Source organism: Polyodon spathula, chromosome 6, assembly GCF_017654505.1.
Source record: "Polyodon spathula isolate WHYD16114869_AA chromosome 6, ASM1765450v1, whole genome shotgun sequence".
Taxonomy (NCBI): domain Eukaryota; kingdom Metazoa; phylum Chordata; class Actinopteri; order Acipenseriformes; family Polyodontidae; genus Polyodon; species Polyodon spathula.
The window spans coordinates 33,422,467-33,560,915 of NC_054539.1; the positions used below are offsets into that span (position 1 = coordinate 33,422,467).

The 138,449-nt window shown below is 39.5% G+C and overlaps 4 protein-coding genes across 10 annotated transcripts in view; 2 read left to right on the forward strand and 2 right to left on the reverse strand.

The window, feature by feature from the left end:
• Positions 1-384: 384 nt before the first annotated feature.
• Positions 385-78,422, reverse strand: parp1 (poly (ADP-ribose) polymerase 1). Of its 2 annotated transcripts, XM_041252765.1 has the most exons (23): positions 78,169-78,419; positions 68,117-68,282; positions 56,276-56,391; positions 53,132-53,346; positions 30,244-30,340; positions 30,045-30,161; positions 29,488-29,664; positions 25,294-25,432; positions 21,114-21,254; positions 14,255-14,485; positions 13,866-13,931; positions 13,645-13,777; positions 12,544-12,739; positions 11,854-11,982; positions 11,473-11,556; positions 5,546-5,668; positions 5,164-5,292; positions 4,347-4,445; positions 3,876-4,028; positions 3,390-3,517; positions 2,615-2,676; positions 1,710-1,824; positions 385-1,051 (listed from the first exon to the last, which is right to left on the reverse strand). In XM_041252765.1, exons 1-23 carry the CDS (start codon positions 78,289-78,291, stop codon positions 970-972), a joined length of 3,021 nt encoding a protein of 1,006 aa, XP_041108699.1. In that variant the 5' UTR covers positions 78,292-78,419; the 3' UTR covers positions 385-969. The 2 variants fall into 2 exon arrangements, with proteins under 2 accessions (XP_041108699.1, XP_041108700.1); XM_041252766.1 differs by lacking the exon at positions 3,876-4,028 and having other exon boundaries at positions 78,169-78,422.
• On the forward strand, positions 49,704-50,717 carry LOC121316615 (adenosine receptor A2a-like). The gene has a single exon (XM_041251656.1). The coding sequence runs from the start codon at positions 49,704-49,706 to the stop codon at positions 50,715-50,717; it is 1,014 nt and encodes a 337-aa protein (XP_041107590.1).
• Positions 78,423-113,325: 34,903 nt separating the features above from the next.
• Positions 113,326-118,930, forward strand: cnih4 (cornichon family AMPA receptor auxiliary protein 4). Its single transcript, XM_041252775.1, has 5 exons — positions 113,326-113,432; positions 114,132-114,200; positions 114,853-114,965; positions 117,435-117,575; positions 118,723-118,930. The coding sequence occupies exons 1-5, from the start codon at positions 113,364-113,366 to the stop codon at positions 118,748-118,750; spliced, it is 420 nt and encodes a 139-aa protein (XP_041108709.1). The 5' UTR covers positions 113,326-113,363; the 3' UTR covers positions 118,751-118,930.
• The window catches only part of LOC121317136 (WD repeat-containing protein 26), a 104,826-nt gene continuing 81,348 nt past the window's right edge, over positions 114,972-138,449 (reverse strand). For 2 of the 6 annotated variants that reach the window (XM_041252769.1, XM_041252767.1), the window contains exons 11-15: positions 134,665-134,743; positions 133,758-133,887; positions 130,380-130,565; positions 129,392-129,463; positions 126,829-127,011 (exon numbers count right to left, since the gene is read on the reverse strand). In XM_041252769.1, the coding sequence (XP_041108703.1) occupies positions 129,405-129,463; positions 130,380-130,565; positions 133,758-133,887; positions 134,665-134,743 (454 nt within the window). In that variant the 3' untranslated portion in view covers positions 126,829-127,011; positions 129,392-129,404. Of the gene's footprint in view, positions 116,037-126,828; positions 127,012-129,382; positions 129,464-130,379; positions 130,566-133,757; positions 133,888-134,664; positions 134,744-138,449 lie in introns of those variants that run through there. The other 4 variants (XM_041252771.1, XM_041252770.1, XM_041252768.1 and 1 more) reach the window with 3 other exon arrangements.

The window sequence follows — 138,449 nt, forward strand, 5'->3', positions numbered from 1 at the left end:
GTGTGTTTGTGGGGGGGGGGGGGGGGGGGTAAAATGACTAGGCCTTTGGTTAAAAATAAATAAATAAAACCCACACACATTCAAATGGCTTGCATTCAATTAGCTTCTCTGCAACTTCCATTAAGCTGCCATGTGGTTCATGGACAGGTCAGCATGTTATGCAATTCTTGAAAGCTGCTTCATTCTAAAATGTATTTTTAAAGCAAGACCTGCTACTTGGGTGTTACTGTGTTCTGTTCTCTAACAAAACAAGGCCAAACTCCAGCATGCTCAGCTTTCCTAAAGGGTTAAGGCATGTTTATCAGCCATGCAAATGACCATATTTTAAAACAGAAGACAAACCGCTGAACATACCATATTACATAGCAAAAACAAATAACTGGGGAAATTGAACAAGGACTTTATTTTGTGTAACATAAATGTCTGCAAAACAGGTGTAAAACAAACAGTACAATGACGATCATGAAAGAAAAATGCATGTACACCTCTTTGTACTTTCTTTAACCCACAAATCTCTTTTAAATAGCTGTATGCAATGACTCCATGCCACTTAAAACAGCTCAAATAAGAAAAAAAATGAAATCAACTTGTATAGATATATCATAGATACACTTCAGATTGTAGCCTATGTAAAATATTTAAACTTTACCATACAGCGCCTTACTAAAGTAACGTTATGGCTTGTAGCTCTATTTTTGAGAAGACTGTTTGTCAGTTTCACCAAGTAAGTTTTCTGCTTAACAATCAGTGCTACATTTGTATTACAACTACTGTACTCAAAAGCTGAAGTCAGTGCACTGACGACAATTGTACTGAACTGTGTACAGCTGCAACAAAACTAGAACAAAAACACTATATAGCAGTTGTTTGTGCAAGAAAGCCAAATATCCTTTCCTACAGCATGTGTTGGAGTAAGAAGCCCAAGCAGCTTGGGGGATGAGGCTTCATCTAGGGAGAATTTTGGTATCCTCACCACAGGGAAGTCTGGTAGTTGAATTTTATTTTCAACAGGTACTTGAGATTCACCTGTGCTGCATCGTACACAATGTATCTAGGAAGAAAACAGTTAAGGCAGACATTTTCTACAAAATGTGGATGTGAAACTTGCTGGGGGTCCTTATTGCTTGAGATCTATTAACAAAATGGACAAAACTAAGAAATAAGATTTGTTAAAAATGGATTCATTTCAGTGTGTCTTTGTTGCCTGCCAAACCTCATTCGAATTGCAAATGTACATAACTGAATTCCAATACATCCAATAACTTATGCTAAGGAATATCCACACTAGCCAATACTGTAATAATTAACTCTCTCAAGGGGCATTGCATAAATTTAATATCAAATATAATTCAACGCATACACTTACTCGTGTGTCTAGATATAATGGGGCAATTAGCATATCTTTAATAAGTGCCAACCAATGCACTGAATGTTTTAAACTTACCACCAGTTCCTATTTTGTTGTGTTGAAATTATTTGAGTTCTTCAATTCTTAACATTAATTTAGCATATACAAATATTCCCACAGATAAACTGTGCACCCTGGTACCTTGCTGTACAAAAAAAAATAATACACACCAGTCATATTGGTGGTGCCAATAAGAGGAAGGAAAATATTTGTTTTCCACAATTCTTAAATGCACACATCTATGTTACAGCTAATTCAGTTATAAATGAAGAATAAAATCAATCCTGTTATAAAAGGATACTCATTGTAGAGCAGACTGGTGTCAGGAATATTTGTTGAAACACCTTTTCCCAAGGGAATTTGCACTCCATCCAAAGTAACAGTAGCACTTGGATCTGGGGCAGTTTTACCCAAACCTGTAAACAAAGAAAACTCAGGTTACCCCTTTCTGATCAGCTCAGTAATTAACAGGCTACGATATGTCTTTTTAGCTTGTCGTATAGCAAAGACATGCATTCTTTTAATATAAATGTACTTATGTGAAAGGGTAGTGCAGCACAGTTCACAAACTCACCCTCCACTAAACAAATGATTTGGAACTCACTCCCAGCTTTAGTGCGTGATGCTCCCACCATCGCTCACTTTAAATCAACTCAAAACCCACCTGTTCTCTCTTGCTTTCCACACTCTTTAAGCCTGATATCTGCTATTACCTGCTGTGTGTTCATGTATTATGTTTCTATCATGTATTATGCACTTTCCACTGTATTTAATGTATTATGCATTTTTTTTTTAAATTATACTGCATATTATGTATTATGCATTTGTCTGTATTTAAAGTATTATAGAATTTCTTCTTGTTACTGCATCTTGTAAAAGCGCTTTGTGATGGTGGTCCACTATGAAAGGCGCTATATAAATTAAGGACTGACTGATTGATTGACCCCCACATTTACGCTAGGCCAATGGTGCCATACTTTAATTTTCCACAGCGAATCTAAGTGTGGGGACTCATATCAGATTGGGATGCTACAAAAATAACAATTTAACCAAAAGCAAAAAATTTAATTAAAATTAAACATATCTTTTTGAGATCAAATGAAATGATACTCATGTTCAACAGAAAATAAAAAACAGCAGCAAAAAATGTATCACAGGTCTTAAGCGATAACTGTAAAACAGAAAGACCATAAAATAATAGCTTACCTTTAACACTGTGTTTACCCTTAGGTAATTTAGAAATATGAGCAGCTTTCTTCAGCTCATGCCTATGAAACAGAAACAACAACAATGATCTTGGTTTCAAGTCAAAAGCAATAACAAACACAGTGGTACTGTTGCCTTTTGTAGATCTTTAAGGAAAGTATCTGAATAAATAAACAGATCACAGATATACTATTTATGCCTGCTGGAGAAAACACATTGCTGAAACAAAAAAACACAAACAGTCTTGCTTTGCGGATTACAAGTCATGGCCCCATTGGAACCTATTTGCTGCAGGTACACTTGTACTTTCAGTGACAGTGTAGATCTCGCATTCAAAATGGCAATGCAATGCAAAAGCATTATTCTAAATGTTATAGAACCAGAACAGGTTCATAAAAACAAACTAAGTATGTTCATGTCAGTTTACAGTTTTAGTTTAAATAATGTTTAAAGTCTTCAGTGACTATCTTAAATCAAGTTAAGAATGTATTTTTCCTTGTGCTCTTTGTATGACAGCCTGACAAAGCAGAGTACACAAGGAATACACTCAACTTGGTTAGAGGATGCCACCGAACACTTGTACATTAGACAGCCCAAAACTTATTCTATAAGACCCAATCAGAATGTGACATTTGTGTGTATGTAATCCTATATGAGTATGCAAAAATCACTGACAATTTTTTTTTGTAATCATCTCCTTACAAGCACAACAAACATTTTGTTTTTAGAAGAAAAGCATTAATGAAAGTTGACAGTTTATGAGGCAGTGACTTACATATTTCCTAGAGCAATCTCACCCAGCAGAATCAGACCCACAGGATCAGCCTGGGAGGTGTGGCAGTAGTTGGCACTCTTTGAGACCATGTCAGCAAAATAAACGCCTTTTCCAAACATGTAACCAGTCTGTAATTTTAAAATGAATGAAGTGAAAAACATATCCTGGCTCTCAATTTTATGGTACCAGAGAGAAAGCAAAGTAAACCAAAAGTCCAACAGGATAAGAGACATATTCTTGAAGAGTCTCGAAGTGGTATTGCAGTTGCTTACAGAATGAGAAATATCTATTGTGATCTAGTCCTGTAAAACTTTCCTATTAAAAGGATCTAAACTGTGGCTGTATTAGAAAATGTCTGGTGATCCAGTACAATAACTGAAGTGTGTTATAAAATATGCAGATAAAACAAAAACTCGGGTGTCATTATTCAATTTACTTTGTCTATCAATACAGAATAAAAAGGAATGCCTTGCTGAAGTAACTTACAACTGGAGCCTCGGGTGGGGCAATGCGCAGACCCTGAGAAAGGATGCCTGCAAAGTTTGTGGTGCGAGAACCGTGCCAAAGCAACTGGCGATTGGGAAGCTCCTGGAATGGCTTATAACGCTGGTACTCTCCCTCACGAACTATTTCAAAGATCTGGAAAAAGTCCATTAGCCAAATAATAAACATAATATCTCAGTCAATAAAAGTGTAAAATCACATCTACAATATTTTAACCCTGTGAACTGAAAACTGAAGTGTCACCAACACATATGGAAAAATAATTAAATAAATGAAGAATGCTATTGCAGTGATAAGCAAGATTATTAGTAGTATTGGGAGAAAGGCAATGTGGCAAAAATGATCATAACAGATCAGGTGCCAGAGTACATTCCATTGAGGAACCAGTCACAGACCCAATATTACATGCGGACACAGTTGCACTGTAATCATTACAATTGTTATATCACTTACATCTTCAACTTCAAGAGAATAGGAGTTGTGCGTAGCAGCATGAGTGTTCTTGACATAATCCAAAATGAGGTTGAACACTTTGGATTCCTTGTCAACAACCTGTTGATGGAAACATATAATAACAGTAAAAACAGAGAAATGCAAGTTATATGAATGCACTGCACTATACCAAGCCGAAGACTTTAGTATGTGAAAAAAATCAGGGTCTACTGTGCACACAGTACATACATAATGTGACACTGCTATGTGAAAACAATGTTCAGTAATATCTGTTTCTGGCTTTGTGTGAAAGCAGCTAAATATTAAAACATGTACTATTTCCTAAACTATATTAATAATCCCTATAATACTACAAATAACTCCATGCAATTTATTTCTTATCACATTAACTAATTATGACTTTCCCCAATGCATTCTTTTAAAACTTAGCCTGCTCTTTTCTTATCAAAATGTTGATCCAAATAATAACCTTGTGTCCACCATCTATTATGTTTGTATTTTTCTTCATATCAAACATTACTGCAGTGAAGCACAATACAATTAAACAGATGTCTGAAGTTCCTTCTTGGCTATAAAAACAGATGTTCAGTAAATTCCCAGAAGAGACCAAGATGTTTTAATTTTCGTATTAAAATATGTATCTCAAATGTTTTTTTTCATTTTCTTCATCTAGATTTTTGGGGTTTTTACATTAGAGTATTGATGCATCTTTACCAGACGCAAAATAGAAATTGAATCAGATTTTACTGAACTCTTTCAGCACCAAATAGCTTTATAAAATACTGTATGATGAAACTATCCCATTCAATTGACCTACCTCAATCTTAGTTTTGAGCTTCTCATAGTTGATGTCAATGGGATCTTTCTTGTCATCTTCAGCTCCTCCTCGCAGAAGGCTGTACGCAACCTCAATGTCAAGGAGGTTATCCAACATATGGACTTTGGTCTGGAAATGTTACACAAAAGAGAGAAATCTGAACTTTTACATTTTTGATAAAATCCTTCAAAAGGAAGTTTAGTATCACAGACATAAAATTGCCATTATCTTTTTCACAGGACCCTGGGCTTTATAAAAAAAAAAGTAGTTTAGAAGTCCTGTTCTTACAGTAAAAACTGTTTCACCTTTAAAAAGTTAAGAATTAAATCTCCAACACTTCCTATTCGCTGGACAAAAGGGAGATAGCCATGTTAATGCATACCTGAATATATTCCAGGTTGTTCAAGAGAGGAGGCTTCTTCATTCCAAAGTCATGTGGAATGAGGGTATAAAAACGATTAGACAGATCCAGGATCTGTGAGTCTGAACCTCCAGCAGAAACAGTCTGATGAAACGAAAGATAGCAAAAAATTACTTATTTTATAGCATCTGTTTTTTTCTGAAATAGTAAAGATGGCAAATAATGATCTACCATAATTTTACAGAAAAAAATAATGCGTGTAAAATGCACTCTGATTCATTCCATGCACTTTGTCATTATTGTAATGAGTTTGTTGTATTACATGTTCCTATGGATATCACACACTCACAGACAACTGGTATCTTAACACTACATTAATCTGTTTACTTCACATAGCAACAAGCATTATACCAGTCAGCTAGTAAGCCTGCCTCAGCACATGAAAAAGCAGATCAAGTTCAAAGTCTGCAACACATTAAGATTTTTTAGATTTTATTGAGTGAAAAATGTCTGAAAAAAATATTCTTTGAAATAAACAGTAAGCTATATTTAAATTGAATAGGACGTCTTTGTCATCTCTCTCCTTGCACGGCTTCAGGTGATGGTAAATGCGACTTCGGGTATAGAGTTTTTTCAATTTTGTTTTTCAGTATTTCATTAAAAATACAAACCTGACTAAATGGAGTTTTATACTGTCCAGTATTTCACTGCATGTGACCGTTTAGGCATGCAAAAATCACGTCTACACAGCTGTTAATACAGATAATCGAACTTAAAGAAATTAAATAAACATTACCTTAATGTGAAATAGTTGATGTATTTTATGTTGACTTAAAAAAAAAAAGTATCCGTCACACCAATTGTTATGAATAACACTATCTTTTAACAAATTCAAAATTTAAGACTGCTTCAAATCCAAACACATGCATGTTCAAACCATGTTGCTATTTTATTTGTACCGTAATCAAAACAGCAATGCAATTCCCTATCTTCAATGTATAGTAAGTTGTCGTTAATTAGTCTTATACATAGTCTTTTACCAATTTTCACCAATAAATTTTTTTTTGTTTTTTTTTTTAAATAATTATCCTTACTAGTTTTTACAGATTTGTTCTTGAATTTCACCTTGCTTAATCTGGGTGATCTAGATGCAGTACCACTTGCAACTGTTAATAGTGCAATTCATTTTTGATGCATGCGTTGTAAACAAGTGGCAGCTTATCTTTTATGCTTGCTTGAGTGTTGTCAGGTTTGGTTGGGCACTGCAAGTTTAAGTTTATTACAGGCGATCCTCGACTTAAGAGGCACAGCACTTACGACTCTTCTGCATTATTACCCTGCTTTGATTTTAAGACATCAATACGGCATTTACGACACTGCGAGACCCGAGCCATGCGTCATGTGCGCATGCTTGGTGTCCAAACTGCAGTACCTGCCGTGGTCGCCCTGACCTAGTCTCGAGTTTTTTTCTGTTTTTTTTTTTTTTTTTAATGTAACACTTTTTTTTTTTTTTTTTTATTTATTTGCCGTTAACAATGTCTGATATGAGCAACTGACTCTAAACAAAACCCAAGCTGTGAACTCTGTCACATGATGAGGGGCTTAACTTCAGGCGATCATATTTCCTGCTAGGAGTTCCACATACACACATTGAATACGTCTTTGAAAAGCCCTGGGTCTGTACTTTTAAACAAGCCAGGTAGGTGTCTTGAGTAACATGCGCTTAATCACCGGGCTGTAAAGAGTTAAATATTTGCATGAGTACAATATAACGGGCCATTTTTGTAAAACTATTATCTGGCTGAAGAGTTTTTAACATTGTTCCTATGGGAAAATGTGCTTCGACTTACAACGCGACTTTCAGGAACCAATTGTGTCGTAAGTGCGGGGACTACCTATATTTGCATTAACCAGCTTCCACCATTTACAGCTAAATGGACAAAAAAAAAAAAAAGTATTTAAGCATGTTTTGACAGATAATTGCAGTACTGTGAAAAAGTATTACCCCTTTTGCACATTGAATTTGGTCAAACCTTTTTGTGGGTTGTAGTAGTATATAGAGGGAGTCAGAGAGAAAAAATGACACCAAAGTTTGGTGCTTCTTTCATTTGTTTGGTGTGCAAGGTAATCAAACATGCAATCTTCAGATGTGAAAAAGTTATTTCCCCCCTAGTTAACTCAACTCAATTAAAGGGATAATTAGCATCAGCTGTTTGAATACTTTGGTTAACAATCAGACCTGATTTGGGCCCAATATAAATCTAATTTTGGCCCTTACCATCACAGTGAAGCTGTCAGCACACAGGTTCTAGAGGCACATCATGCCACAACCAAAAGAAATTCCTAAAGACCTCTAGAAAAAAAGTTGTTGATGCCTATCAGTCTAGAAAAAGGGTTACAAAGCCATTTCTAAGGCTCTGAGGCTCCACCAAACTAGTCAGAGCCATATTGTCCAAATGGAGAAAGTTTGGGACAGTAGTGAATCTCCCTAGGACTGCCAATCTCTCCAAGAGCAAGGCGTAAAATCGTCCTGGAAGTCACAAAGAACCCTAGAACAACATCCAGGGATCTGCAGGCCTCTATCACCTCGGCTAAGGTCAGTGTTCATGACTCCATCAAGAGAAAGACTCTGGGCAAAAATGGGTTTCATGGCAGAGTAGCAAGACGGAAACCACTGCTCACTAAGAAGAACATGAATGCTCGTCTCAAGTTTATCAAAAAGCACCTGGATGATCCTCAAGAGTTCTGGAACAATGTTCTATGGTCAGATGAGTCAAAAGTGGAACTTTTCTGCCAACATGGGCCCCGTCATGTCTGGCGAAAACCAAACACTGCATTCCACAGTAAGAACCTCATACCAACAGTCAAGAATGGTGGTGGTAGTGTCATGACTTGGGGATGCTTCGCTGCACAAGGAACTGAATGACTTGCCATCATTGAAGGAACCATGAATTCTGCTCTATCAGAGAACCCTACAAGCGAATTTCAGGCCATCCGTCCGTGAGCTGAAGCTGAAGCGCAGTTGGGTCATGCAGCAAGATAATGAACACAACAAGTAATAATATGTGCGCTCGGGGAATTACACTTTATTAATTTCCCATGCTCACATATTACGTTTTACCTGCAAGTGAAGTGCTATGCAATCCTTGTGCCTAAATAAAAATATACATTTTAAATCACTCGTGTTCATAACCCATATTATATCCTGTGTACCAACTACAATAGACCAACATTAACACACTACACGCAACATACAGGGGTGGGGCACTTTGCCACACACATCTATTGTGCAATGGATTGACATACGACTTTTTCAGATGACTGATTCTGTACTTCAATATGTAAGACAGCAGTTTCTGAAACAGGGTTGTAGTTTGTGTGTAAAAGTTCCTGCACTTATTTTAGGTCTACTGCATACATTAGCCAGGCTATTTATAGTTTAAAAATTGCTAATACAAATGATCCACAAGCGGGAATCTGTGCGGTACTTTATGCATGGTTAATTAATGGAAAGTTACATTTTAGCTTCACTATATGTACATTATAGAGAGGGAGTTATTTTATGTGGTATTTCCGTTATTATGCTCATATGTGTGTCGTGTCGCTCGCTCCCCCCCTTGGTTTTCATGGAAACTGTCAACACAGAATACACGTTTCAATTGCTGCGTTTTGTTACCCAGAGCTTACTGCGAAATGCCTTCTCCAAACCTTGCAGCACAGTACACATTTTCAGCGTACTATATTTACATTTGTCTGGATTACCAACAGCCAGTTTAATGTAATATATAAACATGAACTTCATTGTAAAATTATATATCACTGATGACGGATTTAGTACATTATTATTTAATTTATTTCTTTTAATAATTGAATTTTTTTTTATTTACTCTAGCGTTGACAAGGCTGTTCATTGTATAATGATAAAATGCCATTCGACTGCGCTAACAAGGTGGCAGCAGTAGTTTTAGTGGTTATTTGCATTACGATTAGCAGGTCACTCGTGATCTTTGCATCGTCCCTTTGGTTTGCAGCCAGCCTCCCGCAGTAACATTTCAAAGCTGCGCTGGGCTATGCAGAATCTGTGGGTGTTGAGTGACGTCTACAGTGCATTTCCATGATTCTGTGCAGCACCTCAGAAATCTACGCTATAACACCACAACCAATGTCTCAGTTAAAATTAGCACAGACACGCGACTGCAGCAGGATAGCCTACTTATTATCAACGTAGTTTTCTTTAAACTAGTGGTAACAGTATTCCAATTCTCTTAGGTAAGTGAAGAAATCTATTAAAGTATTTATTTATTTATTTAATTTTATACGTTGAAATGTTTTAACAAACTACATCACCACGTCATTTTGAGCAAATAATAGATCTTAATACTGTTGCAGTATAACAGTGTACAACTTTAGTTTTTTTTTTTTTTTATTATTATTATTCTGATTGTCTTTATAAAAAATAAATGTACCAAGTTATTTGGCATAGTAAAATACTAAATACCAAATGTTTAAATCATTCCATGAAAGGAAGTGTGTTTTGTTGGTTTTATTTTTGTGAATTATGGTAATTTAAGTGATTTTCATTAGTCTTTCATCATTTGAGCCTTTATTTGATAATTTGCATGATGTACTGTATACCGTGATATTAAGGTTACCACGGTATTTTTTTAAATTATTTATTTATCATACCGTGCAAATTTCATACCGTCCCATCCTTACGAGGGAGCACTGTATATTTTTAAGATGTATAACATTTTATACAAATTTTACTAATTGTTCTGATACATTATGTATTTTATTTACAGCTAACTGAACACTTGTGACAGAGATCGAATGATGCTTGGTGTTAGATCTCCTTCCCGACCTGTGAGGGCACTAGAAAGAAGGAACAGAGTACTCTTAAGCAAATGGCAAGACAATTTATTCTGTAGGGTAGGTGGAAGTCGGCCATTTAGGAAGGGGGCGGAACTACGGCACCCAAGCTCACAGACCTGGACAGTAGACTGCGTGGCATCCGAGGATTGGAGGAGCGGATGCGCTCCTTAACCTAGGGGTCATGGGCGAGGGTATAAATAGGGGGGCGTAGCTTCAGTTATCTGTTCCTTTGCAGATGGTTAGTAAACAAACAAACCTAGAAGGAGCCCGTATAATTGTGAAATAGCAACCGGGAGTGTTCTGTGTATTCGTCTGTCTCGTAACACTGTTTGTTTTGTGTTGTTTGTCATTAAAGAATACTCACACGATCCGGAGCTGTAGCCGCAGGCCAGCATTAATCCGGACATCAACGCTCACCTTTCACTTTGGAACTGTCTTTGCATCACAAGCACTTAATTCACGCACTGTAGGAACTGTGTCAAATTCTATGCAGTAAATTACATTTAGTTGATGCATTTTAATTTAGCATACACTGTAAATCTCATCTTCCCAGTGTTACTACTATGCTGCACAGGGCATGACATCTTGTAAATATGTTAACAAAAATAAATCTAAAAAAAATGAATTCATTCATTCTTCTGCATTCTTTGCAGTAGTTTTTATACAGTCTCATTAATCATATACTGTGTTCCTGAAAAGCGCATGAGTGTGGAAGCCTGTACATTTCAATATGAAAGTTTCTGTGGCATCTCCTGCTTTCATCTCTGCAATGTACCGCAGGCACAAAACTATGTGTGTGATGCGTGCAGGCGTAAATCATACACAAGGCACTGCAGTATGCAGAAGCAAGATCATTTTATAGAGTACACAACAGGACATTAAACAGGCAATACACGTAATATAAATATAATGTAGATTATATAAATATCCATAGGCGTCAAATATATTTTTATTAAACAAGTAAACTGAATGTTGTATCGTCCTTGAAACTAAAAGATATCTAGTACACAAACGGATTCTAAGTTTGGTTATAACATCGTTACTCCTCTTATTTGGAAAGAAACCCTTACACTCACCTGCTGAACCTCACTGAGGATGGAGTATGCACTCTGGATCTGCCTTTTACTTAGTTTTCCGAGAGGCATCTTCTGCAAGTCAATCTGTTAAATAAAATAATCATAGCAAAAGTGATCTTTAAAAATCAAACAATGCAAGGATACACAGTTGTAAACTCAAACATATGATCATAAAATATTTGTTTCTTAAAGAGAATAAATGTACCCAACTCCTGCATAGTAACGTGACCCAGTTTTCAAATAGGAAAAACACTAACTGCAATAAAACAATATACTGAAAAAGAAAAGCAAATATTAAATTGTTAATGGTATTTAAATTTTTACTATTTCAGGGTAGAAATGCTCCAAGCCTTAACTGATGTTACACATGTCTTTACATACCTCAAACTCCACCATAGCTTTCTTCATGCTCTCCACGTCAAAGATCATCTTTATAAGTTCTTGGACTGGCTTAGCCAGCTTGGATTTGGTACCGGCACTGGCTGTTAGTTTTTTTACGGCCTCTTCGTCCTGAAATGAACAGCAAAATATTATGATGTAGTTTAATATTCTTAAAACAGTTGAGGACACAAGAGCAATTATAAATTATAGATCAATTGTATGTATGCATGTATGTCTATATTGGGTTTTAATTTGTGATTTATTGTTATTAAAACTACAAGCGTTAAAATAGAAAGTTATTGGATACATGCACAATTTAGTCATTCCTTGTAGGCGACATAGGGTTAAGAGAAAAAGAAAAGAAAAACACAGTGCATCAATGGCGTCTGATGAATCCTCAAAGGTTTAAAACAACCTTTGACTCCCTGGCTAGCGAACGAACCTTCGAACACAGCCCTACTTGAGTACAAAACTTTAAAATATTCAAAAATTCAAATTCACAATTTCCGTGAAGAAATCGTAGCCTTAATCATGATACATATCATTGTACCGTGACACTAATGTACTGTTACACCCATAGTTATTTACAACCCAAACCCAATTCATTTATTTTAAACATTTAAATGTGATTATAGCATCATTCTAAACGGTCAACTACAGTAGCTCAGTATGTTGATGCTGAAGTTTTACCTGTCCGTAGTCTATCTCCAGAGGATAGAATTTATTTGGGTATTTGGTAAAGTTCTTTGAGTGCCAGGAGTTCCCAGTTTTCTCTTCATAAACCGACAGGAAATTATCGATGGCTGCATTCTTATCAGAGAACTTATCCAACTTGTTACCTCCAATTGTTGTGCCCACACGGCCCCATGACCTAAAGACCCAATATCTGGAAATGAAAGCAGCATTTAAAATCTAATGAGGTTTTTGTATGGACTGACAACACAGCCTATACAGTAGTTCATCAAGTTCTCTTAACCCCTTTGAGCCTTCATCAGCTATGTTCAATTCCCTTCGTAGTCTTTGGGTAGCCACCATCGGCCATGTTTGATTTTATGCTATCCGTCCCCCTTCTTAGTTGTGTAACTACGGCATTCCGTTATTAAACTGCACCAACTTTGCTAGAGTAACAGTGAAGCCCTGCGTGAACCTGCCAGACTTGACTCTTTACTTACACAGCTTGACTGACAGGCTGTTTGCTTTGAATACAGTGTAAATAAAAAAAAAAAAAAAATGCTTGGCTGTGGGGTAACTGTCAAAACACTTTGTTGTAAAGGGCTTAACACAACTGAATAAAGGCATCTACTAAATACACAATAATTGTTTAAAAGGAAAAAAGGTTTCCAAGGCAAGCCCACTGAGCCAGACAACTGTCTCAATTTATCAAATGAACATTTCAAAGTCAACAAGAGCGGCTACTTGAAAACATCCCAGAACTCTAAAAAGCTAAAGTCGTCAGACAGTTCTGAGTTATCTGCAGTGCTGGGGTTAACAGTTATTACTGAAAGCAGATGATAATCGGGATGTCAAAATACATCCCTTAATATAAACCGATGACTAGGCCTCTTAAATAAAGAATGTTCTTTACTGATCTGCATTATAAAACCTTTTTTTTTTTTGGTTTAAACATATTTTGTGTGGCCTCTCATGTCTTTCATCTCTTCAGACAAATCTGGCTCATGTCACACTTCTGCACAGCTCGCAGTCAGGCCTGAATCACAGGGAGCGTCCAGACCAAGTTTGGATTTCTCAAGTATATTTGTCAACAAAAAAAACACACCACACCCAACTCACCGCTTTTTAACATCATCTTCCAGCAGCTGTAATTTGTAGTAAGAGTTTGTTCCTCGGCTGATATCCACCAGTCCCAGAGTTGCACTAAAGATTTTACCATTTTGATCAAGAACATGAGCACCATCTTCTAGACCTGAAAGTTCAAGGCGATGTTAAACATACAATCTCAAATGTTCAGAACTTTCAGAAGTCCACACAAACTATACATTATACTAGTTTACCAGAGTCAGGGTCCACAGCAGCTCCTCCCTTTACAGTTAACTTCATCTTCTTAGATTTACTGGAGCCTGAAATCCAAGTCACATAAAAATTATTACTGTTACCATAAGTTATCACAGCATTAAGAAGTACAAGCACAATTATATTTTTCCTGTGTAAATCATGTCACAACTTTTATTATTTTCTGTAATAAATGTTTGATACTTGTAATACAATTACACAAATTCAAACATATCTATGATCAATTGGCCCACCACTGTATAATTAATTGAAATAATGAACATTGTGACCTGTGATCTAATTTACACCCCATAGAATTACAAATGTAAAAAAGCAGTTATGTGGTACAACTGGCTCAATAGCACATTAAAATGTAAAACAGCGACAGTACCTTCCTCCTCTTTCACCTTCCCAGAGCTCTTTCCAGCTGGCATGCCAACAGACTTGGTGGCAGAGGTTTCCAGCTTCACCTCTGCTCCCCAGGATGAGATCCCATGAAGAGCTAGCAGCTCCTGCAGGGCCTTGCCTGAGGACTTAATATCGGTCAAGAACTCTTCAGAGACCACCCGAACATTGGCCTCTTTCACTTCTTCCATCTTCTTGGACATCTTCTCTACCTCTTCTGCATGACAAAAATAAACATAAAAAAGCAATCCCACATACTTACTAAAATCATTTGATTTACCAAAACCTATACTTAATGCTAATAACCTTGTCCCTTTCAACACAAAGTAACTACAAGATAAACTAAACAGTGATATCTGAAATAACCTGGCACCAAGGGGACTAACATCTTAGTATTTAAGACATGTGACCACTTGATTAATATATTTTACTGACATTTCAATATCTTGTAAAAGTCATTGTTTATTTATTTATTAGCAGACAACCTTATCCAGGGCGAATATCACAGTACAAAGTATGACACTACAGAATATCACATTACAGATAAGAGCAGTTATAAAGTACAGTAAAAAAATTAAAAAAAAAACAGTACAAAATACCATAATTCAAATACGAGCAAAATAAAGAAAAGTAAATAATTACATTTAAGAGCGAGTTCGACTAAAGGCACTTAAACTTATAGTAACAATATTTGCTTATACGAGTAAAGTCCATTAAGAACACGTTGTAAGTATGATAAATTAATAAGAACGATTTCCAATAAGAGCAATTACAAAAACGTGAATATGGATGCATAAGAGTAAAATCAAGTAAAAGATACAAGAGATAGTTGTAATTAAAAGAGCAGTAGTGGAATACAGCAAGGTATGGAGCAGTTCAGTGCAAGAACAAGCTGATGCAAGTACTGGTACAACTAGGTGCCATATAGTAATGAACAGTCTTGTAACATGGGAGAACCCAAGTCAGTTTCAGTTTAACAGTCTGGATTTGAGACTGGAAGTGATCTATCCTAGAGTTAAAGCTCAATCTCAGGCTTGGCATTAGCTGTGAATACCAGAATAAACAGAATTAGTTCAAACACAGCTGAACAGTAGATGTGAGAGAACAGAGAGCTGCTCCAGCACTGCATCGCCAAGTGTTCATGCTTGTCTGCAATTATAAACAATGGTAAGAAGTTGCGCTCAAATGGACTACAGATTCAGGGTCGGTGTCTGCAAGCCCGCAGTGGCCCTCTTGATTAATGGCATAAGCTCCGCCATTACAGGGAGAGCTTAACTGCAGTGGATGCGCTATCTGACTCCCTATCCTCAGACAGGAACGCCAGCTCCTGTACAAAGTACTGTAACAGGGCTGGTGCAGTATACAGTACTTTCTTTCTTCGCTCTTTCTTCAAAACACCTCATCGCTCAACTCAAACTCCGAAGTTCTTCAACGAAGACGCAATGATGTAATCTTCTGGGTTCCTTCCATAACGACAAAAGCTTTGGCCAACAGACTTCACGGAGATACTGCACTGCGCTACTGCACAACTAACTTTTACAGAGAGGACGACCGTGTTAAGAAGACTTTGTTTTAAACATCACACCAACAGAATAATTATCAAACTTACATTGTGTGTTTACATGTAACTGAACCAAACAATGCATGATGAACTATTAAGACTGCTTCACTAATGCAGAATTCTATGACCAGAGAGCATATGAAGGATTCAAACAACAACTACTGTAAGTCACATAAATCACATTAACAGTGTAATCACACAAGCGAATAACCAGATAAAAGTACTTTGAACACGTATCTGTTCGTTGTCTCTCCCCTCAGGTCGGATGAAAGGAAACATGATATTGAGATCTGTGCTGAAGTCTATTTATGCCCTCGGGGGGGCGGGCATGACTGCGTCACAGGCTCAGACGAGCAGTCTGTTACATCGATTCAGGTTACGGGGTCTTTAAGGATAAATACCCATGAGGCAATTGTTACATTTCGTACTTGATAGAAAAATGCCCTTTACACAGTGTATGTGAAGTGCTGCCTTTTTTCAGTTAAATAATTTGTTTGATTTGTTTTTTTATTTTGACTTTTTGCATTTGATTTCTAAACATTGGGCAGGCATCATCACTTTGATTTATGGTCACGTGTAGTGTGTCATGATGTGCTCACAGTAATAATAATATATATAATAAAAAATAAATAACTAAAAAAACACAGCTGTGCCGTTGTCTCTACCATTACAATGGGGAAGGGAAGAAAATCTGGGGGTGGGGGGGGGCATTTAGATTAATTGAATTATTAAAATAATTGTTGCAGCACTATTTCTAAATTGTGTCTAATTGTATAATACACTGATATGAGTGATGCAATAACATTAGGTAATTATCATAACCCTGGCTCTCTGAAACAGAAATGTAACCATTATTGAATGGGTATTTTCCTCCTAAAAACCTGAATCTTGAAAATTGTATACCAAAGCTGCTCCTTTAAGCCTGTGATGCAGCTGTGACCCAGGCTTCCTCTGGGATCAAAACGACAGCGCTCGCCAATCTCAGCGTCATTCAGAACGCCAGTAACACGGAGAGGGAGGAAGAATTTCACCTCTATGCCTGTGTTGTAAGGGTGGACTGGGAAGCCGCCCTTAACACTAGTTCCAAAAGCAGGGTTTTGAGGATCCACAACATTCAGGTCTGTAGAACCTAGTGAAGGTATGGGAAGAAGACCACACCGCTGTGTTGCATATGTCCTTGACAGATACACCCTGGAATAACGCACATGAAGTTGCAAGGCCCCTAGTGGAATGGGCAGTGAGCTTTTCTGGAGGCAGGTTGGCCAGTTCATAGGCAGTCCTGACTGTGTCTGCTGTCCACTTGGACAGTTGCTGCTTAGACAGGGCTTCACCATGGAACTCCGCCCAAGATGACAAAAAAATGTTCAGACTGACTTTTCGCTCTGTCAAAGTAATATGCCAGGGCCAGAACTGTGAACAGTGTATGGAGTAGCTGCTCCCTGTCAGACTGGAAAAGGTGGACGCAAGGTCTCCAATGCCACAGACTGGTTGAAACATCTGTAAACATCTCTAAATGCGGAGAACCTTTCATGGGGCTTCCACACACCTTGCACACCCCAGCCATTTCACACAGCGCCCCGCCAGGCTGGACGCGTTCGTGACGACAACCTCCCTTCTGGTGACACTGCCCAGCGCTACGCCTAGGCGTAGATGACTTGTTTCCAACAAGAGAGATCCCTTAGACAGAGGTGGGACACTATCAATAGGTGGTCGCAGTTCAACGTGGGCTGGAAGACCTTGCTGTTGAACCAGGCCTGCAGAGGGAGCATGTGCAGAAGACCCAATGAGAGGGTCTGGGAAGCTGCTGTCATTACGCCCAGAGGTTTATGGTAAAGCCTTGCTACCCGACCGTCGGGTCGGGTGTAGTTTGTATATTTTCGTGCTCAGGTAGGTTCTTTGAGAAATGACCTCTCAAATATCGTCTGACAAACCTGCTTATTCGTTTTATGCAGCCTGTCAAATGCCGCATCTCTGGACTTTACTAAATAGCCACATAATTTCCATCGCAACAAACAACCAATTATCACTGCTGATAAATTGACATTCTGTGCAGCCTGTCAACAAATGCTGAGTGGGCAGTCTTAACGGGACACAGTTCAGTTGCAAAACACCAGCATCACCATTTAACACAGTCAGTCTTGCACAAATATACACACACAAAAAAAGTGCAACGCCTAATTGATAGCTCTAGGTCAACAATTCATGCCTTTTTTTGATAATGACACAAACCGTTTTGTTCCAGTTAATGATACACAATGTATTTGTCCTGTAAGCTATATGCATGTGTAAATGTAAAGAACGACTAAATGTACAGTATTAAAACACTGCTCTTTAACTCGCTGTTAATTTTCTTTTTTTTTTTTCATGCACTTGTAATGTGCTGTCATAGACAAACATGAAACTGTTTATATCATGACCAAGTGGGGGGTACTACAACAACAACAGAATGTGTAGCAGTGTAATGTTCTGTTGCTGAAAAGGGTATTAAAGCCACTGTTTGGAAAAACTAAAACATTGTTGTATTCAGCAATGGCATTTGGCTGCACAAATGCAGTTAAATTTTATCTAAAACTGACCTGGATGTCAAAAACAGTGGATATAAAAACTAAACAAGCAATCACAACCAACTCTCATCCCTATGTGAAACTATGTGGGCATGTGTGACAGAGAGTGAATGAATCCTAGTCAAAAATCTCATTCCTGACCTGTGAGGACATGGTATAGCAGGAACAATGTGCCTCAGACTGGATACTTTGGCAGTTCATTCCAGGGTCAGTTGGAAGTCAGCTATCTAGAAAGGGGGTGGATTCACAATACCAAAAGTCATCGCCTTAACCCTTTGCGGTCCTATGTCAGACCAGGTCCGACATTACAATTTTCCCTTTCCTGTCCGAGAAAACCTTTCAATGGGCGAGTGAGACTGATAGGAGCTGACTGAAGCCAAAGTTTTATTTAAAAAAAAAAAAGAGGGGGGTGGGTAGGTCTGTGCAATACAGTTCCTGCAGCACAGACCTAACACAGACAAACAAAGAAGACAGCTGCTTCCGCATCCAGCACTCAAAGAATATCACTGATATTTGCAGAGCTTTTTGAGATGTTATAGTAATAAAATAATGATTTGGATTGCATTATTGAGATGTTTGGTGATAAAACAAGTGATCAGGAGATGATTTATCAGTATGCACAACTATGAAGAGGTATGTGATAAATACAGCGAACAAGGGGTGGGGCAGGGCTGGAGATGCAGTACTGAGTGTCCTGTTGACATGCAGTGCCTTTTAAACCTGTTTTACTTTGAATAAAATTACTTTTAAAAACAGCCTGTGTGAAAATAAATTGGACCCGACGCACCTGACAGGTGCAGAATAAATGGACCGCTAAGGGTTAATCTAGTAGGCGACGTGTCAGTCATGGATTGGAGGATACATGATTGCACTCGCTACCGAAGAGGGTGTGGCAAAGCAATCTGTTCCTTGTTATGGTTACGGAAAGACCTGTAAAGGATGTACTGTTGTACAAAGAAACTGAGTTTTTGGCATTTCGTTTTGTCTGTATTAAAAAGTTTTACGCTCGTCTTTTACAGAAGGCTAAACTCTAGGAGCTGTAGCTAAACAGCCAAACAAACAAACCCGGACTACAATTCACCATTGTGCACGTTTAAACTTGTAATTCACCACTTACACTAACAGCACACTCTGGACTTTTGTTTGTGTCTTGTTCGTTTTACTGTTCTTTTGGGACTGAACCCTGTGGTTTTGGACAAATAATAAAGCTTTGTTTTCACCACTGAACTGCTGTTGGATTGTTATTACTGAGCACTGCATCACATCTACACCTGCGCACTGCAAACAACTTTGCCACTATGTGGAATGCATTTTTAAGGCCCTATCCACACTACATAACCAAACCCAGAACCATACTGTGGCAAAGTGGTCTTCAGTGTGCAGGTGTAGATGTGATGTAGTGCTCAGGAATAACAGACACAAGACAGTTCACAGAAAAACAGCTCTATTTATCTGGGTTGCGTGCTCGCAATCTTAAATAACTGGCTCTACACACCAACGTGTATCGCTCAGTTAAATCACTGTGTTCAGTCACAAAATAATAAACTAAACAAGACAAAACCACAACATGGTCACAAGTCCAGAGTGAGTGATCTTAGTGAAAGTAGTGATTTACAGGTTTATATGTGTACAATGGTGAAATGTAGTCCGGGTTTAACTGCTGGCTGTTTAGCTCTATCTCCTGGATAAAAGCCTTCTATAAACAACAAACATAATAGTTTAATAGAGACACAAAACAACACACAAAAACTCACTGTTTTTTTATATAACACAGTACTCCTTTACTGGTCCTTTCGTAGCCATAACAAAAGGAACAGATTGCTTTGCCACATCTCCTGATATACCCTCAGTCACGCCTCCTTTGGTAGCGAGTACAATCACTTATCCTCTAATCCATGACCGACACATCGCCTACTGCATTAAGGCGATGACTTCTGCATGGCCGACGACTTCCGACTGACCCTGGAATGCATTGCCAAACCATCCAGTCCAGGACACACTAGGTAAACTAGGATTCATTAGCTCTCTAATTAATCCAGCTCAAAAGCATCCACACTAAACTACTGTTTCATGTGTAATGCATCCACACATTATTAAAATAGTTTAGTTACAGCTCCTAGTAGCACAATGGACTGTGGGGCTTAAGATAGCATCCCACCGTGCACTGTGTTTATACAATCTTCCAAATAGGGAGCCCATGCCCACACAAGACATAGCACTGCTTAGCATGAACACTACGGCTTTGTTTCTTAAAAGCACAATGAGCATTTTATCAATGTGAACTCAAGTAATTCTTAACCGATTTCATAGATCCAGATATGAATGTGTCTCTTGGTATAGTGTGGACAGGGCCTAAGAGAATACAATGCAGACCACCATATTTCACAATCAAGTTGCTGTTAATTCTTGGTAAGCTTTTTGCTCATATTCCTGTTTATTAATAGACAAAGGAAATACTCTTACTAATATTTGTGTCATTGTAGATCAATTCACATGTTGTGAAAAGTTTTAATTCTGTATTTCTATACTTTAAAGCACTGAATCAGAAGATATACAGAAGTAAAAAAAAAAAAAAAAAAAAAAAAAAAAAAAAAAAAAAAGATTGTAGCTCTAACCTTACTTTACCAGGAAATGAAATATTTTCAATCATCAGTTTAAGCCAAAAAAAAAAAAAAAATGCATTAAGCTTAGGACTGTAGGAATGGATTTGTGCCACTTACTCTTTGAGCTGATACACAGGGTAGCTTTGTTAGCTGTTCCAGTTGTTTTTCCACCTAATTCCTCAATTACAGTTTTCAGCACATCTTTGCTTTTGACCAGTTTCCCAATGCAAAGGATCTTCATGTTTGTTAGGGGTTTGTCTGGAGAAAAATTAGTTGTTTAGAACAAGAATTTTAGAAAAATGCCCTTAACTAGACCTAAAACTCAACTAGACATTTTGTTTACACCCACAGGGATACTTTAAGACCTTACCCGTTTAAGATCCTATAATGGTGTATTCTGTATGATTCTCCATTTTTTGCAGTTAGATTAATATTTGCCTGGTGGGGGGTAGAATGGGCATTTCTATATATTTTAATAATCGAATACATGTAATTTACTAAATGATTAAATGTTACATTACTGTACTTTACATAAATCTTTTTTATTAACATGAAGTGTAATACAAGTGCAGTATGCATAAAACCCAACTTCTGCATTTCCAAACAGCAATTAAGACAACAAAACACAGATTTTAATAAACCAATGAATTAGGTCTTGCTTGGACAACTACAAAATATAAATACAAGTTTACAATATGTAACATAATGCTGATAGTTAATGCATATTTAGTGATCATTTCAACCATTAGGTTAATAATTTGCACCATTAATTGTGGAACACATTTGGTGGAGCAAGCTGTAATGGTTCATTATGATTTACTGGTACTTGTGCTCTCAGTCAACATAGTCCAGCGTCTGGGCCTCTCTCTGCAGGTTGGTGGACACATCATGCATGTATCGTTGGTGGTTATTATTGTCCCTATGATGTTCATGTAGCCCAGTCTTTTATTGCAAAGTGTGAATAAAAAAAAAAAAAAAGCTTATTGGCTGTACTCTCATTCATGTTCTGTTTTGTATCAGCTTGCTTATTAATATTAACCTTAATTTTTTGCGGTTGTACTTTGTTTACTTTGACAATGAACAAGAAATTCCATGACCAATTTTTGAGCACTGAGAGACGTAAAACTATCAATACTTCTGGAAAATACCGACAACACATCGGAGATGCACGAAGTTGGCATGACGTCACTAAGGAACACATACCAGGGACAGCCGAGGGAACTACATGGCTTCAGACGTGAAAGCAATGATTACGAACTTCTCAGACGTTTTGAGTAGTCTATATTACAATAAGGACAGGAGTGTGGTGTGTAATGAAAGAAAATTGTGGGGATGAAGAATAAGTGGTTTGAGGCCCGAATCCAAACTGTTTTGTACCTCCAGCAGGAGAAAATAACTACGCTGGCATGAGGAATGCGAGCGACACGCCTCCTTGTCTGCAAATCGGCAATTCTGAATGTTGTTCTTGTATACAGTTAACCCTGTGTCATAAAGTGTAATTCTATATTTGGTTTGTTTTATCATTTATATCTTGCAAATCGTGTTTCAATTTCAATAATAATATAACTTCAATAATAAAGCATTGTTTATAGTACATGGCCAAGATGACTTGCATGGTCACATACAGCTCTTCAGCTTTCATTCATGAAATAAAAACTTAAGTGTTTTCAGTGATTTAGTGAAATTAAATGGGCCTACCCTCCTTGTAAACTGCACGTAATTATTATTATTTCTTGGCAGACAGTAATGTGCATATGAACCTTACCTTAAAGATAAAACTGAAAATTGAAAGCTTACCTAAAAAAGCTGGATGAGTGGATTCATTATATTGATTTCTGCATCAGAAATCTTAAGCATGCAATGTGTTTGTACTTGTTTATAGTACTCTGATGTTACTGAATGTATTAAGTCAGCAATGTGAAAGTTGTGCTCATGTTTATTTTCTTTGGGCAGTTTTGGGCCACAGAGTTGATTTGATAACAGTATAGTGTATAATAATAAAAACACTCAACAACAACAACTTCTGAAAAAACAAATGCAACATTTGCAGAGAACTGATTCTGTGCAGTGGATAGCCTAGTAGTACTGAGCACCAGTGCACTAATCTCTGGTAATCATATCTATGTGAAGTGTCTTATAGATGCAGCTACTTAAATGTATTTTTGATATACAAGTAAACGGTATAGAACTGCTTAATTAAGGCTGGTTACAAAATTTAAAAAAAGCAGACTCTAAATGGTTCCATTGTTGTCAAGGGAAAATTAATCAATGGTCACTTGATGATTATCTTTGCGAACAGCTGTCTTGGTAAAAGGTCTCTGTGTGTTTGTGAACTGTTTGTGTACCAGTGTCTTACAAAAGAGAAAAAATAAAATTTGTACCTGCCAGAAACCAACCTGTGTTCTGAAGTGATCATTACATTGTGCACTGACAAACCCGTTGATTTTACTTTCACAGAATACAGTTATTTTTTTATGCAATGTATGTATTTTTGATACAGTTTAACCATCGCGAAATAGGACTATGTATGATCGTGTTTTTTATGTCATAGACATATGCATGCATGTTTATGGTTCGTGTTTTCCCATAGTGATGTCAGAGGTCAAGATTCAAAATCAGGGCTTTTTGGCAGAATCACTGAAAACAAGCTTCAGATTGTTAATTTCTTAGTTACAGTGCAAAAGTAAGAATGATATTTTTAGAACACAATTACAGTGTAGTTTAATCAAATATAATCAGATTGTAATGTGAAATAGGTGACATAGTATACATAATTATACCATGACCAACAATATTGCATTGTATAACACATACTTTACATAAATTAAAAAACAAGTTGGTCTCTTGTATTAATTAAATTGACTAATTAAATATCATTTTAATACGTGCAAAGAGGATTCCAACCACCTCTGTTACAGACAGCTACAGTATTTGTATCACCCTGCACGTTTAAGAACGTCTGTCAAGAGCTAGAGTAATTTAAATCCAGAAAGATATAATGATTCATGTAATAGTGAAGTATTAAGGCATGATAGGGGATAGGTTGACATTATATAACCACACACTTAAGGTGTTATAAGGCATGACGTGTACCGCCTTAAGTGTGCGGTTATATCATATCAACCCATCCATTGGTCTGCCTTAAAGCTATTATAAAACAATTATAACATTAGATTTATTTACTTTTTAAAACAAACACAGCAAATAAAAAATAATGTCCAGTAATAGTAAATATCACTACACACAAGACTGTTCTAGTGAAAAGTAAACATTTGTTTAAAAGTGTTTTACTTTAATAAAATTATCAGTTTATTCATAAATATAAATTAAAATGTCTATTTATGTAAAAATGTTGTATAAGTCGATTTTCTAGGCATTTTTGTGGGGCCCTTAAAATACACCGGTGTGATGTATGCCCGGTGTGTCTAATACTACACTACTGTACCAGTGCCACAATGGGGTTACTACAGCCATGGTTATGGCTCACACAAACTTAACTGTCAACAACCTGAAAAAAACGTAGTAAATTACATAAATCTGATAAAACTTGAATTAACTAAATCATAGATCAGTGATTTTTGGAATAAATGTTCACTTGAAAATTATCAATTATTGTGCCGTTTGAAAAAACATGCTCTGCTTTCGGACAAGTTTAGGTGGTTCAGTTCTGGTTCAGTTATTTCACAACATTCTTCAACAGTTTTTCCATTAAAAAGATAAACACCTGATTCTGGGTCTGACTTTTTGTAAGTCAGTGGTTACTTACAGATATTAAATGTTATAGAATACAGATAGTTAAGTGGAGGAGGAATTTGAATCAAGGTTGATGTGTCTGTTGAAAGGCTGTGAGGGAGTAACATATGGCTAATAGGACTAACCAGCTAACCAATCACGGCACAGGATTTTTCCGATCAGGTTTATAATTACTTAGTCATACGTTAGGCTGCAGTGGCACGTTTAGCGCAGTAAATGGGTCTGTTCAGACCACCAATGTTTGCTACAATGCAAGAAAGATGAGACGATTAGTAATTTTCTAAACGATTAACAATTTCCTATCTATTATTCGATCCCTTAGTGTGGGGGAGCACATAAATGTTGCACAGGCTTCAGGGAACAATGCTTCCACATTAAATTTGCTGGTCTTTCCAAAGTATTTTTGCTGGAATAGTAAGAATGACTAATCTCGACCTAAGCAAGAACCAACAACAAAGAACACACAAAGAACACACGTAATAGAATAATGTGGATGACAAACTGTTCCTAAAACACAAACATTGGCATTCAGATATTAGCTTACCTTCTGGTACTGGAGCAGCACCAAGACTGGGAGCACTGGAGTTTGTTGTGGTGGGAGGGGGAGACACAGGGGCAGGAGAAAAGATTCTGTCCTGCCTTTTAAACTTGAACTTCTTCAAGTAGGGTATTTCATGGAACTCCTACAAAAAAAAGTTTAAATATTAGCGATGGGTACCAATACAGATATTTTGATAAGATATCGATAATGTCCAAATTGGGGTATTTTGGGATTTACAAATGTCTGCTTCATCAATAACTGACGACACAAAAGCTTTTGGTGAAAGTAAAACATGGTGTATCCAACTACCAAGCTAAAACATTTATTTTCTTGAAGTTAACAGTAATATCAATTTGCTATACTGTAATGGATTTTTATATCGAACAGATACATTTTTCAGCATAGCAAAACTGGAAATATCACCCACACCACACACTCGTAGCTCGTACAGAAGCTTTTTATTGCTAATACAGTAATCCATTGCTTATCCGCCTGCAATGGGACCAGAGTAAGGGCGGATATGTAAGTAGTCGGATAAATGATTCCTGTTTTAAATCCCATTATACACAGCTGTAACAATCACTACATTTCCTTCCAAAATCCCTCGTTTAGAAAGGTACAGGGTATCAATGCTTGACAGGGCAGCCATCCGCCATGTGGGTGCATGCATTTTCTGCTGAGTGACAGGTAGGAGATCGAAATGGAGGTTGAAGTTGATACATCCCGCAGGCGAACAAGATTTTTTAGTCAACACACTGAACAGCTCACGTGACACTGCCTGAATGGCAGCACACGGAGCACATGCAACACACTGTAGGAAAACTTTAGTGGGATCTACAATCTCTGAACTAATCTTCTCTGTTTAATAATAAACTAATGTTACTGAAGAGATTGATTATGGCGGATAAATGGTTAGGGAGGATATGTAACGGGCAAATACACGACTGTACATCTAAAATACTAATGCAGTGTAACCGTGTTTATTTTACATTGAGATTCAATAAACCCTATACATAACAATCATTGTCAGCCTCTTAAGCAAAGAAACACCACAAACTAAAGTACTATTTAAGCATTTTATTTCACTGATATTTGGTTACCAAACCCTATTTGCATTCTACATTAAGTTTGGCGCTATTGGCTGTCTGCATGGTGTTACGCCATAGATACTATGAAACAAAGGATCAACAACTTAAAGTTATTGCTTTCCATATGTAAATATCTGTTATGTTAATAAATGATATACCGAGCTTCACTGTTCTAACATTTATTTTGGAAAAAAAATAAGGTATATAAATGATGGACATTGACTAAATGTTTTTGGTTTCTTTTTATCACTTGATCATTCATCATTGACCATGACATGCTTGACTGACTGACATGCAATAAATCACCTAATTAGGTGAGACAGTTGATTGGACACTGAATATGGAGTGATTTCAATTGTAAGCTTCATTAAGAACCATAAAGAAAAATCACAGAAAAAAAAAAAAAAAAAAAAAAACACAATATGCCATGTCTGTCAAGAGAGCAGCGCCTTTGTGCAATCGGCATGTTGGAGGCTGGACTAGGGCAGCATACTGTGGCTTATCATCTTGGGTGCTCACAGCCAGCAATTTCAAACCTGGCGAGACGGTATAACCAGGCACACACTGTCAAATGACAGGCCACAAACTGGGAGACCAAGACTGCCAAAGATCGACAGATTATTTTGCAGCATCTTCGTGATGTTAATCAGCACAATAAAAAGTCACTGCACCTGCTCTAAAACAGTGTTTGTAATTTTTTAATCACATCTAGTGAATTTTACCCAAGTAAAAGTGGTAAGTTTATTTTGATGCTCAGTATATATACAGTAATCTCCACATACAGGAACACCTCCTAAGAAAACACTTTGCCTAAGCGAAGAACACCCTTTTGGTGAAACTGATTTTTCCCCATTGTAAATGCTCCGGCTAAAAGGAACAAGAACTTCACTTAAAAGAACACTTTCTTGGCACCGACAGTGATTCATTCTCAATTGACACAGTACTGTTTTGTAAAAATACAACTTGTCATCGTGAGAGTGCCCTGAGGTACACTGATGGTTTATTAAATCTTTCTAGAACCACTGTCACCTCATTAAATTTATTTGCATTCTGATTTCCACAAGTGCACCTCATTGCTACAAAAACGGCATGTAAACAAGCGACAAAATGTGCAGCTGTTTCTTTTGCTACAGAGGGTTGGATATTGTTCAAGCTCTTTAAAAAAAATCTGAATCAGACAAGTCGCCAAAGATTTTGGTGTTTCCCATTCTGGCGAGTTGTTTCACCATTCTGTTAAATAATGTGCATGTCTTGTATATTGCTGCTGCATTTTGTAGCGTGTGTAGGGATGCTGCATTGATTTAGTTTGACAGTTTATTAAATGTTAAGTTAACCTTAAGTAAGATCCATTATTTTTGCCTCTGCCATTGTAACAGCCCGAAACACACCCAGCAGCTAATTTTATAGTACATAGCGATTTAAGCTCTTTGACTGTGTTGTTTTGCGTTAGTTCGTTTGTCTGTTACTTTATTATTATAGTTTATTAACATACACTTGCCTATTGTTTTGCTTTTACTTATTCAGTTAATTTCATATATTGACGCACATGCGTCATGACAAGTAATACAAATGTGTTTATTTATTTATTCATACTGGTGTCTGGTGTTCTCTTAGCCAGAGTACTGTATCGTATTCCCTTGAATTTAAGACGCAGACTAAATTTCCCAACCTCAATTTGAGGAAAACATAATAACAAATAAATATGCATTTACAAAGATACCTCCTCAATTACGCATATGAGGGTCATCTGCTATCACAGAGTATTACAGTTATGTGCTGCTTCTTATTTCCTGTTGTGATTACTCACACCTATTTCTCCCAATTTGTGTACTGTCTCAGCGGCATTTCCAATCTGTCCACACTGGTACTGTGTTACAAATGCTAAAATTGTAAAAGCTTTTCTTTGAATGATGAAGCTTGAAAATTGCTGGTTGTATGTCATGGATGATTCAAGATTGGGAAGTATCATTTTGGTTCTAAATCAACAATAAGCCAGTCCCTACACTAAGCTGGCCTGTATGGAAAGAAAGAAGCCATTACTCAAAAAGCCTAATCTTAACCCTTTCCAGTCCAATGTCAGACCCTCTCCGACATCAAAAAGACAAAGCACAGGTCTCTAGTTGTTTTTTCCTCCGGAAAAAGCCAAGAAAACCATTCAATGGCCGAGTGAGACCAGTAGGAGTCAAATGAAACCAGAAAAAAAGGGTGTGTGAGCAACAGCCCTAGCAGCTGCACCACAGAGATAAGCGGACATAAACAAAGGAGGTAGCTGCTTCCGCATCCAGCACTCAAAGAATATCACAGACATTTGCAGAGCTCAAGCATGGAGATGGCAGCATAATGTAATAGGGATGCTTCTCTTCAGCAGGGACTGGGAATTTTGTCAGGATAGAGGTGAGAATGGATGGTGCAAAGTACAGGCGAATCCTTGAGGAAAACCTGTTTGAATCAGCCAAGGAAATTCACAATTCAGCAGGACAAATGACCAGAAGCACAAAGCCAAAGCCACAGTAGAGTGGTTGAATAAGAAGAGAATTAATGTTCTTGAGTGGCACAGTCAAAGTTCAGATTGTACGATCCCCAACAAACTTATCAGAACTGGAGCAATTTTCCTGTTGGGCAAAAAATTCACCATCCTACTGTGCAAAGCTAGTAGAGACCAAAAAAGACTCATAGCAGTAAATCGCAGAAGTTTGTTTGAAAAACTGTGCATAAATTATTTGTAATTCAACAAAATGTGACATTATTGGTAGGGGTGAATACTTCTGCAAACCACAGTATGTATATGCGTGCATGTATGTAGCTGTTGTGTTTCGGAAGAATTAGATATTAATAAATATCAAAAACACATGCACGATATCTAATGTCAATTTATTATTTCATTGCCCACTAGTAAAAAAATATCCATTCACTCATATGTATATTCTACAATGCACAACAAATGTGGTGGGACTTCAATGCCTTTTCATAGTATCAATTCACAGCACCAAATCCTACATTTAATGAAATCGTTTAAAATTGTGCAGCTAGCCAATAATGAACAGTGTGTGTAACAGGACCAAAAGGTTTAAGGTGCTCTTAATATATAACTAAGTTGTAAAAAGCATACCTTTGGAATGACCCAATCCTTCCTGTTGGGTGTCTGTGTTTTAAAGACACACTTGGTCCATGCCGTGATGTTTCCAGTGCAGTAATACGCATCACTCTTAAATACCAGCTGCCCTTGGCATTCCTCGCACGGTTTCAGGGCACCAAATGCCATGCAGTCAGAAATTCTGTCAAGGATCTGAAAAGAAAATTTATATTATGAAAAAAAAACACATAAAGCTATTAAGTCAGAATCTACATGGAGGTTCCTGTTTATATGTAAATGTCAAAGTATGTACAGCAGCCTGTACTATATCGTCATGGCTGACGTGGGGGGGGGGGGGGGGGGGGGGGGGGGGGGGGGGGGGGGGGGGGGGGGGGGGGGGGGGGGGGGGGGGGGGCTGGGGCTACACATTTCTTTATATCTGGCAGCTAACCATTACTGTTACTAACAGTTAACAGTAATATGAGTTTCATTATGGTCACATGTTCTAGATTTGATGATTATAAAAGTGAAAATCATACTGAGTCTTCCATGAAAAGCTAGGGCACCCAAACATATTAAAGATAAGAACATACAGCAGACTCCCCGGAAGGCACTTCTTGCTTGTTTGCAATCAGCAGCTCTTTCATGTCGTTCGTGGAGCTGCACTTCTTCATCTCATCTTTAATGTTCCAGATTAACTGACTTTGATCCTGCAGAGAGATAGAACGCAGCGACTTAAGCTCACGTGTCTATATACACTTTTAAATCTTCACGGCAAGTTTGTTCTCCAACCTTCAGCTGCTTCTCTAACTGCTTTTCTTCTTTGTCTGCTTTTTTCTGCTTCTTTTTTTTGGTGGAATCTCCATCTACTTCATCGGCTTTTCTCTTTCTAGAAAGCAGAATACATTTCAATTGTCAACCATTCACAAGTATTTCAAATAATCCACATAAAAGTAATACCGTAAAACTTTAAATAAACGCCCTGGCTATACACAATATTTGCCAGTAGCCCTGGTGACTATTTGAGACTCATCGTTTATTATGCATTTAATACTTCAAATGCAATCATGAAAAAGCTGCCTGCACACAACCTTATAGAAATGATAAGCAAATTACAACATTCCAGTAACGTCATTAAAGGTTGTGTCAGTGGGTAATAATAGTTTGTATTGTACACCAAGTGTGTGTATGTGTGTGTATCTATCTATCTATCTATCTATCTATCTATCTATCTCTATATATACACAGACACACACAGTGCCTTGCAAAAGTATTCAGACCCCTGATCAATTCTCTCATATTACTGAATTACAAATGGTACATTGAAATTTTGTTCTATTCGATATTTTATTTTAAAACACTTAAACTCAAAATCAATTATTTTAAGGTAACACTGGTTTTAATGTTGGGAAATATTTTTAAGAAAAATAAAACACTGAAATATCTTGCTTGCATAAGTATTCAACCCCCACCCATTAATATTTGGTAGAGCCACCTTTCGCTGCAATAACAGCTTTAAGTCTTTTCGGGTAAGTATGTACCAGCGTTGCACACAGTGTAGGAGTGATTCTGGCCTATTCTTCTTGGCAGATTTGCTCAAGGTTGCTCAGGTTGGTTGGACGACACTTGCGGACCACAATTTTCAAATAGTGCCACAGATTCTTAATGGGATTGAGATCAGGACTTTGACTGGGCCACTGTTGGACATTCACCTTTTTGTTCTTGAGCCACTCCAATGTTGCTTTGGCGTTGTGCTTGGGATCACTGTCCTGCTGAAAGGTAAATTTCCACCCAAGCTTCAGTTTTTTAGCAGACTGAAGCAGATTCTCTTGCAGTATTTTCTTGTATTTTGTTCCATCCTTTCTTCCTTCAATTGTAACAAAATGCCCAGTCCCTGCTGATGAGAAGCATCCCCACAGCATGATGCTGCCACCACCATACTTCACTGTAGGGAAGGTGTGTCTTGAGGCATGGGCAGTGTTAGGTTTGCACCACACATAGCGCTTTGAGTTTTGGCCAAAAAGCTCTATCTTGGTCTCATCTGACCACAAAACCACCCCCACATCGCAGCTGGGTCACTCTCATGCTTTCTGGCAAACTCCAGACGTGCTTTCAGATGGTACTTTTTGAGTAACTGCTTCTTTCTTGCCACCCTCCCATACAGGCCAGTGTTATGCAGAGCTCTTGATATGGTTGATTGATTTGGAGTTGAAGTGTTTTAAAATAAAATATCGAATAGAATGAAATTTCAATGTACCATTTGTAATTCAGTAATATGACAGAATTGGTCAGGGGTCTTATATATATATATATATATCTATCTATATCTATATCTATATCTATATATATATATATATATATATATATATAGACAACTTCAAAGCAGCAGCAGTTTAAAGTTTTAGGAATAAAAATAAATAAATAATAATAAAAAAATCTTAACAATAACAATAGGCTGACAGCCTTTAGCTTGGAAGCCTAATAATAAAAACAGTAAAATCCACTAAAGACAGCCCTGTAAATATCAGAGCACAAGGTAGGCTTGCAGCACAATAAAAAAACAAACAAACAAACAAAACATGGTTTTAAAATGAATAAAAGCAAGAAGTATCGTCTTTATTAACACATTTATTGTTCACCCTAAAACATGTACATTGGTAAGCATGGACAATCTGAAATTAACCAGCAATGAATCTACATTGCAAAGCAACGGCATGAACACTGTGTTAATACTGAACAAATGCAACCCTGTAAATATCGGAACAGTTCAGACTGTTGTCCAACAACACACTCAGTGTTTCAAACTGTGTAAGATTAACAATAAAATTAATACTAGTACCAGTTTTAATCACAAAATTAAAGCAAAAGTGACTGCCTTGTTTTTATAACATGTACACTAATAAGAACGCTGGAAAAGGTGAAAAATACGACTATTCACTGCAAGACTCAAATGCACAAAATATTGTTAATACAACAAACAAAAACACATGTACAAATACATTAAATGGCAACCCTGTTAATATCAGAAAACTAGTCTGTTTTTGCTTACTTTCAGCACGCTCAAAAAAGCTTCACAACTGGTTTTAAAATGAATAACGTCAATAATAAAACTGTATGAATTATGAGTACCTTTTAAAATAAATTACACTTAAAAATATAAACGCAACAATTTTAAAGATTCTACTGAGTTACAGTTCATATAAGGAAATCAGTCAATTTAAATAAATTCATTAGGCCCTAATCTATGGATCTCACATGACTGGGAATACAGACATGCATCTGTTGGTCACATATAACTTGGAGGAATAAAAAAAAAAAAAAAAAAAAAGGTAAGGTTGTGGATCAGAAAACCAGTCAGTATCTGGTGTGACCACCATTTGCCTCATGCAGTGTGACACATCTTCTTTTTATAGAGTTGATCAGGCTGTTGATTGTGGCCTGGGGAATGTTGTCTCACTCCTCTTCAATGCTGTGCGAATTTGCTGGATATTGGCGGGAACTGGAACACGCTGTTGTACACGTCGATCCAGAGCATCCCAAACATGCTCAATGGCTGACCTGTCTGTTGAGTATGCAGGCCTTGGAAGAACAGGGACATTTTCAGTTTCCAGGAATTGTGTACAGATCCTTGCGACATGGGACCGTGCACTATCATGCTGAAACATGAGGTGATGGCGGTGGATGAATGGCACGACAATGGGCCTCAGGATCTCGTCACGGTATCTGTGCATTCAAATAGCCCTCGATAAAATGCAATTGTGTTCGCTGTCCGTAGCTTATGTCTGCCCATACCACAATCCCACCGCCACCATGGGGCACTCTGTTCACAACGTTGACAGCACACTGCTCGCCCACACGACGCCATTCACGCTGTCTGCCATCTGCCTGGTACAGTTGAAACCGGGATTCATCCATGAAGAGCACACTTCTCCAGCGTGCCAGTGGCCATCGAAGGTGAGCATTTGCCCACTGACGTCAGTTACGACGCCGAACTGCAGTCAACAGGTCAAGACCCTAGTGAGGACGACGAGCACGCAGATGAACTTCCCTGAGACTATTTCTGGGATCTTATTTCAGCTCAGGAAACATGGGACCAACACTTTACATGTTGCGTTTATATTTTTGTTCAGTATAAATTAAGTTTTCTTATTCATCCTGAGCCTCAGAGTCTCTTTATTGCTGTTGAAAAACAAATTGATAAGCTCGCTGTACAGCCATGTGTGTTTATTGGCTGGAAAATTCAATATGATGCGGATTATATTGTAATGACCCGTGCCCTCTGAATACGTGACACTTTTCCAGGTGCAACAAATAAACCAATTTATTGGTAAATTTACAATGGTCCCTGTTAGGGCGAGACCACACCACAAACAGTAACGAGGTTGTAGAATAAACACACCCCCACACAAATCCAACTGCAACCATCGCAGACCAAGTTTTTTTTCTCTTTTGCATTATGCTTTATAAGGAATACATAAATGTCAGCATGATGAACAAGTAAATAATTAGTTGGCTTTTAAACAAGCCTTTCTTTTTACTACTTTAACTCTTTGTGGTCCTACGGAAGACCAGGTCCGACATTACAATTTTCCCTTTCCGGTCCGATGTCTGTTCCTGTCCAACATCATCAAAAAGATGTCAAGCACAGGTCTCTAGTCGTTTTTTCTCTGGAAAAAGACGAGAAAACCTTTCAATGGCAGTGTGAGACCAATAGGAGCCGAAAAAAGGGGCGTATCTGAGCAATACACATAGCCCCTGCACCACAGACATAACATGGACATAAACAAAGAAGACAGCTGCTTTTGCATCCAGCGCTCAAAGAATATCAGACATTTGGAGAGCTTTTTGAGATGTTATAGTAATAAAATAACACTATGTAACACAATTTTTGTTCCTGGGTAGTAAGTGTTATTTCCTAATTGCTTATGCCTCAAAAGTATAGAAGATGGCTATTATTCCCCACAAACTTTGCTTTTGTGACCAGGACAGTGATATTTCAAAATATCACTATTTCCAATGGGAAAACGGGCAAATGTGTGTCTTCGTTCAAAGTCAGAAAAAATATGAATCCCAATTAACATGTATTTATACTAAAATAGTACAAAAATGACTACAAAAGATTTAGAAGTGAGTAGTTTTTCTCACTTCTCTCTAAGTCAGAATCTGACTTAGAGCAGTCCGCCCTCCCAAACTGAGCAGCCGGGTAAGAAGGGCATTGGTCAGAGAAGCCACCAAGAGACCAATGACAAATCTGAAAGACCTACAGCATTCCATGGCTGAGATGGGGGAAACTGTCCATGGGTCAACAATAGCTGAGGCACTCCACAAATCTGGCCTGCATGGAAGAGTGGCAAGAAGGAAGCCATTTCTGAAAAAAAGCCCATATAAAATACTGCTTGGAATTTGCAAAAAGGCATGTGGGAGACACTGAAAAGAGGTGGCAAAAGACTCTGTGGTGCAACAAAACAAAAATTGCACTATTTGGCTTAAATGCACGGTTATGTCGAGTGCAAAACCAACACAGCATATCACCCAGGGAACACCATCCCTACTGTGAAGCATGGTGGAGCCAGCATCACGCTATAGGGATGCTTTTCATCAGCAGGTGCAGGGAAGCTTGTCAGGGTAGAGGGCAAACTGGATGGAGCTAAATACAGGCAAATCCTTGAGGAACACCTCAGGAAAACCAAAAGACCTAAGAGTAGCACAGAGATTCACCTTTCAGCAGGACAATGACCCCAAGCACACAGCCAAAGTGGCACTGGAGTGGCTTAAAAACAAGAATGTGAATGTCCTAAAGTGGCCCAGTCAAAGCCCGGACTTGAATCTGATTGAGAATCTGTGGCAAGGCTTGAAGGTTGCTGTCCACCAATGATCCCCATCCAACTTGACAGAGCTTGAACAATTTTGCAAGAAGAATGGGCCAATATTACATGATTCAGATGTGCAAACCTGGTAGAAACTTAACCCAAAAGACTCACAGCAGTAATTGCTGCCAAAGGTGGTTCTACCAAGTATTGACTCAGGGGGTGAATACTTACCCAACCAAGATATTTCAGTTTGTTTTTTTTTTTTCTTTAACTGTTGTTTTACAATAAAAATTCTCTTGCCTCTTCAAAGTGTTTAGTAGGTTATGTAAATGAAAAGGAAAAAAAAATCATTTAAATGCATCAAGATTTCATCTGCCAAAGGAGCTTCCACCAAGTATTAACTCAGGGGGGTGGAGACTTATCCAATTATGATCTTTCAGTTTTGTATTTTTAATATATAATCTTTTTCTCAACAAAAATGTTTCTCCTTAAAAGTGCGGAGTATGGTGTGTAGATAAGTGGAAAAAAAATCCTCATTGAAATGCATGAAATTGAGGCACTGACAACAAAATGTGAAATGGATTCAAGGTGGTGTAGACTTTCTATAGGCACTTTATATATAGATAGATGGATAGATAGATATATATAGATAGATATATATATATAGATAGATATACAATAGTGCCGTGAAAAAGTTTTTGTCCTGTATGATTTTCTGCATTTTTTGCATATTTGACACTTACCAGATCTTCAACCAAAATCTAATATTAGATAAAAGGGACACTGAGTGAACAAATAATACAAAATTTTGATACTTACTTCATTTCCATTTATTAAAGAAAGTTATGTAACACCCAATGCCCCTGTATGAAAAAGTAATCACCCCCTTAGACTCAATAACTGGTTATGCCACCTTTAGCAGCAATAACTGCAAACAAACGCTTCCTGTAGTTATTGATCAGTCTCTCACAGCACAGTGGAGGAATTTCAGCCCACTCCTTCATGCAGAACTGTTTCAACTCAGTGATATTTGTGGGTTTTTGAGCTGCTTGTTTCAGGTCCTGCCACAACATGTCAATGGGGTTTAGGTCTGGACTTTGACTAAGCCATTCCAAAACTTTAAAATTTTTTGTTCTTCAACCATTCTGATGTAGACTTACTTGTGTGCTTTGGATCATTGTCTTGCTGCATGACCCAGCTGCGCTTCAGCTCAAGGACGGATGGCCTGACATTCTCCGTCATTCTCTAGAATTCTCTGATACAGAGCAGAATTCATAGTTCCTTCAATGATAGAGACCTCCAGGACACACTCCCACACAACTACATGAAAACCACAACACGACCCAGAGCAGTCCCAAACTGACCTGCCGTTACAATATATTATTAAACATTATTACTAATTCAACATCATGCAATTGTCAAATTACACTAAATATTCTATCTGTGTAACGGGGTTGAAAACACAAACTATCCTTGCTGTATAGCGTGACAGGCAGTTTTCGCTGATAACTGCCGTTCCTCTCAATGCCACTTAATTTACCAAAATAACATTTTATTATGGATGCAGAAAAAACACTAACAATACGCTGTGCAGCGTCAACCTAGAAATCTGTGTGAACTTCATTTTTTTTATTCCTTTATTAACTTACACAAAGGGGAAATACATGTTTTTTTTTTTGTAAGAGAAAAGATTAAAACAAACATTACCTGAAATCAAAGGAACTGAAGCACAATCTCGCATATTCATCATTGTTAAGGTCGCACTGGCGTAAAAATTGCTTCCCCCTTTTTAGAGTTAATTTTTAGGAAAACACATTTACAGTTAATTTTTCCCTACATGCTTAACACTGACAAAGAAAGATACACAGGTTTAGTTTTGAAATAATCCTTGTTTGCAACATTTTATTCCATTACTTTTAATGGGGTTTTTTTTCCCATTTTTACTTAAACTGTTAGAAATTGCACATCTATTAAGGGAGCAGTGCTTCGGGCAATTGGCATGTTGGAGGCTGTATGTACTATGGCTCGCTGTCTTGGGTGCTCCCAGCCAGCAATTTCAGAAAATTTATACATCGCACATCACATCTATATTAAACTACCAGTGTTTTATTTAAGCTTATCAAGTACCCAAACAAGTTCAAGAACATATCATCTTTTGCTTTACTGCAAAATTCTTTCCAAAACCATACTTAGACAATAGTTCCAGCTGGATTGTCTTTCACAAATTCAAATTTAAAAGAAAAGTATTAAAATAGTGCTGCTTCTTCAATTAAAAAGCAAAAAAAACCCAATAAACTAAACAGTGCACCATCGAATACCCAGTAAACAAAACATTTAGTGTTGCAGTGCAGTACAATTGCATACAATTTCCAGCTGTACAAATACATTTATTTTGTTAATCAGAACCATAACCACACATACTTTACAAGTGTACCACTATGCTGCACTGACATGTAGAACAAGTTACAGCATGTAATAAACAGTCATTCAAAGTACTCCATTCAAACAAAATGTTTTCTACATCGGGCCATAAACACTTTCCTTCTATCAGCTCATTTTTCTTTGTCCATTTTAAGTTTGTCTTTTCAGCACTACAATTAACATTTACGTTGGCAAATTCAACAACGTGCAATTTCAAACCTGTTGAGTAGCATTTTCTTTTTTTTCTTACTGTCCTACTTTATCCAATCTCAAAGTTACCTGCATTATTATATCATTGCAGTTACAATGAATGGAAGACTTGAAAAGTGTACTACTCTGCTTTCTAACCAATAGCTGTTTGGTAGATTCCAGGTGCGGGTTCAGTTTGAATGTTGACAAATCAGTGGCTCAGGAGGGTGGGAATAACGAAAGTCATAGAGACCGACAGCTAGTGTGTTAACACCAAGGCTAAGTACACGCACAGGCTAAATGAGGTTCTTTCAATTCAAAGATGGACATCAAAACATCATTATGAGATACACTCCTGCCTAGTGGTAGTTGTCACTGAGCTCTTACTATCACAGCTGCCGATAGGCCCTCTCCCTTCTGTGTCCCCCTTGGTCCCGCCTTCCGAACATACTTAACTGTCACGCAGGGGAGACTCGCTCTTTCTCGCTTCTCACGATTGGTACGGTAAGACCTCTCTGTGTTGCACGGAGCCTTTTTCTTCTAAAAAATGCTGCATAAACTGCTGCTAGTTCCCCTGCATTTCATGCTAAAAGCTGGCCTTCGCCACTTTTACCGGAATCAGTAGTTTTAAATTCGTAGCCTTTTTTATTCTGTTTCTAACTATCAGCACTTGCTCGCTCCGCGTGTCAGGCTGCTTCTCTGTCTGTCTGTCTTAGTACGGTAAGTATTATTGTGTGTTATTATTAAAGTGTGTTTTTCACCCTTTCTTGCTTCGGGGAGCACTGTTACTCCACGGGGCTGGGCTTGCCTTGTCCCAGTTGTCGAGCCGGACGCAGGCTGGGCCTTGTTTTGATTGTAGCTATGCGTACCCGTGCTTGCACAGAGGACTAGCCACAGCGCGGCTGCTTCAGCCGGTCCAGCCGTATACTTCTCACCAAGGCTTCCCTCACTGTTGGGCTGAGATGTACGTGGGCCTTCACCTCTGGTGTAGGTCGCTCAATCTACTTCGGTACCACTGTGGAGAGTGGTGCTCATTGACACACTGTACCGATACAGGCTAGAGTGCTGCTGCTGCACGGTACTCTGTGCACGCGGTACTCTGTGCGCCCGGTGCTTGGTGCACATTATACAGGTGCTGCACAGCATGCAGTGAGCGTGTGCTCTGTGCATGCGGTGTATATTACACCGGTGCTGCACTGTCCTCGGTGGCAAGAGGTGGATGCAGTACTTGGTGCTCCTTAGACCCGGTGCTACACGACACTTTGTGCCCACGGTGGTTAATCTACACAGCGCTATGACGGGCAGGGCTGGCTTCCATGCCTGTTAGACCAATATCTCGCAGGAGGACAGGCACAGCATGTGCGCTCGGTGCCTAGGCCCCGATTAGGCCACCTCAGCCCTGAAAGGCTCCTGAGATATCTGTGCGGCGTTTTCAGCCCCGCATGCTCGCAAATTGCCTGGAGAGATTCGCAAGGGGGCACTGTTCCTCCCCAGCCACACCTGCTGACGCCATCACAGAACCCCTTCAGGGAGATCGCCTGTGCACAGACATCTGTATCCACCTGCAGCCGCTTCCCGTCGCCTCCAGCTAGACGGGTGAAGTACCCCGGCAGGGGAGGGACATCATGGATATGAAAGCTCAGATCGGTCGGATCAAGGAGCTTTTGGAGAGGCAGGCCCCGCCAGCTCGGGCCGTGGGCCCCAGTATGGCGCCCCCCCCACTCCCTGTGCCGGTTGCAGTCTCTGTACCGCCCCCCGACCCTTCTGTGGGACAGCAGGGCGAGCGGATCGACCGGGCGCTTTGTTCAGAGGAGGACGCTCTCTCCATCGCCGCTTTCCCTCCAGATATGGAAGTCGAGGCAGAGCCTGAATTCCCAGCTGATACGGCCCCTAGTTCCGAGGCAGAGCCACGCCGTTCAGTCTTTCGACCACATGACGTGGCTCCCCGGGCTCAACATTTCCCAGCTTTTCCTAATTTTATGGAGGAGGTGCGTTCCTCTTGGAACCACCCAGCAACAGCGCCGGTGCAATTGAGACATGATTCTCCTCTGGCCTCGCTGGAAAGGGCAGAGAAGCTGGGCCTGGCCAGGTTTCCCCCTGTGGACCCCACCATCGCAGCCTTGGTTAAGGCTACTCCGGTGGGAGGTATGCCCAGGGACCCTATGTGCCCAAAGCTGCAGTGCAGGGTGACTGTGCAGGCTGATGCTGATAAGGCCGCGGTGTTGGATGCACCCATATCACCAGGCCACACCTTTGGCCCAGTAGTGGAGGAGATCCTACAGCTGTCTCATAGGGAACGTGAGGAGTCGAGACAGGTAGCTGTGTTGCTTCCTCCCCCCGCTCCGGGTCAGGTCGAGCCGCTGGCACTGTTCGCGTCAGAGTAGTCATCTCAGGTGAGAGGCAGGACCCTCCCTCAATGTGTTGGACGTGGCCGTAGCCAGCCCACACAGCAACAACCTAGAAGGCGGTTCCAGGGTTTCTGCCCTAGACAACCTCCACTGCTAGCCCCACCCCAGCCTCAGCCACCCCAGCAGGGCCCCTGAAGGCTGGCAGCTTCAGACCCAATTCACGGCACAACAGCTGCACTACTGGCACACTTGCACGTCCGATGTGTGGGTGCTCTCAACCGTATACTATGGTTACGAGCTTCAATTTCGCTTGGGACCTCCTCCTTTTCGCGGGGTCACAACTACTACGTGATGGATCCGCTTCAGGCCTCAGTGCTCCAGACCAAAGTGGCAGCCTTACTGGACAAGCACGCCATTCGTCTCGTAGATTCCACCTCTCTTGGAGAGGGGTTCTACTCGAGATACTTTCTGGTACCGAAGAGGGGTGGTGGCTTTCACCCCATTCTGGACCTGCGGCTTCTCAACCGGTTTCTGAAACAGAACTCATCGTCACATACTCCAGTCTGTCCAGCCGGGCGACTGGTTTACCACGGTGAACTTACGGGACGCGTATTTTCACGTTCCCATTCGTCCACAGCACAAGAAATATCACCACTTCGCCTTTCAGGGCAGCGCGTACGAGTTTTCTGTGCTGCCCTTCGGCCTCTCCCTAGCTCCCCATACGTTTTCAAAGTGCATAGACGCTATCCTCGCCCCCTTGCGGCTCTAAGGAGTCAGAATAATGAATTACCTCGACGACTGGTTGATCCGTTTCCCAGTCGCAGGAGGGAGTGGTGGCCCACACTGCGCTAGTGATGGAGCAACTAGTGAGGCTGGGCCTCACCATCAACGATGCAAACGATCCGGCTCGACTCCACTACGATGTACGCATACCTGTCGGACGACAGGGTAGCAGCTCTATAGCACCACTTCTCCCTGTTTTGACAGGGATCGAGGGTGCCCCTTGTTTTGTGTCAGCAACTACTGGGTCTGATTGCAGCAGCGGTATCAGCCATCGAGCTGGGTTTATTGCGCAAGCGCCCGCTACAAACGTGGATCAATGCATTCTGTCGATGGCCTAGCCCACGTGTTTCCCTGCCTCTCTCAAAAAGATCCAGTCAGAGAAGGCATCAGTTCTCCTAGTGGCCCAAGAGAATTTGGTTTTCATCCCTGTGCCAGCTATTAAACGGCTATTTTTCTGGCTACACGGTTTCTCCAAGGCGCTTTGTGATTGCACCCTCCTAGGAGGGCTACTCTCCCTGAATGGAGCCTTGAGATTGTACTGGAGGCTCTCACGCAAGCCCCGTTTGAGGCTATATATTCCATCGAGTTGAAGCACCTGTCCATGAAGACAGCCTTCCGCTTGGCTATCACTTCCGCAAAGTGGGTTAGTGAGTTGCAGGCGCCGTCGGTGCATACTCCTACATGCATATTTGGGATGATGGTAGCATAGTGTCACTGGGTGCAAACCCTGCTTTTCTCCCCAAGGTGGTTACAGCCTTCCACATGAATCAGTTTGTGGAACTGAAGTCCTTTCATCCTCCACCGTTTGCTATGGAGGAGGATAAGAAGTTGAACCTTCTCTGCCTGGTATGGGCATTGAGATGTTATGTGGCTAGGATGCAAGTGCTGCATCAATCTGACCAGCTCTTCGTCTGCCATGGAACACAGACGCTTGGTCAGCCCCTTTCGAAGCAGTGGCTGTCACATTGATTTGCGGATACAGTCTCGACTACATATGATGGTGCTGGTTTACCCCCACCTCGACGGGTAGCAACATATTTCACGAGAGGTGTGGCTACGTCACGTGCCCTCTTTCGAGGTGCCTCCATGGCTGAGATTTGTGATGTGGCTAACTGGGCTACCCCCACGTACCTTTTCCAGGTTCTACCATCTGAATGTGGTAGATCCCTCATTGCCCCCTGTAGGCACTAGGGTCCACAAGGTTGCACTCTCGCACCGCCGACCTTGGTCAGGCAGGGCTAGGCGTCCCTCATATGCTGCCGTTTTCTCCCTCGCGATGGCTCTGGTATTTCCCATAACGATGTTTTGGTGGCCATCTTCGAATTGAAAGGAAACGTTAGTTTACCTACCGTAAACCTGGTTCCCTGAAAGAGAAGATGGCCACCAACCACGAGATCACAACAGTCGACATCACGGTTTCGTCGCGAAAGAGAGAGAGTCTTCCCTGCATGATGGTTAAGTACCTTCGGATGATGGGACCGAGGGGAGAGGGCCTATCGGCAGCTTTAATAGTAAGAGCTCAGTGACACCTACCAATAGACAGGAGTGTATCCCATAATGATGTGTTGGTGGCCATCTTCTCTTTCAGGGAACCAGGTTTACGGTACGTAAACAAACGTTCTGAGTTAACCTTTTGCTCTTAATACGGTTTGTATACACACAGTTCGGTTACAAAGGACTAGTTAATCCTGCACTAGTTAATCCTGTTCAGAGTAAGTATCGAGTGCAGTTATTAATTCAGTTCTGTTAGTTAATGCGCACTGTGTGTGTGTGTATTACAACTGCACTCACAGAACTGCAGTTTCTGCGCAACTAATGATGTCATGATGAACATAGCTATATACACACACGATTGATACACACACACACACACACACACACACACACACACGATGAGCCAAGTTGATTTTGTAATATTAACAGTAAATTCACGGTAAAATAAGTGGACACATACAAATTACTTTATTTAATCCAAGTAGTTTTTTGTTGCAAGGAAAGAAAAAAAAAGTATTTTTGCAACTTAAATAAAACAATATTGGACAATACTTATCCCCAAACGCCACAGTCCGACCGCAACTCGTTTTTTCACAAATACCGAATTTCTCATCTGTGTGTTTTGGCACTCCAGGAAATATCTCAGTAAATGACAGCGACACACATACGACTCCTTAAACGTGTACATTTTAATCCAGTCATTTGGAACCTACTCAAGTCGTTACCACCAGCCTTTTGGTCTGAAGATCGCCCAAATGTACAGTCATGGTACTGCATTTAGCAGTGCAGAAAAAGCAAAACAGGGTCTCAGATGGTTTTTCAGTAAAGAGCATAACTGTGCTTGATGAGCTCGATTACGTACAGTACTTTCTTCCAAAAGCATAAACCAAACAAACACAGCCTCCATCTTGTTACACAAAACCTGCATGTAATCACGGTCCGAGTCGAGAGGTTTGTTTAAACAGGGGGTGCACTCACTTCAGTAATGAAAGGTGTATGTGTACAACAAACAACTTCAGCGAGTGTCGTTTGGTTGTCAAGTCAACTGCAGTGTGTGTACATAGCCTAAGTGAAGCAGTATAGCTGTGACATTTAAGAGGTCAGTCAAGTCTGAAAGCTTGAGATTAACATTCAGAATGACAAAGAGTATTGAGAAAAACAAATTAAAACTCTTAATTCTAACAGTGGTTTTGTATTTCTACTAGCAACATGACCTGAATGCCGTAAATCCCGAACAAATCGAGTTGTTGACAGCTAAGTTTATGCAAGACATAACCGTACATTTTATGGTTGATATTTTATTTTTAAACACTGAAACTCAAAATCAATTATTGTAAGATGACGTTGGTTTTATGTTGGGAAATATTTTTAAGAAAAATAAAAAACTGAAATATCTTGCTTGCATAAGTATTCAACCCCTGTGCTGTGGAAGCTCCCAGTTTGCACCGATGAAAGAAATTGCCCTAACGAGGACACAATTACCTTACCATTGGCCTCCACCTGTGAACCATTAAAGTTGCGGTCACATTTTCTGGATAAAAACCCCACTGTTGCAGGATCACTGGTAAGGCTGTGAATCTGAAGGAAAATGAAGACCAAAGAGCATTCTACAGAAGTTGGAGATAAAGTAATACAAATGCATAGATTAGGGAAAGGGTACAAAATAATATCCAAGTGTTTGGATATCCCAGTGAGCACAGTTGGATCAATAATCAGGAAGTGGAAGCTGCATCACACCACCCAGGCACTGCCAAGAAAAGGCCGTCCCTCAAAACTCAGCGCTCAAAGAAGAAGGAGACTTGTGAGAGAAGCCACAGAGAGGCCAACAATCACTTTGAAGGAGCTACAGAGTTCAGTGGCTGGGAGTGGAGTAATGGTGCACCAGTCAATCATATCAAGAGCTCTGCATAACACTGGCCTGTATGGGAGGGTGGCAAGAAAGAAGCCGTTACTCAAAAAGTACCATCTGAAAGCACGTCTGGAGTTTGCCAGAAAGCATGAGAGTGACCCAGCTGTGATGTGGGAAAAGGCTTTGTGGTCAGATGAGACCAAGATAGAGCTTTCTGGCCAAAACTCAAAGTGCCATGTGTGGTGCAAACCTAACATTGCCCATGCCTCAAGACACACCATCCCTACAATGAAGTATGGTGGTGGCAGCATCATGCTGTGGGGATATTTCTCATCAGCAGGGACTGGGCATCTTACACAATTGAAGGAAGAATGGATGGAGCAAAATACAGGAAAATACTGCAAGAGAATCTGCTTCAGTCCGCTAAAAAACTGAAGCTTGGGAGGAAACACTCCGACACTGTGTGCAACGCTGGTACACACTTACCCAAAAAGACTTAAAGCTGTTATTGCACGAAAGGTGGCTCTACCAAATATTAATGTGTGGGGGTTGAATACTTATGCAAGCAAGATATTTCAGTTTTTTTTTTTCTTAAAAATAATATAAGTCCTGATTGGCAGATTTTACCGGAAATGAAATCAAAGTATATGATAGTTAGAGGTGAAAGTAACTAATTTCTTACCGGTGTAGTGTTATTTTCAGGTACGTGTTAGAAAGTGGTACACTGTGCTTGATCGCGCATGCATACATAACTTCTGCTACGAAAATGCCTATTCAAATGTGTTATGTGATGTTGTTTTGAGTCTTTTACATCTTTAGTTGAATTTGTGATATTTCCCAGTCATTTACATTATTTTTAACATATTTTCTAGCATTTTGAAAAATATTATGTGAATATTTATCATATGCAATACATTGGGTCTTGTACATTTTTTTTTTTTTTAAACTTGTGCAACTTTGCAGTGGACCTCTTTTTTTCTTCTTTTTTTGTACCATTTTTTGACAATAGGAAAACACCCACCAGATATCAAATTGAAAAACAACACCCATATATTTGAACTTGAAGCTTATCTATAAACCTCACGTACATTCAAACAGTATCCAATACCAAAAGAAGATAATGACAAACAAGTTGCTAAATACATGCAAATAAAATAATCTGCCTAGAAAATAAATCAAAACCACTTTTGCATTTTTATTTATTTGTGCATTTCACCCGAGGGACATTTCCCCCACTACCACTAGTTTAATGAAAATTGACTAGATTTTAACTGAGCTATTTTATTTATTTATTTTTAAATCCCTGAAGTACAAAAAAACCTTGTATTGATTGTATCCTTAATGCTTGTTTTAGCTACCAATACAATACATTTAGGAGGTGCAATCAGTAGTACCAGACAGGTAATAATCTAACACATCCTGCATTGAGAGCACAATTTCTAAACACCGAGTTCAGAATTTGTTTTGGCTAAACTGCATCACGAAGTTCATGTATGGTTTGTTTGTTAGGGGTGTGCAGCATTATTCTAAAATATGCAAATAATGAAAGCAAAAGATTAACAAAGGAGCTAGTGAAGTGGCAGACAAGTCTGTCTCTATCCATACTCTGTCAAATGGATTTCAACTGGCTCCGACTCAACGGTAAGAACACTGGTTATTTTACCATAGTAATGTCAAGAATTCTAGGATTAGAATACAAAATAATCCATCAATTTAAAACAGATCTGTAGATTATGGGAAATGTAATCTAAAGATTAGAATGTCCTGCCGGTTTGTGAATGCTTTTAGAGATCAGATTACACAGCTGTATATATAACACTGTACATACAAATTGGAAGGAAAAAAATAAATAAATGCAGAAATCAATGTGACCATTAAGATAGCCTTTGGGCTCTCTGCAACAACACTAATTTCCATTTATCTATGGGATTCATTAGTGGGAATAATCGACGACTCCTAAATAAAGGATGACAGACGTACTCATTCAAGTTTTGTAGCTTGGGCATAAGGTTTGGCATCGATTGTAAATAAAAACAATTTTTTTTTTTTTTTTTTTTTTAAAAAGTGACCACATCTTGTCTCCAGCATCCCTAAGGCAGGGTCCATTCTAGCCACTCTCCCCTGATAAGTAATTAACATCCCACAGAGTAAGTAGGGCCTTTCCAATCACTACTTGCTTTTCTAAACAAACAAGACACAGAAAGCCTATAAAAAAAAAAATAAGAAAAAATAAAAAACATGTTTGTTCCGTCACCTGCGAGATCTTTCAGAGAATGGCTAGACTAAAAATCATAAAATGTGTCTATAGATCTTGACAAGCACAGTGTGTCCATATTTCTTGCTGGTGTTGTTTTTAATTACCAACAGCATACGTCTTACATCTGCTTTATTTGGTAAGTTTACATTTTGAACAATTTAAGTTAAATCTATCTGTGTATTGGCTTTATGCAAGTCATGTCAGCTTTTTCATTTAAGTTTTGATGCTTAATCGAAACGGGTGTAATAATGTCTGCATAACATTGTATTTTCTGATGGTGATTCATTGAGTGATTTTTTTGTTGTCAGTTCTATGCAGAATTACTGAATAGTGCATTATAGGGTGATATACCACTATATCTATATATATATATATATATATATATATATATATATATATATATATATATATATATATATATATATACACACACTATTCTATCTATATGGGCAGTCAATCAGTTAAATACTGCAATTAACGCATTTATTTCTTTTGAGATTGTCTATTTCTTGATGTTTACTTTAAAACTTATTTTTGTATTAATACACAAGGCTTTTATCAGTATCCAATCTGATTGCTTCCTGACAACCCCTGGTTTAAAAAAAAAAAAACTAGTAAGTGTCTCTCTATCACAGCTGATATGAGGCAGTTATATGCGATGTAAAAAAATCATACCCAGCTTAGCATCACCTGTTTTAAACAGAATATTCTTCTCATTAGTGAAATTCGACTCACATTCAAGGTACTTTATTTTATTTTTTTAGTGCATACGTATATTTACATACCAGTGATTAAAATTGTTAATGCTGACAGTCTATACATTAACAGGACCTGAAAACTTAATTCATCTCAACCTGAAAAATACTCTTGCCAAAAGAAAGTCATGTAGAATAATTTACACGTGTGTGTTTATATATACAGTTTTTAATGTGGCTTAAATTGCATTGAAACACTGAATGCTCATACTTACAGACTGATATAAAACATTTCTGGGTTTTTCAATCTTGAATATGGCAGCAACTCAGCACAACAAAATTAACAGAGTGCAATGCTTATGATCTGCCTAACGACTAAATTTCTTATAAAAGTATATACACTTTAAAAAGAAACTAACAAGAAAATACAGTATAATTTGAAATGCATTAAATGCAAGTAATAAACTGACTCAATTGTGATTTAGAAGTTGGTTCAAACAATTTAACAGCAAATGCTGGAATTTCTGTATAATTCTGTGTAAATAAACATAAAACTATAAAAGGGGCAACAATATTAATCCAGCATTAGGACAACTGTTTTTTTAAGCTGGGTTGTTTTTTTGGATAATAATAATAATAATAATAATAATAATAATAATAATAATAATAATAATAATATTTCACTTGTATAGCACAAGGAATATAAAAAAGTCTGTGTAATATATAATTGAGTCACAAATAAACAGATCCAAACAAATATGGTTTTCAAACTATTTAAAAGATTCAACTGTGCTGATATCAATCAATCAGGAGCAAGTTCCAAAGACAAGGGGCATTATAAAACTAAATGCTCAGGCTCCAGCAGAGTTCAAACGAATTTTAGGGACAGTCAGAAGATTAGCATTTTCAGATCTCGCGGAACAACCCGGAACACAAGGGGTCAGCAGAGCTTGAAGAGCTTAAAGAACTTTAAAAAATAACTGCATTAATAATAAGACAAACAAATGAGAGCGATTAAATAATATAGTATGAATTAAATGTGACTAAAACCAAGATTAACATTTATCGTGAGATTCATTTTTTGAATTGCTTGACAGCCCTAATCTATAACCTTTAACTGAATTAATGAAAATAAATAAATAAATAAATATTATATATATATATATATATATATATATATATATATATATATATATATATATATATATTTTTTTTTTTTTTTTTTTTTTAAACACACATGTGTCGTGGTTTCCAGGTATGGAGCAGATTTCTGGTGTCTAACATATTCAGCCACCAGAACCCAGACAAAATATTCTTCTTTGAAACTAGTGCACAAGGTTATGGTTAGGGTTGGTGCAAAGGCAACATTTCAAAGAGGAAGCTTAGAGATCCAGCAAGAAAATATATTTGCAAGAATAAAGAATTTGTTTCAGGACTGTTTACCTTGTTGGTATGCATTTACTACTGCTTACTTAGTATTTATAAATGCCAGTTTCCTAAATATTGCTGGGACGAAAATGAAATGTTCATGTTCCAATATATAAATAATATAATTTATTATTTAAATGTAGAAAAATATTCCAGGACTAAGAATACATTCTATAAGCTTTACCACATTTTTACACATATGTATACTGAATGAGGGTTTTCAGTTAGTTTTAAAGTATATGGCATTACAAGTTAGTAAAGTGCCAACAGGTGAAGAGTGTGGGGGGGTGTCCCCCCTTCCACTGGGAAATGTAAAAAAAACAAATAAATAAACTAAATAAATAAATAAAGGGATTTAAATGGTGCACTCTCACATGGTTTAAGCATGTGCTCGACTAGTAGTGGTCTGCTTGTAGTGTTGTCCAAAGTACTCCATTAGTGCAATGAAGGAGCTTTATTTCAGCACTGCTCACAGCAAAGCAAAACCAACAAGAAAGACACGACAAAAAAACACACACACACACACAAACATCCATATTTTTCATCAGATATTGTAATGTCCCATATAAAAAGTGTAGAAGAAATGTGTTATGGTATGTTATAAATGTTTCCCACAGTGTTGTGAAAAGGACACAATTCCAAAAAAAAAAAAAACCCACACCTGATCCTGGAGGAGGGGAGCATTGAGAAACAGGTGGTCCTTTCAGGGTAAATATTCTGTACTGAATAATGGTGAAAAACAAACTTTGGGTAAAAACATTTAGGAGTGTGCAAGTCATAAGCCTAATTTTCTCAAAAAATGAAAGTAATGAATCTAAAATATACAATGAAAATAAAAAAGATTAATTTAATTAATTGCAGTTACATTGTAGAGTAGAGCCTTGTCTAAACACAGTCTCAATACCAATGATTGCAAAAGGCTGTGCTGATGCATGTTCTTATTTAAGCAAACAGATCCGTGTTTCTATTTCAGGTAACATGGACTGCGATATCAGTCAGCACCTAACCCAGAAAATGAATGATTCTAAAAACAGCAGCATTCTGGAAACTCTGCCTGCAGATCAAGTTCTTCAGCTCAACATCCCCTATGCTGCCGCAGAACTTGTGATTGCTGTGCTCTCCACAGTGGGCAACATGCTTGTCTGTGTTGCAGTGATGAAGAACAGAAAACTACAAACAGTCACCAACTACTTCCTGGTCTCACTGGCCACTGCCGACATCTGTGTGGGAGCCCTGGCCATCCCTTGCGCTATAATGACCGATTTGGGCATTCCCAGGTACAACCTATACCTCTGTCTACTAATGCTGTCAGTGCTTATCATGCTAACCCAAAGCTCAATTTTTAGCTTGCTTGCTGTGGCAGTGGAGCGTTACATTGCAATCTTCCTCCCCTTCCATTATCAGACCATCATGACCCCGAGAAATGCCATAATCATTATCATTGTCACCTGGATTTTAGCTTTCTTGATCGGACTGGTTCCTCTGATGGGGTGGCATAAAACGTCTCCCGACTCAGGTTACTGTTTCTTTGTCTTTGTGGTCGATATGACGTACATGGTTTATTTTAACTTCTTTGCCTGCGTGCTGACCCCCCTCATCATCATGTTCCTCATCTATGCCCAGATCTTCATTGCTGTGAAGCATCAAATCAGGCGAATGGCAGCCAACAACATCCAGAGCAATGTGCAGAACAAGCAAGCAGACAGCATTAAAAAGGAGATGAAGACAGCCACCTCCCTGTTTCTGGTTCTCTTCCTATTCACCATCTGCTGGATTCCTCTGCACATCATCAACTGCTTTATCGTGCTCTGCCCCCATTGCTCCATCCCACTACCGCTACTCCTAACGGCCATCATCCTGTCCCACGCCAACTCTGCCGTCAACCCCATCCTCTATGCTTACAAGATGAAGTCTTTCCGGAGGACCTTCAAGGCCATTTTCCTGTGCTACAGCAATGTGGTAGAGCCAGAGGACTTACCAGAGGAACACTAGGATTCATGTTCAGTAAAAAGTTTAATTTAAAACATTGTTTTTCATACTCATTTTATTTTGCTATATGTGCAATTTTTGTAACCATAGTTAAATAGGTTTCTCTGCTGAGATACAAACACCTTGCAAAAAATAAAAAGTAAATGAAAAAAAGACAAGTAATACAAATTAAGCTCAGCTGTAGACAAGTCCATAACCTTAGCCGATTATGTTGTTATCTGCATAAAACTAAATTTTATGTATCAATAGTTTCAGAATACATGCCCAAGAAAATAATTCTGGATATTGGAAGTGGGAATCTACTGAATTTGTGTAACTACATGTTATCACTGTGCAGGTGCTTTAAAATGTAAATCAAGGGGCTCCCGAGTGGCGCATCCAGTAAAGAGACTCCGCGTGAAGTACAGGATGCGTCCTATAGCCTGGAGATTACTGGTTTGAGTCAAGGTTATGCCATCGCTGATCGTGGCCAGGAGTTCCCAGGGGGCGGCACACAATTGGTCGGCGCGGGAACCGGGATAAAAATTAATAACTGGACATTCCAAATTGAGGAGAAAACCAGGGTATAACCATTGGCAATGACTAAATTTATATTAAAAAAAAAAAAAAAAGAAAAAAATGTAAATAAAACAGAGCAGAACAATGTTCGTATATTAGCAGTTGAGCACTTTAATTACATCAGGTTAGTCAAAATAAAAGCTGGTAACATTATGCACAAACCTGTTTATATTGAATGGAGGGAGGTCCTTAAACTGAATACATGTATGTATGTTATAAAACAGCTTTATAAATTGTTCATAGATAGTGCCAATTGAATTATAAAAAAGGCTACAAATATTTTGAACTGAATAATGCAGAGCATTAAATTGCTACATGCCTTCCTTTGTTATAAGCCTCATCACACTAGAGAGTGCTAAAACCCTGTTGCTGAGAGGAATAGATATGACATAGTTTTGCATGTACTGTACCTTAGAATAAGCCATACATGACCACTGTCTTGGAACCAGAAAAATGTGAAATGTGTCTATAAATTAGACAAACTTTTTTTTTTTTTTTTTCAAATCTTTAGATGCTGTGCAACTAATAGCATATATGTAAAAAATAAAAAAATGCATCAAAATAAAAAGTATAACAAACCTTTTGCTTTAAGCATTCCAAATGTTTATTCACAACAAAGAAAATGTTGATGACTATTTGAAAAAGTTGGGCTAGTGTTAACTAAAGTTTATGACCACTACACAACATACATATGTACGTAGTGGTCCATTTATTCAGCACCTGTTAGGCGCGTTGGGGTCAATTTATTTTCACATGCACGGTTTAAAAAGTAATTGTATTTACAGTAAAACAGGTTTAAAAGGCACTGCATATCAACAGGACACTCAGTACTGCATCTCCAGCCCTGCCCAACTCCTTGTTTGCTATATTTACAGGGTTCTCCCCAGCCGGCCGGCAGAACATTATAGCCAGCAGCATTTCAAATTAAAAATAAAATTTGCCTTAACAAATATATAATACAACAAAATAATTTGAATACTGTGTTGTCTTTCAATGACTATCTGTTTTTTTGTCCATTTATTCAGCCTCTGCCAGGCACATCAGGTCCAATTTATTTTCACATGTGCAGTTTATTTTGCATGTGATGTTTAAAATCCCCACCCCACCACCACCGAGTAAAACAGGTTTAAAGGGCATTGCAATGCAAAACAACATCAGTACTGCATCTCCAGCCAAGCCCCACCCCTTGTTCACTGTATTTTTCACTTACCTCTTTATAGGCGTGCATACTGATAAATCCCCTCCTGATCACTCGTTTTATCACCAAACTCCTCAATAATGAGATCCAAGTCATTATTTTATTACTGTAACATCTCACAAAGCTCCAAGTCATTACTTTATTGCTTTTTATGCAAATGTCTGATATTCTTTGACCACTGGATGCGGAAGCAGCCATCTTCTTTGTTTGTGTCTGCATTATCTCTGTGGTGCAGGGGCTACGTGTATTGCTCAGATATGCCCCCTTTTTTTCAGGCTCCTATCAGTCTCACACGGCCATTGTAAGGCTCAGCTTTCTCCAGAGAAAAAACAACTAGAGACCCATGCTTGATGTCTTTTTCATGAAATCAGACAGGGTTCGATCTCGGACTGGAAAGGTAAAATTGTAATGTCGGACCAGGTCCGACATAGGACCGCAAACGGGTTAAACGTTTGTATAACGTTTACTCAACAGCTTCTTGTTCAAAACCTTGTTGGCATTCAACTGTTTAATCAGTTATTTCTTCAGATCATTCAAACCCATAGACTGCAGTTTAACCATTTGTGATTGTTATTAAGGACTTGTCAATGTGCACAGATAAGTACTTAAAACAGCCAATAGTTTCATCATTAGGATATACATTTACAAAAAAAAGACTTACCCTTCACTTTTGACAGCTGGGAGCCTTTTGTTCAGCTCTTCTTTATCTTCTGCCTTTAAATTGGGAAATCCTTTCAGCTGAGATGCGTTGTATGCTGGCATGAACCCAAGCTCTTCTCGTCTACTAATGAAGCAGCCAATGTGGTACCAACGATCTATCATACCAAGCTGAGGTTTCTCAGGATCCACCATCTTCTTGGACACACGAATTTGTTCCTGGAAAGATGAAAAATAAATAAAAATGAGATTCATGCAAAGTGACAGGATGCGTTTGTATTTTTTTGAGAAATGAAAACATGTATTGCATTGCAGACAGTAATTTGTTTAATTATGTTGTCATCTTATTTGTCGAAGTGTATAGCCGACAGTATTTTTTGTTTAAAAAGGTGACATTTATTGTATTAAATATTTTTATCTTCAGGAAGTTGCTCACTGTATTTTAAAAACATTATTTTGGTCGGTATAATTTATGTCTATGCATAGTTAAAATCTATATTTGCCAAATGAGTATTTCCTTTTAAAAATGTTGTTTGTGGACAGGTCATATACTGTCCAGCAAATAAGTGTTTATGTAGGCTCACGTTAAAGTTATATTATTGTCATGGTAAATTGCTCAGTGAGTCTTTTCAATAAATTGAGTGGGAAAGTGCGTACAAACACTTTTCTTCATGTAGACAATAATGTCTTTGACGTTGTAATCAAGTCTACGTGGGTTATCTAAACCTGTTAATATAGAAAACAAACACGTTGTTTTCATGGAAGATGGTGTTTTAAGGTGTATATATAATTTGAGAAACGCACAAAACACTTGGCTTCCTATACACACCATCCTAAAGTGCAGTTACATTATTTATATGAACATCTGTAATCCTAGTTGACATGATGGATGTACTCGCACCAAATACTGTAATAATTCAGATAGCTCTCCAATTTAATGTAGTGCCCTGTGCAAATCTCTCATCCTCACTTCTACAATGAACGATCACCAGTTGTCCCCACTCACCAGTTGTTATTTCGGGAAAGATAAAACGACATATCACAGGTTATACTTTTTAGTTGTAGATTATGTGAAACTCCGTGCAAGAATATATATACTTGTACACTGATACACACATGTTTGTTATATACATTTTAATAGTAAGCAGCAAAAATGTCTGTTCTCAATAATTTAAACATGGAATTGTCCTTTTGACTGTGTTACAATAAGCTATTAGTGAGATTTTTCACACTTAAATAATTTTTCATTCTTTTTGAAAATGCATAAAAGTTTTTCATCGCTCGTTTTATTCCAGTGCAGTTCTAAATCTTGCAGTGAAGAATTTCACTGCTTGAAACAGCGAAACTATCTACACAAGTTAAGTGTCTGATAGCTTGACCAACATTTCAAAATTGCCTGATCGCTTGACCACAGTATATAATTGCACAAAAAAAATAAATCTGAAGACAAATGTATAATGGTTTCTGATACAGTATGTCAGCACATACAAATTATACAGATGTATTTCTCTTTTGCTGTATTATTTGTACGAAGAAAACCTAATATAAATATCTGCGGCGATTACAAATTTAAAATGACAACGCTGGTGAGAGTTTGCCATGTCTTTGTAAATTGGGAATTAAACTTAACACCTATTAATGAATAGACATGTCATATTACAAACTCATTACATTTTAAACAAACATAGCTGCACATAAAAATAAATGGCATGACAAGATAAATTTCTGCTTGTCATAACTCATATACAAAATAATGCATGTATTGTATTATTTCTCTTTTGCTAATACTTGCAAATATATTGCAAGTACATGTATGAACAAAACCTATAATATAAAAACAGCCAGTGATAACGTAAATTTTGTAAACTAAGTAGCCTAAAGTTAATCTAGTATTACACAACATGAAAAACATGTTATTATTACCACATATAATGTATCTTTTAATAAAGACCATGACAAGATTAAGACAAACAATTAACTAGACACAATGAAAAGATCGCAACAGCCTTCTTAAAGTTCAGACAGAAAAACTCGACAGCTTAACTTTGCCTTGAAGCTCTAAGATTCGCGCATGCATAGAAAGGCTGAAAAAGGCAAACGCTAACTTATTTCCTGTGACAATGGCCTCCAATACTCGCTGGTGTCTAATAGACGTAGGGGCTGTTGGGAAATATGGTAAATAAACGGGGGTCATCAATAATATAATGTGCATCATACTGAATGTACAGCCATGTATGTGTATTGGCTGGAACAGCGAGCTTACCAATCTGTTTTTCAACAGCGATGGAGACACCAGGATGAATAAGAACTGAATTTTATTTTAAAAGGTACACGAAATGCATACATGTTTTTTTTTTTTTAATAACGTTATTCATTTCAAAACCAGGTTGTGATGCTTTTTTGAACGTGCTGAAAATAAGCCAAACAATCTTGTTTTCTGATATTAACAGGGTTGCCTTTAGTGTAATTATGTGTACGTGTTTGTTTTTTTTTTGTATTAACAGTATTTCGTGCATTTGAATCTTGCAAGGAATACTTGGTGGTGTACAATATAAACTTATTACCCACTGACACAACCTTTAATGATGTTGCTGGAATGTTGTAATTTACTTATGTTGTTTCTATAAGGTTGTGTACAGACAGATTTATGAGTGCATCTGAAGTATTTGCAAATGCTAGTGATCTTACATAATAAATGCAGAGTCTCCAATAAGCACTGGGGCTACTGGCAAATACTGTAATTAAACGGCAGGGCATATATAAAATACCTAGAATCCCACTATCGCATCCCAGACCAGAGATGGCAGAATAACGTTTCACAGTCATGTCAGTCAAAAATATTACTTTTACTTTGTCACAGCAATTTTCTGGGACAGATTTTTTCAAAAACAAAGTTTAAGAGATGTCAACCAGATTAATCTGGACATTTATGACTATTTAAAAAAAATATATATCTATATATAAAAAAATCTACAAATCACGCGACTCTACAACAGCAGTTTTTTGTAACTAGTGCCTTATTTAAACTGCATATGCGGTTAAATTCTTACAATTTTCTCCAAAAGAGAAAACACTTCTAAAGAAATGGATCTCATACCCCAACAAAGGACTTTTTTGGCACCTCCTCATACAGGAGGTGATACGTTACCTTGTCTATCTTCTGCTCACACCCCTTACAGGTACTTCTGTTGGATTTAGCATACTCCACAGCAAAATCACTCAAGGTCTTCTCTGCTTTACCGCTGCCCTCTTTATCACCTTTACCTGATAAATCAAAAGAGAATAAAAGGTTTCTTATTCCAGGTCATCCAACTTTATTAGTTACTTGATACAGTTCTACACTAACAGAGCTCACATGATTCTGGATGCTTTTTGCACAGCAATTCACCTTGCCATGGAACAACTGTTTTCCTTGGTTAAAAAAAAAAAAATGTGTGTATGTATGTGTGTATATATAAGGTACCAGGGAGGGGGTTAAAATCCTTCCCTGCTAAAAACCTTGTGAGAATGCACATTTGGGTATTATGGGGTTTAATTTGTATAATTGTTTAATAGTCCCCTGCACCTGATGGTAGTTGTAAATTAGAGCCAGGTGCAGGGTATTTAAGAGAGACAGGCAGTTTGTTCAGGGCTGCTGTGTGTAGGGAGGCAGAAGTTGTGGTCTGCTTCCAAGCAGTCAAGGTAAAGTGCTGTAGGAAACCGTGGAAGTTTGAGTAACAGGTAAACAGCTTAGCTGTCCTGGTTCAGTTAGGTTCCAGACTGTATAGTTAGTGCTCCAGGAAGGAGCTAGGTGTTTGTTTGTTTTGTTTAATTTATTTGATTGGTGTTTATTAAAAGTGCGCGTCAGCGCTAAGAAAATTCCATTTCTGTGTCCTGGGTCTATTTTAAAGGTGCAACGAACTCCGTGAGTGTGAGGATCGTTTACAATATATATATATATATATATATATATATATATATATGACACACACACACACACACACACACACAAAACCGTTTGAAAGTTTTAGGCAGGTGTGAAAAAATGCGGTAAATTAAAAATGCTTTCAAAAGTAGACATGTTAATAGTTTATATTTATCAATTAACAAATTGCAAAGTGAGTGAACAGAAGAAAAATCTACATCAAATCAATATTTGGTGTGACCACCCTTTGCCTTCAAAACAGCATCAGTTCTTCTAGGTACACTTGCACAGTTTTTGAACTCGGCAGGTAGGTTGGCCCAAACATCTTGGAGAACTAACCACAGTTCTTCTGTGGATTTAGGCAGCCTCAGTTCCTTCTCCCTCCATGTAATCCCAGATAGACTCGATGATGTTGAGATCAGGGCTCTGTGGGGGCCATACCATCACTTCCAGGACTCCTTGTTCTTCTTTACGCTGAAGATAGTTCTTAATGACTTTCGTTGTATGTTTGGGATCGTTGTCATGCTGCAGAATAAATTTGGGGCCAATCAGATGCCTCCCTGATGGTGCTGAATGATGGATAAGTATCTGCCTGTACTTCTCAGCACTGAGGAGACCATTAATTCTGACCAAATGCATAAATGCAGCCCCAAACTTGCAAGGAACCTCCACCATGCTTCACTGTTGCCTGCAGACACTCATTTTTGTACTGCTCTCCAGCGAACAAACTGCCTTCTGCTACAGCCAAATATTTCAAATTTTGACTCATCAGTCCAGAGCACCTGCTGCCATTTTTCTGCACCCGTTCCTGTGTTTGTGCACAGTTGAGCCGCTTGGCCTTTTTTCCCACGTCTGAGGTATGGCTTTTTGGCCGCAAGTCTTCCATGAAGGCCACTTCTGACCAGACTTCTCCGGACAGTAGATGGGTGTACCAGGGTGCCACTGTTTTCTGCCAATTCTGAGCTGGTGGCATTGCAGGACATCTTCCGCTTGTGAAGGGAAATAAGCAGGATGTGTCTTTCATCTGCTGCAGCAAGTTTCCTTGGCAGACCACTGCGTCTACGGTCCTCAACGTTGCCTGTTTCTTTGTGCTTCTTCAAAACAGCTTGGACAGCATATCTGGAAACCCCTGTCTGCCTTGAAATTTCTGCCTGGGAGAGACCTTGCTGATGCAGTATAACTACCTTATGTCTTGTTGCTGTGCTCAGACTTGCCATGGTGTATGACTTTTGACAGTAAACTGTCTTCAGCAACCTCACCTTGTTAGCTGAGTTTGGCTATTCCTCACCCAGTTTTATTCCTCCTACACAGCTGTTTCTGTTTCAGTTAATGATTGCGTTTCAACCTAAGTATTAAATTGATGATCATTAGCACCTGTCTGGTATAATTGTTTAATCATACACCTGACTATATGCCTACAAAATCCCTGACTTTGTCCAAGTGTACCTAGAAGAACTGATGCTGTTTTGAAGGCAAAGGGGGTGGTCACACCAAATATGGATTTGACACTCACTTTGCATTTAGTTAATTGATAAATATAATCTATTAACATGTCTATTTTTGAAAGCATTCTTACTTTACAGCATTTTTTCACACCTGCCTAAAACTTTTGCACAGTACTGTGTGTGTGTGTGTGTGTGTGTGTGTGTCTATCTATATCTATATCTATATATATATACACACACACACACACACACAATCTCACAGAATATCTTGGAGCAGATTTATCTAGTTGTTCCACAACTTTTGTAAAATGCCCCATGTTTATTTTCACAAGCACCGTTTTAAATATCCCCCCCCCAATTAAAGCAGGTTTAAATTGTACTGAATCGCAAAGGGACAGTCCTGCATCTCCAGCCAAGCCCCACCCCTTGTACGCTTTATTTTTCACATACCTCTTTATAGACGTGCATACTGATAAATCCTCTCCCAATCACTTGTTTTATCACCAAACTCCTCAATAATGCGATCCAAGTCATTTTATTACTATAACATCTCAAAAAGCTCTGCAAATATCCGTGATACTCTTTGAGCACTGGATGCAGAAGCAGCTATCTTTTAGTTAGTTTCTACTAGTTTTTTGATAGTTATCCACATAGGCGGGCAGCCGCAGAGCATTACAGCTTTTTGATCCAGAGCAGAAGTTGCTCCTGGTTTTCTAAAAGTATTTGTCAAAATCTGGAGGTGCACATCTAGCAAGAGACAATGCAGGTATGCAAAAGAGAAACAAGATACAATCTACATTACAATATGCAGTGTGTTACTTTTTTTGTAAGGGATGATCCAAACGTCTTTATACCATTCTGTTAAATGTTGAACACTAAGGGAGGTAAAAAATACCAAAAATGAAACAAATGTGCAGGCAGTATATATTAAAATGTGCAAGTGTCGTGTATTAAGCATACAAGTCATATACTAAAGACAGTACACCTTTGCTATAACAAAGGGTTCAAAGACCTTTTTTCGCTATAGTTAAAGGACAATCCAAATTAACAAACAAACAAACTGCTGGAGTAGGTTAAGGAAATGACCTTAGACAAAGGCGTTAGCTAAATTAATTAGTACCGTTATTTTTTGATTTTCTTTATTTTTACAGTATTTGTCACTACTAACACCAATAATAATAACAACAACGACGACATTGTTTTGCAATGCCGGTTGCATACAGCTGACAAGCCAACATCAGCAGCAGTTTATTTATTTATTTAAATCTTACAATGAAGGACATATAGCAAGGATGTAAATAATATATCTATGTTGGGCTGACGGTTTGGACCCTGACTGTTGCTTCCCTCAGTACTGTAAGTTACAAGCAAGGACCATACAGTTAAAATGGACCACACAATTCGAATGACAACCATTACCGAATGGGAAAGAGCCCTGACTGTCAATCTCTGAGCAATTATACAAAAGCTGCCCTATCAGGGCCGTGCTGTGAGGGGAAAGTCCCGCCCACCTCTTGCTGAAGAGGGATGTCCTCACAGTGGCCCATCGCCATTTTCTTTCGAAATCAGAGGTCAGCTGGGGACACGACCTCGATGGGTAATGGTTGTCTCTCTTTCAAGGAACCAGGGTTATGGTAATAACCTAATGTTCCCTTTCAATTTGAATGACAACCATTACCGAATGGGAAAGCTGTACCAAAGCTGTCTTGGCTCCAGATTACTGACAGTACAGCCCCAAGGCGATAGCAGCAGAGCCCACATGACGCCTAAGGGCATGCCACCTGCAACGCCCTAGAGCCCAAAGAGGGTCTCGTTCGATTCATTACATCAAGGTGGTAAAAATGCACAAATGTCTGAAAACCTGTCCATGTAGCAGCATTGCATAACTCATCTAAGGAGGTGCCATGAAGGAAAGCCCACGAAGTTGCCTGGCCCCTAGCAGAATGGGCCGTAATGTCCCCCTGTAACAGGGAGCCCGTATGTTCATACGCCAAGCATATTGCATCTGTAACCCAGTGCGCTAGACATTGCTTCGTTAGGGCTTGACCTCTAGAGCGAGACCCGTAGCAGAGAAACAGCTGGTTGGACTATCTCCAGGATGCCGTCCTATCCAAATAACAGCGCACAGCCTGAACTGGGCATAGTGTGTGTTGTCTACGGTCCTCCTCTGACTCGTGCGAGGGAGGTCTTAAAGTTTCCAAAAACACCGACTGGTTAATATGGAATGAGGATACCACCTTTGGCAAAAAGGATGGATTTGTTTTTAATGTTATCCGCGATTTACTTCCAGTGAAAGCTATGCGTCAATGGACAGCGCATTAAGCTCACTTAATCGTCTGGCAGATGTAATGGCTATTAAAAATGCCACTTTTAATGAAACAGGGCGCAGTTAAGCCAACACCATGGGCTCAAATGGAGGACCCATAAGGGCCCGCAGTACCAGTTCTAGATCCCACTTGGGGACCATACTTTTCATGGGAGGACGAAGCCTCCAAGCCCCTTTAAGAAACTGAACTGCCAGGAAATGTGCCCCAGGGGGGCACAGAGTCAATTTTGTCAGGGCACACTGATATTGCTGCCAGGTATACCTTCAAAGTGGACACTGATTTTCCTGAGTCAAACAGATGTTGTAAGAAGATTAATATCGTCTCAAATCAAGGCATCAGTCTTGGAAAACTTTCCATTTGTATGAGTACTGGGCTCTAGTGCTCGGCGCCCTAGCAGACTGTAGTGTTTCTACTACTGTATCTGGCAAACCTCGTCTGAATAGATGGCTCCGTTCAACGGCCAGACGCAGAGCTGGAGCTGGGCTGGGTTCGGGTGCCATAATATCCCCTCCGCTTGGCTCAGGAGGTCCTTGCGCAGCGGAAGCTGCCACGGCTGATTCGACAAAACGTCTGAGAGGAGAGCAAACCAGGGGCGTCTCGTCCATCTGTGTGCAACTAGCAAAACCTGTGCTCTCTCCACCCTGATCCTCTCTAGTGTCAGGGATATCAATGGTAGCGGAGGGAACGCATACAAGAGCCCCTGTGGCCAATGGTGAGCTAGCACATCTAAACTCCCAGGGGACCCCTGCCTCTTTCCATGGAGAACCATAGGTGGCAATGAGTGGACTCGGCTGTGGCAAACAGGTCGACTTGTGCAGTACGAAACCTCTCCCAAATCTGTTCCGCCACTTGAGGATCCAGCCTGCACTCCCGAGCTGTCTGGAGCTCCTCTGGACAGGAGGTCTGCTGCCTTGTTGTCCACACCGAGGAGGTGAACTGCCCTGATGGAACGCAAGTTTCTATGCGTCCAGGACAGGAGTCTGTGCACTGCGTGGTGAAGGCCCGGTGAGCGCAGGCCACCTTGGTGATTTATGTAGGCTACCACTGAGAGTGTGGTCTCCAAACGACCAAATCCTGTCTTCCAACAGTAAGGCAAGCATGCTCACAGAGTTCAGTTTGATCCCCAGGAACACTGTGCACTGAGATGGTATGAAGTTGCTCTTCTGTTGATTTATTGAGAGCCCCAACCTCACCACATGATCTATAACCTGTTTTGTAAGCGCCTCTGCACATGCTTTTGACTGCGTGCAAACCAACCAATTGTCCAGATAGTTTAGGATCCAAATACCCTGCAGCCTGAGTGGAGCCAGTGCTGCATCCATGCACTTTGAAAATGTGCAGGGCGCCAGCGAGAGGCCAAATGGCAGCACACAAATTCACATGCGTTGCCTTGAAAAGGCGAACCACAGACTGGAGGAAAACGCTGTACTGTCAACATGTTGAACTTCCTTTGTTTGAGGAACAAGTTGAGGACCCTGAGGTCCATAATTGGTCTGAAACAGCCGTCCCTTTTGGGCACCAGGAAGTATCTGGAGTAAAAGCCGCTGAGGGCATCGCTTGACTTGCCAGCGTTCTTCCTTTGAAGATTGGCGATCTCCTGTTGAAGGAGTATCGCCCTTGCTGGTTCGATGGTCGTGAGGAACACACCCTTGAAGGGTGGCGGACCTATGCGGAATTGTAGAGCATATCCATGATTCATAGTCGATAGCACCCAAGAGTCCTGGGTGCAGCCTTGTCAGGGTCGGTCTCCCTTAGGCCCTGGCCTCGGTCTCCAACCGGAGAACCGGTTACCCCTTGCCTGCGGTGGTCCCCTAATGCTGGCCCTGCCTCTGCCAGACTGTCTACTCTGGGGTGTAGGGCGATGTTCACACCCTTTTACCCCAGCAGGTTGTGCATGCCACCTTGGGTGCTGGCTGTAAGATGGGAGGTGCGAGAACACTGAGGCGACCTCTCAAGGTTCACATCAATGATCGCCCCGAAAGACTGCCCCAGTGTAATGGGGGCATCCAGCAGCGTCACCTTCTCGGTCTCAACGACCTTAGCTTGCATCAGCCACAAATGTTGGCGCACGGCCACCATTGCCGCCAGCGACCTCCCCAATGCCTGACCTAACTCCCCTATTAGGTCAGTCATCGTCTTAGCCACCGCCTGGAGCTCCCGTGTCTGCTTCCGTGGCTCTGTCCTGCAGCCTCTCCACCAACTGGCTCTGGTACAGCACCAGTATGGCCATGGCGTTTGCTACTCGCACAGACATCGCTGCCGACACGTATGCTTTTTTAGCATTGCGACTGTTGTTCTGCAGGGCTTTGATGGGCATGTTGGGTCCTCATCCCCTTTGGTAAAGGTGGAACCTTGTACCAGCACCGTGACCGTGTCCCAGATGGTGGGGAATGCGCCTAGGCCCGCTTCTTGAGCTCCTGGGATGTGCAGCAGAGACTCCGCTGTTCTGGATGCTTAGGGCGGAGGTGCTGGGTTGCCCCAGGAGGAGCGCACCAAATCCAGGAAGTCCTGGCATAAGGGGAGGGCGTGCTGTGGATGTCCTCTCTGCTGGAGGAAGCGGTTCCCCTTTCCCTCTTGTTCCGCCGGCCATGGGACGTCCGTGGCTGCAGCGGCGCGCTGCATTTGTACCCGGAACTCCTCCCTCTGGGACACACGGGGCAAGGGCGGTAGGGTGCTCCCCACTGTGGCCTGCCCGACGGAGATGGCTGGGTCCGACACGTTCGACCCGGATGCCGTGAAGGACAGTTCGTCTGGGCTAGGTGGTCTCTGCCGAGGGGACGGGGAACAAGACTGAGGAGAACAGTCCAGCTCACCTGCCAGTGCCTTGGCCGTGTGTTCTGGCCCGAGGCATCTGGCACAGGATCTGTGTTCATCCTGCCTGGGCAGCTTGGCTGAGCACTGCTTACAATGGTAGAAGCCCGCTGATCCAGTTGACTGCACCGACATGTTTGCAGTTGTTGTTGTTCCAAACAGCTATGCTAAACAAGCAGCCTGCAAACGCTTGCTTTTTTTTAAACTATTCACCGGTGCCGAATCAGTCGGTGCCGGGATCGGTGTCAAGGCGAGCACTGTCGGAATCGAGATGCACGTGGTCGGTGCCAAGGTTGATGCCAACGTATAGAGCGGTCGGTGCCGGGCTTTAGACTACCTCGAAGCTATTCCCCGGTGCCAAATCAATCGTTGCCGGGATCAGCACAGAAAAAAGCGCTGTCGGTGCTGAGTGGGCAAAGCAGAGTCGATCAGCGCCAAGGTCGATGCCGACTTGTAGCGCGGTCGGTGTCGAACAGTCTGCGCCGGGTGAACCTGTTCCAAGGTTAGAACTTTTTGTCCTCAATGAGAAACGTTATGTTTGGCAAAAACCAAACACAGAGTTGAACAGAAGAACCTCATCCCAACTGTCAAGCATGGTGGTGGCAGTGTGACGGTTTGGGGCTGCTTTGCTGCCTCAGGACCTGGACGGCTTGCCATCACTGACATAACCATGAATTCTGCATTGTATCAGAGGATTCTAGAAGAGAATGTCAAGCCATCCATCTGCAAGCTGAACCGAAAGTGGGTCATGCAGCAAGACAATGAGCCTAAACATGCAAGCAGATCCACAAAAATGGCTGCAGAAGAAGAAATTCCACGTTTTAGACTGGCCTAGTCAAAGTCCGGACCTAAACCCCATCAAAATGTTGTGGCAGGACCTGAAGCGAGCTGTCCATGCAAGGAAGCGGAGTTGAAGCAGTTCTGTAAGGAGTAATGGGTCAAAATTCCTCAAAACCAATGTCACTGACCAACAGTTACAGAAAACACTTAGTTGAAGTCAGTGCTGCTCAAGGGGGTGCCACCAGTTACTAAATCTAAAGGTTCACATACATTTTCACACATGGATATTGAATGTTGAATTATTTGTGGATAAATAAATGTTGAAAAAGTATCATGTTTTTGTGTAATTTGTTTAATCAGGTTATCTTTATCTATTATTAGCACTTTGATTAAGATCTAACATCACTTTAGGTTTGAAATATGTGAAATATCTAAAAATCCTAAGGGGTTCACAAACTTTCACGGCACTGTAACAATTACAAAAACACCTTAACTATTTTATAAGTAAAAGTTTAGCAATGTATTTATTTTTTAAAAAACTACTTAAAAATCAGATGGTTGACAGTAGGTTTGTAAAGCTATAGATTGACTTCATTATTTACAACTTTGAAATTACTCCATAGCATTGCACGCTTAATAAACTGAATTCTGACTCCACTCTCCGCCGAGAGTCTCTCACAACTCAGGCTGCTGTGAGAACAACAGGGCAACAAACGCCCACAAAAGAAAAATATTTCTCTTTATCCAATAACCATGTAGGAAACCAAAACGTATTAAACAAGTGTCATGACAATTCTTCTGAAAACAGCTGAGACTCTGAAGATTAAGAGAATAACACTTTCACTCTGATGAAACATACCCTACGATTACCTAGTTTGAATGTAAAAAAAGTTTTAAAATGTATTCTCCTCGGCGATAGTGTAGCGACGGCTGGACACCAGGGAGCGCAAAACGCCGCTCAGGCAGGCAGATTTAATTTCAACATAGAGTTGACTCTAGGATATCAGCAATGGTAGACCTAGTGTCACATTTAATAAACAAATAAAAACAAAAGCTAAAAATAAGTTTGCCACACAAAATGACGAGCGCTAGTCCCACTAAAAGGAATGTCCCGCTCCAGGAACCTTACTACTTTACAGTAAACCCTCTCTATACTGTTTTGGGATCCACATCTACCTACTTCTGTTCTGTTGTTTCTTAAGTCCTGGCCTCCCAGCCACTCAAGGCCATTCCGAAGCTCCTGGCTGGGCACACACACAAGGGTTCTGAGCACCCACTTATTGTTCCTCATGCAGTGCATAGACTGCAGTATAGGACTCAAGGCTTTACTGTAGTTTAAAATAAAGAACAGAAGTTGTTGAAGCTATATTACATGTTTGCAATATGGTTGTGTTTGTTTCCTTTTTGAAATTAGATTCAATCTGCATGAAAAACAAGAAATCCTGTCAGAATGTTTGAGTCAAAAGTTCCACTTTTCTACAGTCATTTTACAGCGAGCTAAGCGTTTTTAATTTTCCAAAACAACGTATTTCTGTTAGAAATACCAAATCATGCTTTGCCAGTGTAGAAATAATTCAAATGAAACCATGATGTAAAGTTAAAAGCATATTGTTAAAAACCAATTTCCCCAATTTATACAGTGCTCACACAGATGACGCTTTACACCTTATGCTACACTGGGTCACGGACGATAATTATCGATAATATTTCAACATGACAATTACTGCTGCAAAAAAACGATCATGATTAATTGATATTATGAACTGTTCCAACCCTAGTGGGGTCACAGGGAACCTTGTGTACCTTGAAGAATTCTGTGAACACGTCAAGCTACGAGGCTAGATCTGCCCGTTAATCACCAATTGACTGATTGCGCTCACTGTTAAATAAAACCAAAATCTACAAAGTTATATTCTACTTTTTGTGTGTGTGTGTGTTTTGTGCGACAGGAAGGGGCAAGTAGATTTTTTTTCTAGCACCTTTTCAAAAACTGCACACCCCTGAGCAGGTTTCAGCTGATTTTATGAAGCAAAACGTGTTCATTTTATAGAGTGGTGCAAAGCTGTAGTCTGGTGAACATTTCCACAACAATCACTTCATAAAGTTTAAACCTGTACAATACCCCTTTCACACAAACGAGTTACAACGGCTCATAACCGTGGTGGTTCAGAGACGGCACTGAACCATCTTAACTGCTGTGTGAAAGGCTACGCTGGTGTCCTAGAAAATAAGTTGATCAGGAAATAAATTGATCAAGCTCTAGAATTGAAAAGGGGAGGTTCCATTGTTTCTAATGTCTATGAGCTTAGGATGGGAAATAAGTGGATCGAGCTCAGGAAATAAGTAGATCTAATATATTAATAAAAAATAAATAATTTAAAATTAATTTTTTAAGTAGACTGGATGTCTGACAGTATGACGCTAGATGATAATGTGAATATCGCTGTTGATCAGATATATTAGCCCAACAAAAACGAAATAACTTAATTTTGTAAGTATAATTTATAGTAATAAGCAGATCAGATGTCTTCAACAGTATGACACTAGATAAGGGAATGTGAATATCGCTGTAATATATATTAGCAACAAATACACCATTTAAAATGAAATGTGTAAGTAGTCTGATATTAATGTGTATTTCTGTTTGTGTAACAAACGTTAACTAGCAAAATGTGTTGCATGCTTAACTTTATTTTGCATTTCTAAAGGTGTTCTTGTGTTGGAAAGCACTACTGTATGAACAGGTATGCAAGCGATTTTCTAAAAGTTAAAGCATGAGTTTGTCAAGGAAAAAATCGAGTTCCATGCTGCAATTACTAACTGATATACTTGAAAAATGTTGCTTATACAGTATCTTATTATTTTGTATTATGTGTTTTGTTGTTTCATTTATTTTTACATACAGTACTTTGTATAAATTAGTACAGAAAACAAACCAGAGACTGGTTATCATCAGGCAAGTATTTCAATTACAAGTTTGGGGAGAAACAATAAATTAATTAGTTAAAAACTAAAAGAGTTAACGTCTTTGCTAAACTGTAAATACCTGTAGTTCAATACCAACCAAGACAGCTATTGTAAGGAAGAGAGATCATACGGTTTATGTAGGCTATTGTATATCAGCATGACTTTAAAACATGGTAAATTCTTTAAGTGCAACAGACATGTATTTGTCCTATCTAGAGGATTTGACAGGGTCCTTTTTTAACATAGTACCAATCTGATCCTTTGGTAATACTATATACCGTGCCTATAGAAAGTCTACACCCCCTTTCAAAATCTACCCTTTTTGTTGCCTTATAGCCTGGAATTAAAATGCTTTAATAGTTGTTTTTTTTTTTCATTTATCTACACATCCTACCCCACAACTTCCAAGTGAAAAAACATTTTAGAAATTTGTAGAAAATTAATTAAAAATAAAACCTGAAATAGCTTGGTTGGATAAGTGTCCACCCCCCTTGTAATTGCAATCCTAAATTAGCTCACATGTAACCAAATCGCCTTCAAAATCACACACCAAGTTAAGTGGCCTCCAGCTGTGTTAAATTGTAGTGAATCACATGATTTCAGGATAAACTGAGCAGTTCCTGTAGATTCCCTCTGCTGGGTAGTGAATTTCAAAGCAAAGACTCAACCATGAGCACCAAGATGCTATCAAAAGAAATGCAGGGCAAAGTTGTTGAATATGAAGTTTAAAATAAATATCATAACATTTTATTTACCTCCAGCAGTCACCCCTCCTGTTTCGATGGCTTTCTTGATCTTCTCCTGATCTTCCCATCTCAAGTCAGAAAACCCATCAATATCCCCAGGGGACAGAACTCTGGCTCTTTGCCAGAAGCATGAAAAGTGATGCCAGTGAGGGACTTTGCCATCAAACATAGGAGACTGCAAGGGAAACACACAACCAACCATTATATTCTATTGGTTTATTGATATTGGCTAGTAAGTTTAATCTTATCAAGCACATCACTCAGTCTGAAAAAGGTTTGTACCAATAGGTCACTGTGGTGACCATTTTCAGGATGTTCTTTAAAAAATTGGCTCTCATTTTTAAAGGCAAATAGTGTTAGCCCTGTCTTTGTTAACTGATAAAAGCCAACACAAACAACTACAACTTAATTTGATCAAGTCTTGGGAATAACACACAATCTAGATTTTTGTTTTGATATTAAAGTATGCATCCTCACTGCAGCCTTTACAAATCGGAAAGGACATTCAGCCATTACAGATCAGGTAACCCTGTTTTGTTCACTTTTTTTTCTTCAGGAAAGTTTATTCATTCTGAACACATCAGGCAAGAGTCAACTAATGTATTCAGAATAAATGTTTACATAGAAAAACTGAGGTCTTTACCAAACTAAAAATATCCCTCTTTAAAAGGAGCATTATGGGTATTCTTGCCCCATCCAACAAATTACTCTGATATGGCCTCCAGACATGGGTCACCCACGGTGCCTCCAGACATTCTTCTCTCTTTACGGGGGAAGGGTACCAACTGCACTGCTACCACATTTTCACAGGTTAAACAGATAAAACTGGAACTCTGTTTTTACTAATTAATGGCATTAACAAAATCTAGAAAAATAAAGCCAATATGCTCATATTAACATCATGTTTTATTACCAACACTAAATAAAAGTCAACCTGGGACAAGTTTCCACCGACTCTGACTACAGTAGTCTAACAATAACAGCTTATACATACAGGTACCATTGTACTGTGTTGGAATTATTCTTTTCATTCATGATATTCATTGCGGAAATCAATGCATCACGTAACATCACAGGTCCACATTTACATACGAGTACACTGAAGCTTGTCGTGGTATGCACATTTTGTCCATTAAAATAGCCCATCACAACAGTAGGGGCTGTAAAATGTGACAAGTATTCAGAAATATTTTCTACTGAAAAGTCTATTCCTTTCACCACATGTACCCTCAAAGAAACATATGTTTGTGAATAAAAAATAATTTGTGAACTTATTTTCAAAATTCTTTAAGTATACATTTAATGTTTTTAGCAATAATGTAATACAATGGTTTCAGGTCTCCATGTGCCCATTTAATTTCTTTAAAAATGGTATCTACATTGATAGTTGAGTAGGCCTACTTATATGGCACAAATAGTTTTAAATAATTTTAAAAAATACCCATTTAATTCATTCTGTCCTCATTTAATTATACCTTTCTTTAAATCTCAATACTTTTTTTTTTTTTTTTTTTTTTTTTTATTTGGTGACCCCTTATTTTTATGTGTTAAATGTATTATAGAAGTAGTATATCGTGCAAAGTTTAAGAAAAAAGAGATAATGGAGTACTCATATTTAAGATTAATTCTGAGGTTGCAGGTACTTCATCTCCCATTCAGAATTAAAAGAACCTATTTTTCGTTTGTATTTGTTTGCATTACTACTGCTTTGGTCACTGTAGTACAGTAGTCTCCAGGCTAAGAGAACCCCCTTTGGAAAGCAAGCAAAGTGTTCTCTAAGGCCCCATTCACACTTGGCTGCTATTCTGTTTCCTGGTACGGTTCGTTTCAGTTTGGAACGTTTGCCCTTAAGTGTGAAAGCGCCAAACGTTCCCGGGAATGATTAAAACAAACCGTCCCGAGACCACATGAAAGAGGTGGTCTGGTTGTATCCGTCCTGGGGACAGTTCGCTTTTTTGCTTCAGTGGGAAAGAAAAACGTTCTCAGTTCAGTTGCGAACGTCAAGTGTACCAAAGTGTCAATTCAGTAACTGATGTAACTCAGCTGGAACTAAAACCAGTAGAATCTTGCATACAATAGTATTATTGCCATCACTGTAGCACACCTTGAAATTGAAGATGTCACTTCATGGAGATGAAGAAAAGCATCCCGTTGCCTCTTCTGCAGCTGTAGAAATATTGTACTTATGCTTTAGCTGCGATATCGGATGGTAAACTTTAAAAGATTTAAAGATTTAAAAAAAACACAACACCACATTTAAAACAATCGAGATTTAAGAATATTTAACTATGTCATATGTTATATTAGGTGGGCCTATATAGTAAACAAATAAGTTGAGATTTGTTTTCGTAGTAGTACCAGTAGCTAAGAGACTACAAACTCCAGATGATATTTTGTGCAAACAGCAGATCCCACAATAAGTTTTAATTGCTATTAGCTGTTTTTTTGTTTTTTCAGTACAATTGCAGATGTGTAATGAAAGGGAAGTGTTCTTGGTACACCTGAAGATGGAAGTGAACATTTCCAAGTCTACTCAGCACACATCCAGTGTGAAAGAGAAACGATCCAAGGAGGTTTCCACTGAAAAGCGCCGAGCACACTTTGTAAGTGTACCGTACTCTATTTCCCACTGTGAAAAGGGGGTAAGACCACCAGACACAACATGAATCAATAAATTAAATATGTATTACTTGTCATGATGCACGTGCATCAACATTTGAAATTTACAGAATAAGTGTACATTAATAAACTAGAATATAGTAACAACTAACAAGCTGTCAAACTAAATTGACACACCACCCCTACACATGTTAAATGCAGCAGCAATATACAAAACATGCAGATTATTTAAAAGAATGGTGAAGCAAATCATCAGAACGGGAAACATCAAATTGCTCGGTGACTTGTGTCTGATTTCAGGTTTTTTTTTCATGAGCTCAAAAAATTTCCACCTTTTGTAGCAAGAGAAACAGCGAAGCATTTCGCTGTTTTTGTTTACATGTCATTTTGTAACGATGAGGTGCACTCGTGGAAATCCAAATATAAAACAAGTCAATGATATGACGGCGGTTCTGGAAAGATTTAATAAACCAATCAGTGTGCCTCAAGACACTCGCACGATTACAAGTCGCTTCTGAAAAGACTGAATAAACCATTTTAATTTCAGTTTGATGATAATGAGTTTTCAGGTTACAAAACAGTCCTGTTTCCGTTGTGAATGAATCGCTATAAGTGTTCTTTTAAGAAGAGGTCCTGCTTCTTTAGTCGGAGCATTTACAATGGGAAAAATCTGTTTCACCCAAAGTATTTCCTTAGGGTTCTTTTAGGAGGTGCTCCGCAGAGACTATTGTACTTGTACGGTCAGAAGACACTGACTAAGCAAAAAAAGCTTCTGATTGACAACTGCTTCGCCACATTATCAAAGACACTGGTCTGATGCCATAAATATCTAAAAGTAATTATCCTTAATACTGCTGCATAAGCCAAATATGAGGCTCACTGCTGCCACCTACAGTACTGGCATGTAACTTAAGGCTGTTATATTCCAGTACATGCAAGTATTTTATGTGTTATTCTCACCAAATCTTAGTTCTTAGTGGTTCTTGTGTGCAAAAATTTTAAATAAAATAAATGCTTTGAACAGATACTGAAGTTCAGTATAAAATTTTAAAGTGCAAATTAATTTTATTTATTTTTTTTTTACAATTTTTGTGACCGACCAATACAAAAAACATTCATTTTTACATAAAAAACATATATTAATTTTACTGCAATTTTAGGATTTCATCAACTACAGATTTTTTTTTTTTTTTTTTTTTATTGATTTACTTGTTCAAGTAAAATAATTAATACACATTTATGTAGAAGAATCAATGTGTATTTGACTATCCTGAGAATTTGTTTATTATTCTTTAAGTAATTACAGCCATTTTAAAAATAGTCTAGTTACGGTAATTAGTTATGTGACGGGGAATGAGAAGGTACATTATGGTAATCGGTTAAATACTGTAAAACAAGAAATTTTTGTAAGCCAAAATGTTTTTCAATTTTGTTTGAAGTCAGCAAAAGTATTATTGCATAAAATAAGCATAATTTTTATTGTTAATCGATTTGGCAAAAAAAAAAAAAAAAAAAAGCAAGCATTTCTTGTCTTAAATATGTCCGTAGTGGGGCATCCACAAAATAAAAATGAACACAATTCTTGTTTTACAATATACACTTGACTCATTCAGTAAACCTCAATAATCACAAACTTCATTCAAGTTAAAAAAAACTAGAATAGAAAGAGAACATGTTATAAACCCATAAAATGTAGTTAATTTCACCATAACCTGTACAACATAGCAACTTTGCTAAAGTTATCAGAGACTAATTTCTCAAGGACCAAACTAATTAATTGTAAATTTGACTTCTATATCATGGTGCTTTTTTTTGTATGTTTAACCCAAATTTCTGGTACAACACAGACATGCCTGGCTGAAGGTAAAGATTTTGGAATTATATCCCTTATCCTGTCTGTAGTACCATATTTTGTCTCCAGGAAATTTTAAACTGGGATTGAAAATGTTTTTTCAATTGGTACCTAATAACAGTAAAATAAATAATTAAAATTGTATGAATTACATTATTTTTTCTTTGCCAAGTCTACTACGTGTTAATAGACTGATGTTTATTAATGTGTTTACTATTTAATACAGTTAACACTTAATACATGCCCGTTAAAATAAAGCGTGGCTTATTGTTTATTGTATACAGTTGTCAGCAAAAGTTTACATACCGTAATGTGTGAAAATGTCCATGCACTGGTTTATGTAAAACATTTGATGACAGCTGTACATAATATACTTCATATTAAAGGAATAAAGTTTACATTTTAATGCAAATCTCCCTCTCAAACTGCCTCTCTCTTTCCTTCTGTATTCCTCTAAAAGTTCAGCTCTGCTGTAGATCTTTTCCCTGTGCTAAAAACAAAAGTAGTAACAGAAAATAATGATCCAGAATTTTTATTTTTTAACAGTACTATATAAAATCTCTAAACCATGATGTATACTTATTTAATCTTTGTCTTTGTTTAGCAGCTCAAAGTTAACCGCTAATTTAAAATAAATAAATAAATAAATAAATCTATCACATCCACATTTTCCACCTGTAGATTTCCACTCCGATATATAGGTGAAGCAGGTGTCTGGCGATTGTTCCTATGGATAGCGCTCTGTGCTGCTCATGACCTTTGCTGTTTTCAACTTGTATCAGTGAAGCACAGTGTTTCTTCATTTTTTAGAAGTATAAATGCTCTGGTAATCAAATAGTCATCACAATACTCATACTTGGTTTTTGATTACCGCGGCTGCATTTTATTAACAGTAACAGCGTCTGGTTGAATATGTATTCAGTGTTTGATACACTTCTTACTTGCAGTAGAACAATGAAGGAAAACACAAAAGTCAGAACGTGCAAAGGAGACAGAGTTATACTTAGTTAGTAATTAATTATAGTTCCCTTTCAATTCGAAGACGACCACCAATATGACTAAGGGAGATTCCTGCCCATTGGGTAGGTATATTGAGCTCTCTATAATCAGAGCTGCCAATAGGCCCCTTCCTGGGATGACTCACTCGGTCCCACCCACCCAGGGGTTAAAACCGTCATCCTGACGAAGCCATTTCTCTTTTTCCTTCTCAAGACGCTACGGTAAGAACCTCTGTTTTGAGCTGAGCGTGTTGATAGAAAAAGAGTTGAGTCAAATCAACCGTATTTCCCGTGCATTTGTGCTGAAAGCTGGCTTGTCGCTTTCCCGGAATCAACCACTCTTAAAAAGACAGTGCCTTTTGCCTTTCTGTCTTTTAGCAGCCTCTGCACTTGCATGGTAGGCCTCTCTTTCTTATCTGTCTGTAACATGTGAGCGACTGCTTGTACAGTCACCCTCGTGAGTGGTTTTCTATTTCCTTCTTAGGACAGCACAGTTCCTCCACGGGGCTAGGCCTTGCCGCATCCCTGCTGTCGCAGGACCTGACCTCACCAGCTGCGTAAGCCCAGCCACCTCAGCTGTTTATTGCACAGAATGGGAAATGAGAGGTCGGTTCAGTGGGTTTTTTTCAACAGTGTTCTGTTGTTCTCACTTAGTTGTATTATGTGTATAATTTTCGTCGTCTTTGCACCTTTGGAACCGACTGTTACAGGTGCTTTTTGGTGATAAAAAAAAGTGTTCTGGGCTGGAGCGGGTTAATGACAGAGCGTTATTAATCGGTTCGGATTGCTAAAATATTCTACTCACGTGTGTGTACCTTTCTACGCTGCTTTTTGATGCAGCTGAATTAATTAAAAGTGCTGTTTCGGGCCGTTCCCTCTCGATCCGGCTTTTCCAAATCCCTTTTTTTTTTTTTTTAACATTGTTTTCGTTATTCGTTTGTTCAATGCCTAATCTTAATCTATAATAGCATATTGTAAAGCAGCACAAAAAAATTTTTTTGAAAAGATGCCAAGATTATTATTATTATTGATGATTTTTTTTTTTTAAGTTTTATTTTCCAACCGAGCAGATATTAATGTGACACAAACTATTTTTGTAGAGAGGGAAGCAGAATGTTGTTTCACTTTGTTTTAACTATTTATTTTGGTACTGTATGCTAAATATATAAAATTTAAAAAAAAGTCCTTTGAACATGAAGTTCAGTCCTTTGAAACTCTGCATGGAAAATGCATCTTCACTGAAGACAGAGCAATTTGTTAAGGTAAGGTACAAAAAAATAAAAATAATAAACAATAACATTAACTTGCAGCTACTTCACAATAACTTAAGACCCTGAATGCATCTCGGGCAGGCAGCAAGTATGGCGGTGATGCACTGTAATGGGGCTCACGGTGGTGGTCTGTCGCTGTAAAGGTGCTACCGGGGCTAACGCTGTGATCGGGTTGTGTTGTACTGGGTCATGCAGCGGTGGGGTCGTGCTGTACTGGGTCACGTGGTGGTGGGGTCGCGCTGTACTGGGTCACGCTGTAATGTCCTGTAATCATATTATATATTATAAGATGATACAAGTAAAATGTAAAATTATAGTTATCATACCGTAATTGGGCCTCATTACCGTAATAGATTACTAAATTACATGGTAATGAGAAGTTGAGTAACAGTAATGAGAAGGCCTATATCAATTCTGTAAATTAAATTTAGCAGCCATGGGCATTTTGAGAAACTTTGGCCTTGAGGCCTTAGGAACTTTTATGTCTCTCTATATCCCAACATTTTTTTCTTAAAACTAATTAATTTTATATTTTACATATTACTGTAATGAGATTAACAACTGTAACACATACGAGATAGCAAGGTAAATTATTAATTTAAAAGAAAGACAGAGGACACATGCTCAACTTGTATCCATCTTGAAACATCTTTTCCTGTTGACGCACCGTGGGTAAATAAATCTTTATTTACATGCTTCATGGAATCTCAGGGGAAACATGAACTTGTTATGGTAATGACAAATTTTTTTGGACACGTGTTTTTTAAGGTGCACTTTTACAAACCACAGATTTATATAAATTGTGAAATTCTGAAGAGGCATAGTTTATATCGGTGAAATGCATATATTAAGAATTGCCTAAGATAGCTGAAAACAAAAATTCGGGCGCATTACAGTAATGAGATAACAACAGTAAAAAAAAACTAAAATGTACAAAATGATTAAATAATAAAAATCATTTGTTGTCATCAAAGAATGGCTTTTTTTTGCAGCGATTATAATCTTTTGTCATAGTTTTTTGTCATAATTTTAAAAGATATACACCTCGGACATGGTTTTGCAGTCAGTTGGTGTGAATTACCCATATGGTCATTATGTTGCAGTGTAATAGATTACCACGAATATGCATATCTTAATCTGTGCGTCCCGTGAAAGCAAGACAAAATATTTTTCCATCCAATGGATGGCTGATCCCATTAATTTTTGTATTTTGTATTTCCAAATGTCCTTTAATATTTTCAAGCCAACCAGTTTCACTTAAAACAGAAAGGAACCTTTTAAAAAACGTGTCAATTGTATGATTATATTTCCTGCCTTGTCTACACAGTTCTTCAGTAATAAATCAATTATATGTTTTTCAGTACCAGTCAATAATGAGAAAGTCTCCTGACAACAGTGTAACAATTTTTTTGTTTGTTTTTTTTGTTCCTGGGTAGTAAGTGTTATTTCCTAATTGCTTATGCCTCAAAAGTATAGAAAATGGCTATTATTCCCCACAAACTTTGCTTTTGTGACCAGGACAGTGATATTTTGAAATTTACCTATTTCCAATGAGAAAACATGCGAATGTGTGTCTTCGTTCACATAAAGTCAGAAAAAAACAACATATGAATCCAAATTAACATGTATATATACTAAAATAATACAAAAATGACTACAAAAGATTTAGAAGTGAATAGTTTTTCGAGATTTACGATTATACTGTAAATTTACAGTATAACTGTAAATCTCAAAAAACTACTCACTTCTAAATCTTTTGTAGTGTAAATTGTGTTACATAGTGCAATCTGAAAACCTCTGAGTATTTTACATAGGCTAATGCTTAAGATAATATTAAGGAAGATTACATAGTATTCGTTTGTAAGCAAAGAAGAGACAGCATCCCATTTGATCAGAAAAAGGAATACGATTTAATCTTACTACAGCTTGATCCATGTCTCAGCCTATACTGTTGACTCAAAGAAATAAACTCCAGCCAAGACCAGCAAAGAAATTAGCCTTTATAAAATCCTTAGTTATCCTAATTCATATTGTCAGGAGATGCTTCCTCATGACCATTGATTGGTACCGAAAAGCGTAGATTTGAAAATAATAGAACAGGCTGGAAATTTACAGCATGTTACAACTATTCAGAGAAATTGAAAGAGTTTGCCTACCTGGATTACTATTTACCACACTTAACTACTTCAGAAGGAAACTCCTGTTTCTGCAAACTGGGCAGCTTCTAAACGAAACTCAGAAAAGCTGATTATCTGTGAAAAGGTGGAGAGGCTTATGGATGATGAAGTGGGCTTCATTTATTGCACAGTCAGAAGACAGAATTTCCTCACCTTTAGTCGTAAAAGTTTAATACAGAGTGGCTGAAAAAAATGTTATATTTAATGGTAAAAAATGTAATATTTAAAAAAAAAAAAAAAAAAAAAAAAGGATTCTATTAAGTAACAATTTACTAAATACTGATACTGAGATATATAATGTTTTCACACAAGGGCCTGGATTGCAGATTGGACACTGGAGGATAGCACTGAGATACAGATGGGGTAAGCACGACAAAAAGGTGGAAAGTGAAGAGAGAATATGCAGTTTCTAGGCAGAAAAGGGACTAGATTTGCAGCAGTAATGAACAATATTTTTTTTTTATTCTGAATTGAGAATCACGGAATTTGATATTGCTGACTTGCTACAGTCGAACGTAATAACTAACTGTTGTGTAGAAATGAAATTAAAGGCAATAAGAATTTATTCGCAAAGTTTTAAAAAAAGTTTTAAAAAAAGATTCCATTCTGAAAATCGCTGAGTCGCTGTTTCTACTTGCAACATGATTTTTGATCAAACGTTGCCAAAGTGAAAATAAAAACATTAGAGCTTCCCAGTAGCTCAGAAGCTGGTTATTAACAAAATATTTCCATACTGTCCCAGTTTAAGGGCTTACAAATCTGGTCACTTTACTACTAGTATTAATCTACTGCTTAATTATTTAAAAAAATATATATTAAATGCAATATTTGTATTAGTTAAAAAAAAAAAACATACCTCGCATAATATTTTAATTGCATGGCATTTTGAAAGCGCAAAAAAAACCTCCTGCAGCCACAGTTTCAGTGGAGGTGTTTATTCTTTCACCATAAACATTGTTTACATACGAATACCGACACGGCCTACTACTGAAAAGTCTATACTGTGCTGCATGCATGCACAAAATACAGTACTAGATTAAACAACCAAGATTACTGGTTTCTCGTAAGTAGACTGCATGCATCCTAATGGTGGTTACTATGACTAAACAGATTAAATCACGCATATACACATTGCTTGCATTACCTGAACCATAATTGCCATCCGGAGGGACTCCTTTGCAATGTTCTCTTTGCATTTTTTGCAAGATGCCCGTCCACTTTTTGCATATTCGGATTTGTAAAGCTTGTCTTCTTGAGAGTTCGCCATTACTTTAGAAAATAAGACGGCTTTTGTTTTTTCTTTACTATGTGAAAACAAAATACAGAATGCCACTGTACGTCTCTATGGCCCGCGTGCTGCCTCCCCGCGCCAGTCAGACCTAACTAATCAAACAAAGTCATGATGTGGAATTAAGCCTCCCTTTCTTTAGGGTTTGTTTGCGCATGCCGTCTAAATGGAGATAATGCGCGCCCTCTACCCTCTGCTGTCTTGTAGTTCTTACCTTATATTTTCTCCCATTTCCCTGGGCTTTTTATAAATTTGAATATACACTTCTCTTTCTCCATTTGTTTTTCTCTCTCTTCTGCCTTCAAAATATAATTTACTGTTGTTACTTCAAGTTCCATTTCCCTTAATTTTCTGTTTAATATGTTTCTTTGTTGAATATACGTATTGCAAATCCTGAATATGTTCCACTGTTTCTTGTTCAACACAATTACTACATAATCCATTCTCATGACTCTCAATCGTGTATACATGATAATCTATACATGATAGTCTATACTGGTGTTGTCTTGCTTTTTCCTTTCCCGATATACTTGTATTAACCTACTTTTGAGTGAGTTTTATAATAAAATCTTCCCTTTCCACAATGCATTGGCTTTAACCACAGCATTCACCTCTGAAGGACTCAAAGGTATTGTAGCGATCTACACAGGCAGGGCGTCTCAATCCACAAACAGGCGGAGGACGGGCGCGAACGAACCCGGGACCTTTTGCACTGAAGTATAGCACCCATACCGCTGTACAAAAGAATCGGCTCCTTTGCTGCCTTCCCCCGTGCATGCTACGCCTCAAGACCGCCCCGTACTTATTCACCAGGCTACAGTCCGACGAGTGTGTGCCGGGGTACCCATATCCACTTGTGACACCAATGTTGCGATCTCGATTCCACTCCTTGCAAGGAGCGTATATCGGGCTTATGTCTTTGTATGTGATCATGTCACCTGCCAGCACTGCTGCTACCTTCCCCGTGCTTGCTACAGTATTATTAGGTTTATTTATTTACAGTTACTTTTTTTTGCTTCAAAATCTATAATTAAATTTCCTAAGATATCTGAGTGACTTGGAATCCAGGCCATGGGCTGCGCATATAAGAGGCATGAGGAGGCTAAGCCTCCCCAAAATAAATTACCCAAACTCTCACAATAAATTGTTCTGACCAACACAAAAATATCTGTGAGAAGATCAATGTTTTTTTGTTTTGTTTTGTTTTTCCCGCAAGCGCACAAAGCAGGTCTAACAAACATATTTCTCGTGTTTTTACTGCGCAACCGCCAGACCGCAAGGGCAGCATTTCAATGTCATTGGAGAAGACAGTGCTTGGCTGGTTTAACCTCAATTCTTCCCGCCGATCTGAGACCCCATACCGCTGCAGGAGGCAGCCGACGAAAACTCGGACTCCTTTTCGCTCATTCTCTTGCCTGGAACATTCAATTCACAATTTCAGCATTTATTCTAATTGATGTTATCTATATAAACAGCTTGAAATGAAGTTGATTTTACAGAACTTGTGGCAAAATATTTTCGTATCATACTGTCTGTTTTAACGCACCACCATTTTGTGAGAATTTGTAACTGCATGTGACGCTACAATCAGAACGTACTTCCTTCGACTGTTTGAACAAATGTCACCTTCTCGAACACTTTTTGTGGTGCCATATTACGAATGTTTCTGAAGTTTTTTTCTTAATATTTTTCCAGTCATTCCCTCCATTTCAAGAATGTGAGGTCTTTTGAACTTATGAAAAAGTGTCTGCAAGGCAGAAAACCACATCTGCTTACTGTACTCAATATATGAAAACGTATTTTAATTTTCTGATGAAAATGAATGGTTTTGCTTAACAAAGAAAATTAATGGTTTTGCTTACATAAGTCTATGATGGTCCTGTTGCAGTATCACCAGGATTCAAATACAGAATTTAGTTGGATTTCAATGTCATTCGAGGAGACATGCTTGGCTGGTTTAACGTCCATTCTTCCACCGACCTGAGCCCCATATAGATATTCGAAAGTTTCCTGTAAGTGTGCAGTTATTTATTGATTTATTTATATGTTGAATACCCCATGATTATATACGAAGGTAAGTGCGTGTTTAGAAGCTTAATAGTCAGTATTAATGGTAATACAAGACTGCAGAACAGGTTATCGGATTTAAAGGTTTTTTAAAAAAAAAAAAACAGTGCAGCTTGTTATCCTTACTGTTATTCTAATTTGCTTAAATGGGCATAACACGGTTTAAGTAAAAGCTAGTGCTATGTTAAACTTCATTTATATATGTAGCACCCGAGTGGTTTCGAGGTCTGTTTTGTGCTATACATTATGCAAGTTCTCAAAAAGACGCAGGAGTATTAATCCGGTTTACAGCTTTTAGTTGTGTTCATCAGTGCAACTATTTTTCAAACTCAACACTAGGAATGAAACTTAGTATTCAGACTCGCTGGTAACGGAGTAATAAAAAAAAAAAAAAAAAAAGTCTTAATGATATATATATATATATATATATATATATATATATATATATATATATATATATATATATATGTGTGTATATATAATAATGTGTGTGCATCTTACTGTACAATAAATGCAGGGGGGAAAGTGTGGAATACTAGCCTCCCCAAACGAAAGACTCATGCGCTGCCTATGATCCAGGCTATCAGAATATGTTTGCCATTCTCATAGGTAGAGTGTAATTTCTGAATAATTGTTCTATATAATATCTATGGAATTAAGTTTCACCTGGTTGGACCCTGTATGATCCAACCCCGTAAGTGATCAGCAGATGTGTCAGCCACACGAAGAGCAGAGCGTGTGGTTTTCACAAAATCTACTGTGCAGATTTTTTTTTTTTTTCCTATGTGTAAATATTGAGACTTTCTTCCTATGCATAGGGACGCTGGACATTTGCTATCGGGACTGACCCGACCATATAGGGACTGTTGGCATGTATGTGTATGATGAGTGGATACACATGTGCGGCTGCAGCAATAAAGAGCATTTGGTTCAAGTAATATGTCTTCCCTGAACAACAACATAAGAGAACATCACACAGGCAACAAGGATCTAAAACAAATAAATAAATACATAAATAAATAAAAAGAAGAAAAACCCAAGAAAGCAAAGAAAGAAGAAAAATGAAGAAACAAAAGTGAGTACTGCCGAAGTTTTTAGAATACAAAATGCCACCGCCTGGTAACATTGTCTTCCCCAAGTTTGATTCAGAGAATCAGCTTAGCTCAGTAGGTCCACAGTGGATTAATGGTTACAAAGACTTGAAAATGACACAACTGCAATAAACAGTACAGGAGATGGGAGACTAAAAGCTTCAATATTGCACCACGCTGGGAAAAGAGTACATTTTATATATATATATATATATATATATATATATATATATATATATATATATATATATATATATATATAGACATGCTCAAATTTGTTGCTACCCTTACAGCTCATTGAAATATTGCTTCATTCCTCCTGAAAAGTGATGAAATTAAAAGCTATTTTATCATGCATAATTGCATGCCTTTGGTATGTCATAGAATAAAGCAAAGAAGCTGTGAAAAGAGATGAATTATTGCTTATTCTACAAATATATTGTAAAATGGCCTGGACACATTTGTTGGTACCCCTTAGAAAAGATAATAATTAATTAGATTACAGTGATATTTCAAACTAATTAGTATCACACATGTCTCCAATCTTGTAATCAGTCATTCAGCCTATTTAAATGAAGAAAAGTAGTCACTGTGCTGTTTGGTATCATTGTGTGCACCACACTGAACATGGACCAGAGAAAGCAAAGGACAGAGTTGTCTGAGGAGATCAGAAAGAAAATAATAGATAAGCATGGTAAAAGTAAAGGCTACAAGACCATTTCCAAGCAGCTTGATGTTCCTGTGATAACAGTTGCAAATATTATTAAGTTTAAGGTCCATGGAACTGTAGGCAACCTCCCTGGGCGTGGCCGCAAAAGGAAAATGGACCCAAGATTGAACAGAAGGATAGTGCGAATGGTAGAAAAAGTATCAAGGATAACTGCCAAAGAGATACAAGCTGAACTCCAAGGTGAAGGTACGTCAGTTTCTGATCGCACCATCCGTCGCTTTTTGAGCGAAAGTGGGCTCCATGGAAGAAGACCCAGGAGGACTCCACTTTTGAAAGAAAAACATAAAAAAGGCAGACTGGAATTTGCTAAAATTCATATTGACAAGCCACAATCCTTCTGGGAGACTGTCCTTTGGACAGATGAGTCAAAACTGGAGCTTTTTTGCAAGTCACATCAGCTCTATGTTCACAGACATAAAAGTGAAGCTTTTTGGGTAGAACAGTCTTCCTCATTGGACATAATCACTGCGCCCCTTTAGGGAATCAGGTAGCCAAAAAATGCACACCCGACAATACCGAATCCACAGGGGTATGGCATGCAGAAATAGCTGCTAAATACACCTTCAAAGTGGAAGGTGACCTATCAGCATCAAGCAGTTCTTGCAGGAACTGTAAGATAACTGGCATGGGGCAAGAGGTTAGAGCATGACTCCTGGTCAAATTCCAAGTCTGGAAATACTTCCACTTATAGGTGTACAACGACCTAGCGGAATCTGCCATAGCGTTCTGCAGTACACCCACAACCACATCTGATAGCCCTAAGGCTAAGCAGCGATACCTTTCAGTGGCAAAACCCATAGCTGGAACCTTCTTGGTTCCGGGTGCCAGAGAACCTCTCATCTGGCTGTGGAGATCCATGCGAAGCGGGATCTCCCTGGGTTGGCCTTGTAAGAGCTGGTACAGGTTCAAGAACCAGATTCTTCTGGGCCAATTGGGGGCCACTAGAAGAACCAATGCCTTCTCTAACCGGACCTTTTTGACAAAGGCCTGGAGCAGCGGTATATGCGGGAAAGCGTACAAAAATGCTTTGGGCCATTTGTGTGCTAGGTCGTCTACGCTGAGTGGACCGAGGGTGGAGTCACCACTCCAACAAATGCAGACCCTCCCTGAAGAGAAGGTCTGCTGCCCAGTTCACCACTCCGGGAATGTGCATCGTCCGCAGGGACAGCAAGTTCCACTGAGCCCATGTCCATAGCCTGAAGGGCATGAGATGCAACCCCAGGGGCTGTAGACCGTCCGGATCAACACATGTGTATCCCGCAGCGCCGGGATGAACTGTTGGAGAGCAAGAGAGACCGCTTGAAACTCTAGCTTGTTTATATGCAGGGATGTCCAGCGGTCCAGCCAGGATCCGCATACTCCTCTGTCTTCCCAGACCGCCCCCAACCCAAGTTGGAAGCGTCTGTCGTCACCACTTGATGGTTTAACACTACTCCCATTCGCACACCTTCGCACAGGTGAGAGGTCGTCCTCCATCAGCGTAGGGCTGCCGAGCACGTATGAGACACTGTCAGCCGACGGTGTTTGTCGCGCTTGAGATGGAGGTAGAACGCATTGAGTCACACTTGTAGCGGGCGCATGCGAAGTAGACCCAGCTGAATGGCTGATATGGCTGCGTCCATCAGACCCAGTAGTTTCTGGCACAATACGAGAGTGACCTGCGATCCTTGTTGAAACAAGGAGAGGCTCTCTTGGATAGCTGCTACTCTGTCATCCGACAGGTATGCACACCAGAGCCCCAAGTACGTTGTGCACTGCACCTGTGTAAGCCGACTCTTTGCATCGTTGATGGTGAGGCCCAGCCTCGTCAGATGCTCTGTCAAGACCGCTGTGTGGGCCACTGCTCCCTCTCGTGACTGGGAACAGATCAAACAGTCGTTGAGATAGTTTATAACTCTGATCTCCTGCAGCCACAAGGGGGCCAGGATAGCGTCCACACACTTTGAAAACATAGAGGAGCTAGGGAGAGGCCGAATGGCAGCACAGCAAACTCGTAAACGCTTCCCTGAAAGGCGAAGGGGAGATACTTCCTGTGCTCTGGATGAATGGGAACGTGAAAATACGCGTCCTGTAAGTCCACAGTGTGAACCAGTCGCGCGGCTGGACTGACGGGAGAATGCGGCATTGAGTCTGCATCTGGAACCTCCTTTCTTTAAAGAACCCGTTGAGAATCCTTAGGCCTAGAATGGACGAAAGCCAGCACCTTTTTGGGCACCAGAAAGTACCTCAAGTATTACCCCTCTGCTTGGGAGGTGCGGTCTACGAGGCAAATCACTCGCTTGCGCAGCAAGACAGCCACTTCATTCTGAAGCCCAAACACTCTTTTTCGACAACAGAGTAGTAGCATTTTTTTACTTATGTACAATATGGAATGTTCTACTCCGTTTACCATTTGGGACAGGACTGCACCCAGACCGACATCCGAGGCATCGGTGTAGAGGATGAATCTCTTAGTGAAGTCTGGAGCGGGGGCCTGGCAAAGTTTCTGATTAACAGTATCAAATGCCCCCTGACTTTCTGCTGACCACTTAATTAAATTTGGTGCACTCTTTCTGGTAAGGTCAATTAAGGGATTGACCACTGTGGCATACTCAGGGATAAAGCAGCGGTAATAACTGGCTAACCCCAGTAGAGACCTCATCTGAGCTTTGGTTTTGAGGATTGCCGGGTTCACCAAGGTCCAGGCCTTGGTGAACCCGGCAATCCTCAAAACCAAAGCCATTTTAAATCCCAAATATTGTGTCTCATTTTTTGGCAAGTGCACAGTTTCGCAAGTTAGCTGTTAGCCGGGCTGCTCTCAGAGAGTGAAGGACGGCTGTGATCCTAGCCAAATACTTTTTTGTATACTTGCTGTAATGTGTTTGACAAGAAATTAGTTCCATGATCAGTCAATATCTCCTTGGGGATCCCTACTCTTGCCATAATCTGCACTAGTTCTTTGGCTATCGCAGCAGCACTAGTGGACCTCAATGGAACTGCCTTCGGGTATCGCGTTGTGTAAGCTACCACCACTAATATATGCATATACCCGGAGTCAGAAGGTAGCAAAGGGCCGACTATGTCCATTGCAATGCGTTCAAAGGGGGTGGAAATAATCGGCAGTGGGAGAAAAGGGGGGGTGCACTCGACCCGGCGCTACTCGCTGGCAGTCTAGGCATGTGGCTACATATTTCGACACATCTTTATAAAATCCTACCCAATAAAATTGAGCCAATATCCACTCCCTTGTCTTGTCAGCTCCGAAGTGCCCTGCAAAAGGGATATCATGCGCCAGCCTCATGACCTCCAGCCGACAAGACGGGGGAACCAATAATTGTGTTACACGCTGTCCTGTGCCAGTGGCAAGGTTTACCCTATACAGTAATTGCCCTATGATAAAAAAATGTGGAAATACTAGCGCCCTAGTGCCTTCAACATCCTTACCTTCAATAGACTGGACCTGTCCCCAAGCGTGCACTAGTAAGGGGTCGTTATTTTGGCCCCACACTATGTCCACGCTTGAGTGCCACATGTCTGGTATATTGAGAGGGGCGGGAGTAACATCGGCCCTTGATGGCCCAGTAACATCACCTTCTAGGTCACACTGCGTTTCAATCCCCTTTGACTGGCGTTTGTCACCATTATCATAGGCTCCTACCAGCCCCAAGCCTTGTCTCATGCTTCCTCCTATTTCCGCAACCTTCTCTCTGTATTTGTTTTTCTTGGGCAGAACAGAGGAGAAAACATTTCCGTTTAAAAGGGAAAAACATTACCAATCATTTCCCTTTCAACTTTTTTCTGCCACATTTACTTGTATGGTCGGGACTACCATTAATTTCACCAAATCTTTATAGTTTGGCCCCAGTCGACCCAGAATAATTGGATGTGGTAGCCTTTCCGCCACCCCAACTACCAGGTGACATTTTATCGGACTGACTGATAAATGTGCTTTGACTGTGGGGTATGCTGCCATGTCTCCATGGATACAGGAGATCGACACCTGACCTTGTGGCTGCCACAACACACTGCCCAAGAGAGATGCTCTAATTAAGGTCTGACCACACCCTGTGTCCACTAATGCATGGGTTTTCACATTTCCCAAAATCATATTAATAATACAAGGCCCCTCCCGACCATTTTTCCCTTGCTTACCCGTTTCGCATTCCAGATTGCATGCGGCCACGTCACACTCCCTCGCAGGTGGGCATGGCTTGGCCTGATGACCCAGCTAGTGGCACCTAAAACAGGTAGGGAGAAAGGAGGTGTGACAGGCTGGATATGCGTTGACGTCAGGCCAGAATGCAGGAAGCAAAAGAAACAGGCAGTAGGCAGTACTGCAGTTCAAAGACGCACTGCGTGCCGTTTAAAAACACTGCTCACAGAGCAGAAAAATAAAAGGTTCAAACAAAACATATCACGAACACAAAATACAAAACAGACCTAAGGTCAGGCTGGGCAGTTGCTTTCACTGATCCTTTTTGGTATTTTTGTTTAAGTTTTGTTTTCGGTACTCTCCTGTACTCTCCTCTGTACATCCACCCTTAGGGGAGAGAGCTGCAGGCTTTTATGCAGGTGACCATCTCCCGACTTAGCAACAAATTAATCACTTAATTCAGGAGATGGCCACCTTCTGAGGACAAGATCACCTCTGCCAGAACATGTCTAAATAAAAACAATAACAAAATGTGTCTACGAAATCATTTAAACAAATACAATACAATAAATAAACCATAATAAACAAACACAAAATAACACAGGGGCGGAAGGGAGACCCCGTTCTAAAAATAAATAAACAAATACATGTACATGGCTCCTTGCCCTGTTACAGGATGGCATAAGGGTTAGATATTTGTCCCGCTGATTGTAAGGCAATAGGGTGATGGAAGCACCTCCTTGATCTCCATGGTTGCCCAATGGGGCCGGTGGTCTAGGATGTCATTGACCCAGTCCCGGTGGTGGGGGTGGTGGAGAGAGGTGGTGCTCTGGTGCTCCGCTGAACTGGAATGGTGAGTAGCCCGGACTGGGCTGACCCCAGTGAGTCCTCAAAACCCTCTGCCAGTTTCACGGCTTAGTCCAGGGTGTCGGGGTTGTGGCGCTGTATTCACGCTTGTGTCTCGGCGCCAACCACATGGCAAAACTGCTCTATTACAATGGCCTCCCCCATCTTTGCACTTGTTTTTAGCGCAAGGGTGAGCCAGTGTACCATGTGGTCTCACAGTTTTTGGGCAACCACCTTGGGGCATCTATTTGGGGACCTTTTTTACTCCATGAGCCTCACCCGATGGGTTTCCTTCGTTATATTGAGACGGCGGAGATTGGCCAGCTTTACCAGGTCATATTGAGCGGCATCGTCATCAGCCATTGCCTGGTATGCTGCCTGTGCTTCACCAATCAGGCAGGGTCCCAATTGGCTTGCCTAAAACTGTCGCGGCCATGACACAGTGGTAGTCAGCAGCTCAAATGCCACCAGGTATGCTTCTGTGTCATCCTCCACCATAATTTTATGCATCCTCGCTTTTGGGGCCACCATAATGGATGCTGCTACTGCTGTTGTGGGCGGTATTGCCAGCCCGACTCTCTCAATTAGCGCAGTGTACCTCTCCTCTCTCCATCTCTTCTCAGACTCCCGTCTGCTGTCCAGCTGTTCCAGCTGTGTTGAGACTGCTGCGTAATCCATCCCTCTTCTGAAAACCACGTGTGGCAAAGTGGTGAGTACGTGCAGGTGAGTGTAGTGCAGAGTGGACTAATCACACAGACAATGATTTACAGATGCAAGGGTGTTTATTAAATGATTTGTAATGTCCAGAGCCTTATGGCAAGACCTGTAAACAATAATAATGATGGAAGTGGTACAGCGACGTATATCTATTTGTAAATCCCACAGGTTTGACCCGAAACCAAAAGTCGAGTCTTCTCTCACCCACACAAAACACAAAACACAGACACAGTTCGTACAGTTCCTTCTTTTTCCAATAGTAATTTCATCCATTACTACATTGGTGTGAGGAGTGGGATGTGTCTAACACTGTGGAAAGTAAATAAGGAGCCGGTGGAAGGTGCGACAGGAGTCGACACGCTGCCACTATCTGGGCGGAGATCAGCAGCAAGAGAGGGCGTCTTCCTGAGACTGGCTGTGAGAGTGGATCACTGAGCTGGAGACCAGCGGTGAGCAGCAAGACCCAATCGGTCAGCAGAGGAGGTGATGGCTGAGGATGAATCATCGAAGATGGGGAACCCGAAAGCAGTGCCCCTACACCCCTTGGCTCCCTGAAGTCATTGCCCTTGTGCAGACGCTTACCACCAGTGGCTGCCAGTGTTTTTTCCTGTTTTTTTTTTTTTTTCTCCAGCTCAAAACGGTTAGGAATTTTTGTTTGACAATTTTAGGGTACAAGGGAAGAAGATTGGCTCAGAATTGTGCCTTTTTCTGGATTGGTGAAAAAATATTAATCTGTTCCTGAGTTATAGGGATTTGAAATTTTGGTTCTGAGCATGCTTAGTACAGCTCTTGCAGTTAGATGTTTGATCTCTTAAAAGGAATTTGTCTGACGACAAAATATCCTTTTTCACGAGGGTCTGATCTTCTATTGAAAGGAAAAAGTCTTTGTTCATGAGGCGGTGTGACGGAAAGATGAGTTCTGGTGATGAATCTTCCTCCCAACCTGTGAGGGCGCTAAAGAACGGGAGGAGAAGCATCTGGAAGGGCTGGCCTGACAGTTCGTTTCCGGGTCAGGGAAGTGGGTCAGCCTGGATGGAAGCGCGACTCTGTTGTAAGACCGTATTGATTTGAGAGATAAACGAGAGGCAGCTGCAAGTAATAAGGCAGCTGCAACCGTTTATCTCGATATCATGCGGGATTACATATAGGGGCCAGGGTAACGCTGGTCTTTTCCTTCGTTTGGGTTAAACGCTTGGAGAGAGAAGGATCGAGAGAAGAGCTCTCGTTGTAAAGAGGAATTGCGTGTTGTGTTTGTTTTGTAATTGTCTGCGTTTTGTACCACCAGACAGTTAACTCACCTATCCGGAGCTGTCGACCAGGGTCAGCACAATCCGGATCACCACTGCACGGAACCGTCACGAAATACAGTGTCTTCACCCACCACAAGCACGTCTGCACTCACCCAGGACTGGTGACCGTGTGTTCGTTTTGTTCGGGACTGTGTCTGTGTTATTGCTATCCCCGTGCTTTACACATTGCTGTGTATAGCCGGGGATTTATTATTTAACGGTCACCAGACCTGGATTATAAATAAAAGCACCTTTTCACTGGAAACTGTTGTCTGCCTGTCACTCCTGCATCGCATCACCGTTATACCTGTTCCCCTCCACTAGCCACTTTGCCACAGGCGGACATATTTTTTACAGCTTAAAAAAATGAAACTGCCTGAAAATCATATATCTTTAGTAAACCAGGACATGTATGTATATAATTGGGACTCTGTAAGATTAACTGTAACATTTGTCTTTTCATTTTGTGAGTAAGAAATTTGTTTATTTTATGTTTTAAGATATTTTTTCTCACGAAAAAGGAATTCTTCTCACAAAAGCAGCTCTTCTGGTAAAAATAGACTGGCAACGTTTTTAGAATGTATTTTTGTGACATTTCACAAAAAAAAGATGCACTCTGTCAAAGAGGAAATGTGGACCTCACCTCGACAGAGGTTTGCCTGAGGCAGAGAGCACTTCCTGGGGCAGTAGTGTTAGAAAGACGAGACCCCTGTGGCAGAGTGGTGTGTAGAGGTGATGTAGTGCTTAGAAACAACAGTCTAACAACAGCTCAATGGTAAATAACAAAGCTTTATTAAGGGCTTTTAAATAATAACACTGACTATACACAACACTGTGTTTTGTCAGTAAAACGATGGGGTTCAGTCCTGAAATGATATATAGTCCTGAAATAACAATAAAAACACCCTTTTGTTCTGGGTGCATGTGGTGTGAATATGTGAAATAGTGCTGCAGTGGTGCAGTGCAGTACGGGTTTGATGCTGGCTGAATAGCGATAGCTCCCGGATATTTAGCCGCTGCAATGACAAATAACAACAGCCAATGAGACAGACAATACAACACTTATGATTTCGTTTCACTCATCACGGTCATTTCGTAACCATAACAAAGGAACAAATCGATTGGCCACACACCCTGATGCACCTTCAGTCATGCCCCCTCAGGTAGCGAGTGAAATCACGTCTCCTCCAATCCATGACTGATACATCGCCTACCACAGTAAGACACTGACTTCTAGTATTGTGGCTTTGCCCCATTTTGATTGGCTTACTTCCGACTGACCCTGGAATGAACTGTCAAACCATCAGATCTGGGGCACACAGCGCACTCACAGGTTGGGAGTGAGATTGTTCACTCAGATTCATTTGCTCTCTGTCACAACCCCTCATTTTGTTCCTCTGCTCTCCCGTTAGTGGAATATGGAACTGGTTTATATATTTTTTCCAGTGAAAACCGAACAACCATTAACTGCCGCCGGGTCCTTGGCTAATAATAAAAGCATGATAGTGTAGCAGCAGGGCGGCCATGCAGGAGACTGTGGACAGTGCTCACTCTATATCTCTCACTACACTGGCTCACTCTCCCCGATTGCCTGTCAGTTCTGTGTGTGAGGGGATTATGCAACTATAGTGTAGTGGTTAGCACATTTGACTAGCACACCAAAGGTCAGTGGATCTCATTTTTTAATTTTTTAAAATATTAAGTATACTTTTATGCTAACATAATTGATTAGTTTGTGTTCATGAGTGGGAACTTCCAAAATGCTAACAGTTTATATGTTAAATATTTTAATGGTTATAGTCAAATTAAACATCCTCGCTTGAAAACTATCAACTGTTACGTTTTGCTGAGAGATGGTACAGCTATGGCCACAACTTTTGCATCACCTACATTTTTTTTGGATTGAGACAATAAAAAAAGCCTAGATTAGCATTATTTTGATGTTTTATTTAACATTATGTAATCGAAGAAACTACAGAACAATATTGCAAAAGTCTGGTTGTACAATAGTATATAAGACATGTCGAATTTCAAAATGCCACGTTTTAAAATGTCTGTTTTTCGGTAAGTGTGGAAAGCTACAAAGCTTTATGAAATTCAGTATGTTAATGTAGCTGTAGCAGGGGGAGATCTGTACTGATTCTGCTGGCGTGTTCATAGTGCTGCAGGAAGAGGGCAGCTGTCGTCCAATAACCGCCTGTGAGTCACGGCAGTGACACGGGGAAGTGGGAAAGAGGGTGTGTGGACTTTCCCTCTCTGAATGGCTGGGAGGCGGCTCTTGGGGATGTTGTTAGCCCTATAAGATAATGCTCTACTGTTTCCTCAGGTCTGCCCTTTTAGATGCGCTGAATGGGCGGAAGGCTGGTCGAGGACCGAGAACCAGCTGGGAGAAAGAAAACAACCCGACAGCAAGACAAAATCCCAAAAGTTTATTTTAAAGTTCTGGGGTGGGAGCGGAGGCTTCCCCTGGCCTCCTAGTGGCAACTCGGCCCATGGAAATCTGGCAACCTTGGCCAGTACCACGTAGGCGGCATCCTCCAGTGGTGGTGTGCAGAATTCCCCAGGTGACAGTGAGCAGACGACCCCTGGCAACAGCGAGCAGGCTACCCCTGGCGACAGCGAGCCGGTGACCCCAGGCAAAGCAGTGCCGGTGATCCCTGGCAACGGTGATTCTGGACCCCTAATCTGCGGGAGCTCCGGACCCTCAGGCAGTGAACTCAGGAGGGGAATGACAGACAGGCGGTGTGGGAGAGACAAACCCAGGCAGTGTAGGACAGGCAACCCCAGGCTATGTGGGACAGGGTAGTAGTGCTCCCTCCGTAGGCGACGGCAGGCGCTGGCCATCGGGAGGTGATGGCAGGAGGGGAGCTCCCGGCCAATAAGGTGGGAGCTCCACTTCTGGAGGCAGGATGGAGGCAGGATCAACATGCAGTCTGCCTCTAGCAGTGGAGACAGGAGTGGCAGGCAGTCCTCCCATGGCGGTGGAGGTGGGAGCAGCGGGTATTTCTCCCATGGCATTGGAGGTGTAAGCTGCAGATTGTGGTGAACATGGGATCTGCAGGCAGTCTTCCTCCAGCCATAGGAAGGTGCAGCGGGCCGTGGCTCCTAAGGCACAGAAGTGGTGCTCCCTCTCCTCCTCATCCTGGAGGGCGGGACGGCTATCCTCCGGTCGTCCCTCCTCCTCTTCAGGGTGGGGGTAGTTTAGGATTTAATGGCCCCTTTCCTCGCAGAAAGGGCACCAACTCAAGGGCTCCACCAGGTGGAAGTGTTCATCCCAGCGGCCCCTCTTGGGTGCTCGACGCTTGTGTGCGCTGGTTCTTCCTCCTGGTACTGGGGCAGATAGCCACTGTGTGCTCGTACTCACGACAGCTAGGGTACAACTCTGCTGCCAGACTCCTCACAAATGCCTCCCATGCTTCATTTGCCTTTTCTCTCCTCTGTTGTCTCTCCTGCTCCTTTTCCCCATTCTTTCAAAAAAAAATAAAAAATTCTTAAAATATATATGACTCTGACTCCTGGAGGCACTGTTATCCCATGCAGGACACCATATCTGGCAGAGATGGCTGCAGGGGTGACATCTGACCAGGAAAATGAAATAATACATAATAATGACAGAAGGTTTACAATTTTAGAAAAGCAAACTATGAAGGTATGAAACAGAGACTAACAGAAGTCGAGTAAGGTAAGGTAACCAGGTAACTACAGACCAGTAAGCCTGACATCTATTATATGCAAACTTATGGAAACTATAATAAGATCCAAAATGGAAAATTACCTATATGGTAACAGGGTCCTGGGAGACAGCCAACATGGTTTTAGGAAAGGGAGATCGTGTCTAACTAACCTGCTTGATTTTTTTGAGGATGCAAAAGGATGATAATGGATAATTGCTAAGCATATGCCATGGTTTATTTATTTCCAGAAAGCTTTTGACAAAGTCCTGCATAAAAGATTAATTCTCAAACTGAACACAGTAGGGATTCAGGGAAACATCTACATGGAATAGGGAGTGGTAACATGTAGAAAACAGAAAATAATGATTAGAGGAGAAATCTCAGAATGGAGTGAGGTAACCAGTGGAGTACCACAGGGATCAGTATTAGGTCCTCTACTATTCCTAATCTACATTAATGATTTAGATTCTGGTATAGTAATCAAACTTCAGAGGGAGAGGAGCCATCTCCAGCGCCAGAGGGAGTCCCACCACTGTCTCCAGAGCAGGAGGGAGAGCTGCACCAGTCCCCTGTAACAAGGGTAGACTACACGCTGCTCCCACCTCTTTCGCCAGGAGACTACACGCCTCCGCCAACTCCATCGGCAGGAGCAGAGCAGCAGGATATGTCTGCCTCCGCCACCTCCAACGGCAGGAGCAGAGCAGCAGGAGCTGCTTCTGCCTCCGCCACCTCCACCAGCAGAGGGTGAATACCTGCTGGGTCCCTTTCCACCAGCAGAGGATGAGTGTCTGCTGGGTCCCCGTCCACCAGCAGAGGGTGAATGCCTGCTGGGTCCCTTTCCACCAGCAGAGGATGAATGCCTGCTGGTATCACTTCCCCCACCAGCAGAGGATGAATGCCTGCTGGTATCACTTCCCCCTCCATCACGAGGAGAGGAGCTGCCTCTGCCTCCATCATCAGGGGGAGAGGAGCAGGAGCTGCCTGTCCCTTCACCAGAAGGACTAGGACTAGATGCTGGCGGTCCTCAGCAGCCCTTGCATAGGCTGCTGAGGGAAGCACAGGGAAGAACCGCCCTACCACAGTGGCCAAGAAGAGGGCCAACACCCGCACCCCAGCTTGTCCTGACTCCCTGCCTCGCTTTGCCCAAGGATGCCTGCCTCGCTTCGCCCAAGGATGCCTGCCTCGCTTCGCCCAAGGATGCCAGCCACGCTTCACCCAAGGATGCCTGCCTCGCTTCGCCCAAGGATGCCTGCCACGCTTCGCCCAAGGATGCCTGCCTGGCATCGCCTGGGGTTGCCAGTCGCTCTGCATCTCCTGGGGTTGCCAGTTGCTCCGCATCACCTGGGGTCGCTGGAACTGAATCGCCTGGGGTTGCCCGCCGCTCCGCATCGCCTGGGGTTGCCTGCCGCTCAGCATCGCCTGGGGTCGCTGGAACTGCTTCGTCTGGGGTTGCCAGCTGCTTCGCATCGCCTGGGGTTGCCAGACACTCCGCATCGCCTGGGGCTGCCTGTTGCTCCGCATCGCAGCAGGAAGTACTGTGGCCGGAACCCCACCAAGGGGAGCTACCGGCCACGAAGAAGGGGGAGGAGGTCTGGAGACCACCAACCCCACAGCAGTTTTGCTGCCAGAGATCGTGGGGGAGGTCAGAAGACCTGCTCCCACTGCAGCACTTTCGCTGCCGGAAGTACTGTGGTCGGAGCCCCACCAAGGGGAGCTGCCAGCTACGAAGAAGGGGGGAGGTCAGGAGACCACCCCCCAAGCAGCCTTTCTGCTGCAGGACTACCCCGGCTGGAGGAGCCAGACTGGGGACTATTAATGTCTCTGCTGACAGCATTTCCGCTGTCAGCTGGGAAGCTGCCGGCATTGCCACCAGCAGCAGAAGAGTGGCAGGAGTATGCCACCCCACTGTCAGCATTGCTGCTGACAGCCTTACGACCTGTGGGCCCCTTGAAGCCTCCGGTCCTGGCCCAGGACTTTGTGCTGGACTTTTGGGCTTTTAAGGGGGGAGGTGGCCATTGAGGCCATGTGTGCTTTGCACAGGGGGTATATGTGACAAAGTACCCGCCCCTGTGTATTTTCTGTATATGTTGCATGTGGCGTTAAATGTTGGTGTATAGGCATTGGTACACGGGTCTATGTTTCACTTGTGTTTAAAAATGTATCATTTTATTTAGGCACGGGATTGTACAGCACTTCACATGCAAGTAAAAAGTAATATGTGAGCACGGGGAATTGCACTTTATTAATTCACGTGCAGTTGTACCGTGACTCCAATTGAATGATTGATTAGCAGTCGAGTCTTGGTACAGCTGCATAAAAGCAGCATGTTTTCACCCACTTGGGGTTGTGTGTTCGATGAGTGGAAAACGGGATTGGAGACGGGGGTAAAGAGAATAATAATAATAATAATAATAATAATAATAATAATAATAATAATAATAATAATCGTTAAAAGAAGCTCACCGTGTTTTGTCTGTATGGTCCGTTTTGTTTGTCTGTTTATTTTGGCTACCAGTGCCGTGTCTTGTGGTTTTTGTTTAATACCACGGTTTATTTTCTGTCTGTTCTGTTCACTCATTAGATGCTGAGCAAAGCCATTCACTCAGCTCAACCAAACTCCATCTCTCTTTGTTTATTTTCCTGTTTCTGGTCGGACATCCCCTACTCTGGCCATCTTTGTGACAGGGAGATACTAAAATTAAAGAAGGAATCTATGAAAAAGACCTAGGAGTTTTTGTTGTCTTCATCTAGACAATGTGGGGAAGTGTGACAGACTGTAACACAATTACTCGTTCCTCAGTCTTTTTGACATGAGCTCATGCGGTTGGCGCATGATGTCCCTTGTTCAGGCCATATAGGTAGCGAAAAGTCTCAGGAAAGAATACTGGCTCAATTTTACTGGGCGGGAGTGTACAGCGAGGTGAAGCGATATGTGGCGACCTGTAGAGAGTGCCAGCAAGTAGCACCGGGGCTGGTTCACCCGACCCCATTTGTTCCACTGCCCCTGATTAATATCCCCTTTGAACGCATTGCAATGGATATAGTGGGCTGTGATGGAAAGTTCTGGTGATGAATCTTCCTCCCGACCTGTGAGGGCGCTAAAGAACGAGAGGAGAAGTATCTGGAAGGGCTGGCTTGACAGTTCGTTTCCGAGTCAGGGAAGTGGGTCAGCCTGGAAAGAAGCCAGACTCTGTCATAAGACCATATTGATTTGAAAGGTAAACGAGAGGCAGCTGCTAGTAATAAGGCAGCTGCAACCGTTTACCTAGATATCATGCGGGATTACATATAGGGGCCAGGGTAACGCTGATCTTTTCCTTCGTTTGGGTAAACGATTTGAAGGCGAAGGAGCGAGAGAGGAGTTCTCAGTAATTAAAAGAAATACGTGTTCTGTGTGTTTTGTTAACTGTTTGTGTTTTGTCACTATAGACATTTAAAGCACTTCTCCGGAGCTGTCGGAAAAGGGTCAGCACTATCCGGAGCACCACTGCACTCCACACAAACCTGTGTCTGCACCGAGCACCTGCATGTCTGCACGCACCCAGGACTGGTGAACGCGTCTGTTCGGGACTGTGCCCAGTTTTTGTTATCCCCGCGCTATACACATTGTTGTGTTTAGCCGGGGAGTTATTATTTATTGGTCACCGGACCTAGATTACGAATTAAAGCACCTTGTTCACTGAATCACTGTTGTCTGTTCATCACTCCTGCACCGCATCACCGCTACACCTGTTCCCCTTACCAACCACTTTGCCACAGGAAGCTATAAAAAAGGCCAACAAGATGCTCGGATACATTGTGAAAAGTGTTGAATTTAAATCAAGGGAAGTAATGTTAAAATGTACAATGCATTAATCAGACCTCATCTTGAATATTGTGTGCAGTTATGGTCACCTCGCTACAAAAAGGATATTGCTGCTCTAGAAAGAGTGCAAAGAAGAGCGACCAGAATTATTCCGGGTTTAAAAGGCATGTCATATGCAGACAGGCTAAAATAATTGAATCCATTCAGTCTTGAACAAAGAAGACTACGCGGCAACCTAATTCAAGCATTCAAAATTCTAAAAGGTAATGACAATGTCAACACAAGGGAATTTTTCAACATGAAAAAAGAAACAATGACCAGGGATCACAAATGGAGATTAGACAAAGGGGCATTCAAAACAGAAAATAGGAGGCACTTTTTTACACAGAATTGTGAGGGTCTGGAATCAACTCCCCAGTAATGTTGTTGAAGCTGACACCCTGGGATCCTTCAAGAAGCTGCTTGATGAGATTCTGGGATCAATAAGCTACTAACAACCAAACAAGCAAGATGGGCCGAATGGCCTCCTCTCGTTTGTAAACTTTCTTATGTTCTTATGTTCTTAAGTAGTTGTCACAAAGATGGCCGGAGTGGGTGACGACAGACCAGAAACAGGAACTGACTCTGAACACAGGCTTTGAAATGGTCAAGGCGCTGATGCGCAGTTTAATAATGCACAGGCAGAAAATAAAAGGTTTGTAACAATACAAAAACAGGACACGGCACATGAGGCCAAAATAAATAGACAAACAAAACGAATACACTGAAAAAACACAGAGTGGACGAACGCTACACAAAACAATGGAGACCTATATTTACGCTTTATCTCTTGCTCTCTTTCTCTCTCTCTCTCCCCCGTTCTCCACTCCCGAACACACAACCCTGCGTATGTGACAACATGTTCCTTTTATTCAGCTGTACCGAGACTCGACTGGTAATCAATCATTCAATTGGAGTCTCGGTACAACTGCACGTGAATTAATCAAGTGCAATTTCCCGTGCTCATATATTACTACATTTTACTTGCACGTGAAGTGTTGTGCAATCCTCGTGCCTAAATACAAATATACATTTTAAACACTCGTGTTACACATACCCGTTTATATTCCGTGTACCAATGTCTATACACCAACATTTAAACACACCACACGCAACACATAACAGATAATATACACAGGGGCTGGCACTTTGTCACAGTAGTACACTGTAGGACTAAGCGAATTATGGCAAAAAAACGAAGGACTACTAGACATCTTCTCTTCTACTGAGGCACTACAGATGGATGAACAGGAGCCTTTGGATTCATTGTCCACAAGAGAATCAATAATAACATAGTTGAGATTTACAGCGCATCAGAGAGGTCTGTAAGATAATAATGAAATTTTCAAGGACGTATGAACTTCAGATCACTCAAGTATATACACAAACAACAAGTTAATTTGATGAAGAAGTCAAAGATTTTTATGAAGAAGTACAAGAACTACACAAAAATGGGAAGAGCCACTATAATTTCATCATTGGTGATTTCAACGCCAAAATAGGAGCCCAGCAAGAAGACAAGAATTCGATTGGCAAATTTGGACATGGCGACAGGAATGAGAAGGGTGACAGATTAATCCAGTTTGCAGAGAACTAGAACTTATTCATCATGAACACCTTCTTCCAGAAGAAACCCATCAAGAAATGGACATGGAGAGGACCCAGCAGAGTGAAGAATGAAATCGAATATACACTCACCAATAAGAAGCACACTATACAAGATGTCACAGTACTAAACAATTTTAACACAGGAAGTGACCACAGACTTGTAAGATGCAAAATACACCTAAACACAGCACTGGAGAGAGCAAAAGTTGTGATGACGAAATCCAACACAATCAACATAATTGACATTGTGAAAGAAGGAGGTGAAGAACTGACAAAAATATTGTTGTGTATTTTTACAGATAGTATTAAAGAAAAGAAAGTGCCAAATGACTGGAACACATCAGTGATACTTTACATGAGAAAGGAGATAAAAAGGACCTCAAGAACTGGGATCAAGCGTGAAGAAGTCAATAACCACGTATATTTAGGACAGTTAGTTTCGGCAACAGAGAACCACATGTGCGAAAACAACAGAAGAGGCTGCAGTGTCTCTGGAAGATTCAGCATGGTTCTGAAAGGGAAACTACCCTTATACCTCAAGAGGAAAGTCTTCTAGTGCTAACTTGCAGATACGAGATCTGGACCCTCAATTCAAAAATTGCTCAAAAATTACAGACGACTCAACGGAGTATGGAAAGATGCATGCTGGGAATAACAAGAAGAGACAGGAAAAGGAAGGAATGAATAAGAGCACAAACAAAAGTATGCAATTTTATTATAAGAACGAAAAAACTGACAGGGCAGTGGGCTGGACATGTAGCAAGAAGAACAGACCATCGCTGGACAACTGTGTATATATATATATATATATATATATATATATATATATATATATATATATATATATATATATATACCGTGTGTGTGTGTGTGTGTGTATATATATATATATATATATATATATATATATATATATATATATATATATACACACACAGTGCCTTGCAAAAGTATTCAGACCCCTGACCAATTCTCTCATATTACCGAATTACAAATGATGCACTGAAATTTCGTTCTGTTCGCTATTTTTTTTTAAAACACTGAAACTCAGAATCAATTATTGTATGGTGACATTGGTTTTATGTTGGGAAATATTCTTAAGAAAAATAAAAAACTGAAATACCTTGCTTGCATAAGTATTCAACCCCTGTGCTGTGGAAGCTCCCAGTTTGCACCAATGAAAGAAATTGCCCTAACGAGGACACAATTAACTTACCATTGGCCTCCACCTGTGAACCATTAAAGTTGCTGTCACATTTTCTGGATAAAAACCCCACTGTTGATGGATCATTGGTAAGGCTGTGAATCTGAAGGAAAATGAAGACCAAAGAGCATTCTACAGAAGTTAGAGATAAAGTAATACAAATGCATAGATTAGGGAAAGAGTACAAAATAATATCCAAGTGTTTGGATATCCCAGTGAGCACAGTTGGATCAATAATCAGGAAGTGGAAGCTGCATCACACCACCCAGGCACTGCCAAGAAAAGGCCGTCCCTCAAAACTCAGCACTCAAACAAGAAGGAGACTTGTGAGAAAGCCAGAGAGAGGCCAACAATCACTTTGAAGGAGCTACAGAGTTCAGTGGCTGGGAGTGGAGTAATGGTGCACCAGTCAACCATATCAAGAGCTCTGCATAACACTGGCCTGTATGGGAGGGTGGCAAGAAAGAAGCCGTTGCTCAAAAAGTACCATCTGAAAGCATGTCTGGAGTTTGCCAGAAAGCATGAGAGTGACCCAGATGCGATGTGGGAAAAGGTTTTGTGGTCAGATGAGACCAAGATAGAGCTTTTTGGCCAAAACTCAAAGCGCTATGTGTGGCGCAAACCTAACACTGCCCATGCTTCAAGACACACCATCCCTAAGGTGAAGTATGGTGGTGGCAGCATCATGCTGTGGGGATGCTTCTCATCAGCAGGGGCTGGGCATCTTGTTACAATTGAAGGAAGAATGGATGCAGCAAAATACAGGAAAATACTGCAAGAGAATCTGCTTCAGTCCGCAAAAAAACTGAAGCTTTGGAGGAAATTCACCTTTCTGCAGGATACTGATCCCAAGCACAAGGCCAAAGCAACATTGGAGTGGCTCAAGAACAAAAAGGTGAATGTCCTACAGTGGCCCAGTGAAAGTCCTGATCTCAATCCCATTGAGAATCTATGGCACTATTTGAAAATTGCGGTCCACAAGCATCGTCCAACCAACCTGAACAACCTGGAGCAAATCTGCCAAGAAGAATGGGCCAAAATCACTCCGACACTGTGTGCAAAGCTGGTACATACTTATCCCAAAAGACTTAAAGCTGTTATTGCAGCGAAAGGTGGCTCTACCAAATATTAATGTGTGAGGGTTGAATACTTATGCAATCAAGATATTTCAGTTTTTTATTTTTCTTAAAAATATTTCTCAACATAAAACCAATGTCACCTTACAATAACTGGCTTTGAGTTTAAGTGTTTTAAAATAAAATATCTAACAGAATGACATTTCAATGTACCATTTGTAATTCAGTAATATGAGAGAATTGGTCAGGGGTCTGAATACTTTTGCAATGCACTGTTTATAAAGACAAAATACCTGACTGTAGAAAACCACAGACAGAGGGAAAAAGCAACTCCCTTGGATTAATCCAGATCTATAGTCAATTTCTAGATAAAAGTATCTTTACTCTTGCATATTCATGTTTCAAAAGTCAGAGAGCAACATTGTTTACACGTTTTAACAATTTGTCTTCTTCAGAACATTATAAAAGACATGTGTTTCAAACATTTAAATATTTCAAAGCTGGGACCACACCTTATATTAATAATTAAAAACAATTTGCACCCAATCAGGAGTCAATTAGTTAATAATCGGTTAATAGATAATTGTTTCAACAGGTGATAATAAAAACATCATGATCACCAACCCTTCATATATTAAGAGAATCATTAATAAATGTGTATAACTCTGGCAAAGCGTAAGCCCTGCACATGGGGAAATATGTTTATTGTATGTTTTTGTGTTAATTGTTAATATATTGATTTAATTGTTTAGCTGCTGTGGCGCTCCGCTGGGGATGATTACCCGTCTGCGTGGAGCAGCAGCCAAAAGCAATCAGCTGTTCCAGCAGACGGGTGGGAGTGTCTCAGCGGAGCGTCAGTATAAAAGCATGGCGATCGCTGTGATTGAGGCTGCTGCTTCAAGGCCTGCCATTTTCACGACACCTTTTGATTTGTAGTTTGTTGTGCTGCTTTTTATTTTGCACTTTTTGTACAGCTTGATGTATTTGTACTCTGTGCGTTACCATCGCTGGTAACGTCACATGACCACCTTTATTTTACTTTCGTTTTCTGTTTGTTTGATAACACCGTGTAACAATTTTTTTTTGTTCTTGGGTAGTAAGTGTTATTTCCTAATTGCTTATGCCTCAAAAGTATAGAAAATGGCTATTATTCCCCACAAACTTTGCTTTTGTGACCAGGACAGTGATATTTCAAAATATCACTATTTCCAATGGGAAAACGGGTAAATGTGTGTCTTTTCGTTCACATAAAGTCAGAAAAAAACAACATATGAATCCAAAATAACATGTATTTATACTAAAGTAATACAAAAATGACTACAAAAGATTTAAAAGTGAGTAGTTTTTCGAGATTTACGATTATACTGTATTTACCTCCCCAAATGGAATAGCCAAGAGTCAAACCGACAACGTCCAGGCTATAGGGCACATCCTGACTCCAGTTTTTCTAATTTTGCAATTAAGCTGTATAGTTTATTTTTTAGATTCCACTTTTATTTCATTTTTCTATTAGACTTTTTGAATTGTTCTATTTTTACAAACTAGCTTTTTGTCTTATTTTATAATTAAATACATATTTAAATGTAATTACATTTTGTATTAGCCTGTTTTTCATTGAATGGTTTAATAATTTTTTGTGTGAATCGCTTTGGGATCCGTGGATGAAAGGTGCTATTGAAATGTGAACTGGATTGTTTCACTTTTACACTATAAAGACACATATGCAGCAGTTTAATATGAAAGAAAAAGATTGTGTTTCAATGAAAAAGGGGTGAAATGCAATGTAGAGACACAGGTTTTAGAAAATTGTGTTTTTATATCAGATTTAGCACATTATAAGAGCAACCCAGTTTTCCTCTAATTCCCTGTTAATGGACACATTTTAACTACATTCCTAAGAAAACTAAAGAATGGGCATCAATGAAAGGAGGTAAAATTGAATTATTTAAATGATTAAGAAAGGCAACAAAGCAATATTCATTTTACAAAAATTGTCTTTAAAAAATGGTCTTGTCTTGAAAAAAGCAAACACATTGCATAGCCACCTTTTAAGAATAGTTTCGATTATGCTATATACACTGAGTGTACAAAACATTAGGAACACCTGCTCTTTCCGTGAAATAGAGTGATGAGGTGAATCCAGGTGAAAGCTATGATCCCTTATTGATGTAACCTGTTAAATCCACTTCAATCAGTGTAGATGAAGGGGAGACAGGTTAAAGAAGGATTTTTAAGCCTTGACACAATTGAGACATAGATTGTGTATGTGTGCCATTCAGAGGTTAAATGGGCAAGACAAAAGATTTAAGTGCCTTTGAACGGGGTATGGTAGTAGGTGCTAGGCACGCTGGTTTGAGTGTGTCAAGAACTGCAACACTGCTGGGTTTTTCATGCTCAACAGTTTCCTGTATGTATTAAGGATGGTTCACCACCCAAAGGACATCCAGCCAATGGCAGGCCAGTGTTCGAAAACGGCTTATTGATGAAAGAGGCCAAAGGAGGCTGACACGAATTGTGCAGAGCAACAGACGGGCTACAGTTAGTCAACTGATAGTCCAGTACAACATTGGTGTCGAAAGACCCATTAAAGAATACACAACTCGTTGTACCTTAACATGAATGGGGTATGGCAGCCAACAACCTAACAGAGTTCCACTTCTTTCATCAAAAAACAAGAAACTGAGGTTGCACTGGGCAAAGGAAGAAAAACACGACACTGGAGGATTGGAAAAACATTGCCTGGTCTGATGAATCCCGGTTCCTGCTGTTTCACACTGATGGGAGGACTAGGGTATGGAGAAAACCACATGAGTACATGCATCCATCCTGTCACGTGTCAATATTGCAGGCTGGTGGAGGTGTGTGATGGCACACATTGGAACCCTTGATAAAAATGGAGCAAAGTTTGAATGCCACAGGATATCTGAACATCATTGCCAATCAGGTGCATCCCTTCATGGCAGCAGTGTATCCATCTGCTAATGGATTTTTTCAGCAGGATAATGCCCCATGCCACAAGACTAGGATTGTCCAGAAATGGTTCCACGAACATGACAGTGAATTCAGCTTACTGTAGTGGCCTGCCCAGTCACCAGATCTCAATCCAATTGAGCATCTGTGGGATGAGATGGAATGAGCTATTCAGAGTAGAGATCCACTACTAGCCAACTTCACACAACTGTGGGAAGCATTGGAGTCAACATGGGCCAGCATCCCTGTGGATCGCATTCGACACCTTGTAGAATCCATGCCCCAATGAACTGAGGCTGTTCTGAGGGCAAAAGGGGGTGCAACTCAATATTAGGAAGGTGTTCCTAATGTTTTGTACACTCAGTGTGTGTGTGTGTGTGTGTGTGTGTGTGTGTGTGTGTATATATATATATATATATATATATATATATATATGTAATGTATGGTTCGGTTGTTCTTTTTAGGGGGAAGACTTTCTTGATGTCTTCCACTACATGGAAACCAACACCAAATATGGCAAGGGAAAGGGAGAAAAGACTAGGACTGTTTTTGTGGAGAAACAGGTACGTCATTCTACTATTAGCATTCAGTGGCTTACACAATGCTATTGATACTAAGATTATCTGGACGTGGAATTCTTTATTATTATTATTTTATTTTTATCTTACAATAAATATAAACTAATCTACAGTATCAGAAACATTTCTGTAAAATTATTTACTTCACACTTGTCTATTGCATGCATTTCACAGCAAGGTATGTGAAGTTGAACCTAATTCACACATTATTATTATTATTATTATTATTATTATTATTATTATTAATAATCAATTTTATTTATTTATTTGTCACAAAGACAGCTGTAGTGGGTGACGTCAGACCAGAAACAGGAACCAACACAGAATAAACAGAGAGGTGGAATTTGGTGAGGCTGAGCGATTGTTTTCGCTCAGCATTTAATAATTAAACAGCAGAAAATAAAAGGTTGCAAGACAAACAAAACATAGGACATGGCACTTTAGCCAAAATAAAGAGACAAACAAAAGGGACTACACAGACAAATATGGTGAGCTGATATTTTAACTTTAACTATTCTTATTACCGTCTCCACACTCGGAGAGTGGTAGACAAGGACAAAGCAGAGACAGAGGGGTACCAGGAGAGTAGGGAGAATACAAGATAAGCAGCAGAATTTTGAATGAGCTGAAGGAGCAGATAGCCGAAGTAGGGAGACCAGCAAGGAGAGAGTTACTGTATTCAAATCTGTAGAGCTTGGACCAGGAGTTGGGTGGAATAAGTAGTGAGAAAAGGACGGATTTGGCTAAGAAAGAAGCAGCAAGTGCATATCAGGGAAGAGATGAGAGAAAAGGAGAGGGAGAGGGGTCAAGAACAACACCTAGTTTTTAGCAGAAGGAGATGGAGAGAGAGTGGTAGTCAAGGGATATCGAGATTGAGAGCTCTGTGGTGGGAGAGGAAGCAGAACGAAAGTAGAGGAGGTCAGATTTAAAGAGGTTGAGACACAGTGACCACCACCTGGCCATCGAAACAGGATGACACAGATAGTCCTGGTTACCCAGAGACAGGAGGCTATGTGGTGACTATGAACTGGGAGAAGTCAAGACAGAGCACTTTAAAAAAAAAATATTTCTCCTGCAATTCCTACACCTAACCAGTCAAGAGAGAGTGGCAAGCCTACCGTGGGATCCCCACTGGCTGACCAGTATCTGTGTCTGTCACAGCCTGAGGGACACAGAGGGAACACTCTTACAGGGACACTGACAAGAGAGGGGGGCTGGGGGTGGGGGTGGGGAGTTATTTTCCACAGTTCAAGAGTCACGTTTAATTTGCTACCTCTTTATTTACATATTCCTTTTTATTTATTTACTTTTATTGATGTTCAAAATGTTTACGCAATGTAATGTTTAGATTTTATACTGTGTTTTTAACTGCTTTGATATTACCACCAATGTTGTTATGCCAATAAAGCACCTTTGAATTTTAATTTGAATTTGACGTGGTGTGAATGTGTCCAGGTTGAGATAGCTGAGGGGCACGTTGAGATGCGAGGGGAGATGTGGGAGTCAAAAGAGGGAAAGGAGAGAAAGATCTGGCAATCATCTGTCTAAACGTTAGAGAGATATAAGGAAAACCAGACAGGAAAAGTGCCAGCAATCCCAGGTCAGAGAGCAAGGAGAAGAGAATGGCATTTGAGAATGGCCAGCTACAGAGAGGAGGGCGGTTTCCATGGAGTGTGTAGATTGGAACTCGGCTTGAAGAGGGTCAAGAGGAGAGTGCTCGGTGAGGAAGATGCCAGCTGGCGGTTGACAGCTCGCTCAACAGGTTTAGAGAGGAACGGGAGGAGAGAGACAGGGCGATAGGTCTGACGGAGGAAGGGTCAAGAGAAGAGTTCTTTAGAATGGGGGTGACATGAGCAGTTTGAAGGCTGAGGGAAAGAGAGGTGTTAATGTGGGAGGAGATAAAAGGAAGAAGAGCATTCCAAGTGAGAGTGAAACAGTACAATTCACATTTCTATAACATCTTTCATGCCGATGAAAAACAGTCTAATACAAAATTTAATTACATTTAAATTAAAAGAGACCAAAAATGTGGGTCCCTTTCAATTCGAAGATGGCCACCAAAACATCATTATGGGATACACTCCTGCCTAGTGGTAGGTGTCACTGAGCTCTTACTATCACAGCTGCCGATAGGCCCTCTCCCCCCGGTGACCCCCTCGGTCCCACCTCCCGAAGGTACTTAACCATCACGCAGGGGAGACTTGCTCTCTTTTGCTTCTCATGATTGGTACTGTAAGACCTCTCTGTGTTGCATTGAGCCTTTTTCTTCTAAAAAGTGCTACGTAAGCTATTGCTAATTCCCCTGCACTTTGTGCTGAAAACTGGAATCAGCAGGAATCGTAGTTTTAAATTTGTAGCCTTTATTCTGTTTCTAACTATCAGCACCTGCTCACTCCGCATGTCAGGCTGCTTCTTTGTGTCTGTCCGTCTTAGTACGGTAAGTATTATTCTTAAGAATTGTGTGTTTTTCACCCTTTCTTGCTAAAGAGAGTACTGTTACTCCACGAGGCCAGGCTTGCCTTGTTGTCGAATTAGCACACCAGCCGCCTGCGGGCCACAGGTTGGGCCTTGTTTTGATTGTACATAGCGTGGGGCATTGAGTCACGCAGAGGCATTCTTTGTCCCCCGCAGCAGACCCCTCCCAGCCACACTTCCCGATGCCATCACAGAGCCCTTTTGGGGAGATCCCCTGTGCGCAGGCGTCAGTATCCACTCACAGTCACTCCCTGTCACCTCCGGCTAGACGGATGAAGAAGCAGGCGCGGGACATCATGGATATGAAAGCTCAGATCGGTGGATCTTGGAGCTTTTGGAGAGGCAGGCCCCAACGGCTTCAGCCGTGGGCCCCCATGTGGCGTCTCCCCCATCCCCTGCACCAGTCACAGTCTCTGTAACGCCCCCTGACCCCTCCGTGGGAGAGCAGGGCAAGCAGATCGACCAGGCGCTTTGTTCTGACAAAAACGCGCTCTCTATCGCCTCCTTGTGTGGGGAGTCTGCTTTCCCTCCGGATATGGAGGTCAAGGCGGAGCCTGAATTCCCAGCTGATACGGCCACTAGTTCAAAGGCTGCCTCGTTTACTAGCATGCCACCACTAGCAGGGTCTGTGCCCGCACTTATGGAGCGCACAACAACGTACCTGCAGGTCCCTTGGACAGCACAGACAGAGCCACTGTCTCTGCAAGCTCAACCCTTCCCAGCTTTCCCTGATTTTATGGAACCACCCAGCCATAGTGCAGGCGCAATTGAGACACAATTCTCCTCTGGCCTCGCTGGAGGGTGCAGAGAAGCTGGGCCTGGTCGGGTTTCCCCCTGTGGACTCCACCATTGCAGCATTGGTTAAGGCTCCACCGGTGGGAAGTATGCCCAAGGACCCTGTGTGCCCTAACCTGCAGTGCAGAGTGACGGAGACACACGTCCGGAAGGCTTACGTGGCAGGAGCCCAGAGTACACTCTTAGCAAACACATCCAGTATGCAGGTTGCATACGTGGATGGGATCCCAGAGTTGCTCCAGATCTCCGCCCTGCACGATGAGACCCCGGGCCGGAGTTTGGCATGTCTAGTGGTCGCGCACAGACAGCTGTGGCTGTCGCAGGCGCGGGTGCCTGATGATGATAAGGCTGCGCTGATGGACACGCCCATATCACCAGGCCAAACCTTTGGACCAGCAGTGGAGGAGATCCTGCAGCGGTCTCCTAGGGAACACGAGGCATCGAGACAGGTAGCCGTGTTGCTCCCTCCCCCCGCTCCGGCGCAGGTCAGGTTGAGCCACTGGCACTCTACTCCAGCATGACCAGTCACCCAGATGGTGCCAGTTCCCACAGCCCCGCCAGATGACATTAGGCATCTCCTACAGGCCTCATCTCAGGTGAGAGGCAGGACCCTCCCTCTGTGAATGGTGGACGTGGACGTGGCCGTAGCCAGCCCACACAGCAACAGCAACTAGAAGGCAGTTCCAGGGTTTCTGCCCTAGACAACTGCCACCGCTAGCTCCGCCTCAGCCCCAGTCGCCCCAGCAGGGCCCCTGAAGGCTGGCAGCCTCAGACCAAATTCATGGCACAACAGCTGCACTACTGGCGCGCTTGCACCTCCGATGTGTGGGTGCTCGCAATCGTACAATACGGTTATGCACTTCAGTTTCGCTTGGGACCCCCTCCTTTTCGCAGCATCATGACTACGTACGTGATGGATCTGCTTCAAGCCTCGGTGCTCCAGACCGAAGTGGCAGCCTTACTGGACAAGCACGCCATTCGTCTCGTAGATTCCACCTCTCTCGGAGAGGGGTTCTACTCGAGATACTTTCTGGTACCGAAGACGGGTGGTGGCTTTCGCCCCATCCTGGACCTGCGGTTTCTCAACCGGTTTCTGAAATAGAAGTTCCACATGCTGACTTATCGTCACATACTCCAGTCTGTCCGGCCGAGCGACTGGTCCACCACGGTGGACTTACCGGACACGTATTTTCACATTCCCATTCGTCCACAGCACAGGAAATGTCTCTGCTTCGCCTTTCAGGGCAGCGCGTACAAGTTTTCCGTGAAGCTGTTTGACAACTCCCTAGCTCCCCGTACATTTTCAAAGTGCGTAGACACTATCCTCACCCCTTGTTTTGTGCCAGCAACTACTGGGTCTGATGGCAGCTGCGGTATCTGCCATCGTGCTGGGTTTATTGTGCATGTGCCTGTTACAAACGTGACTCTGTGCATTCCGGTTACATCCAAAACGTGACAGACACCGTCGGCTGACCTTGTGCCTCGCGTGTGTGGTGGCCCTGCACTGGTGGAGGATTCCCTCTACCTGCGCCATGGAGTCAGAATGGGAGTGGTTTACCACCACAGGGTGGTGATGACGGATGCCTCCAAGTCAGGTTGGGGCACGGTCTGCGAAGGCAGAGGAGTCAGCGGGCCCTGGTCGGGTCATTGGATGGCCTTGCCCAAGTGCTCCTTGCCCTCCAGCACTTCCTACCCATGGTGCGGAACAGACATATGCTGATCTGCACGGACAATACATCAGTGGTGGCATATGCCAACCACCAGGGTGGCCTTCTGTTCCAGGGGTTGCATCGTCTTGCCTTCAGGCTTCTGATTTGGGCTCAACAGAACCTACTGTCCCTTCGGGCAGTGCCCCGCCCGTGTGTACTTTGTGTTGTATGTTGTGTATTAATGTTGATGTGTAGTCATTGGTACATGGGATATAAACAGGTCTGTGTAACACAAGTGTTTAAAATGTATATTTGTATTTAGGCACGAGGATTGCACAGCACTTGACGTGCAAGTAAAATGTAATAATATGCGAGCAAGGGGAATTGCACCTTATTAATTAATGTGCAGTTGTACCACAACTCCAACTGAATGATTGATTAGCAATTGAGTCTCGGTACAGCTGCATAAAAGCAGCATGTTTTCACTCACTTGGGGTTGTGTGTTCGGTGAGTGGAGAACGGGTGTGGAGAGGAGAGAATTAAAAACGAGAAAACTAAACAAAGTAAAATATATAACCGTTGTTTTGACTCACCGTGTTTGTCTGTTAGTCCGCTGTTTGTTTAAGTGTTAGTTCGTTTTGTTTGTCTGTTTGTTTTGGCCTCACGTGCCGTGTGTTGTTTTTGTTACAACCTTTTTATTTACTGTCTGTTCATTTATTAAATGCTGAGTGCAAGGAAATGCTCAGCTTCCCCAAGACTCCATCGCATTGTTTATTTCCTGGTTCCTGTTTCTGGTCTGACTCACCCACTACAGCTGTCTTTGTGACAGGCTGTCAGACGGGGTCGTGGGTATGCTGCAGAATGCTAGGGCGCATTCCTCTAGGTTACTGTATGCCTATAAGTGGAAATATTTTCTAGATTGGTGCCGTACTAATGGTCATGATCCAATCTCCTGTCCCATTCCTGTCATCTTGCAGTTTCTGCAAGATCTGCTTGAGGCTGGTAGATCACCTTCCACGCTGAAGGTTTACCTAGTGGCTATTTCTGCTTGCCATGCCCCCATTGACTCAGTGTCCCCGGGAGCGCATTTTCTGGCTACCTGGTTTCTCTGAAGCGCTCGGCGATTGCACCGTCCTAGGAGGGTTACTCTCCCTGAATGGAGCCTTGAGATTGTACTGGAGGCTCTCACGCAGGCCCCGTTTGAGCCTATATACTCCATCGAGTTTAAGCACCTGTCCATGAAGACAGCCTTCCACTTAGCTATCACCTCTGCAAAGCAGGTTAGTGAGCTGCATAGCTCCTGCATGCATATTTGGGATGATGGTAGCAGTGTCACTGCGTGCAAACCCTGCTTTTCTCCCCAAGGTGGTTACAGACTTCCGCAGGAATCAGTCTGTGGAACTGGAGTCCTTTCATCATCCACCATTTGCTACGGAGGAGGATAAGAAGTTGAACCTTCTCTGCCCGGTACAGGCATTGAGACGTTATGTGGACAGGACGAGAGCGCTGCATCAATCTGACTAGCTCTTTGTCTGCCATGGATCATGGACCCTGCGACAGACCCTTTCGAAGGGTTGTTGCATTGGTTTGCAGACACAGCCTCAACTGCGTATCAAGGTGCCTCCATGGCTTTGTGATGTGGCTAGCTGGGCTACCCTTTTCCAGGTTCTATGGCCTGAAAGTGATAAATCCCTCAATGCACTCTGTGGGCCCTAGGGTCCTCGAGGTTGCACTCTCACACCGGTGACCTTGGTCAGGCAGTTCTTTTCTCCCTCGCGACAGCTCTGGTATATGTTTCCCATAAGTATGTTTTGGTGGCCATCTTCAAATTGAAAGGGAATGTTTACCTACCGTAAACCTGGTTCCCTGAAAGAGAAGATGGCCACTAACTGGAAGGTCGCATTGGTCAACATCACGGTTTTGTCGCAAAAGAGAGCGAGTCTCCCCTGCATGATGGTAAAGTACCCTCGGGAGGCGTGACCGAGGGGGTCCAAGGTAAGAGGGCCTATCGGCATCTTTGATAGTAAGAGCTCAGCACCATAACGATGTTTCGGTGGCCATCTTCTCTTTCAGGGAACCAGGTTTATGGTAGGTAAACTAATGTTTTAATTGTAAAATAATGTTTTAATTGTAAAATAAAATTTAAAAAAAACTAACATAAAAAGCTGCTAGTTTATAAAAACAGAACAATTAAAAAAGCCTAATACAAAAAATAAATAAAATTGAAATAAAAAAAACTAAACATACAGTTTAATTGTAAAATTAGAAAAACTAAGAAAAAGCTAGTTTGTAAAAAAACTAATTAAAAACTATATATATATATATATATATATATATATATATATATATATATATATATATATATATATATATATAAAAAACAACCCTGTCCTGCAGACCTCCAGTATGTATTCGCTTCTGATAGTGACCTTTTCCTGCTTGATGGAAGAAAATCTCAGTTCTTATTGTACACACACTCTGAACGCAGTCTGTCAATGTCTACTTCCTAGCTGTCCTTACTGTATCTATTTAAATTTGGAATAGCAATTTTTTTTGTTTTGTTTTAAACTCAATTGAAAATAGTGTTAATCAGCAGTTATAGCAACTACTCTATGGTTTTATTCACAAGTTGTACAAATGGATGCAGACTGACATTCAACAGCTTTATTTCAACAGATCACCAGCAACACAGACATGGTACCTGTTCTCTGATAGCACTTTGAACAAACGAACAGCTGAATGTAGTATAAAATTTTAATTAAATACGGTACTGTATTAAATTGTTATTTATTGCCACAACTGGAAGTAGCCTACAGGGTTTGGATTAAACCAAAGAGTCTGTACAGACCAGATGTTTTTTGAGAAAACGCTTAGTAACACAAACTAGTTCTTCATAAAATCAGGATAAAACTAATAGAAAAAAACTTTTTTTTTTTTTTTTTTTAAATGTATCCATATTCTAATAGAATTTGAGCCCTCAGATGCCTTCTCGCATCCGGCTCAGGCATGTGACTGCACGAAGTGGGCATTATCAGACAAGTAAACCCCGCTCCTTCAGTCTCAAATGCTTAAGCTAAATCTCAAATCAGGAATTTAAATTTTAGTCATAACCTTTACCCATAAATAAAACAAAATTCATTAAACAATTCTAGAATCAAATGTTAATGTGAAATCTTGTTTTGAAACTACTTGCAGATTCCTGTTACTCTTCTAAACTACTAATGCATCCTCCGCAGCTTAACTTTGTGTTTGTTGATTGGTTATTTTAAAAATCAAAACCAGTTTCTGGTTGGGCATCAAGATATTATGTCTTCGTCAAAGCAAGCTGACACTGCGCAGGCTGCTCTGCTTTACCCAATCAGAATCAATGAGTAAGGGGATGCTTCTGGGAAATGTAGTGGAGTAAAAAGTACAATATTTTCTAAAGTAAACGTAAAAGTACAAGCTTCCCAAAAATAAAGTACTTTTACAAAGTATTTCTACTTCGTTACTTTCCACCCCTATATCTGTGTGTATGCGTGCGTGTATATTATATATATATATATATATATATATATATATATATATAGATAGATAGATAGATAGATAGATAGAACTATCTATCTATTTTGTTTTAGATTAAAACAAAATCTAATTTTGTTTGAGGACACCACAAGTTTGATATATATATATATATATATATATATATATATATATATATATATATATATATATATATATATATATAATTGTGTAGTTTGTACAATAATATAAATGCGTAATTGGTAAAGTGAGTTCAAATGCATAAAGTATGATCACATTCTTGAAATAACCGATTGTTTTGAGCAGCACACGGGGCTCTTATTTTGATACTTTGCCGAAGTTTGTGCCGTTTTGAACGCTGGAAGCAGTGATCTTACTGTTGCTTCACACTGCTGACAAACTTCAACAAAACAAAGTGCTGCAAAATTCAGCATGCGGCTTGAGAAGCGGACCGGGGGAGGGTCTGAGGATGGAAAATGTGCATACCTGGAACATTATGCGACTATCACTGAGACCGGGAACTTACAGTTTTTATGCATGCATTGACCACACACACACACATACACATTTGAAATAAGCGCCCAGGACAAACGAAGCCCAAAGCATGCGCTAAATATAACGAAGGAAATATTGTAATCGACTGGCTGCACGGGCAAACCCAAATGACAACGCTACTTCCGTCCTCACGGCCATGATACGACCCGCCCCTAACACGGTAGCACTCCAAGCAGGCGGTCGGATGTAATTCTATTCACAGGAAGTTAGCAAAACGAGGAAGCTCAAGATGGAGGCTGCTGTGTTCATTCTGTCTTTGATCGATTGCTGTGCTTTAATATTCCTATCAGTTTACTTTGTATCCTTTGCAGTTTGATGTCGAAACTTTTCAGGCGTTAAGTAGTGTCGCACAAACAAGAACGTTGCTGTTAGTTTAGTTTCAGAAACGTAGTTAATGTGTGCCGTGCTGCTGGGTAGAGGAAATCGTTGGGATTGCAACATAAAGAGTTCTAGCAATTTGGTTAAGTTACCAATACTTAGCGGTTGTGTGTGTGTGTGTGTGTGTGTCATATATCTATCTATCTATCTATCTATCTATCTATCTATCTATCTATCTATCTATATATAATCAGTCATGACATTAATTCTCAAGGAAAAGATGATTGTGTAATATTAATATTTTGGAAGATTACCGGTAATTCATTCTAATCTTACTATTAACCTTTGTATTTGTGTGTTTATAGGATTACAGTTTTCTTTTGTACTTGTGTTTCAAAATGTAGGTCGTACAGTTTATACAGCTTTACAGTTTCTCGCTTTAGTTTATTAGGCAAATGATATTGCCGTTAAGTTGCTCAACTGACACTGTCGGGATAGCGAGAGGATATTTTTTTTTTATTGTATATATTGTTTCAAAAAGCAGATAAACACACACTATGTCAAATTAACAAAGTGGAATGCTTTTTAATGTCGTTATTTGCTTGACAAAACCATTTTTAATAATATTTGTATGTGTCCAGAAACACATTGAAAAACCTCTCCTTAACTACCCTTTCAGATAATTACACTGTCAGATTTAGAATGTGATTACATTAATGCAAGATCATGTTGTTCCAAATTAAACAAAGTGAGTTTTTTTTTTTTTAACCTGATGTTTATCATTAATGCACATTGCTATTCACGATCAACCATCCATTTAGGTAAATGTTTTGATGATATTTAAACACAGCTGAATATTAATGCCACAGTACTTGATAGCAACCATTTATGAAAAAAAAAAACTTTGCTAAATTAGTGTAAACGGGACTGTTTTTTTATGTAAAAGATGAAAGACTTATTGAAGCGGGAGTGGTGTCCATATTGATTAATAACTTTGAAACCGGGTTAGACAAAAACAAATAGCACACACTTCAGTAACATTTCTGCATAATATATTTCTGTAAATTTCAGTAAAAGTGGGCAAAACAACTTCAGACTTCAGTGCTACATTGACGGTGCATCAATAGTGGTGTTTCATTAGTAAGAAACACCGACGTTATAACTCATGGACACACTTCGCTGCAAATTTCCTAAATGCGTGAAAGGTGGTGACAGTGGCTTTATAAACACCTCATACATGCATATTTGTTACAATTACTTCGGAAACCTCTCTACCGTAGCAGAGGTAAATTGGTTTTGGGCAGATGAAGAGAAACTATCATAGTATTAGCATGTGTGATTAACTAAATAAAAAGTGAAGTTTGGTACATATTTATTGATTCTTTTTTCATATTTTACAGTGGGTTGTTCCAGAGTTGGTAGGCCAAGCAATATCTACAGCTCTGATGTTAGTTTCATTGCATTGGTTCATCTTCCTCCTGAACCTTCCAGTTGCATCTTGGAATATGTACAGGTAAGTGTGAATGGGTTTATCCAGGACCACGTTTGAAAGGAAAGTGTCAAGTACATTGAGCTACTAATAGGGTCATTCCAGTTCAAGTGGACCACATTCTGAGGAGGTGTTGCCCTCATTTGTGGTTGATACAGAAACCGTATATGATTGAGAAAGTGGTTCCAGAGCATGACACACAAATCGCATATGATAGAGGAAATTGTGCGCCCCTTTGTGCATGCAGAAAAATATCTGTTCTCATGCCGAGAAAGTGTCTGAAGGTGATAAAAACAATATTTTTTTTTTCCATGTGAGGAATGACGTTGACATTGTTATCGTTTTAAAGCAAATTTCAAGGGCTTTCCCTCAACAATGGAGTAATTGATGTAAGAGGTCATAACCCGTTTGTCCACATTATAATAATAATAATAGTAATAATAATAATAATAATAATAATAGCTGCAAGCATTAATGACGGGGGCCAAGTGCCAGACCATATGACTTATGACCATATTACCCCCTGTGGAATAGCACCCCATTGGCCTGTACTAGTCTTTGAACTTTGAAGACTGTACTGTATGTTTAGATCCATACAATAACACGATTGTGTGGTTAAGTCACATCAGTGGAAAGAAAACAAACCATAAATAAACGATTCCTTCAAGCATATGGATTTCTACAGTGCACATTAACGTTATCTTAGAAAACAGCCATTAAACTATCTTTTATTTAATAGTTTTATTACAACCAAACCAAGACAGTAGGAAATCATTTTCTACATTTATTAGTGTTTATCATTGTGTCCATTTTATGATAAAAATAAGTTTGTTTTCAGTTCATCCATAAATGCAACAGAAAGCCTCAGCGTTTTGTATGTTACAAGTGGGACCGATATTTCAGAGTTTAGCTTATGTTAAAGCTTTGCTTCCTTACAATGGCTGTGAGAATTGATTTTAAGTTCCTACTTCTGACATTTAAGGCTTGTTGGGAACTTGGTCCAGATTACATTCATGAGCTGGTGACATCATACCCGGGTCGCACTCTGTGTTCCTCCAACAGGTCTGCTCTCTGTTGCTTCCTTCCGCCTTGTCTCTGTGGGTAGAAGAGCTTTTTGTAATTATGCGCCCAGATTCTATTGAACTCACTCACTGAGAAGATGACTCACTTCTGATTTTTGAAAGTACGTTAAAACGTTACTTTTCATGGCTTATTCTTGATTGTACAGCTCTTTGCGATAACTCTGTTGTGGAAAACACTATATTAAAAGCAATTGTTTTGTATTGTGTAGAATATATGCTATTACAATTGATCAAAATGGTCCCATTATGTAACAATGAAAGCCAGTGCCTTCAGTGCAGGGAGCTACATCCTCGCAGGCTCGAATTGGATCTGGGTTGCTGGTTGCCGGGCTGCCCAGCAGCAATGCCATTGGCCATGTCGGCGATGGGGAGGTATTATTTCCTGGTCAGGGATCTCGCAGCCTCTCAGTACATGGCTTACCCCTGTCTGTCAAGTGCTGAATTGCTCTCTGTGCGGTCTCTGTGATGACAGCTGTTTGTCAAATGTCTTTTCTGACCCAGTGTGGACAAAAGTCACCCTCATGCCAGCAAGGCAGTAGGCACACAGGACAGTTCATACAATTCAAAATGTACAAAGGCAGCTTTTGCCAAAAAAACAGTATTTTCTGAACAAATAATGTGTGAATATTAAACTGTTGTTTGTTTCTGTGGCTAATAATTAGCTTTATATATGAACCCTAAGCAAAATTACACACAATCATACACTTTGGCCTTGACCCATTTAGTGGCCTTGCCCTGTCATAGTAATTATTGTAATACACAAACAAAATGCAATTAAAACAACATGCTTTACTCTTCAAGGCAGAGATTGTGTGGCCATATATGTAAGTTTTATGGGAACACAAAACATGAGTTTTTAGTTATATTTACATAAAAATATTTATTTTGTTTTGCGTTATCAAAAAAAAAAAAAATACAAAAAAAGTACAACATGCCCATAACCATGTGTTTCAATTATAACTTTTTAAATGCATAACACAATGTTAATTGTCTCTGGTGTCTGCATGCTAAATTTGTTTTATAATTTACCCTTATGTGCATAAAAGTAGCACTGTACTTTGAAACCTTACAATATTGGCTTTCCAGTTTTATACTCCCTAAAGGTAGTTTAATTGCAGGAACACATAATTCCTCCTTGAAGCTTTTCTTGCATAATCCATTATATTAATGGTACGACATGCAGCTTCAGCTCAATAGTATTTTTGTTATATTGGTAAAAAAAAAATGTAACCAGAAGAGCAGACCATTTAAATCTAAAGGTTACAATCTAAAGGTGCTCTTGCGGAGCTCTGACGGCGCCTACTGATGCCAACCCTGACTGTTGTCCCTCGCCATTTAAAAAGCAAATCAACAGTATGCAAAATAAAGAATTAGTAAATTGTGACAATTTTTTTTTGCATTTTATTCCAAGATTTATTAGAGTGCCCCTGGGAAACATGGGTGTATTTGACCCCACTGAGATTCACAATCGAGGGCAGCTGAAATCACACATGAAGGAAGCCATGATCAAACTTGGCTTCCACCTACTTTGTTTCTTTATCTACCTTTACAGGTAAGTATTTTTTAATGTAAGGATACAAGCTTCCACAAGCACAGTGGACAGAATGGCCTTGTTTTAGTGGGGTGCAGAAACGAGCATCTGGATTGTGGTTTTTGAGTCCCCTCTCTCAATGCTCTGTGTTCCATTCAATAAGTTATTTAAAGTAGATTCTGATTGCATTGTCTTCTTTTTACTGTCATCTTACTTGGATGCAAACACCATCAAAAGGTAAGAGGAAAACTAAAACTGAAAATGTAATTTGAAGCTACGTACTTTTAATGTTTTTGAAAAGCAGGTGGGCAGTTCAGGAAAGAAAGCAGAGGAAGGACACCAATACGTGGAGTGTGCTGCTCCATTGTAGTGTACCTTCAGATATTTATCAAAGCTAAGAAATGTTCAGCTGCAAACAAGAGGACCAGTAGAAATACTAGTGCTGTAATTGACGTAGGGCTTTGGATTGTAAACTATTATGGACTACACCTTTTAATATAATTGAAGGGTTTGTCTTTGTTTTTTTAAAACTAACCCATCAAGTCCATTTTGGGGGTAGCATGCGTTGTGTTTTAGAGCAATTGCCATTACATGAAAATGAATGTGTTAAAATAAAAAATTTGACTGTGCGGGAAAAAAGTAAAACTGATCATAAAGCAGAAACATCAAAAAGATAATTTACATTTATTTACACAGGAAGCCAATACTTATTTTAAGTCCTCCCCCACATTGACATAAGGTAACATCCTGTCATACAATCTGAAATGCAATGTGTTGAAAGTATCTAATTAATAACTAATTCAGGTTATAAAAAAATCTGGTTCAATTAAACTTAATTGGCATCTTGAAGCTAAGTCCATGATGTTGTCAGAGCTTTAATTTATTGAACTTTGCATTGCCATTTGTCATAAGCAGTTACTCTCACTACAGTGACCTACTTTTTCAAGGTTCTAAAACATGAACTATTGAAATTACTGCCCATATGAATTTGGTGAAACTTGGCATGGGTAGGTTATGATATGCAGTTCAAGAGTGCTGTTTGTCCCCACATATAGGCCAAGCAGCTAGGGTGAACGGTGAAATATAAACCCAGGCTTCAAGATGGCCTAACTGCTTATTTGCTGTAACTTGTAAATCACTGATTTTGTCTTGTTTCCTTTGTTCACAGTATGATCCTGGCATTAATAAATGACTAAGTTTTTATGTCACCTTTGGAATGAAGCTGCCAAATTGTGAACCATCACTCCAGTTTCACTTATACAACAATGATCAAACACAGAACATTTCAACATGCAGTATATATTTATTTTCTTTAACAATTAAACATGTTTAAATTAGAGATATTTGTTGATAGTATTTTTCTCATGATCTTTCAGTACAATCAGTTACGTTTTATCAAAAAAAGACAGCAAAGCTGTATTAATGTTTAGATTAAGATTTCTTTTTTGTTTTTTCCTTTTTAAAAACATTTGATAGATTTCCCAATAAATCTTGACTGTCCCTGAAGAAAGAATGCTAGTGTTCTTTAGTCTTAAAGGTGCCAATACATACTCAGTTTATAACCTGTGCTGCTAAATGCCTACATGTTTGACATACCCGTTTGCTTGTCTTGGTAGCCTACAGTAGTTCAACCTGCCTTAGGGAGTCTTAAACTGTTAAGGCTCATAACAGAAGAAAAGGCTGCAGATACAGTAGGTGTTTAGGATGTAGCCTGCTGTAGAAAGTTGACCCCAAAATCCCCCATATTGGTTTCTGTATAATTTGATACAACCAAAGAACAGGGAGAGGACAATATCTTTTTGCCTGAGGATCTTTAAGGACAATATATTAATTGTAATCTCAGATCAAATTTACTGTAAGAAAATATTTTGGCATAAGAGTGCTTGATGCGTTAAGCAACCTGCTGATTTGCTATTACATGTTCAGATGTTTGAAGTAACCATTTCTAACCTCTATTTAAAAAAAAAAAAAAAAAATATTATATTGCTAAAAATGTCAAATGCTAGCAAACATTCTTGAAGAGGGGAAAATAAAAGCATTGCTTTCCCAAATTAAATCCTTTGTCTGGATTAATTTTACAAGGCTATACAACATAACAGATTTTGCCAAACCCTCAAGATACAAGATTGTAAGTCAACCATTCTGGCATCAAGATTTTTGGAATGCCACATTAGATGTTACTGCAGAAAGACCTATAGGTTATTTGTATTCACTCGCATTTCCGTGAAACTGTTGGTATAGTGTCCCAATAGAAATGCTTTGCTCTTTCATTTTAATGTACATTTATCACTCTGTACAGGTTGGTATTACAGACCCTGATTAACAACTGCCTTACAAGTAGGCTTTTATCTTATAGACCCTTGATATTTTGGTATAATTTGGTAAAATGTTTAATTTATTTACAGGACAAGGGTCAATAAGATGGAAATTCTACAGAAGATCCCTAAGGCCATGTGAGAAAAAAAACAAAACAAAAAAACTTTGAAATGTGAAATTTCAACATTCTACATACAGCAGGGTCTGGGGAAAAAAATGGAACTTGGAACTCTTGTTTTACTGGCAGAAGGCACAGGTGTTGTCCATCAAATCAACAGTACAAAGGTCACTATTGAAATCAGGACTTAAAGGATGTGTTGCAGTAAGAATACCTCTGTTAAGAAAGGGAACAGGACTAAAAGGTTAAAATATACCCAGTGCCTTCTGCCAGTTCAGTTGTCAATTCAATGCTTGTCTTCTTTCTATTCCTTAAGGATATTATCTTCAAGTACTGCTCATCCTTGTTAGACAGCTTTCCAGTCCTGTTTGTCAGTTACCGATGTTTCTCTGTACCTGTTGATTATGCTTCGGATACCACACCTTGAAAATCGGATGATGCAAGCTGTTTAACTCATTGTTTTTCCTTCTTTATACAAGTCAAGGTTGTTGTAGAAAACACTAGTGGAGGCTTTGAGTAAATTGTTGTTGCTCATAATGCATCAGAGTAGAAAAAGTTTAAGACTTTTGCAAAGCAGTGTATATCTTAGAAAAAAATAAATGTTTTGGGGGCAGTGCATTTTACACACCCGCACCTTTATTTATACTTATATTTATTTATACTAGAAAAGACTATTAAAACACAGTGAAAGTGAATTTAAGGGTTCAGGTTCCTGCTTTTCCCCAGACCCAATTTTGTATCCAGAATGGCAGAATTTTGAGTTTTCTTTTTTTTTTTTCTTTCACATGGCCCTCAGGCTCTTCTGTAAAATTCAGTCAAGTGGCAGACAAATAAAATATTTACTGTGGAAGCTGTTTTACCTTTAATGGATCCAAGTTAATTTCTGAAAACATTTTGTTGCATGGCTCATTTTAAGGTGTAACAATTATATTTCTAGGATTTGGACCCTCCATGTGTGTGTGCACTGGTTATTCCCAGCACCAACCAAATCCATCGAATTCATTGGCCACGTAGTAAAGTATAAAGCTTGTTCTGATTAATAAGACTGCATAAAGTCAGTCATTTACAAATGCAGCACATTTTCTGTTGAGTAACATTTTTGTATATGTACAGTATGCAATATTTGCACATTACTGATCATCTATCACCAAACATGCAGAATTGCATTTAAGATAACAATGTGCTTTACCTTTATGTCAGTATCTTCAGGCTCAGTGCAAGCAGCAAATATAATTTCAAAACACATTCTTAACTGGCTATAGACCTACCCCATATAGGCTTGACTTTTAGGATGCATATGTCTTAAGACCAATTTGATTTTATCTTAGATGTGTGTGTCATATGAATGGGTGTTATCAGTGCAACTAGCAATATCTTTGCAACCAGTGCAAGAGAGTCATATACAGGGATGTGATGCTCTCGACTATAATGGCGAGCCTTCAGAAAATGTTTAACGGGAGGAAACAATGAAAAGAAATTGACCAGCACATTGGTAATAGAGAAATAGATTATATCGAGGGTGAAAACAGACTTTAGATATAAATACTGGCTGAGTAAAAATACTAACCAAGTAGTACTGGATAACTGACCCCGATGTGTCCAGTAAGAATCAATACACTGTCATTTACCAACAATACATGGTGAACTTATTTTCCTAAAAACTCGCAAGCCATTTTGCCAGCATTAACTTTCCAAATGTACACTTTACTAGTTATATAATTTACTAACCCCATTTTCTAAATATCTTCTTTCCATGTATTAACAAAATAAAATATTCCCCTATGTAACCAATAAGACTAATTCTATTAAGGTTTGTAATTGGTCACTGAAAATAACTTAAAATACAAATAAAACTTTAAACTCAATTTTGTATTCCAAAGTTTATTTTTTTATTATTAAAACTGGTTACTATAAACAACTGCATACACCATTTACCCCACTGATGTGCAAGCTGTATTTTAAATTGAACCCTCTAATGCTAAACCATTTACTGTTTTTAACCGGTAACCAATATATATATAACCCATATATTATATATTATATATATCTTATATATTATATATATATATATATAATTATATATATATATAATATGGGAATTACGAAATACTTATTTAAATTGACACAAGATGCATATGTCAACACACTATATCCTAAACACATTAATTACAGAAACAGTACAATCACTTTTATATAATATTAATAACACATTTAAATGCAAATTAGAGCTCTCCAATGTCCCACTGAAAAGCCTAGAAGATGCATACAACTTACGTTGGGTAGCTACAGAACACCAACTCTGAAGAAAAAAACAAACAAAAAAAAACCCCCTTAAATCTAGACATGGAAATAAATGTGCATTTTGAAGACTTGAAGAATGAATGTTTGTCAAACAGTTATCCAAAAAAACAAGTGTTCATTTTGAACCATTGTTTTGGTAATCTTATCACTTTCCCTATTCCATTATTTTAAAAGCATAGCATTTATTTAGGTGTGATCTTTCCATTCCATTTTCCTAGTTGACGGTATGAGTAGGGAGGGCGTAGGGGTAGGTAGGGGACTTCTGAGGGGACTAAGCCGTCCTGGCTTATGGTTCTTCAGTTTAAAAATGTTCTCCATCATTCACGTGGCTATGAGAATACTCTGTTGTTTTTGTTTTTTTATTAAGAAAATACAAACTATTGTTAAGTGCAGAGCACCACCATAAAAAGGGTGAGTTTGTTTAAAAAAAGTGATAATAAAAACAAAATGTAATTTCTATTAACAAGATATATGTTAAATACTACATATTAAAAAAAAAAAAAAAAAAAAAGCTAGTAAAATGTGTTCTGTAAATAATTAGTAGTGGGGAAAAAAGGTGAAAATAAATAATGAAAATTAAAGGCCAAATGGCACTTTACATTTAAAAGTGATGATACAGCAAAATAAACAAAAACAATGTATCGTCTGAAAAGGAAACAAAAATCCTTAAGAAAAGATGAGCAGAAAAACTGTCTTTTTAAACATTTAATATCAGTCCATAGCAAATAGTCATTACATACCAAAAAAGCTCTAAATGTAACTAGATCCCCCATAACTCCATATATATAAATCTTGACAGTTTAGAAATCTGAGATAAGCAAGTATAGTATTTTATCACCCTCTGCAGCTCGGTTCATGGATTAAGCCTGCATTTGTACAGTTTTAACAAATTGCTTCAAAAAACTGCTGGGAGAAAATTAATCATCATCCAATATATAAGCAGAAACAAGACCTTTTGACATAGCTTTTGTGATTCAAGATGGGAACGGGTCACAAAGTCTAAAAGTCATGCTATTTTCTTGAAGGTCAAAGCAAAATTAAATCACTTATTAAAACAGGTTAAATAATGACTTGTGTCCACCTGCAGTGTAGGCCATGTTCTATACATTCAGAAATTCAATCAAAGCAAGCTGCATGTATTATACAAGGGGATACAATCAATGTATACAAATGCAATATTTGTAGTATGTTTTTTGGGTGTGTAGGGTGGAACTGTAAGCAGCAAATTTCTGCCTATAACTATATTTGAGGCAACCTTATCAACAGACCTTTCGGGTTGGATTTTTAAATCGGTGTCCACACTATTTCACAATGTTTCTCCCAACTTAAATCAACACAAATATTTATGTAATTGACTAACTATTAAATCATACTTAAAAGGGAGTCATTGATCAGTATGACTGCAGACCAAAGAACTTTGCACTAGTCTGAGATCAAGACCATAAAACAGGAAGAGGTAATAAAAATAAGTGATAAGTGACACTGTTAAATTGACACATAGTAACAATAGGACTTCATAATACCTGTACTGTGTGAAAAATTCCATACAGCAAATGCTTAGAGTAAGTGTCAACTTTGCAAAATAAACAACATTTTATGAATTGGGAGAATCTAATTATCTAAATGTATGGTAATTTAATGGAGGAAATAAAGCTCATGTTAATGTTACATAACTGAGTCTAGACCAAAGCTGTAATTATTCAACTACATTATTCAAATATTCACAAGCATATCAACATCCTGTCTTTGTTGGTTTGAAATTCCATTTATCTATGGTTTTCTGCACATGCTACTATTAAAAAAATTATCTGCGATGACAAAAATCTTTTAATTATATTATTGGGTTTCTAAATTATATTTATTATTTTTTGTAATGTCCATTCCCTGGAACCAGGTCAAATCTCGGTTATTAATTAACAGTCTGTACTAAGTTTTATTTTTTATTTTTTGTAATAATGCCAAGTTTTTTGCTTTGTTACTTGCTTGAATTCCTGTTTAAATTTGTGACTATTCTGGTGTCTTACGCCAATCAGTAGCACCTTACTAAAAGGCATGTGAAAGCTATATTACAGACAAGAAAGTGTTCCAGACAATAAAGCAATTCTAACCAAACATGTTTAAACAACTTGCTAACAAAGAAAAAATAAACATTTAAAATCATACATAAAAGCTCGAGAGAAAACATTACTGAGAGAATGTTTCTAGTTAAAGCGGTATTTTGCCATGATGGCCCCAATTTTCAGATTTACCTCCATCCCATTGGGGATATATATATATATATATATATATATATATATATATATATATATATATATATATATACCTTTACAAAAGAAAAGTTGCACTAACTATAGTTACACTCAATGTTATGATTGTAAGGTACAAAATAATTACAAAAACTGAAAATGCAGGTTTAAGTTAAACATTTTTATACAGAAAGAATAAACCAATCAACCATAAAATGGTTTACCTTCTTTAAAAATGTATTTTGATTAAATTGAAACTACTCTGGGTATCAAAATAATGACATTCCAAATGGGTATAGACTAAAATATATAATAACTAATTGAATAATGTAATTACCAATTTTTGTAATTTTTTTATTTATTTATTTTTTAATTTTACTCCACAATTAACCTTAATGTTTAAACCTCTAAACCTAATTGTCTGAGTTGAGTATAAAATTGAATTTCTTTTTTTGCAACCTGGAACAAATTAGCATGAAATAAGGATATAATACTGCTAAGTTCTGTGAACAGATCAACATTCAAATTAAGTCTTCCAACAAAGCAAAAGCACAACAGAAAAGCGCTGTGCAAAGGTTAACTGTAGCAAATTTTCTACACAATACAGAGAGATCTGCTCATATTTGGACGAGTTCTGTAATTTAATATGCCAGTATGATGTTAATCTAACATGGTAGAAAAGAAGAACAAAGTGAACTGACTATTAAAAAAAAATAAAAATAAAAATCCTAATTTAAGTCTGCAACATTTTGCCCCAGAATTAAACAGAAAACAAGTTAAGAGTTTAGGAAAGACCAAGTTAGAAGCATCCCCCAGAGCTGAGATAACTGCAGTGGGGCAGTTTGGACTGTTTTTTTAAGCATATTGGAAAAAACTCGTCATGTTCTCGCCTACTTTAAAAGTATGAATTCTGCAATCGGTGAAGGCTAGTACAACAATTAAACCAAAGTCTACAAAAATCTTAGGACAGCTGGGCACATCTGAAATACCTTGATCATGTCACTACTGATGGAAAGCAGTTTGTACACTATAAAATGAGCAGATATCACCTTTTCCCAGTGCTGCCTGAAGGTGGTGTTTGGTTTACAATTAAGCAATGCCACTATAAGCTAAGTTTCTGGAAAAAAGAAAACAGCTAGTCTGTTCTTCTCAAAAAGACTATTTATATTTTGTTTGTTTTTTTTTTTAAATACAGGAGTGGCCAATTTTAGATAAGATGTGTACATAACTAAACAAATGCATAGAACATTTAGCTATTACATCTTGAATGCAAAAAGAAATGACAGAGGGCATAGTTTTGAACTGTTTACCAACTCTACCAAATATCCCATTTATATTTAGTCTAGTACTTTTGGGGGAGAAGTCAAACATATCTATTTTTAGAATGGTAAAGCTGTGTGTATGTATATATTTGACACACAATAAAACATCACTTAAGCTTAATCATTCCAGTAGACTATGCTCAGAATATCAGACCAGAACAATTGGGAAAACGCTGCTTTTGTTCTCTCTACCCCTTGTCTCTTGATTTTTGTAATTATAAAAAGACAGCCCCCAATGTTATATACTTAACCGAGTCAGTTAAATAAGGACTAAGATTAGGGCCTGCATGGCAAGATATGTGGTACAAGTGTCAGTAGGCCTGTATAGTACTGTAGTTAAGATCAGATGGATGGGATTCTATTGCTGTTTTAGTTGATCCATGTATATCATGCCATTAAAAGGTATGATACATACCACTGGTTAATTCATCCTGATACTGAGCAAGCGCTACGCAATGATTCAGTCTAATGATGTAATGATCTTGGCTTCTCCATGCTAATAAAGTTTGAGAAACCATGAACCGTGCTGTAGAGATTCTAAGCCAGACCAATCTGGGACACTCAGGAAGAGAGACAGGATAAAAGACATCTCCTATTAAATGTATATTCTTCAGACTAAAGCACTCCATTTTCACTAATCAAGCCTTCTAAAATGTTAAATAAACTCCAAACAAGCATTTAAACTCCATTACATAGAAGAATGACAAGGAAAACTGCCAGACCAAAATGGCAAAAAGAAAAAACAACCCCCCCCCCCCCCCCCACCCAAAAACCCCCCCCCAAAAAAACACACTGCTGAGTTCAATGGATAGTCTCAACGTAGCACAGTTCTTCACAGACCAATGGGGATAATTCAAGACGGTGTCCAACTGCATTCTAATGACGTGCTTCTTCTTGACTTGGTTACTATGAAGCAAGGTGGTAGATGCTTGGCTCCAGTTTGGGTGCCAAAAATGTTTTTTTTCTCTCTCTCTCTCTCTCTCTCTCTCTCTCTCATTTAAATGCTGAGCCATTTCTGTCCAGTGATCAAGATTTTGTTACATCAACTCCAGAGCGATTTAAAATGCAACTTTTTTTGTTTGTTTTTTGTTTTGTTATTTAGAGAAGTCATCCACTCCAAAGTCACCATCAACTATTCATGCTACTGCCATCCTCTGTGAGGAAAAAGACAACAAAAAAGGTTTAGAATACAAAATACTACTTTTTCCTTTTAGGCTTAATCATTTTAAAGATATTCTACTATACCAAGATACAGTGCTCATTCTCTATGGGGACTTCTGTCACGCTGCACACAAAGGGTTATGTGATACAAAGAGAGCGCCAGAAAAGTTTTTTTTTTTTTTATTAATTTTTTTTTATTGGAGAGTCAATGGAGTGGTGTCGGACTGAGCTGCTTTCAGCTAATTTTATTGATGTTTAAAGTTTTTATTTTTTTTATTTAGTACCCTAACTTCTCATATATATTATATTGAGACCACTGCAAAATGATCAGTTTCTCTGGTTTTACTATTTATAGGTATGTGTTTGGGTAAAATGAACATTTTTGTTTTATTCTATAAACTACTGACAACATTTCTCCCAAATTCCAAATAAAAATATTGTCATTTAGAGCATTTATTTGCAGAAAATGACAACTGGTCAAAATAACAAAAAAGGTGCAGTGTTGTCAGACCTCGAATAATGCAAAGAAAATAAGTTCAGATTCATTTTTAAACAACACAATACTAATGTTCTAACTTGGGAAGAGTTCAGAAATCAATATTTGGTGGAATAACCCAAGCACAGCTTTCATGCGTCTTGGCATGCTCTCCACCAGTCTTTCACATTGATGTTGGTTGTGACTTTATGCCACTCCTGGCGCAAAAACTCAAACAGCTCGGCTTTGTTTGATGGCTTGTGACCATCCATCTTCCTCTTGATCACATTCCAGAGGTTTTCAATGGGGTTCAGGTCTGGAGATTGGGCTGGCCATGACAGGGTCTTGATCTGGTGGTCCTCCATCCACACCTTGATTGACCTGGCTGTGTGGCATGGAGCATTGTCCTGCTGGAAAAACCAATCCTCCGAGTTGGGGAACATTGTCAGAAGGAAGCAAGTTTTCTTTCAGGACAACCTTGTACTTGGCTTGATTCATGCGCCCTTTACAAAGACAAATCTGCCCAATTCCAGCCTTGCTGAAGCACCCCCAGATGAGTCCCATTTTCAGCTTTGCCCAGCATCTGGTCGTCTAATGGTTAGATGGAGACCTGGAGAGGCCTACAAGCCACAGTGTTCGCACCCACTGTGAAATGTGGTGGACGATCGGTGATGATCTGGGGGTGCTTCAGCAAGGCTGGAATCGGGCAGCTTTGGCATGAATCAAGCCAAGTACAAGGTTGTCCTGGAAGAAAACTTGCTTCCTTCTGACAATGTTCACCAACTCGGAGGATTGGTTTTTCCAGCAGGACAATGCTCCATGCCACACAGCCAGGTCAATCAAGGTGTGGATGGAGGACCACCAGATCAAGACCCTGTCATGGCCAGCCCAATCTCCAGACCTGAACCCCATTGAAAACCTCTGGAATGTGATCAAGAGGAAGATGGATGGTCACAAGCCATCAAACAAAGCCGAGCTGTTTGAGTTTTTGCGCCAGGAGTGGCATAAAGTCATCCAACATCAATGTGAAAGACTGGTGGAGAACATGCCAAGACGCATGAAAGCTGTGCTTGGGTTATTCCACCAAATATTGATTTCTGAACTCTTCCTAAGTTAAAACATTAGTATTGTTTTGTTTAAAAATGAATCTGAACTTATTTTCTTTGCATTATTCGAGGTCTGACAACACTGCATCTTTTTTTTTTATTTTGACCAGTTGTCATTTTCTGCAAATAAATGCTCTAAATGACAATATTTTTATTTGGAATTTGGGAGAAATGTTGTCAGTAGTTTATAGAATAAAACAAAAATGTTCATTTTACCCAAACACATACGTATAAATAGTAAAACCAGAGAAACTAATTTTCTCTGGTTTCTCTAATTTTGCAGTGGTCTCAATTTTTTCCAGAGCTGCCTGCCTGCGTGCGTGCGTGCAAAAAAATTGATTTTAGTTTAGCTTTTTTAATATATTTAATTATAAACAAATTCCAACTGCAGCAGCCTACTTGAAGTACATAACACAATACTTAAAAATAGCCCTGGGGCTCTCATTGTATCCCATTACCCCCTATGTGCTGTGTGACTGAATTAATGGAGTCGAGTATCTTGGTGTATATATATATATATATATATATATATATATATATATATATATATATATATATATATATATATATATATATATATATATATTATATGGTGTTAAGGGGGTATTAAATACCCAATGAATTGCAAAATATGCATATTCATACACAAAAAACAAAACTCCCAAAACAAGTGAAGAATCCTAACGTGTATGGAGATAAGTGTGATCAGACATTTATCCCAATGTAGCAATTCCCGAAGCCAATATAGTTGGGAACAAAACATGCCAATGGCACCCCACCCACCAGGTATACCTTGGGAAGATGATTATAGTAAAGCATCATCTGGCAGCACAGCTGGATGAATACCCATGGCTTTACAAGATCCTGTGTTTCAAGAAAAAGTGTGCACAGGATTGACAATAATTAGACAGTAAAATAGAGAAAAAGGTGTATTTAAAACTCTATCATGTGAAAGGCAGTGGGGAGGGGAGGCGGGGCTTTCTTGGGACAACTACATAAAATACATTCTGATATAAAGACAAAAAACTGTTCACCAGGACTGTAAAACCTACAAGAAACGTAGTCAGTTAATTAGACAAATGTATCAGCTTTACAATGATGAAGGCACAGGCCCAAAACATTTGTCTACATGACTATGTTATGTATACGTTTTACCATAACAGTATTCCTAAAATCAAAAAGTTTATCTATGTATGGTATGAATCTTGCGTTAATTTATTTAGCATTCAACATTCATCCTCATCTTTGCAGCGAAACAGATCCTCATCTGATACTTGGATATAGTTAAAATACTGAGTTTCACTGTAGTAGGTTTTTTTTTCTCATATGATTGGCCCTATCCAGTTTTCAGTTGTGTGGCCTATTTAAAAGTATATTTTGAAAAGGAGGTAACCAAACTTTATGCCTTATGCTAGAACATACCGTAAATCTACAAATATGAGAAAGATGATAAGTAAACTCAATTGTCTTAAGTCAGGAGAATGGCCTCAGTAGAGTACTTATGCAATAAAATCAATTTGTCTGTGGCAAGCAGGTGGTGTGAATGAACAGCATTTGATTGAGTTACTAATATTTACTATAGGTTTGCAAACAAAATAAGTTAAAAAGAGATTAAACATCCTAATTTGGATGAAAAACAAACATTTCAACGCTATCAAATTTGCCACCAACATTTCTTGTTTTACAGTAACTTTGTTTTCTGTTCAACATCATCTGGATAAACAATAAATGTCCAGACCCCAGTGAAGATTAATAGAAACATCTTTGTTACCATTGTTACCTTCAAAATCCTGGCTGTCTACAAAAGGTGCTGGTCCCCATATCCTAACAGTGCCATCATCAGAGGCACTGGCCATCATGCCAGGGACCTGCGGGTTCCAGCTAACGCAGTTTACTGTGCGCGTGTGTCCCGTCAGCTCCGCAATTGGCAGCTCACTACGTTTGTGCCAGATATACAGCTTATGGTCTAAACAAAACAAACAGGGTTAATAAAATGTTTGGAAATACAAAATTAAAGCCATCAGTATCATGTCAAACAGACCACATGAACATGAAAAATGTCAGTGGGATTAAAAAAAGCCCTGCTAACTGTACGGTTTAAATACAGTACATGTGAAATATAGGCCAAATGATACTGCAAAAAATATATAGAAAATACTGTGTGTTCATACAAATACAATTTTAAAAACAAACTGCATTTGCATAATTGGATAAACGTACATTTAAGTAGATGTGCCGAGTTTGAACCGCTATACAGGAGTATTAAAAAAAAAATCCAAAGCGACTTTGTTGCTCTGTCCTCTCAGCCAACAGAGAACCCAAATAGGATAATTTCCAACATTATTTACAGAGATGCAGGTATTTGACAGCGAGAGATATTTTAGGTATTTTAGAATGAAAGATGAAAGGTTTGACGATATGTTAAGGAAGTACGCCTTTCCAAAAGAGACGCGTTGCAAGATTTTAAATTACTTCCTTCCCACTTTTCATACAGGGTCAGAGACCCTCGACTCCGAACAGAAATGTTGTCTGTCAGAAGTATGTACTGTAAGTCTTGTAATCAAAAGTAACATTTACACTCTTCAGCAACTGAAAGCACTAGTCTTTATATTATTGGTTTTGTTGTATTATTTAAAAGTTCTTGTGTATGTTGATGTAACTAAAACTACATTATTTCGTTAACGTTCCGTGAATTCTTTTTTTTTTTTTTTCTAACCTCGCCCGCAAGATATACTAAAAATGACCGTGCCAAAATCATAGCCTTAGTCATACGTAACCAATTACCTGGAGAGGATTTTTTTCTGCATATCTTGTTTAAAACAGAGTAGCGATGCAATAAGAAATATGTAGGTTATGGTAAATACATAATGCTTTGAAGAGATGTTTGTCACAAAAATGTTTTTTGGTATTATCTTTCAAATATACAGCAGATGTGTAGAGCCCTGGAATTATTGAGGATGCACGACATTAAGTCTGTAGAACCTAGTGAAGGTATGGAGAGTAGGCTAAACCGCTACACTGCAAATGTCTCTGACAGATGCACCCTGGAATAAAGCCTACAAAGATGCCATGTCCATGTGGAATGAGCAATGAGCTTTTCTGGAGGGGACAAGTTGGCAGCTCATAAGCCTTCCTGACTGTGTCTGCTATCCACTTGGACAGATGCTGCTTAAACAGGGCTTGACCATGGGACTTCGCCTCACAGCAAACAAAAAATAGTTTGGACTGCCTCCAACTTTTCATCCTGTCAACATAGTACACCAGGGCTCGAACTGGGTATTAACCAAACTGAACCCAGGAAGAGCACCTGCCATGCTTGTCCTCCATAGGCAGACTGGTGTTGCATGTCTCACAGGGACAGACCCCGGAAAGGATGCAAGGATCAAGCAATGCAATAGGGTTGTACAGCTGCTGTCTCAATCTGCTTATACATTGACTGGACAGGTCAAAACCCGAGCGGGATCGGTTTAGTGACCTTGACACCAGGTCAGTACCAGGTTGGGAACCGGTTCGGTGTTCTAAACACTGAGTCAATACTTGTTTGGAACCGGGTTGGTACCAGTTCGGTAGCTTTTGCACCAGTTCGGTTCAGCACTGGTGTGGTAACCTCAGACCCTGTTCGGTACCGTGTCGGGATCGGTTGTGGGTCGTGACCTCGGTTCCGTACAGGTCCACCAGGTCGCAGCTACCGCTCAATTTGAAACAGGGTACTGGTGCGGTAACCTACATCCCGTTTTGGTACGGATTCACCAGTTCGCAGTCACCACGGGTGGCAACGTACATGGATGCCCACCTGTAAAAGCCACTGGTACCAACATGAGACTGAGGGAAGCCTGATTATTAGAATGAACCAACAGTCTTCGCAAAAGTGATGCTGTTCAGCAAAACTGCAGAGATACTGTGGTTGTGATGTACTGAAGCGAGTACCTCGGTCCTGCGCAATGCAACTGAATCAAGCAGCTGCTCTTATTGTACGCATGCAAGCACCACAATACAGACAGGCTTGTGCGTGACTATCTGAAAAACAGAAAAGACAATGAGGAAAGATTCAACAAAAACAGTACGTTAACAATTACATAAATAATATAAACCGTCTTGTATGGTGCTAATTAGCAAAAACAAATTCAGCACAAAGTCAGCCAACTTATGATGCTGGGTCCCTGGGAAGGAGCGACTCGCCAAGAAATGTGTAAAAACAGAAAATGTGAAATATATACAGATATACAGAGCTTTGGTATATTCAGGATTCCGGACTTTAGGAGGTAAACACCCATTCGGTAATGGTTACATTTCATTTTGATTGAAAAGTGAAGTCAGACTGATCTGGATAGGCAAGGTAAACTGCACCTGTTTAGCACATGCCTTGACAGGCAGAAGGTAAACTCACAGCAGCTCCTGTTGTGCCCTTCCTATAAGTGCGTGTTAACTACTGCTTAACCCTTTGCAGTCCTATGTCGGACCAGGTCCGACATTACAATTTACCCTTTCCTGTCCGACATCTTCAAAAAGACGTAAAGCACAGGTCTCTAGTCGTTTTTTCCTCCGGAAAACACAGAGAAAACCTTTCAATGGCCACGTGAGACAGATAGGAGACAAATGAAGCTGGTAAAAAAAAAAAAAAAAAGGGGCGTATCTCATAGCCCGAACAAACAAAGGAGGTAGCTGCTTCTGCATCCAGCGCTCAAAGAATATCACAGACATTTGCAGAGCTTTTTGAGATGTTATAGTAATAAAATAATGACTTGGATCACATCATTGAGGAGTTTGGTGATAAAATGAGTGATCAGGAGAGGATTTATCAGTATACACGTCTATAAAGAGGTATGTGAAATACAGCAAACAAGGGGTGGGGCTTGGCTGGAGATACAGTACTGAGTGTCCTTTTGCGATTCAGTGCCTTTTAAATCCGTTTTACTCTGAAAAGAACATTTTAAACAGCACATTTAAAATAAACAGCATGTGTGAAAATAAATTTGACCTGACAAGCGCTGAATAAATGGACTACAAAGTGTTAATGAATGACAGTTAACCATATACAGTAACATTCCTATCACTTAAAACTTGGAAATAAAAGTAACATTGTGTAAAGACTTTCTTAAACATTCAATTAAAAAATCCCCTTTGGTAATGAAGAAATTCTCTGGGTTGAAAACCTTACCTTCACTACCACTGGCTATGAAGTCTTCATTATGGCCTCCAAAACATGAGTGGATTGTATAAAATCCTTGTGTGACGCCTTGATACTTTCTCACTAAAACTCGGTCCTGCAAGTCCCATAAATGAACTCCCTAAGGGGCAAAAAAACACAAACAAAAAAAACCCCAGAAAATATTGATTAGATCATTCATCTGACAAATCTGACAATATACCAGTCCATACAAATGACATTCAAATAATTTAATGATCCCTGGATAAAATGTATCTATTTATTTTTTTAAATTTGCAACTTGATATAAAATGTAGAAAACTGGGTCTTAATGGCTACAGAGTGTGCAGTTCTGTGTAAATGAGACTCAAGAGACCCATGGGCTGTGACCAGTGTGTCTATTATGACAAACTACAAACATTTAAAAAGACTAAAGTCTACAAAAATGCACCCACTTTGAAATTGGCAAATACCTACTTGTCAACAAGACTTCTAGAGCTAATTCCCTTCAAAATGAGCCGTTAAGAAAGAGAGTTTTGTTAATTGTAAGCTACATATAATATACGTTTACAGTTTTTGTGGCTAGCTTTCATCAAGATAAGTGGATTCCGATAAGTAGCCAAGTTAAATCTTATAAGCTACTTATGTAGAATGCCTGATGTGTTAAACACTTTAAATTTGTTGTCAGTGACATGAGACACTCTGGCAAAATTAAAAGTGTAACTGCCACTAATAGTTATAATAGGAAAATTCCTTACAATTATATAAAGATTTTATAATAAAGGAATATAAAAATAAGATAGGAATTGGTACATTTCAGACCACCACAGTACTACTGTAGTAACACAATCGAGTTCTAGGACATAGCCAGCACTAGCCAGGTTTTAATTATTTATTTTTTTTAAATGTAACATCTTACCTGAGTTGCTACATTTAACAAAGCTAATCTTCCATTCTTTGAAACTGTAAAAGACATTATGGGATGATCCTCTTGTACTCTGAAACAGAGATTACAATACATGTATATACAAATACAGAAGCATGTATACACAAACGTTTAGTAACTTACTAAAAATAGATTTGTTTTAGTATAATTCAGCAGTAGAAAGTTTTTCAAACCAGATTATGCGTGTGCAAGCATATTGATCTTTACGGAAAGCTATCTGGGTCAAAAAAGCATCGCTTGCTTTAGCACAAACGAGAATCTCATAACATAAAAAATGCAAGTACGTTATTCTGAAATACCTCGCTTAAATAGTGCCTTTTTATATAGATTGTATATATATTATATATTTTTTGATGCGACTTTGTTAAGTGGAATGTAATAAACTAATGCCATTTCCATGACACTTAAGTGTTTAAAGTTAAACTTTTTCATTTGTTAAAAGTTTTCATTTGCTTGTTCAGCTACAAAAAGGCACAAGTAAACCTCATGTTATTACTTTATGAAAATGTGTCTATGGCCACTGTTTACCGTGAAGATACGTCAATAGCAAAAAAAAAAAAAAAAAAAGTAAAAAAAAAAAAAAAAAAATTTAAATAAAATGCGGCAGAGGTCATGCTAGCCTTTAAAAATGTGCATTTATAGAAAGCATACCATCTCAAAAGCTGTGTTTTCAACCAGAAAATCAGCATTTTTACATATTGCATCAACATTGTTATTATTTTCCAGTGTAACTAAGTTAACATGAAAAACAGTACACACTATAAATAATGGTAGTAGAAATAATAATAATAATAATAATAATAATAATTAGAACTGCCAGACAGTTTTACGGCTCCCAAGCCCTAGTATCAGTACCTGTATAAGTGTTTAGTTCTCAAATGTGCCAAGTTTAAAACCAGCAACTTGAACAGTTCCACAGAAGATGATTTTGAAAGTTTTTTTTTGTTTTGTTCATGGCCATCTTGTTTAACGCACAAATACCATTTTTGAAAATGTAAATTTTACCGACATACGCACGCTGATTTTCAAGTTTGAAGTGTCTCAAGTGAACCATTTTTAAACCAAAGCAGTTTATAAGAAGAAAACGTAGGAGTGGCAGCCATATTGTTTCACAAAACATAACCATTTTACACATCTGCATTCCATTGTCACCGGAACGATGCCTACCAAGTTTAGAGTCTGTTGGTCAGACGGTTTTCAAATAAAAGCAGTCTGCTGTTAACGGCGTGTTTCTGTGAAATTTGCGGAAGCCATTTTACTATTGAATTGTATCACAGCAGCTTCTGCTTTGCAAGCAGGTTTGGATGCTGATAATATCTGCCAAGTGTCAGATCAATCACTTCAACTGTGCCAAAGAAGAACATTTCAGGAGGTTTCAAGAAGAAATGGGTCATACGGCTCATGTCATTTCAGTTTAACACCAGTTTCTTAAAAGTCAGTTGTATTGCTACAGTGTCAAGGATGATGCTTGTGAAGTTTCGAGTTAGTCAAATAAATCGTTTGTCAACTGAGGCAGTTTTAAATTTCACATGTAAACGTATACCTGGCGGCCATCTTGTTTTATAAAACATCACCATTTTGACATGTTTGTATTCCATTGTTACTGGGACAATAACTACCAAGTTTGGAGTTTGTTGGTCAAACGGTATTCAAATACCAGCAGTTTGCTGTTAAGGGCGCTTTTCGATAAGATTTGTGGCAGTCATTTTGACATTGAAATTTATCACAGCAACTTTTGCTTCGCAAACTTGATGCCAAGTTTCAGATCAATCGCTTCACCGGTTCCCAAGAAGATTTTGAAAGGTTTTATCGAGAAATGCATCACGGCGCCAACTGCAAGGACGCAGCAGCAAAAAATTTTCAGCACTAGCCAGCTAATGTATCCAGCTTGTTACCTGCCAAGTCAGAACCTGATCAGTCACACAGCTTCGAAGCAGCAGCAGTTTAAAATTTGGGGAAGAAAAAAATAATAATTTTAATTTTTTTTTAAATCTTAACAATAAATATAAATAAATAAATAACCTTAACAATAACAATAGGCTTTCCAGCCTTTGGCTTGGAAGCCTTATAATATCTTTATTTTTATATAGCACCTTTCATAGTGGACCACCATCACAAAGCGCTTTACAGAGGTAGATTGTGAACTGTGCATTATATACAGCGTCACTTACAACAGGACACTGATTTAACATCTCTTCCACAGGATGGAGTACAAGGAGGTTAAGTGACTTGCTCAGGGTCATACAGTGAGTCAGTCAGTGGCAGAGGTGGGACTTGAACCGGTGACCTTCTGGTTAGAAGCGTAAAATGTTGAAAATCCCCCATTCATGATGTAAAAAATCAGTGTTGTAGAACATTTACCAATGTCTCTGCAGGTAACTGTCAACATAATAACGATTTACAGTTTTGCTGTGTTAAAGTTCTTTACTTTTTCCTTTTAGCAACCAAGTCAAAAAACGACTAACTCTTTCCAAATCTTAATTCTCAGGAGCTTCCATTGAAATTGTTATGTTTTAGATGATCCTCATATAAAGGAGAATGTTTGCTGGATTCAGGACACAAGATTCAGGTATTGTAATTGCTGCAAGTTTTGTGAAAGCAGTAAAGATGTCAGAATCGTTCTCAATAAAAACCCTTGCAGGCCCCTGAGGTCATGATTAAAATAATGATTTTTGAGCACATGTCTTACTTGTCCAAATTCTTGGCTGATAGTGTCAACAGGGAAGATGCTTTGATACAGACTACTGATTCGCTCTAATACCAGGGACGTGCGCAGTACTACATGGGATACGGAGACTTCCACTGATTTTTAATTTAAAAAAAAAAAAAAAAAATTTATATACTGTGTAAAATGGTTCCACTGCTCCCTGAATCCTCTCTCTATATATCTATACATATAGTGCCTATAGAAAGTCTACACCCCCTTTCAAAAGTTTCACCTTTTGTTGCCTTATAGCCTGGAATTAAAATGCATTAAAATAGTGTTTTTTTTTAATTTATCTACACATCCTACCCCACAACTTCCAAGTGAAAAAAATATTCTAGAAATTTGTAGAAAATAAATTAAAAATAAAAACCGAAATAGATTGGTTAAGTGTCCACCCCCCTTGCAACAGCAATCCTAAAATTAGCTCAGGTGTAACCAATCACCTTCAAAATCACACCAAGTTAAGTGGCCTCCACCTGTGTTAAGTTGTAGTGATTCACATTATTTCAGGATAAATTCAGCAGTACTTGTAGGTTCCCTCTGCTGGGTAGTGCATTTCAAAGCAACGACTCAACCATGAACACCAAGGTGCTTTCAAAAGAACTCCAGGACAAAATTGTTGAAAGGCACAGATCAGGGGATGGGTATAAAAAATATCTAAGGCCTTGAATATCTCTTGGAGCATGGTTAAGATGATTATTAAGATATGGAAGGTATATGGCACCACCAAGACCCTGCCTAGATCATGCCACCCCTCCAAACTGGATGACCGAGGAAGGAGGAGACTCAGAGAGGCTAGCAAGAGGCCAATGGCAACTTTACAAGAGCTACAGGCTTTTATGGCCAAGACTGGTCAAAGTGTGCATTTGACAACAATATCCCAAGCACTCCACAAATCTGAGCCTGTATGGTAGGCTGGCAAGAAGGAAGCCATTACTCAAGAAAGCCCACCTTGAATCCCGAATCTCAGGAGATTGTAGCAAAAAGTTTTGTGGTCTGACAAAACTAAAATGGTACTTTTTGGCCTAAATGCAAAGCGTTACGTTTGGCG

Excerpts from the sequence above, each read along its gene's own strand:
- cnih4 (XM_041252775.1), top strand. The coding sequence starts at position 113,364 with ATGGAGGCTGCTGTGTTCATTCTGTCTTTGATCGATTGCTGTGCTTTA. Across the intron at positions 114,201-114,852 it reads GTTGTTCCAAATTAAACAAA|TGGGTTGTTCCAGAGTTGGT; the intron begins GTGAGTTTTTTT and ends CATATTTTACAG. Across the intron at positions 114,966-117,434 it reads GCATCTTGGAATATGTACAG|ATTTATTAGAGTGCCCCTGG; the intron begins GTAAGTGTGAAT and ends TTTTATTCCAAG.
- LOC121316615 (XM_041251656.1), top strand. The coding sequence starts at position 49,704 with ATGGACTGCGATATCAGTCAGCACCTAACCCAGAAAATGAATGATTCT.
- parp1 (XM_041252765.1), bottom strand. The coding sequence starts at position 78,291 with ATGGCGAACTCTCAAGAAGACAAGCTTTACAAATCCGAATATGCAAAA. Across the intron at positions 14,486-21,113 it reads CCTGTGTATCAGCTCAAAGA|AAGAGGTAGAGAAGATGTCC; the intron begins GTAAGTGGCACA and ends TTTGTCATGCAG. Across the intron at positions 5,293-5,545 it reads ACAACCTGGAATATATTCAG|ACCAAAGTCCATATGTTGGA; the intron begins GTATGCATTAAC and ends TAACATTTCCAG.